At 38.2% G+C, this 144,179-nt stretch overlaps 2 protein-coding genes across 4 annotated transcripts; one reads left to right on the top strand and one right to left on the bottom strand.

Moving 5' to 3' along the window:
- Positions 1 to 22,800: 22,800 nt before the first annotated feature.
- PRMT8 (protein arginine methyltransferase 8) lies at positions 22,801 to 79,777 on the top strand. 2 transcript variants are annotated; one of them, XM_064644745.1, is made up of 11 exons: positions 22,801 to 23,008; positions 23,677 to 24,092; positions 52,689 to 52,874; positions 56,127 to 56,282; positions 61,992 to 62,055; positions 65,718 to 65,860; positions 66,249 to 66,336; positions 68,844 to 68,959; positions 74,136 to 74,286; positions 76,561 to 76,682; positions 78,332 to 79,777. In XM_064644745.1, exons 2-11 carry the CDS (start codon positions 24,018 to 24,020, stop codon positions 78,413 to 78,415), a joined length of 1,185 nt encoding a protein of 394 aa, XP_064500815.1. In that variant the 5' UTR covers positions 22,801 to 23,008; positions 23,677 to 24,017; the 3' UTR covers positions 78,416 to 79,777. The 2 variants fall into 2 exon arrangements, with proteins under 2 accessions (XP_064500815.1, XP_064500816.1); XM_064644746.1 differs by having other exon boundaries at positions 23,949 to 24,092.
- A 12,921-nt stretch (positions 79,778 to 92,698) lies between these two features.
- Positions 92,699 to 138,448, bottom strand: CRACR2A (calcium release activated channel regulator 2A). Of its 2 annotated transcripts, XM_064644744.1 has the most exons (17): positions 136,737 to 138,445; positions 132,359 to 132,470; positions 130,043 to 130,208; positions 128,366 to 128,512; positions 122,863 to 122,953; positions 119,996 to 120,091; positions 115,296 to 115,483; positions 113,324 to 113,395; positions 111,648 to 111,693; positions 110,742 to 110,833; positions 109,127 to 109,451; positions 104,208 to 104,340; positions 102,297 to 102,378; positions 101,078 to 101,192; positions 99,319 to 99,420; positions 94,725 to 94,801; positions 92,699 to 93,823 (listed from the first exon to the last, which is right to left on the bottom strand). In XM_064644744.1, exons 1-17 carry the CDS (start codon positions 136,902 to 136,904, stop codon positions 93,733 to 93,735), a joined length of 2,103 nt encoding a protein of 700 aa, XP_064500814.1. In that variant the 5' UTR covers positions 136,905 to 138,445; the 3' UTR covers positions 92,699 to 93,732. The 2 variants fall into 2 exon arrangements, 1 of the variants encoding a protein (XP_064500814.1); XR_010428145.1 differs by lacking the exon at positions 101,078 to 101,192 and having other exon boundaries at positions 136,737 to 138,448.
- Between the last annotated feature and the right edge of the window lie 5,731 nt (positions 138,449 to 144,179).

Raw genomic sequence — 144,179 nt, forward strand, 5'->3', positions numbered from 1 at the left:
CTTGTGTCGTACCACGCAAATTCCTTGGACCCAGGATAAGCTCAGACTGCTCATTGTAACAGAGGAACTTCTGTGAAGCTTCCACTTGGTACTGGCTACCTGTATGGCTTTTCTTTTATCTACCTGTATGCCAACAACTTTTTTGCAAACATCCTGAAAGGACAGGGACCCACACTTATTTTAGGCTAGGATGTTTCAGATATTTTTATGGCTCAACAAAAATCTGAGGTATACAGGTTGACTGGAAGGACCCTCAGACCATTACACCCTGTGAGAGGAGTGAGGATTTGCAGAAATATCCTGTGGAATTATGCTTTTAGAATTTTGGGGATCCTCTAAACATTCATTAGCTTTGTCTTTGTGGTATTCCTTTCTTACTGTAGTGTAGACACTCCCAGGATGGTACAGGTCAAATAACATCAGTCGTCCAATTTTAGTTGTTTCTTAAAAACCTGGAGGAGCAAATCATAAAGGTTTAAACATAAGAAATATAATTGCTGGTCATACACTGTAGAAATATTTCATAGATCTTTCGTGTTCCATTTATTTGAAATGTTACCACATGTTCTGTCTCTCAAGAGATAAAGTTCTGCCTCTCATGTCTCTCATATTATCAGTCCAAAGAGATAAGCACAAAAAGTTCTTTCCTTTTGTATTTCATTGCACTGCTCTCTTTTGTAAAACCTGACTTTGGTCTAAATCAATCCAATCTAAATTCTGCCAATAACAAGAGATTTTTGCCTCCAGACTTCTAGTAAAAATATTCTTTGAAATCGATTACTGTCAATCCTGCGATTTTGCTTTAGGAAAAGCAGAGTACACATCAGTTCCCATGGGCCAGATCCCAAACTATTTATTCTGCTCAAGGTACTCTGAAAAGGCAGGTTCCGGTATTACAAAAATTTTGAACATTACTTCCTTTAATTATTCTTGCTTTTGTACTCCAATAAAAAAATCATAGTTCCTATTAAAAAAACAACAGTAAGAAATATTTTTAATAAACAGAAAATATTCTCATTTGACATTATTTTTCTCTTATGAACCATGATTTATGGCAAGTCAAATAGGAATAATCATCTTAACATTTGAGTAAAACTCTGAAATAAATTAAAAAAAGGGAGAAGGTATTCAAGAAAAAAAATGTTTGGAGAAAGTTCTTTTAGAAACATACCAACTTTGGGTTTTGATGCACTGGCTTTAGCAAAGACTGCATAAGCTCAGATGCCTTCCAGAACTTTCAAGGCAGTCCACAAAGCCTCATTCAAATGCACTGAGACCCAAATGACCAGTGGGATTCTGCCTATCCCTTTATATAAGCATGAAAAATCTGGTATATTACAAAAGGCACGTTAAATATGCCATTCTTTAACTTACAAAGATCATCAGTTATGCATGATTGCATAAGTTTTTTGTTAATTAATCAGTGTATAAGACCAAATGCCTTAGAATTTCCAAATCGAAGTGCTCAATGAAAGACTCTAGATTTTGATATTTTCTAACTGGGATTATTGGCACAGCACTTTGATTAGATGGTTTTGCTTCTGGATATCAATATATTAACACTTTTCTACCACTTCTTGTTCCTAGAGGGTCCTTAAAGCAGAAGATTCTTGACTCTTAGTTCAAAAGTGGGAGAGAGAAATTGGGAGAAATTGTCTCTCTTGGGAGAGACAATTTCTCTCTTGGGAGAGAAATTTTGGTGCATCTCATAAAGAACTTTTAAGAGTGAATGGCTCCAGGATTCCTAAATACATCAAAATTGAATATGGAAAAAGAAATACTAAAAAAAAACCCAAAAATGCAACAAACAAACAAACAAAAAAACCAAAACCAAATATGTGGAAGATACTCCACTAATGAAGATAACATTAGAGGCTTCTCACAGTACAGAACATTCTTCAATTAAATAGTTGCTCACTTTTTGATGATGCTTTCACTTTCCTAGATAAACTGGAGGAACTGTCAAAAGAAACAAATGGGGTCCTTAGCCTCATTTTCTTTCCTGTCCTAATGCTTATGTCAAACATGCATGTGACAATAACCCTGGCACTTGATGCATGACAAAAACAAAGAACTGACGAACTAAGTAGGAATTCTGAGTGCTGAGTTAAAACCTATAGCTAATATTAGCTAACAGTAGATGATTATCCCAACACATTTACTTTAAGTGCAGAGAATGGAGAGGAGTTGAAGATAATACGTCTTCTAAAAAATTGTATTTTAGGGTAATGCAAGACAGTACTGATAAACAAATTGGATTTTCCCTAGTGAGAGACACTTTATGAAGCAGGTGTCAAAAAAGCATAGGAGGCTTTGTATATCAAAAGAACTGTGTCTCTTAATTATGAGACTCCCTCAGAATTCTAATCAAGCCAAGGAAACATACTTATATAAAAATCAACCACTGTTGTCAATGGATTTTAGGAATTGTGTCATGTACTGGCCTGACAACTCTGGAGGCTGAAATCATTCAATAATAAAAAAGGAAGCAGCTGTGCAGACTTTCCTGCCTCCCTCCTGCAAAAGTGTCTTGTTTCTATTGTATCAGAGCTCTCACAAGATTCTTCCATTTTTTCCTCTGTTTCATCCAAGGCCTTTCTGATGGCAACTGAAGGTTTAGTCCTGCCACCACAAGGATTCATTAAGTGAGACTTAAGCAGGGAGGAGGGAGCACTACGTTTTCACAGTGATAATCGTGTTCTTGTAAACAAAGGAATATGCAATTTCTGAGAATGCTCAAATGGATTTTTTTCTGTCTTTACCCTGTGAGTGATTTCTGTTTGAAACTTAAATAAGAATCACATCTTAAATTTAAATGTAGTCTGTGCTCCTGTGCAAACCCTGAGTTCCACTGTGTCCGTTCCACAGATTTATCAGGAGTTTGCACATGGAAATTTATTGGCCTTTTTCCAGCTTCTCAAAAAAAAACTTAAACCAATTCTTAAACAGGTTCAACCAATTGTAACATGATTTTTCTATCTAACATTGTTGCTGATCCACAGCTACAAATGGTCGAATCTACTTAATGTAAAAAATGCAACATCAGCATTAACAGGCTCACAAAAATAAACTTGGAAATACTCACTGAGATCTGCAAAGAAGAGTGTGTCATCTCGTTTTGGAGAGTAGAACAAATTAAATCCAGATAAATCAAACAAATAATTTTAAGTGTGTCTGAAATATCTGGAAAAAAGAAAGCCTGATTCCAGTGATCTTATTGTTCATTTTGTACTGTTTAGCTACTTTCTTCTATAAGGATAATTTCTTCCTGGGCTTGTATAATATGGTCCTTTCACTAGCCAAGAAGACACATTGTCTTTGTAAATTTGCTAAATCAATCATGCAGTAAAACATGACTGCTAAAACACTCAGATCAGACTCTTACTTTTGTCATTTTCGCTGTCTTTAGAAATGGTGAATTTCCTATTTGGTAGATGAAAATCTTATTCATCGTGTACATTAAGCAGCATTTTGTAAAGAAGTGGAATTCAACTCAAAAGGATTTTCATTTATTTTATCCTTAAGTGAAGCTGCTGTAAAGATTTTGGCTATATAAAAATAAAGTAGTTTATCAAATTACTTTCAATGAAAAAGAATCCTTCTAGTAAGAAAGATAACTATTACCTGTAGTTATACTGTTTTGGATCACCATGCCTGAACTAACAGAAAAGAAAAACTGAATGTACTTGGAGATTTTTTGTTGTTGTTGTTTTGGAACATCAGTCAGTTTTTGCCTTTTGGATAAATCAAACATTAAGCAGCCCCAGATGAACGATTCAAATGAAATGACTGTTCTTTTTTAATCTGGAAGATACAAAACTAGTTGCCAAAGGCAACTGGTGGATTGATGGGAAAAGGAATTTAAGTATTGTCATTTAAGTATTCTACACAGAATCTGATCATCACTGACTTTGATGGATTTTTATGAGGTTACGAGAAACTTGATCTCATTTTTAAATGCTCATAAGCAGAACATAACACTCGTGAAAAATGATTTAATTTCAGATTTTATTTTTGGGGATGTATTCAGAGAGTAAATCTGGAAAAATTATCACAGAGTCATAGAATCATAGAATAGTTTAGTTGGAAGGGATCTTAAAGATCGTCTAGTTCCAACACCATGAGGGGATTTTTATGATCAAAGCTTAATTTTTCTAGTTGCATCTGAAAAGAAAACGCATTTTCTAATGTCATTGAATTATTTGGATTATATAATCTCTTTCTTTTTTCCTGACAGAATCTTAATATTTATGGCTTTCACAATTTTTATTTAACTCTTAAAAGAGTTAATAGTCAGGGATGCGTACATAGTCAATAGCAAAATATCCCAACGTATTTTCCCAAGAAAAGTGATTTTCAATAGATGATTTTTTTCCCAAAGAAAAAAGGTTTCTTAAATTCACATTAGTTAATACTTCCACATTTTGAGTCACAAACAGTTACTAACAACAGTAATTCTCTAGGTAAAAATGTGCCCAGATTTATGACTGAGAGTATATCCCGGGATCAGATTTTTTAAAACAAAAGAGTACATGCATATGAAAAGGCTACAGTTTTTGAAGATGCACTGAACTTGGCATTATGTGAGATGAAAACCTCTGTAAACTAGTTTTTGTGGAGTCTAAGGCCTATGAAAGAAGAATCTGCTGACTGTTCCTTTGCAGTTCAAGAGATTCCTGCCTGTAACTCTCCCCCTTGGACACTATGCTGCTTACAACTATCCTGGGAGTAAGGGTGATGACAGGGAACATGAGCCTTCATATTAATCACTTCAGTGGAAAATCTTGTATCTTAGTGTATTCTGCCAAGTGTTTTGGCCTAAAATATCATGCCATGAACTGAAGAGTTTGAGAAACAGACATGTTGTTTTCTTTTTATTCTGTGGCTGAATGGAAAGTTTCCAGCAGCAGGGACAAAAGGCACATGGGTAATGCCATATACTCCCTCAGAAAGGAAACACTGGAACTTGCTTAGGAAGACCCAGGTTCTTAACTAAATTGTAGCTGGATGTCACTTTATTGTGCAGTTCTGCAGTAACTTGAAAAAGTAAAGTATTCTGTTATGGTTCTCCAACTTCTTCTTTACCTTAGCTGATGATTTTTATGGCACATAGGTTAATTTTATTATTTATTTATTTGAGGAGTATTTAATACTGTAGATTGCATGTCTGTTCTTTAAGCAGAACTCACAGTGGCTTTGAAAAGCAAAGATATATATAGATGGAGTAGGAACAAGCGTAGTGTTTTGAAAATTTTCTGAGATTCACTTATGTATTGCAATGTGGGTGTGTGTCTAATTTGATTAGCTAATTTGCTATGTTAATAAATGGATGTTCCTTTGGGGTCATGTGCTTTCTCTTATGGAATGATCTGATGAAAACTTGTACTTTCAAAAAGACCATAATAAGTTGCACCTGCAAAAGCAAGTCTGTGTTCAATCATCACCTGTAGAAGTCATCCCATTGACAGTGATGCACAAACCATGTTTGTATTCACAGTCTTCACACAACTCTCTCAAGAAAAACAAATGCTTTGTCTCAAATATTCTTTAGCATATTTGCTTAGATTAAGGACTAAGTTAGCTTTGGTGGGTTGACCTGCTTTTTCTTTCAGAACCAAGAATTTAAATTTCCCCTTGTAATCAAAGATGCAATTTTACAACAATATTGAAGTTATATTGGGGGTTATTTGGGTTTAAAATAGCCCAAGGCATTAATGATTCTGACACAGGGACTTGAAGAGTCTCAGGAATTGAGAATCTGATAATCTTCCATGTGCTTTATATTTTGCATCTATGCCTTTTATGTGTCACAGTCCCATTCTTTCCTGCAACATCCTCAGGAAGAATATGCTATGAAAAAGCAACTTTCCGATAGCCATTTCTAGAGCAGAACTGCATATTAATTCCTTTAAAATTCATGTTTGCTCACTCACCTGCAGTAAGGTATGAATTCTGACATGAAAAAAAGGGAGGAGATTGGGTTTTGTCCCAGCCTAGAGTATTCAATGAATACTTAAAGCGAGACAGCAGTGAGACCCTTTTTAGTGCACTGTAATGCAGGTTCAAACTGGGGGAAGAAAAAGCTCTCCTTAGCACTTAGCACACAGTGGAAGTATTGCTAAGCTCCCCCTGTTGAAATCATAAACTCAAATCTACAAGTTACAAATTTTGAAGACCTGGGAAGGGCAATCACCAATATGTCATCTCGCTCCCATGAAAGTATTGAGAGAAATTTCATTTATAGCTTCCCAGCTCACTGGACTAGCACTGGTTGGCAAAGCTTTATCACTAGAAGTAGAGTGTAGAACCCTTAGGATTCTAGAATTTTTCTCTGTATTTTCTTTCTGAGGTAGATTTTTCTGCACCATTCTTATTTAAGAAGCAAATTTCCATTCAAATGGAGATTAAAATATAGAAAGGAAGCACTGTAATAGTGTGGGAAGGAAACATAAGAGGCTCTAAAATGAAATGTGACAAAGTTAAGGATCACTAAAGGAGTCTCTGAGTTACTTTATTTTCATTACTGTGTTTATATTCTTCATTATCCTTGATTATGTTTGTATGAAAAGGGTTAATAGATTTGGTCAAATTCCAAAGTAAGTCTATTTTATAAGGTGTTGCAAAATATTGATAAAACCAGAAGACATTAAAGGGAATTAAAGTTTTTAGAAGTATGTTAAGGAAAAGATTTCAGAGAGGCAGATATGTGATTGGAAATATTCAGAAAAAAATGTTTAACAGTATTAAATTCAGGAATACTAAAATGAAGAATTAGAGATCAGACAAATTTTTAAAGGAATATGCCAGCACAAAAGGCCCATGGAACTGAACTTTGTTAACACATGGCAGTAGTCTCTCTCTCCCTGAAGCGAACAGAATTGTCCTACGGGCACTACCAGACGAGTCCTTAAAGACAGATAATCCCATAAAGGATGAGTTTGAAGGGAGAAAAAGAAAAAAAATCTGATGAGTCCGTTTGGAGGGATTAATTTATGGGAAAAGAATATGTGAAGGAGGATATAAATATGCCTTGCTTGACTAAGGAACAATTAAAAGAGAGAAGGGACAGAAGTATCTACATTTTTTCAAAGGGTAAACAAGTCTTAAATTTATTTTTAGGCCTTTTTTTTTATTTATTCAAACACATATTCCCATTGAGATTTCTTAGGAAAAAAAACCTTCCCAGAACTAAGCCCTTTCATATCAGCAAAACAGAGATCTACCATGCCTAATGGCAACATCAATCAGTCTGCATTCTCTAGGACAGATTTTAATATGACACAATAAATAGATAAAACAGATTTCTTGGAATTTAAAGCTGTCTAGGTAAAAAAGTGAAATAATCAAAATAAGAAAGAAATATGAATTTGTCATTTTTAAGATCGTTAGAGATTCATTCATCTCCCCTATGAAGCAAGAGTCCTTATGTAACCAGTATTCACTGTTTAAAATACTGTGTTAAAATGTGTAATCCTGAAACAGAGTAAGTATTCCCACCATTCTCTCATGGAAGGCTCTTGTAGCCCTCCCCTTATTAGCTTAAATGGTAGTGATTCCTTGGGAGTGCTGTCTTTGAAATACTCTGGTGCTGCCTGGCTTATGCTATGGATCTTTATTTCAAGGGATCTGAGAATCAGGCCCTTCATGTTTAATTAGGATTGTTGCATTTGTTTCCTTTTTATTTACAATTGACTGTAAATCAACATCTATTTTTGATTGAAGTAGTTCATCTTTAATTTCTGTTCAAGATCAGCCTGCCCACACTCATTTACCTTTGGACCAGAAATTGTAGCAGGTGAAAGAGGTTTTGTGTGGAACAAGGGTAACTTGGGGAAAGGAAGGAAGCAGGTGCCAACACCAAGCAAAAAATATCTAGTAGGTCTTAAAGAGGAGGGGCAGGGCTGAAGGGAGTGAAAATTGAGCTGCATCAACATTTAGCAATAAAACCATATCCTCTTGGCTTAGATTTAATCAAGAAAAATATCATAGTGATACAATTTATACAAATAATACAATTTGGAATGACACAGCTCTACTTCACAGTGCATGTGGCACTCTGAGGAGAGTTAATTTTTCATTGCTTTTGAGACTGTGATGTTCTCTTGTTAAGGTGCAAACTGACTTGTCATCACTTCTGTGAATTGAGTTTTAGTGGTCTGGTATAATTTCTTGGGGTAAATATACACTGCCATTACTTAACATACATTAGCAACAGAGGGGTTTTTTGTCTGGTTATGAAAATGCAAATACTAAGTTTTAAGACATCAATATGGAATATAAACTGCAACCTGGCAAAGAAAACTCCTAAATCTAAATTAGTGAGATTGGCAGATTTTTTGTTCTGTTGTAGGAACTGATTACTCTTTTCACATAGAAACCTTTAAAACTGAAATGTTCTGCAACCAAAATCCAAATTTTAAAATATTTTGTGTCAAGAAACCAGAGTGAAAAGTCATACTGGAGTGTCTCCCTTTATTAGCCCTATTTTAAGAGATACTCCCTGTGGTATTCTAGAACAGTTTCTTAAATGACTAGAACAGTTCGAAATATATGTTTCATTACACTATCCATACTTTTAACATACATTCTGCAGGCAATTTATTTAGTTGGTCTTGTGTTCAATGGATTTGATGCCCACTAGTGTCTCACTAAAAAACCTGCTAAATCATTCTTACTTCATGATAGATTAGGAGAAAATAAAGCCCCTAATCCTTAACAATTTTTTTTAAGCCTCAGTTCAGAAGAATAGGACCAGGAAGAATGCTTAGGCACATAAATTAAATGGCACCAAACCCTGATGTTAAAGTGTGCAATTACTGTTTTTTTGGAGCCCAGATCTTCCTAATACTCAAAGGATTCACTCAAATATACACTTAAAAATTAAGTATTTCCACTTGTTTTTCTGGTTATTTCTGTTTATTTCATAAACAAAATTTGTTTATACCTCTGTCTACTAAATATGATTTTTCATGGCATACTAAGCTCAGTGGACTAGTGTTCTGTTAAGAATTTGTGATGCAAGTAAGAAGATGTTAAGCTCAAAGCCACTAATAATAAATGTTATATAACAAGAAGAATCAGTGAACTAAAGAAGCACTTAGACAGCAACTAATGATGCAAGAATTATAGAACCAGAGATGCAGTGAATGGAATGAACCTCAGAGGTCTCCACCCCAATTTCATTATTGCAGTGGGACTGTTGCCAACACTGTATGAGGTGACTGGCTTTGCATACCCGAATCTTGAAAGTTATCAGACAAGGGAGATTACCCAGGCTCTCTGAGTGACATCTTCTAGTGCTGTACTCAATGAAAGTTTTCATTTCCTCTAAGGTAAAACCAGCTTTTCCCAAGTCTGGGGAAATTCCCGAGCAATTCATAGCCCCTTGGTCCATCTACTCTAACTGAGAAGGGTTTTGCTCTATCATCCTTCTAAACTCCCCTTCATGTAATTAAGAACAAACTCAACTCCGACTATAAGATTGGCTCCCCACTTGTAGGACCAGGAAGACCAGTGTGATACCCTGCTCCCCACAAGGTCAGAGTGTCTTGTGTCCATGGAAGCTCAGCAAGGTACTGTGTTGCCCTGCAGACCACTTTGCCTCTGAGAGCCAGTGGCCTGTTGTGGTGCCCCTCTCCCCTCAAGACTGAGCATTTTGGGCCAACATAGTGCTCTACTCCCATTAAGCTCATCATGTCTGCGGGGTCTGGAAGGGGATGGTTTTACCCTGTTCTCCTCAAGGCTGCTGTGCCTCTGTGACCAAGCAGATCAGCACATTGCCCCTCTCTCACTGAGGTCACTGTAACTCCTGGGCATAGTGAGGCAGCATGGTGCCCTGCTCCCCTTGAGGCCACCCCGCTTCCTGATCCTCTCAGGCTATCCCACCTCCAGGGCTCAGCATTGTGCCCTGCTTCTCTCTGGGCTACCCAGCCTGGCAGGGGTTCCGTTCCCTCTTAGCTGCCCTGCTTTGGGGTCTGTTAGGCTGAAGTGGTGTCCTGCTCCCACTCAGGATGCCCAGCATTGAGTTCCACCACTCCAGGCTGCCCCACCTCCAGAGTCTAGCAAGGAGGTCTGATTCCCTCCAGGTTGCTCTGCTTCTGGAGCCCCACATGGAGGCCTATTCCTCTCAAGGCTGCCAGATGAATTTGGCTCTGGACAAGCTGCCCTGTCTCCTTGGCCTGGCAGGTGGGCTAGTTCCCTTTGAGACTGCCTTGTTTTCAGGGCATGGTGTGGTGCCCCATTTCCCTTGAGGTCACCCCTCCTCTGGAGCCGAGCATGCTGGTGTGGTTTGCCAGTCCCCCACAGCTCCTATGCCTGGTAGGCCAGCATCGTGCTCCATTCCCCTTGAGGCTGTGCTGCCTCCATGCCCAGCCTGGAAGCTCAATGCCCTTTGAGCTGGGATCACTACGTTCCAGCCCTTGATCCCCTCAAGATATTGTAAGTTGCAGATTCAGTAAGTGATTACTACAATTAATAATACAAGATTAGTGGTAAATAAAACAAGTGCTGATTGTGAGAATGTGTAGATTTATTCTAGCATGGAAGTCTTAGTCAAGTATAGTGGGTGCTCACCACAGCCTCTGGCCTCTCTGGAAGGGAGAGCCAGCAATCCAATAAAGGCCTTCTCTACAAGTGACTCTTGTGATAGGGACACCCTATCTTGTAGCTGCCCCAAGGGACTCATTAGCCCCACTGTTCTGGCATGAAATCCTGAGGGTAGCAACTGGAATCAGATCACAGGTTGGAGGGGCCTATTTGTCTGTGGTATGAGCAGCTGAAGAGACTTTACCAAAATTGCTGGTACAGGCATTAATGAGCCACTACCTCCACTATAAACAGAGGATTGAAGCTGTCACGTTTCTCTCAGCACTAAAGGCAAAATTTCTATACCTTGCCTTTTGGATCTATCCTGCAACAGCCCCAAAACTGTGCTAGTTCAGCTCTTTCTTCAATTATGCAGTAAATTAGTTTAGTAAATGAAATGCAATAAAAATAAACCCTTCAAGAGAACAATGTCACACCCCCAAGAAAAGGAAAAAGATTGGTTTTGTAATTCTAGTCATTGCCCGGGTCTGAATCAACCTGCATCCACACAGACAAGTGGTCTAACAAACAAAAAAAATGCAACAATGAGCAACCAGCATTGCTGTTGAGAAAAATGCCATGTTGAGCTGCAGTTTGAGCTCACCAAATCTTTTCAGACACTGGTTCACGTAAATCCTCATTAGAAGAGAATTATTTCTATAACTACCAGCTTCAGCAAATTTCTGGCTCTGTGATCTAGGGATTAAAACTCCTGTTCCTCTGATAATCTCTTGTGCCACTGTTCCACTCTGACATGCACTCTCAAATTGATCTTTGTGATGTTGAAGTAGGATTCCCAATGGAAGTAATTGCTGGTCTTTCTGGAAAATAGACCTTCTTTAAAAAGATCACTATGGAGCTACACCAAAAAGTTTGCACATTTTGCAAAAACAAAACAAAACAATCCCAACTTGTCGCTTCCCCAGAACGCAGAGCATGGAAATTTGTTGCACTTTAAATGAGGACAGACTAAAGCATTCTGCAATTATTATGCAATAATTGGATCCATATGAAGGAGTTTGGTATTTATTGCCTTTGTGAAAGAGTGGTTACTAATGCATAAAACACTGCAATGTTACAGAGCAGTGCTTGTTTCTACTTCTCCTTTCCTTGATTACAAGAACAGCAGCTGACTGTCAGTGTTCTGGAGGAGTAGGCTGTTAAGAGTATCTGTTCCGGCCATGTGAGCTTGTTCCCAGGTGTCCCTGGAGGTGGCTCCCGAGTTAGGTATTCAAGAAGGTAGAATTCTCCCCTTCAGGATGAGGTGCATGAGCAAATTCTGGATTTTTAACCTTATTATTGATGGACTGCTCTGAGGTGCTCTACATTGATCAGTGCAGTGGGTTGCCAGACAAATATCATTGAATAGTTAAGTTCTGATAGTTCTTCCAGTTACATGTGTTTCATAATACCTGTCTAATTGCACTTTAACTAATAAAAGTTACATCCCTAGCAACCTCATAGCAGTATATCAAATGTCAAACTCTGGGCCTTCAACCCCTGTCTAATTATTCTAGTCACGTTAGCTCAGCAGGGATTTACCTCCCTGTAAGAAAGTTTGCTTCTGAGCCAAGTCCCCATTTCTCCTGAGGTTTCGACCCCGCATATTCCCCCTCTGTCAGTTTCCCATTTTGAACCTTCCATTGGAGGTGATGTACACTAGAATGGGTGCACAGACACTCATAATACATATTGTTTGTTAAAAAATACATATATTTATTTGGATTTTTCACATAAGATAATACGTAGGAAATCAATCTCTCAAACAGGTTGGTCAGCTGTATTTGGATAGTGACACTGTCAGTCTCTGTTGCAACCGTTTTTGCAAAAGCATCTTCAGCTGAATCAAATGAGACTCACTGAACTGCTGGTCTGCTGGATTCTTATAACAGAGCTGGCACACAGTATTATGTGTGTAAATGTGGTCCAGATGTCTTGTTTTGAAGTGTTTTGTTTGACCATTTCTGTAACTGCAAGAACAGTTCTAAAAAGTAGTTACAAGTATTTATGTACAGTTTGGTCAATTCTGCAGCACCAGCTATGGGGAAGCACCTCTGACACAACAGTGCCTGTCAATTAGCTTATGCACAGCAAGAACTGCCTGGGGAAACCTCCAGGACTGTCTGAAATTCCCACTTGGAGAGCTTCTGCAATGGTTTGTCAAATTTTTTGTTGTGAAGGCAAGTAGGAACCTGGTCAACCACCTCATATTGTGTCAATCCATTGTCTCAAACGAGTTGCCTCAGTTAGCAGAATCTATCTGTAGAGTTCCTCAGTCACCCAGAGAATTAGTGATTGTGCTGAGTATGCACATTGACAAAGCCAAGATAGACAGCTACACTGTGGCTGTAACTTGTCACAAATCAGTGTATCCAGATATTATATATCACTTAGGGAATTAGAGATTGCTGGAATGGCAATGCTTAGAAAACTGAGAAAACAAGGCCAGTTTTAAACTGGAAAACCAATTTTTTTCTAACTTCATCCACCAGCAACACACTTCTAGGTAAGAGTCAGTACTTACACTATGCTAATCATCATCACTACATGTACAGACCTGTCAGTCTTTAACAACCTTATTTTAAATTAGCTCTGAGTACACATGGAACTGATGGCTCACAGGTTAGGATGATCAGGCTTGAGAGCACAGCAACAAGCCATGTTGTAATATTCTTATTAGTACATTTATAGTTTTCAAAGGCTTCTACAGTGGTCACAAACTATACATCAAATGCAAAGCTCAATCTCATATCACAATTAAAACTTAAAATCCATAATTTTTGCCACAAGAGGCATTCAGGACTGGTTTTCTTTTGGGGTGTTTTCAGATGTTTGAATTTTTGTGTCTTTCACTACTATATTTGTACTGAAGATACAACAGCTATTAGATATGCCAGAGAGGAAAAATAATCACTCAGAGAGACAAAATCATTTAAAAATAATCTAATCTAAAAATATATGAAATACATTCAGCTCTAGGGAGTAACCATGACTAGGTTACTGTACCTGACAATGCTCTCTACTTGACAATGCCCTCAATTTCTTTAGCTCTTTTCCTTTTGCAAATCACAAAGTTTGAGGACTTCTTCCTCTTTGTTACTGCAAATTTTAAGGTTGTACTGGATAATGAAATGTTTGGTTTGCAGTGCATGGGATTATTAGTATAATATAAATTTGCAGTTTATAGGTGTTTGCATGATAATACCACTAATATGATGCAATGATACTACAAATATCACTGTAATACCTGATATGATGTCCCAATACACTGCCTGAAATGATAATCCAGGTGGTCTCTGCCATTCTTGTGTCACATATAAGAAGTGCTTTAAATAATACTTTGCACTTAGGGAGACTTTTATATTATCTCTAAACATGTACAACACAAGGCCTGTACAAGATAAGGCATGTATAAGATAAGGCATGTACCACCATCAGCTAGCTGCTTATCCACACCTCAAAATGCACCATGTATGTATTTCTAACATAGGATTTAAAAACTTCAATATGTTTTCCCATTAAAAATATTCTTCAAGGTTTATACTCTTGTTTGACTATAATTTGTAGGGATCATTATAGGATTCATTATGCTTAAGGTTATTGAAGTTTGTTTTTTTATTTATCCTGACAGCAAAAGACAGAACAGCTCAAATTCCTCCTGAGCTCATACTCTTACAAAATGAGCATGACCTTTCAGATGCCATTTTAAAAACATGCCTTAAATTTGCTTATAATGTAAATCTGTGGTTTAGATTGCTGTAGTTTCCTTTTCTCTCCTCACTGAGCTGGTAATTCTTTGAAAGCTGTACACACATGGATATACTACACATACATCATAATTTTTATTTATTTGCAGAACATACTAAGTGCAAGGGAGAGAATGTGCCACTTTATTTTTTTCTGTCATTAAGAAATGACATATTTTGTCAAACCTCTTGCACTAAAGATTAGAATATTTTAATTTGAGTTGCAGTGGTTTACCCTTCTTGTTAAATTCATCCATTCTATTATTGTTGTTTCCACGCTGAAGTAGGTAGCATTCCTAATGAAAAGGAATGGAACACACCAATTAGCTTAGTCACAAGAAAGGTTCTAATTCTGCATTATTTTTTTTCTAAATCCTCCATTTTAATTATGTACTGTTTTGATCGAGCAGCTTGAATTTCATTTCAAGTTTTTTCCAGCATGCCAATTCTTAGATTTACGGACAGAAAGATCCTGTCAGCTACTGAAATAGACCTGAAAACTGGCTCTGGCCCAGCCATCCTGGAATTTATTTTATGTTTCATGTAATTCACTCGAGCTCCATGGCACAAGTGTAAAGCAAGAATTGGGGAAATAATGCTTTGCTTTCATCAACTTAGTGGCAAAATACCAAAGCAGGAAGTGAAAGGCAATACCTAGAAAAATGGGGTTTCAAGCTTGATGGGCTCCTCTAGGCCACTTCTGTAACAAAAACCACTAGTGTCAGAAAGTCTTTCCTTAAGGAAGTTTTACCTCACCTTTAGTAGTATTAGCTAAGTTCTAGCTCCGCTTTCCTGCTCAGAACAAGCTTTCACTGCCACTGAAACTGTGAACAACTCTGCTACACTGATTTCTCTAACTTAAAAAATTATGCTCAATACATCTGTATTTCCAGAGGGTTTTTATTATATCAAGCAGATTTCTGAACTCTACAAGCAAAGCCGTTACATACTGCTCACAAAATGTTTTTTACCCTGAAAGAATATACAAGTACACCACATATAAAGTTCATGTAATTCCCAATACTGGCTCTTTTGTTTATACCCCTTCTATTTTATCTAGTGTGAAGAAAGAGAGAAGATGGGCACCATTAACACCTAGGTCACACGATTATACCTGTTATGGAGAGTTTAGTGTAAGTAAGTTGATCTCTCTGGCAAGACCACAGGTGAACTAGCAGAATCTCTAGATTGTGCCAAAGTCCAGAACCACAGCAGTTGCCAAAGTCCACTACCAGATCAATAACCCAGGAGGCTGAGCTCTACTTGCAGCCAGAAAAATCATCATCTTAGGCACCTCAGAGTGCTGACTCCATACTATAACCTGGCCAAAGCCTGAATGTATTTAATTTATTGGGGACCATCATCAAGAGATGTTCTAAAGAGGTATGACCTCACTTTTACTAAGTTCTAGACACTTCTGGAAAATGGGCTACATTGTTCTCAGCTCCTGAAATACACACAATACTGACCAGACTTTCTTATTTTTTATGTTTTAGAGGGAGTCAGCAGCATTTTGGCAATTTTCCTTAATGGAAGAGGAAGGAAAATACCAAACTGGGAAGAAAAAAATGCCAACCCACTATCATAGTTGCAGTTGGTTGCTTGTCGACAGTGACGGCTGAACACATGTGCATGTGTTTGAAGAAAATTGCTCACTACAGGAAAATGTGAGACATGTAGCAGAATTACTTACTCCCTAAGACAGTTATGGGAGAGAAAGCAAGAAGACAGACAGCTATTTGCCAGACCTGACAGAGACATCTAAGTGATTTTCATAGCTCTTTCAGTTAAAATGCTTTATGGGAGTGCTCCCAAAGTGTTACGTGTATTACTGAAGAAGGCAAATAAATGCCTCTACCATTTTCTGAAAAACAGAAAGTGACAGAAACCACGATGACGGAATGCCTGCTATTGAGCAAAGAAACAAAAAAGGGGTGTAATTTGGATTGTTGCAACTTTATCTGTACTCAAGATAAATTCCTCTAACCCCATGTAACATAGCAATTCAAAAGTTTAAGCACAGACAGTATCCTGAGAAGCAAAGAAACAACTAAGATTTGATAGTTTCAAAGCAAGAAAACCTCTTGTTTGAATGAATAGTGACATTTTTACATATCTGGTCTTCACCTCAGACTTGCTAAGCATACTATAATCCAGTAGAGAAAAGCAGAGCAGATGAAAAAGGAGAGGATCTCTAAGGGTAGAAATTTCACCTCAGATTCCAGAAAACAATATAAGGCAGAAGGTAGTTTTTCTCAGATAGGAAAGTTTCTTAAAGCTATCACACAAGAACAGAAAGTGAAAAGAGAAGCTAGTGATTTGCATTTCTTTTCAGTAAACATGGGTTCATGATTCTGAGAGTATTACTTCCCTTTCTTTCTGATAAACTGTGTGCCAAGAACCAATGTTCTCTACCCATTGATAGCTTATGGGTAATGGCATTATAAAGAGATTTAGCTCTTCAAACAACATTACACACCTTCTGTCTCCTGTGAGCACTTAAGAATAGAATGCAAACAACAGTCTGTCACTTCTCTCAGCATATTTTTTCTGTGAAATTATTGGTTGCACTTATCAAATCACCTTGATGTAAGACTATACATGTATAATCTTTTCAAGGCTTCATAAGTAATATGGAAGAGAAAGCAAGAAGACAGATGCCTATTGGCCAGATTTGCCAGAATAGTCTATGTGATTTTCATAGATCTTCTAGAATAACATAGAATCACAGAATTGTTGAAGTTAGAAAAGACATCAGGAAATCATGTAGTCCAACCCCCACTCAAGATTGTCAACTGCAGCAAGCTGCTTGGGGCCATTTATAGCCAGGTTTTTAATACATCTAAGGAAGAAGACTCCAAGATGTCTTTGGACACCTTCTCAGTAAAAAAAGGATTTTTTTAATTTTTTTTTTTTATGTCCTTTTATACTTCAGTTTGTGCCCATTTCCTCTTGTCCTTCTGCTGGGTACCATTGAGAAGTCTGGCTTCATCTTCTTTACACCCTCTCTCTTCAAGCACTCTCAACCTCTCTTCATATGAGAGAGCTCCCTGGTTACTTAATAATTGTTGTGGCCCTTTCAGTGAACTCACTCCAGTATACCCCTGTTTTTCTTACAAGTTTTGCATAATATTTCTTAGGCACCTCTTAAATTTAGGATAACTCTGACATCAAACTTCAGAAGTATTTTGTCGTCTGTTCTGAGTGCATGATTTGTAATTCTTCAAAAGGTTGAGTAGGAACTGAATGAGGTCAGCATATAACATTTCATGACATTTATGTCCATTTATCTCCATCGTTGTAGTAATCACAATTCTCAATGGCCTGCTTAGCTCCTTTAATCCACAGAGGACTGGAGACCCACTTTGGTGGCCTTTATAGAAGTTGTCAGAATAGGACTTCGACTGACCCAGTTTCAAATTTTTTAGAGTTTAGCACTCACAGCGAAAAAAAAAAAATTGAAGGAGCATTTGGGTTAAACTTAGATAAAGTTTTCAGTTTGCAAAATAGATCTTCTGTTGTTAAATAAAATGAAGTCTACAATCTTAGAGAAAAAAATTAAAATTCTGGTGATGAATCCTTGCAGAGATAGTTTCTGGTGTTTCATTATTTGTAAGCATGGCTAAGGGCTCATTCATGACAACGTGTCTGTAATTTAACCCTGAATTATCTGAGCCCTGGACATATATTCTTGGCTTGTGGAAGTGGGTATCTCAGGCCAGTTTAGCTTCTGATAGACTCTTCTTCACTCAAACCTAGGACCAGTGTTTTAAAACTGCAATGACTCCCAGGAAAAGGCTGGAATATGGAGTGTTCATGAAGAAGGATAAGAAGATAATATACAGGGGAAAAAAGTTACTGAGGAAAGCTAAATGATCATGAAGGAACAGCATAAATTAAATAAGATCTTTAAAACCATGGTGTCAATTAAAATTCAGTTTCAAAATCTTCAGAATGAACATGGGCAAATTGCAGGAATAAGAGAAATATTTGAACTGCTGACAACTTTGAGAGACATAGTAGGAATAGAAGACACATTAAGAGATTGGAAAGATTGCCAAACATATGGTTTGAGGCAAAGGAAATCATTGGGACTTCCTGAGCAATAAGGAACAATGCAAAGTGACAAAAGGATCCTTCGAAATGTTTTCCTTTGATCAGAAAGCAAACAAAATTTGGTGAGGATATTGGAGTAAGAATAGATTTTTGCTGCAATGTTTTCTAATTAAACTAGGAAGTGGATCTATAGCTCAAGAGTTGTTCCCAGTCTCTGTCTAAAGCCATTCCCCACTTTTCTAAACAAACAAATAACAAAGGCACGTGACACTCAGTCTTTTCTGCTGAAGTCTGAGGTCAAACAGAAGGGAAGAAGCCTTTTCCAGGCTGATTATGGCCTGTCTTCTTCCTTTCATCAAGATGCAAAATATTAACACAGATGAAATTTCCTGGCCTAATCTCCCCTATGACCTGTAAATTGGGGAAGAGATGCCCAATACTATAGAAATGAGGATGACAGGAGGGCTTGGAATACCCAGTGAAAGGACTCTGTTTTATACGACAGAACATTGCAGTGTAATAAATGCAACAGTTTAACATTGATCCAGGCTATATGACCTGTGACACAAAGTGATATTTTATTTAAATTTCTCCTGTCTTCAGCATTTCATGTCTGCTTTTCTTTGCCTTCCATGGCTACCCTACGCTTCCCTATGCAGAACCTTGCTACACAGTTTTTCATGTTTTCTGCCAGTCTTCTTTTGCTAGTCTTCCACCTGACTTCCTTCCTTATTGATATTTCTTTTGCTCTCCTTATTCGTCCTTTTATTTCCTGTCCATTGTTCAACTGGAGCACTGTGTTTGCCTCCTTCTTGAAATTATGCCAGATTATCAGTGTTTGGAATAACTCTTACCTACTTCAATTGGAATCATCACAACAGAAATTGCCTTCCATCTTCTTCTCAAAAAAAATATTTTGAGGAGAAAATTTTTATCAAAGGAAAAAATGTTCTGTTCGTGCATGTCCTTAGCTATATCTTTAGCAGATCACCTATTTTGCTGCTGTTATACTCAGGGTCATATGTTCAATTGCAAAAACCCCCAAACAAACAAACAAACCAAAAACCTCAAAACAAACAAAAAACCAAAACAACAAAAAAAAACCAAACCCAAAATAACAAAAAAACCCCAAACTAACCAACCAAACAAGCAAAACAAAACAATAAAAAACTTTTCTTCATAAAGCATGAAGAAAAGTTAGGTATTTTTATGTGGATGAACACTCTTTGGCTAATAATGAATCTGAACTTCTAAAGCAACAACTTGCAGCTGCTGCCCTTTTTCAAATGATCTGACTGTACCAAGGGAGTATGGATCGTCTTAGTTCCAATACTTAAAGCCAGTCATAAGCCACTACTGGGTGTCTCTTGATCTATTCTTCTCCAAACCTGACATACCCAACTCTCCTCAGAGGTTGGTGTCCTAAGAGACCATTGTAGTAGTCTTTCACTGAACAATCTCCAATGTATAAGCCTCCCTCTTGAATCAGGGGACCCAGCTCAGGACGCAGAATCGAAGATGCAGTCTCACCAGTGCCAAGCAGAGAGAGAACCATACTTCCCTCATTCTAATGGCCACTTTCCATTTAATGTAGATAATTATACAGTTTGCCTCTCATGCAGTGAGAAAGCACGATGAGTCATATTCAGCCTAGATACACCTCCACCCCATAACCCCCGGATGCTTTCCATCAGGACTGCTATGCAATTTCTCAGTCTGTACTCATGCACAGGATTACCCCACCTCAAATGCAGACATTTGGATTTCATCCAAAGCTAATGACAAAGCTGGCAATAAGTCTGAATTTTCTGAGGGCCGGCACAGTATTATTGCCACACTCAGCGAGTAGCACAGCAGTCTCAACCACAGCTGCTATTATTGGAGGTCTGAAGTAATAAATACTTCCCTTTCCACTTTCTCTTTAGCACCACTCCACTCAATTTCTAATACTTTGTGACCTTCACGTGTACTTATACATGATATATTTAAACTCAGAAGATGCTTTTGCCATCTGACTCTGTTACAAACGCGTTCACATTTGCATTCACATGGTGAGAGTGGAATTTGTCCGCTAAACAGTATGTAAGCTCACCAGTTCAGTGTTGCTGTGAATTTCAGTATCAACAAGAGCTTGCACTGAGACTCATATTCAAACTGAAGGACTGAGTATCTTTGTGCACAGAGACATCTGTATGTGTGAACAAACTGGTTTGAGTATGTTAAAAGATGCTACAAGGAATACTTCTAACTATAGCTGATTAAAAAAAAAAAAAAAGTCCTGTATGACAAACCATTTTCCCTTTGGAATAAAGCAGATTAGAGCAAATGGTGTGTGTGTTTTCAAAGTAGTTTCCTCAATCACATATAGAACATAAAAGGAGTGAAGACACCAACCATCTGGCAGGTTCCCAAAGGAGTTCAGGACCAAAACATTCAACCTCATGCTGGAAACTATAAGACCGGAAGGTTTTCCTAGTATCTGTAAAACATCAGCACCACGTTCAAGGATGAGCAGTCAGGTATCATCTGTGTTGACAAAGAGATGGGGGAGGACAAGAATAGGTGCCAGAGTAAGTCATGCAGTATCTGAAGCAGAAGAGGGAAGGATATATTAAATCTATGCCTGCCAGTTTTGCTGGTTGCCGAGTGCTTCTGAAAATCTGATGCCTCATTTAGCTGACTAAAGAGTGATTGAGCTGTACCAGAAATACAAACCCAGCTGTCAGAGAAAACTGGAAAATATGTTCTGGAGTAGTTTTGCAAAATCTAATTCTTTTTCTCTATATAGAACACTAGTTTATTTTAAAATATTAAATTAGACTAAGTTTAGTTGTGTATATCACCTGAAAATAGAAAAGACACACTAAAACTATGCAGGTTAGTCCAAATGCATGCTGACTAAAAATTCATGCACCCACTAACCACCAGATACTCACACCATAGCAGAGAAAAACATTGTGACAAAGATTGCAGAGACATTAAGTTTTTATCTCAGATTATTTTTCACTTATTCCTCCACCTAGAAATTGAAGTACTTGATGAGAAAGGTGTCCATAGCCCAAGACTTAGAGGGTAGCTTTGAAATATTCAGCAATAACTGTACAGGTTTTCATGTTTGAAGGGTTTTAAGACCCTTGAGAGCTCTGTGAATGTCCCAAAGAAAAGTGGAGATAGCCTGCTTCCATTTCTGTCATTATTTGAGCCTCGAGCCTCACGCCTAGAAGGTGTGAAACTAAATTCTACTATTTAAACAAAGGAGATATGGATGATTATTGAAAAAATTAGCAGTGGTGTGGAGCTAATGAAAGAACTTGAAATGCTAAAATATATGTGAGATGAAAGGAATAGGGGGAAATCAGAAGCTTGTGAAAAACTGAATGATTGAATGGCTCTGCAAAGTATCGCGCAGAGATCCAGTCTCAAACTGTATGGCATGTATGTCTATAACATACTCTCATATTCTGAAACCATTTCATATGGTACCCTTGTACCCTACATGGCATACTGTCATTGTCACTTGACATTTCAGCACACCACACACCTTCTGCTTCCCCAGGTTTCTTACTTTCATGTGATTTAATACAAATTCCTGAATCTATTGCATACCTACTGATCTGTGTCTGAGCAAGAATTTGTGAGGGTCATTCAAGTAAAAGGGAGAAATTTGCTAATTTAATTTGTTGGCCCCACCTCCTCATCCTCATGCGGCAGGAGAATAATTTTGCTCTCTACTCTAATTGACGTACTCTATTTTCATTCCCCCACCCCCAGGAATATTTCTACCTCCTCTGTGCCCAGGGACCTCCTGTTTTTTGGCAGTACTTCATGGTATGTCAGTATTCCAGAGGTCAGCTGAGGATAAACTCTAATTGAAAGATATTAAAATAGGCTGCAAGGGACAAAAATTCAAAACCCCAGATCTATCATAATCTGTTACTGATGAAGCATCTGAGCTGGCTATGTCCTTAAAATATGCATCAGAAGTAATTTTTCAAACCTCTTCTTCAGGTCTCCATTGGCACCCCCAGAGGAAATAATTTCAAACTGTTCAGAGAGCAGCAATCCTGTTCTGGTCCTCGAAATCCTTCGAGCAACACACACCCACACACCAGCATTATTTTGTCACCTCCTCCATATAAAAACAAAACAGAAACGTGAGAACAGTGGGCTGGAGATAGAGCTGTGGAAAGTGAAGTTGGAAGGATTAATTATGTAATACGCCCCCTCTCCCGCCCTTACCCACAGCAACACGAGTGAGGTAAACCCAATCCTCCCAGCTGACAACTCAGAACTAAAAAATGCCCGGAGGAGTGAGAGCAAAATAAACGTGTGGGGAAGGTGGCGATGCACTCCTACAGAGGAAAATGTCATTAGGAAAAGGCTAAAAACAAGTTCAAATCACCTTTAGCCTCTTCCCTTCCCGCCTCACAAGACCTCTCCCTCCGCCTCTTCCCCCCTCCTCCCCCTGCTCCTCCTCCCCCCTTTTCAGCAGGAGCTGCAGCGGGATCGGGACTATATTTCTACAGTCCACGGCTATCTGACGGAGTGTGGATCCTCCTGAAAAACTTCAAGTAAAACAGGAGCTGGGAGCACACACACGAGGAGATATATTAAGAAAGCAGGTTTGCTACTTAACTCAGAGGAAAGAAGCTGGAGTAGACTTCTTCGGTTGCTCTCTAAGAGCCTTGCCGAGAGTCCTTGCAAAGAAAAGTGTTGCTGATTCAAAAGAAGAGGAGGGATGGGGAAGAAAAAAAAAATCGTGCATGTCTGTGTGAGAGGGAGACAACGTGTGTGTGTGTGTACGTGTGAATGCGTGCTTGTGTGTGAGAGGGTGTAGGCGACGGATGGGGGGAGCTTGAAATAATATTTTTTTTTCTACCAAAGACACGTGAGTGCAATTCCCAGCGAAGGGCATCAAGCTCTGCCCAACAGCAGAAGGGGTAGGGAGAGGGAAGGGGAGAAGAGAGGGAAGGGAAGAGGAGAGAGAAAGGGAGAGGGAACGGGAGAGGGGGGCAGGAGGGAGGGAGAAGGAGGAGGAGAAGGGATTTCTATTTCAGAAGACATTCATAGAAAGAGGGTGGCAAATTCTGTGACCATCTTTAAAGGAAGTGTCTTGGGACATAGAAAGAAAGAAGCCCAAAGAAGGAAAATAAAGGGCTATGATTTCCTTGTCCTGTTGCTTTGTCTCTGGCTCCCTCTGCCTCTGGAAGAGTAGCCACAGGACACAAAGATGCCCAGCTGGTCACTGCACGCCCAAGTTCAGTTTAGCTGGTGCTTCTCTCCTGTTTAGCCTGACTGCTTTCACTGAAGGGGAGGACTCATAGCCCGACAGCCTTATAGTGTAACCTGAAGAGTGTGTGCCGCCTCTCTCTGCCCACCCCAAGAACTCGCTGGAGGTGGAGGAGAGGGGAGAAAGAGGAGGACTTGAAAGTGCCCGAGGAGCTCCCGATGCTAAGAGGAGACAAATATTCCTGTGGACGACGCAGAAGGGACAAAGCTGACTGATTTATTGCTGTTTTCCATATTTTTTTTTTTTTCTCCCTGTCCTTTGGCGCACACCAGTGTTTGGAGATCTTTGAAAACACAAACCTAAACACCAGCCCCGAAGCCCCAACCCCTTGGCTAGCTCTTATGGGAATGAAACACTCCTCCCGCTGCCTGCTCCTAAGGAGGAAAATGGCGGAGAACGCTGCCGACAGCACCGAGGTAAGGATGCGAGCCGGAGCCCGGCGCCCGCGCTCCCCCAGACCCGAGCACTGATCCCTAAGCAGAAGCAGCAGTAAGTGCAGAAGAACTTTCCCAGCCCCTCCGTCCAGCTCCTGCCTGCCTTGCTGCTATAGTTTCCTGCATTTGCCCCCCCCTCTCCCCCCACATACTTCCCCCCGTTCCCCTCGTTCCCTGTAGACAGAGAAGTTTGCACCCCGCCGAGCGCTCCCGGCGCTCGGGCTGCTCGGGGCCGTCGCTCCACGGCTGGACCCCCGGGAAGTTGGGTGGCCGGGCGGAGGGGAGGCTCTGCGGGGTTGAGGGGTCTGGGGGAGGCAGCGGGGGGTGTGAGCGGCGGTCATTCGGGTGTCTGAGGAGGCCGAAAGGGACAGACTGTCTCTTGCGGCAGCACCTTGGCCAGCTCCCGGTGCTTTCTGTCGGCAGCCTTGTCTAGGATTGTCTAGGGGGTCTTTAGCAGGATTCGTCTCTGCAGCATCCTAGATACTACCAAGCGGAGCTGCCCGGGGCGGGGGGTGTCCGGCTGGCCTGGGCATTGACGAAAATAGCTTTGCATTGCCTTCAGGCCGGGAGGGTGCCCTGCGAGGTCTCAGGTTTTTCTGCAAGAAATCTACTCCCCCCCCACCCCCCCGCCCGTTACCTTCTGTTTCCTCAACATTGGGGTTGAGCAGCCCTTGTTTACTTGTCTGGGGCTATCTTGACCTCACTGAGACTTCTCAAGGGATACAGCAGTGTGTGAAGCCTCAGGTCTGGAAAAGCAGAAGGATGCAGGATGCAGTCCCAGCATCTCTGGGAGCATGTGAGAAGGAGACAGGCGAAAGTGTGAGCGTGTGCCAAACTCCCTGTTTCTATTAATAAACTGTGCCTAGCACTCTGACTGAACACTTAACACATGGTTAAGCGAGATGCAGCACAGCCATGCACAGACACAAAGGACATTGCACCCCAGCCAACTTTACAACGTTGCCCTTACACACACGGGTGGCATTGAACCTTCTCCCAAGTTGCCCTGCAGGGGTAATAAAGAGCAAAAGCATCACTTCAGTGTGAGTGAACACATAACTATTCCATCCTTTATTATTTCAACATCTCTGCCAAATGTCTTTTCCTTTCAGTTAGTCCTCCCAGTAGGTGTCTTGCTCACTCATGAATTCCACATTTCTCTTTGCAATAGTGTTCTCTCTGCTTGACCTTCATAAATATGCCTCCTTTGCCATGCCAGGTGAAGAGCCAAATTTTCTTAAAAGAATATGATGTGAGCACTTAGTCAACGAACATGCCTGTTACTGTGCTACAACCCCATGGAGTACTGTTTGCAGAAGAGGCATCTATAAATAGCAAGAAGTCTGGCTGCACATCTGTAAACTGTCATAGTCCTGACAGCACATATTGCGTTATGGGTCCCAGGATCCCTGGACAGGATTGCAATGAGAAACGTACAAGCATAGACAGTTCCTTTCAAAGCCATTTTTTTCAATGGAAATCGGTTTTAGACAGGGAAGATAGGTGAGAAGAGCTCTTTAAACATTCCTCTTCTATGTCAGTTCACTCTTAGCACATTTTTGTTGTTTAATCATGTTTGTCTTTCTGTTTGTGCAATGCTGCACACACTGCAATGTTATTTTATGGAGAAGGATTTTTTAAACGATGACAGATTCATTTCAATGATGCATACAAGTTAAAAGAATATTAAAATGCTGTGCTTCGTCTCCTTGGAGTACCCATCAGTGACAGATTTGTGAAGTGAGAGTGAAAATATTGCAGATTAGGCATATCCTGCTGCCCTTCTACCTTAAGAAAACCAAAAGGGATACATTTGTAACACGTGCCTAGATATTTTCTATTCTAATAATTTTCATATTTCTGATATATACTGAGAGAAGCAGTTTGCATATGTGCAGATGTAGAAGTGCACCAACCAAAATATGCCAAGACCTTTGAAGCTCTTTCATTTGTCAAGCATCTATATTTAGCAAAGTCATATGATACGAGTTTGACCTTCAAACCTGTATTTCTCTAACTTTCTCTTGAAGTTAGCAAATATTCTGTGACAGAAGGAATGCAGCACAAAATATATCACATTTGGAGTTACCGCAGTGTGAGAGAAAATTCAGAATTGGTATAAATTTGTTTCATTTGAAACCAATGGGGTACCAGTAATACTCATTATTTGATACTAAATTTCTGAAGAACTTTGACGTCATGGTGATAGGCATGATGTAAAAGATATCGTCCATAATGAGAGATGAAGAATTAAAACATTTAAGAAATGATCAAAATGCCCCACTTCCAAATCATTCCGAAGACCTTCCAGTTCTTACTCAGATTGATTTGACCTAATTACTTTTGTTACAGCTTCATAGTACATTTTTTATATTTGCGGTTTGGTGCTTTTTTCTTTTAAATCTAACACAACTAAGAGCATGAATCTAAGCTTTGGTCAAATATGGCAAGTATTCTCTTTCAGTAGCAGGGCAATTTAAAAAAATATATTAAGTCAAAGAACATGGACATTACGTGAGAAACTTTTTATTCCCTTAACTACACTTTGATGACCACAGTGCTAGGTCTTTAGCTTAAAGAGCTTAAAGAAATGATGACAACAAATACAAACAAGGGAAAACCAAAGCTACAGTAAGACAGTACTCACTGTTTCCTCAAGCAAGAAGACAAGAGAGTAGCATTACCACTCACCAGCATTACTTCCCAGTCAAGGAAGACACATCATATTATCAGAAAACTTAGAGAAAGGTGCTCCCATGGTACAGATAGTTACATTACCAGTATTCGTGTAGCCTTACATCTTGGTCAAGTGAGTGGAAGGTCTTGGATCAGGCCCTGAATAGTTTTGTAATTTTATTGTACAGATAACAGCCTGATATCAGTCCATCTGTCAGGGTTTAAGTGTAACTAGTGGGTTTTTTGTATGTGTTTATAGTAGCCCGAGTGGTTTGTATAAAAATAAAAGTCAAGGGGAATAAACCCTTGACTCACTGAAGAGGTTACGGGGTCCCATTAATAGGAAACTTGCTAAAATAGTTTCAGATCCTTGTTTGAAGTGTGCAAGAAATGCCCTAGTCCATCCCATGAATTTTAAGAGAAATTCCATTGGAGCAAAAATTGTAGAATCTCTCCTCAAGATATAATAGTGAACCTCTGTATCTTTCATCATGAAAGGACACCTTGTTTAAATAAAACAGGACTGTTTGCATAAATAACAGATGCAAAATTGAGTTCTCTGCAAATAATTAAAGACACTGACAGAAAACAAAGTAAAAGAGAAACAGTACTTTGTAGAACATATGCATGAAAATTCTGCAAAATTCATGACCTGCTGTAGATTTTGTTTTCTGGGTGTTTTTATTTTAAATGTATTAAATGAAAGCCTCATTAATAGTAGGCCTGATATCAATGATGGGAAAAAAATTGAAAGAAGTGTGTTTTCGCAAATGTGCCTGAATGCAACTTGTGAACCTGTGCCATGTGAAAGGAATTGAATCATAGAATCATGGGCAGAGGCATCTTCAACTAGATTAAGTTGCTCAGAGCCCTGTCCAACCTGATCTTGAATGTTTGCAGGGATGAGACATCAACCACCTCTCTGGGCAACCTGTGCCAGTGTTTCACCATTCACGTTGTAAATAATTTCTTAGTTATGCCTTGTTTAGATATAAATGTAGTCTAAATCTATCTTCTTTTAATTTAAAACCATTATGCTTTGTTCTATAGTAATAGGCCCTGCTAAAAAGTTTGTTCCCATCTTTCTTACAGGCCTCCTTTAAGTACTGAAAGGGTGCAGTGAGCACAAAATGCTCAATAGCACAAAGTGCCAGGGTTTATGTGCACATCCAGAAGACATAAACGTGTAAGAGGCTAGTTGCTGACTGAAACAATCCTAGAACTTGAAACTGGTCTGGATTTGTATGACATACTTGCACAGTAACTTCATAAAAAGCAATATCTGTGCCGAAGACTTTGCAGTGTCTGTAGAGAGAAATGATTCTTGTATCATTGCTAAGAATGGAGAGATTAGTTAATTTATTTGTGGTAACGAAATAGAGTCCTCACTGAATGTCCTATTATAGAAACGTTGGGCTTTGGTTAGACTTGGGGTAACATGCTTAACAGATGTGCTTCCTCCTCTAGATGAACTGGTTTGGTATCATGCAGTCCAGGTCAGTGAAAGTAACTGCTCAGTTATCAGAGGAGGGGGGTTCACAGTGTCCTATCTACATGAAATCCCACCATACCACTACTGGAGTGGGGAGGGGGGGAGAAAGAGGTTGTAAAGTCTGTTGAAATCATGAGCTTCTATTTGTGATTCATGAGTGGGAAGAGGGGGTTCTCCTTAACAAGTTACAGATGGACAAATTAACAGAAGTAGAGCAGGCATGTGCCTAACAGAGAACAGTGGACTGAATTTATTCAGTAAACCTAAGCTTTGCTCCTGGCTATTACACTGTATGGTTTTGGAGATATAATTTAATCCCTCTGATCTTTCCCATTCATACTGCTGAATTCTGTGATTTATTAGTGAAAGGTGTTGTAGAAAATTCTTATTTTGTGTTATTAAATTGCCATATTTGAATGAACATTAATGAGTGGGTGATGTTTATCCAAAAGAGAAATAGCACTGCTATGTGGTGTACTTCTTAGACTAACAGAAGTCATGAAAGATCTGGCATGGTGTCAGATAGCCAGCTGAAGAAGCAGCTTTTGACATAAATTTCAATCTTACTGAGTGGTGTGCCACAAGCCTGTGTCACATAACTTTGAACAGGAAAACTTGTGGTAGCTGGTGTGTGCAAGTAATATAGGTGAGCTACAGAGATCAGACCACTGGGTCATGATCCAGATGTTTTGCAATGCTGACAAGGCAGTCAGAAAGCTGACCCATGATGTTAGAGAGAAATCTTTCACTGTGGGTGTAGCCAGATTCCCAAGGGCTATAGAGGCAGCTCTGAGTTAAAGCAGGGAATATTCCACTTCAACACATTTTGATCCTTTACAATGCTCCTACTAGAACTATATAAACCATGCTTTTAGGCTAGTAACAAGGCAGTTCTAACATAGTCATAGGGGTTTTTTTGGGTTTCTAGACAATTTAGGAGTGGAGGAGTAGAAATATGTCTCTGAGCTATCTTCTACAACTTCAGCTGTGTAGAACATTAATTTAGCTCAGCTGAACACATAGCTGAATGCATGCCATTCCTTTCTCAAAGTTAATACTAAAAGCTCAAGACATTGACCATAATGTTTTGGCCCCATTGAAAAAATAAATTTTGGTTGGCATTAATAATATAGATAGGATGAAGAAACATTTATGCTTAAGTAATGAACAACAGCAACCATTCAAAGCAGAGTTTCAGGATAAAAATATCTTAGCATGGATCATCCTGTGCCAGCATAGGTTTGTTTTAGAGAACAGCATTTTAGTGTCAAGAAGAGTGGTATTTTTTAGAAAGGGTATGGTTCATCTTCGTGACATCATAGGCCAGATCATATTGCATCATTGTGCCAATACTAAAAGAGAGATTCCATGCTAGTGAGTGGGCTTATAATGGCTCTTTTTTTCCTAGCCTCAGTCTGTGAAAAGCACCAAACACTTCAAAGAAGAGAGCAAGAAATTCTGTAGGTTTGTCACCTTTGTCATTGTTCTACATCCATGCCAGAAATGAGCTTAGCAATAGTTCACATGCCTTCCAGCTCTTCACCCTCAGCTTGATAGTGAAAGAGGAAGGCTTGTACAAGCCTACTGGTACAGGCAGAGCAGAGAAATACATGGAGGTAAAAAAGCATTGAGCTTATTCTTTTCATAAGGTTTTGCTTTGGCCTTTCTGAGTTTGCAATGAAGTTCAGTCCATTGACAGATGAGGTGATGAACAGCTGAACGGGGTAAGTGATGAAACTCGTTGCTCCTACCTCTGATTCCAAAGAGAATCCTGCTACCTTCTGTCCTGTTCACTAGCTTTAATGCAATCTTTATTTTGATCTAGAGTTTTGGATAAAATGGGATTGTCTTTTCCATAATTTTCTTTCTTCGGGAATAACCTCTAAATAACAGAAACAAGAAGCACTAATCTGAAGGAAGCAAAAAGGAGATTACCCACTAACCACTCCAGAATGGAGCAATTGCCTACCTGGCTCTTTCCCATGTTCTTGAACAGGTACTAGTTTGCTTCGTGGAGTCTCTTGGCATGCTATTGCTTTCAGACTCTGGAATGGGAGCTTAGTCACTTTGCAGTGACTATGAGAGGATGGGCATCATTTCACCCTTAGTATTTCAGTTTTAAACTGCAGTTAAACTTGTGGAGGGGCAGGGGCCGATCTCTTTACACTTGTGACCTCGTAACGGCATGAAGCTGACTCAGGAGAGGTTTAGGTTGGACACCAGGAAAAGGTTTTTTACCCAGAGGGTGGTTGAGCACTGGATGAGGCTCCCCAGGGAGGTGGTCACAGCACCAACCCTGTCTGAGTTCAAGAAGCATTTGGACAACACTCTCAGGCACGTGGTGTGATTCTTGGGGTGTCCTGCACAGAATCAGGAGTTGATGACCCCTTTCTAACTCAGTATATGCTATGATTCTATGATTTAAGAGGTATAGACTTATTTCTTAGGAGCTAGGTTTGTCAGGTCTCAGTTTTAAAAATCAAAAAATCAAAAATTTTAAAAGATATGTTTTTTCCATGATCTAAATAACTATAAAAATAGTTTGACATTATTGAAATAGTCAATTGAAATTGAATAGTTTAAAAACTCAATTTGAAAATCTGGATTAGAAAATCTGTTTATCTTCATTTTATTGCATCAACAATTTGGAGACTTATAGACCAGAATTGGAAATAAGGCAGACTCACTTTAAGTTTGCTTTTCTGAAAACTCTGTTAAGTGCAGAAATTAGAGATAGTTTTGCTTTGTATTTTGAGCTTGAAATGCTAGGTGATCATAAATAAAATCTCAATGTGTTTGCTTTCCAAAATGAAGAGAATATTTCAGTAACAAAACCTTTGCAAGAGTATTATGTTGGGAACAAAATGTTTAGTTAAAATTTTTGACAGAGACACAATAAAGAAGGTGAAGAAAATAATATTCTCCCTCACTTAAAATATCCTGCCCTGCAGTTAAGACATGCGCTTGGAAGTTTGTGTGTATTGAGGACTGCATTGTACCTGGGACTTTTTAAAAGAAAAGGTAGCACTTCCCTCTCTTGTAACAGTATGATGAAAGTAAACATATACTGATTGGGAAACAGTAATATGTAGTGGTCTCCAAGGACTAGTATTGAAGCATTCTCTCAGTGGCCACAATGCACACTTGGGTTCACGTGTGGCTTTGCAGTTCTCCTGTCCTTCTTGTCCTTTTTTGGCCATACAGCTTATGTTTCCAATAGGAGAGCTCAAACCCAGACTGAGAGCCCAGAATAACATGTGACCAAGCCAGGGCCTTCCAGCAACAATCCACCAATCCAAATTTATTTCTGTCGTAGAACTTCTCATTTAGAAAGGAAGAAAGGTGATGTTAGCATCTATTTCAGTTTCTAGTTACATCCTTGTACTATTCATCAATCCATTGTGAAACTTGACCCCAGCTTGGGATAAAGACTAGCTGCCGATTTTCTTCTCCTCAGTCACAAACAGGGAAGTAATTACCCTTCCTGTAACACATTCTGAACTATTTCTGTTTGAGAACCACATACGTCATGATGTGCCCTATCTTAGACATGAGCCTGTCTGAAGCACAGGATACGTACTTCTTTTTTTTTTTTTACTCTGAGTTACATTAGGATATATCAGGAATAACACCACTGAGTCCTATATAAACAGGAATCACAATGGTATGCAGAAACACAGACGTGTTGATTAGAAAGAACTGCTATAGAACATCTCATGCAACCTCATACGCAGTGTAGAATAGTCACCAGCATGTTAGCCATTGCTGTTTCTAGCCAAGTCTTGAAAATAACAAGCACAAAGATTCCACTGCCTCTCTAGGCAACCTATTCCAGTGCTGCATAGACCTCTCAGTGAAAAAGTTTTTCTTGTTGTCCTATCTGAACCTCCAAAACAGCAGGTTGAGACCTTTGCACCTTGTTACATCGTCTGCCATTATTGAGAAGAGTTTGCTCCCCTTGTCTTTGTAACTACCTTTCAAGTAGTTGCAGGCTACTATTAGTTTGTCCCTTAGTCTACTCTTTCACAAATCAAACAAGTTCAGCACACAGTAATTTCTTCTTACAGGTCGTATTCTCAGGCCTATGACCATTGCATGATATAATTAATCAATTATTAATCTCACAAATAACAGATTTACAATACTGTGAGAGAGGCTGACAACAAAAGCTTTTCCCCCACTATTACACCTTTGCACACACATCTGAAACCCACCTCAATCACCATTCAAATAAGTAGAGCCTGAAAAACATGCAACACTCCTCACTAATCTCCGTGTCAGGATTTTGAGCAGCACCTCAGCTCCACCTCACCACAGCTCCACGTCAGGCACGCACTCTGGCTCTCACCTCACCTCACCTCACAGTCACATTGTCATTGCTGAACCTGAAATATTACTGAGAAGATCATTTTCCTAGCTTGCTCTTTCAACTACATTACCTTTCTATTTATATCTGAATTGCTGAATCTTTATATTCTATTAAATCAAAAAGCTGATTGTAATTTTCAAGGCGGTTTGAAGCATATGTCCTGCTACCTATCTGAATCTCTTATTCAGTACCAAGAGATTAATTCAAGCCTCCAGTGCCAAACTCCATCTCACGTTTCTTAGATTTTTTTAATAATACTAATATCATGGACAGCGTGTATGCTGTTTTAATGGAGGTTAGCCTAAAAATTGTGAAATTAGGCTAATGGGTTTATATTTCTGTTTTCTCCATATATGACAATGAATCTCTGTCCTGCTTTTCTAAGAGATTTTTTTTAAGTAGATAAACTTGATGGAAGACAAAGATAGATAAGGATCTAAGTAAAGAAAGTGCTTTCACCTATTGTGAGATTTTCATGAAAATGTGAAACTATTCTTGTAGCCTTAGTACCATTATTTTATTGAAGAAAAAATCTCTGTGCCATCCTTCTATCTTTTAGATCTGTTCCTTTCTCAACAAAAAAAGATATTGCTCCTTAGTGCTCATAAAATATGTCTTTGTTGCCTTGTAAAAGGGAAGACAAAAGTATTTATGTTTGCAAGACCTACTTCCACCAGGTAAAACTGAGAATTCAAGCCATGCCTACTGGAAACAAAGGCATTCTAAGCTCAAGACAGGTTTACCCTCATGTAAATGCAACAGTTTCAGCAGAATTATTTGCGATTTATATAGATTCAAAACCAGCTCACATCTATATATAAAATTGTATATAGAACAATGAATCACCAGTGGTTTTGCTCAAGAATAGAGTTTTCATCATACTGTTTTGTGACTGTATAAAAATGTTAGGAGCGTACTTTCATGTATCCCTTTCTTAACTGTATTTAAAAGATGGGTCTAAAATAGCAAAAGCTTATTCAATTATTAACACAAAGCTAAAAAGGTATGATTTATATCAACATGACTATCAGCAACTGCTTTTGAAATACACTATGTATTTAACAGGTGTGTTATAGAACCCATTGTAGTTAACATAGCTCACTGAAGATTTTTGAACACTTCAGTAAATGTTTGATTAATAATGCAAGAAATGCTGAACACACTGGTTTGCTCATGTGTGTCAGTAGCACTCAGCATGGTTATTTATTGTAGAATCAAGTTCCATGCCAGCAGGGTATTTAAAAACCTTCCTCATCTACCTTATATAATATGGAGCAGGTGTAATTCCACTGAACTAGTGGTACCACCTCTGTTCTGAATGATAGGTACATATCCATTTTCTTAAATAACTGTTGCAAACACATTTAAGTCAAGTGAGGCATTTGCAGCCCTCTTCAGAACAAATATTCCAAGCCTGGAATTGACAGGTTATTAATCTCAGTCTTTTCCAATGACATTTCTCACACTAGGTGAAACAAAACCAAATAATATTTAATGGCCAAGTATGAGCAAGTATACTTCATTCCCTCAGTTCAGGAAGGATATTGAGGTCCTGGAGCAGGTCCAGAGAAGAACAACAAGGCTGATGAAGGGACTCGAGCACAAGTCCTATGAGGAGAGGCTGAGGGAGCTGGGGCTGTTCAGCCTGGAGAAGAGGAGGCTCAGGGGAGACCTCATCACTCTCTACAACTCCCTGAAAGGAGGTTGTAGCCAGGTGGGGGTTGGTCTCTTTTCCCAGACAACTATCAGCAAGACAAGAGGGTATGGTCTCAAGTTGTGCCAGGGAAGGTTTAGGTTAAATATTAGAAAGAATTTCTTTACAGAGAGGGTGATCAGACATTGGAATGGGCTGCCCAGGGAAGCAGTGGATTCTCTGTCCCTGGAGGTTTTTAAGATGAGACTGGATGTGTCACTTAGTGCCATGGTCTAGTAACAACAGTGGTGTTGGATCAAGGGTTGGACTTGATGATCTCGGAGGTCCCTTCCAACCCAGCTGATTCTATGATTCTATGATTAGGCTAAATTTACAGAGCGGTTAAGAACATATGTGTTGGCCTTGCTATAAATGAAGAGTAGTCTCAAAGTATACATGATTACCTTTACAATCTGAAGAAAGATTAATATTTCTTTCTCCATTACTAAGCAAACTGTCGTGGTTTAACACCAGTTGGCAAACAAGTACCACACAGCTGCTCCTTCACTGCTCTCACTCACTGGGGGAATAGGGAGGAGAATCAGGAGGAAAAAAAAAATAAAACATAGGCTGAAATAAGAAGAGTTTAATAATAGAAAGTATAATATAATAATAACAACTACTGATACTACTAATAATAATACATATTTTAATGAAATGGAGAGAGAGTGAGAAAAAGAAGTGATGCACAATATAGTTTCTTGTCACCCACTGACTGATGCCCAGCCCATCCCTGAGCAGCGATCAGCAGCTCCCATTCATCTCACTCCGGTTTATATATTGAGCATGATGTTCAATGGAATATCCCCTTGGCCAGTTTGGGTCAGCTATCCTTTGGGTTATGCTCCCTCCCAGCTTCTTGTGCACCTCCTCTCTGGCAGAGCATGAGGCACTGAAAAGTCCTCACCTTAGAGTAAGCACTGCTCAGCAACAACCAAAACATCACTGTGTTTTTAACAGTATTCTCATACGGAATCCAAAACACAGCACTGTACAAGCTACTAGGAGGATAATGAGCTCTGTCCCAGCTGAAACTAGGAGGCAGACTTATGAGAAGCTTTCTTTTACTGGAATTTTTAAACTTGATATTTAAGTTTAATTAACTGCTTCAATGCAGTTACAAAATACCATCACCATCATTTGGACAACACTTTCAGGCACATGGTGTGACTCTTGGGGATGGTCCTGTGCAGGGTCAGCAGTAGGACTAGATGATCCTTGTGGGTCCCTTCCAACTTAGCATATTCTATGATTCTGGAAATTACCTACCAGGTGTATGTGTGTGCATACATATACCTATACACACAATGTTTTATATTTACACAAAATTTGAATTGCATATTATGCTGTAACATTCATTTCTTTGTGCACACATGTGCACCCATGTTGTCAGTGTTAATAAAACTGTGTCAGAGAAGACACTATTTTGCGTATGTGGGCTCATACATGGTAGAATGATAAAATCCTGGTTAAAGTCTTATACCACATCAGATTTATATATATATATATATATATATGTTGACAGAGAAACTCTGTATTTAAAAAGGCAGTTTCATGGAAAAGTCCTAGCTTTAAATTCCTTTACCTCCTTTATATTCACTGTGTTCCTCGGTATGGGTGTTCTGACAAAACTCAGTTTAGTTGTGGAGAATCACAGGAGGATAAACCCTTCCATTTCAAGTTGAAATAACAAACTCATATTTTAGATACACCACTAACAGAGCTCTAAAATATGTTTAAATTCAACTAACTTGGTGAGCTGTTAGGAATAGAGACTCCCAATTCAGAAAGGGAGCATTTAAAAATATTTGTCTGTTTCAGTTTAGATCACTTCCAAGCATTCATACCTTTGATTCAGCAATTAAATACAATCGGTTTTGTTTTCTTAAATTCTCTAACACCTACACGTCTCAGAGGCCAGAAAGTTCCCCACAGGATCCTCCACTTGCCAGCTTGGTGTTTGTTGCAAATATGCAGCACTCCCACACTTGTCCCTTATGTGTTTCACATTCACAAGTCTCCCCGGGTGTAGCGGCACAGACCCCTTGCCCAGGGAACCCTGGCCTGGACCCCAAGCCTCCCAAGTCATTGGCTATTCCAGCTTAAAATTTGATGATAATTATGCACGTGCATGGATGGAACTTTGAGGTAACTGGTCCAGTAGAAGATGTCCCTGCCCATGGCAGAGAGGGTGAAACAATGATCTTTAAGGTCCTTCTAGACCATACCATTCTGTGATTGTATGATGGATCCAGGCTCAGTTCAGTGGTGCCCAATGACAGGATCAGAGGCAACAGGTACAAACTGAAACACAGGAGATTCCTTCTGAATACCAGGAAATGCTGTCTTACTGAAGGATGACAGTACTGGCACAGATTGTCCTGGGAGATTGTGGAGATCCTGGGAGATAATCAAAAGCCATCTGGGCAAAGACGTAGGCAACTTGCCTGAGGTAGTCCTGCTTGAACAGGGAGGTTGGACCAGATGACCTCCAGAGGTCCCTTCCAGCCTCAACGGGTATGTAATTCTGTGAAATCAAACACAAGATATAAATAAAATTGAAGAGCTTAGAGTTTTATGTATCTATTTAATATATTACATTCATCTTCTTTCCTTGGTTGATATTTTAAAAATCTGGTAAATCTGTAACAAAGGAACGCAGTCCCTGGTTTTCCTCAAACATTTAAACCTGTGAAATGCTAAGTATGTTCACATCTCTATCGACTCTGGGGTTTTTTACACCTGATGAACTGAGCCCTAAATAAAATAAAAAGGACCAATGATTTATTACAGTGGCTGGATTGTACAGTCAGTACAATCCAGAACAAAGGAAGTTATGTCAGTTGATTACTTAAGGTACTAGTCAACAATTCTATATTTAGCTTTTATTACTTTGCATTATTTTAAATTTTTTAACTTCTGGATATGACTTCACTGACAAAAATTTAAAAACCAAAATCCTGCTTTATCATTTGTTTTTAGTGAGAAATCCTAGGTTACATAAAGATAGTATTATTTATTTGGACCTTTTTAAGGAGATAGGGGAGATGCTGTTGTCAGTTTCTGTTTTTCTTCCTTCAATTTTTAATCATTTAGATCTTTCTCCATGGTATGGTCTCCAAAGCAAACCCTATTGTTTGCAATACACAATTTGTGTTCTGCTGGTGGCAGAACATTGCATTCCTCTGACTTGCATCATGCTTCAGAGTTCTGCTGAAAATTATTATATTGTCACTAAAAGGAGAAAAATAAGCCCTTTTTTATGTATTGCTGAAAGGTTTTACCTCCAGTGATTCTGTGGCTATAAAAGAACCATTTTTACAAGCCTTTTGCAATGCTTAAGTTCCTGAAAAGGTTCAAGAGTTGAAATTCAAATCACTCTTTTGGAATCTTCTTGATTACAGTAATTTGATTTCCATGCTGTTTTAACAAGCATGAACAATTCATTGGCTAGGGTCCCAATGTTCTCTATCATTGGATCAACAAATCTTATGAAAATAAGATATTAATTATTCTTTGAATGGGTTAACTAGGATCTGGAATCTGCTCATAAATTCAAATGCTTTAACAAGGTGTCTGAGTTGATGGTCTGCTTGTCCTGTCTAATCAGCAGAGACAAACACGTCTGAATGGCAACTCTGCCCACCTCAAACCTGAATCATACTTTAAAGAAACCTTTTTCTTTCTATTGATCCTAAACAGAGCCTAAGGTGGCTTGGCGGCCAACCTTCAGTAATATTAACAGACCAAGCACAGTGTTTTTTCATTTGTATAACAGTCCTGAAAACATACTCCTATGAAAAATCCTACTTTTTTTCTGTTTTTTCGCATTTTCAGAATCTTCTCTTCATTAGAAGGCTCTCCCTACCCGTTAATTCTGAATGTGCAGCCAGTTCAGAAGTGAGAACGGATGCTTCTTCTCCTCTATCCCATTCAGTTGCCAATCATTCCATGAACAGGAGAAATATTTAAAGAAACAGGATCTCATGAAGCTTGATATGTTCCAAAAATGAAAAAAAAATAAAAAATTCCATGTCAATAAAACCTTGAATCACCTTGAAATGAAACACTATTTTTACTTCTGTTATTTCTCTGTTCTTTTTTTCCCCGTTTTTTCAGATCATGTCAATGTTCAGAAAACCAGCAAGTGAAACTTTCAGTCTTATCCTTTAACTCCCTGTTTTTGTCATTGTTTTTTAATTTTATTTACTTTAGCGTTTTTTTGGCCAACTGCACATCAAAAGGCAAGAAAAACTGAAGGTTTGTTCCATCATCAGAACACAGATGGGGTTGGTGCAACAAAGAATTTTGCATTGCAATACATCATGCTGTGCCCATACTGTGGCTAAAGAACAATAATGGCAACCTTATATGTGGAAAGGTGATAAGACTAGCTATAAAAAGACACTGAATTTGCGTCAATGTGTTCCTTTTATAGGCCTTTCAGTACACAGAAACTTTTACTAAGTTTTTTCAAGGTTTCTTCACAACTGTGAATAGTAAAAACCTTTCTAAAGCTGAGACACTCTCTTAAGCTTTTCAGGTTCAGAAAAGTCACATGAATCATTGAAATTCACAGGTCAGAAGCACTTCAATCAGAGAACATCAGTCGTCATGCTAATCAACCTATTTACACAGCATCAATGCAAGGCTAATTTGAACAGAAGCCCAGTTATACAGATCTTTCTACTGTCAGTTACATTTTCTGCTCATATTGTCACTAGTAATTTCCTTTTTGATCTACAGCTCTTCTAAGTTGAAATACTTCAGTCTGTACTGATTCTGCAGCAATCATTTGTTTTGCTTGTCTGTATTTATTCCACCCCAATCATTTGTGTTGCTTCTCCATTACTGCATAAGTAAAGGGAAAGATGAACCACTCATGCATGTACACGGAGGTCTCGCTACCCAGCTGCTCCTGTGAATGCATTTGGCAGAGCCAAATCTTCTCACAGAAGAAGGAAGAATCAGAACCCAGAAGGGATGTCAACAGAAAAGCACAAAGGGGCATGTGTACAGAAATTGGGTAGCAGAATGAAGATTGTCCTTGCATGCCTGAGACCTGCAGGAAGGATTCAGCTTCAGCTGACACTGTGTGGTGCAAGTAGCAGTTGCTTGTTGCAGAAGAGGCATTGACAACTCTCAGGACAGTTACAGGTTGTATTTTGTGGACAAAGCGTTCTATGTTGTGTTCATAAATCAGTCAAGAGTTTCCATTCTGTCTTAGCTAAGCATGCACTCAGCGCACAGTAACATATGCTGCCTTGTGAATCAGCATCAATGGAAGTGCTGAGACACAAAGTGCTGACAATCCCTTATGAAAATGGCAGCAAGCAAGGAAGGGAAGGCACATTGTAACAGCAAAATCCAGGATGGAGACAGCCCATTAATCTATAGCAATGAGGTGGCTCAAGGTGAGCTGTTTGTGATACTTTAACTAACCTGAAAACATTCTATAAAATTCATATATTCTGACTCCCAGAGAAGCCTGGAGAGGGAAGAGAAGATGAACTCTTCATTATAAGTCTTGAGGGAAAGTGTCTTCCTGAACTTAAGGTGCCCAGGAGAGAACAGAGTCAGAATTTTTCTCCTACCATACACTTTACCATGTTTGAAAGGCAGAAAAGCCACTGATTTCCTTTTAGAAGTTGTGGCTCCTGAGCACAAGTTTAAGACTTTCTGCCAGTTTTCTCCCCAGGGGTTTAATTACAGTTGGACCCCTTACATCTGGTAAAAAAATAAGCTTTGAATGTCCTCACAAGAGTTTTATTCCAATGATTACGAATGAAAATAAAAATTGAGGATAGGCATTAGAGTTTAATATGCTCTTGGTCAGTTTCTTTTCAATGCTCCATGCATGGAGGCTGTAACATTAAACCTCAAATGACTTATTAATATCTTATTTGAAGGCAGTTGACTTTACATGGGATTTCTGATTTAATACAGAAATACAAAATACACCAAAAACGCGATATAAATGTATGTTACACTTAGCTAAAGACAAGATTGCAGTTCAATCACAATATGAGTGTGCTTTTGTAATATGCTCACTGACCCTGTTACTAGGAAGGAAATCATGAGTAGAAGTAAGCTGAAGCCCAATGCTCTCATTGAAATTATTAGTTGTTCAACTCTTGGTCTGAGCTATGTAATCACTTCACCCCATGCAAATCTGGCTAACCCAGGGAGATATTTGTGCTCATTTAAACCACGAGTTGATCCACTCAAAGTCAGTTTCTTTGCCACAGATGTGGTCAGTCACACCCTGCATTATTCCCTGAATTTCATGGGCACTTCATCCTTACCCGTCTCCAGCGAGCCTTCTTCATTTGTAGGGGTTGATTCAGAGAGTTACATTCCATCTCTAGGGGTTTTGTCCATTGCAAGAGGAAGCAATACTCTGATAACCCACATTAAGAGACGACTGACTCCTTCGAAGTCACACAATGAGATGGACTTAAAATCAACACAGAAGAAAAAAAGACTGCCAGGTGATCAAGAGAAAATCTGTGCTATAACATATTAAGATCCAATGAAGTACAGTTTCAAAGGAGGTGGCAGGGTGTCATTGCTCTGTGCAGGGAAATGGGCTATTTTTTGCCAGTTGACAAATTGAAGTGCCAAATTGACTTCCATTCAATGTTGGTGCCTGTTTGCTGGTAGTTCTGAAGCAGTGCTGGACTGTAAGTCATTGTGTTGATTTTCTCTGGCACTTCAGCTCAGGAATTGCCATTTCTCAGTCTTCTCCTTTCTGTCCTCATCTATTCTGCAGAGGGTAAGAAGTAGTAAACTTGGATACCGTGAAAACAGGGACGCCTTCTAGAGCTGAAGTGCATCTGAAACTACACTGAAGTGTAGATCAAAAGCTTGGCTAGGATATGGAGTAGGGGGTCGCTTGAATGTTTTTCCCTTCCTCCATACTAAAGCTCAGCAAAGGCTACAGAATATAATGTCTTCCTAGAACTGTTGTGAAACAGCTGAAACTCAGTGAGAGGGGAAGAGAAGACTGGGATATCAGCAGCAAAGTGACTTTCAGAGATCAGCGCATCAGAAATTTGCTAAGCAGAGGAGGCCTTCCATTAAATTTTCCGCTAATTTAAGAAAATAATTTGTACAGAAAGAATACTCTGGTTATTTTTGCTAATAATTAGCCTCTAAAAATAGTGGAGCTCTACTTTTTCTTGTGAATTTCAGCTTACTGCCTAATACTGAAAAAGGACCTAAAAATAACTGGGTTTATAGTTGATTAGCACTTTCTGGTTTTTGTTCTTTGTCACTAGAGTCAGTCAAGATGTTGCTGGGGAGGAGAAGAGGCCATCCATTGGCACAGCTGCTTTCCCTACAAGACATATATTATGAGCACTGATAATGGAGACTGTAGCTCCCCCCAACTTTTCCTCAACAGATTTTCATGCACTTGCCAGGGTGATGTGAAGTAGCTTGAAAGTACCAAGTCCCTTTTTTTTCCTTTCCATTTTGTGTCCATCTTGAGGAGTTTCTCATAAGGGGGTGTATCACTTGTTATTTAGTTGTGCATCACTGGAACCCTGATCTGTTCATCAAGGCAGACGCTTATGCAGCAGCAATGATAGTAAAAACCAGTAAAAAATCACAATGGGAAGTTCACGCTTCTCTGGCTTTGTATCTTCATATCTCTTTATGCAGTGATCTGCAACAAACCCTTTTCACTGCATTCAACTTTGGTATTTTCAGTGCAGGCTTCTATAACTTCTGTTGCTATTTCTACAACAAGCTGTGCCTTGTGATGCGAGGCATTTTAAAGTAATCTGGCACATGAATATCTATCTCTCCTCACTTGAAAATCAATAAAAACTTTCAGTCACATTTACATTCTGTGTACTGCTTCCAGACAACAGTAACATGTCTTCCGTGGCCTGTAGTTGATCACAAAGTGAAAACAACCGCAAAGGGTTTCATGCCTCAGAAAATGACCTTGTCCTTAATATTTTTTTTCTTTTCACAAAAAGAGCTGACTTGCCTAGCCATCCTTAAAATAGAACTAATTACCATCTGTTAACAGACCCCTAATGTTCTGACTATAGATCCCTATGCACCATTCGTGATTTCATAGCCATGATGATAAATTGTCTGTAATTCAGAATTTATGTGGAATTACATTCGTTTACCTGGGTGCCCCACCACACATTATGGAGGCTTCTTTTGTAGAGGCTTTCACACTGAATGTTGAATTCTCAGAAATGCAAGGGCAGTCTTTTAGTCTACCTACTCTGTGAGCTATACTGTAGAAAAGGAGCATTAAGGTAACACTGATGAGTCGTCTCTGATGCACACAGAAGGGAAGGAGCCAACAAGGGCAGAGAGTAGTGAGAAACCTAGATCCTCCTTCCAGCTAGTCCAAGTTCGTGCAAAGGCAGTCTTAGAAAACTGGCTCATTTCGTACTGAGCCCCACATTACAGGAGGAAAAGGAGCTGAATCGTGACTTGTTAAATAACGATACAGGTTTTGAGCTACTTCTGGGGAAACATAGCATGGAATGATCTCTTCATTCTGTGTGATTGCATAGTGCCAAATCTACCCAAGCAGCAGAGAACATGACTCACCAGGAACCCTGAACTTCGTTCATATGCACAGAGGAAGAACCATTTACCCCTGTTCCAGCTACTGCTTCACAGTACCCAGGTGTCCTAGAACTAGTGCTGGATTGACAGGTCTTGAAGACTCCACTCAGCCACACATCAAACTAGGGGTTTCCTTCCTGTCTCAAAAAAAGAGACAGGACTAGTGCTATTTGACCAATTGTATTGCAGAATACAAGGGGAAGGGGCAGACATTACACCTGTAGTTATAAACCAGTGCTGGTCTAGCAATATGACACCTTTGCAACCTTCTCACTCTGCCACACCAAACCTGAATGGGAGTTGGAAGTGGTAGGGAGAGTTCAGCCCCTGAACAGCAACCCATAGCTGTGTGTTATTTGTTGATGGTATAGAAGTGCTTGCCCAGTCAGGTCAGATGGGACATTACATATTGTTATCAGTGCAAGTATTTAATGTTGACAATTATCACTGCCAAATATAGAGGTGACTCTGCAACGAATGCCTAGGAATTAAATTGATACTTTTTTATTTTTTTTATATTTTTTGAGTTTGTGACCAATATGTTAAAATCATCTGGAAGACCTGATGCATTTTATTAATTCAGAGATATTTCTTCCCTCATGCAACTCCCTGAAAGGCAAATCAGAAATAAAATGACACTAAAATTGGAAAGGATCTTTATTTCCCAGAGGCTGTAGCCTAATTCAAATGGAAAATTCTGCTATCAGCTTTTCCTCTTTTCACTTTCAACAATGGACAGGCAGTAGTCATACCTCAAACCTGCCCTCTGAACAACCACAAAAGCTACAGCTCTAACAGCTCTGTCAGAACAACAGGCATTTCCATTTCTTATATCTGTGTGTCTGGATTGCTTTTGTTCTAGGGAGTTTTGGATGTAGCACTTTAGAGGCAAGAGATCTGTCAAAACTCCCCAAAATCAGAAATCTCAGAAGGAAAATCTGATGCAGGAAAACATACAACATAGTTTATACCTACTGCTTGTTCTTTTCTGGTTAATCAGATGGAAGAAGGAAAGTATTCCATGGGGATCAGTCAACTTAAGTGCTCCCTGGCATTTATCGGCTATTTTAGGTATTAGGGACACTTCAAATTTTTATACAAGTAATACCAATCATGGTTGGCAATAACAATCTTAACTCTCACAGTTGACCTCGGTTTTAAATTTTAAATTCTCATGATGATATCAGAATTTCACTTAGTCAACATTGATAGGCTGAGGACCATGCATTAAGGCACCTTCCTGTTTTTCACTACTGACTCATCTTCTACCTAATGAATAAAGAATGAAATTAAATTAAATTATCACCTTCTTTAGTCAGAAAAGGAGAGGCTTAAAATGATAGGGAGGTAGGAAGGATTTTTTTTTTCTTCGTAATTTGGTTTTATTTGCCATTCATGAGTCCTTTAAAAGGGTAGGGATGCTCCAGTGGAAAGCAGGAACTTGCAGCGTTATTGTGTCAGACATAGCTGTAAATCTGTGAGTCCAGAAGCTTCCACCTGTAAGGGACACTGGCTTTGGGAAGCTGCTGGTTGCAGTTTGTGCTGCTTTGTGATCCACACGCACTAGAGTCAGCTGTTCAGACTGGATTCTGGAACAGGAAAAAGGCTGCTGTAATATACAACAATCAGAAAGCCCATTCTTCTTAACAAGGCACCAAATTCAGAAGAGCTCTATCAGAAAGGATGCTCTTCCTAGTTGTCCAGATATATGGTACTGAGTCAGAAAAAGGCTGAGAATTCAAGAATGTCTCTCAGAAACACCATAGACCTGATGGTCTAGCCTTTGTTTCTTAGCCTGCCAGATTTACTTATAGGTGTCAATCTTTTGACAAAATAACCAGTATGCTTGAGTATATCCACCTGTTCCATTCCTCATTACAGTGAAGAATGGAAACAAAACCACAGGACATCTAGCCACAGATCTTCACAGATTGATTGATTGATTGATTGATTGATTTTAAATTCTCCTCTATTTAATTCTCCACCTTTCAGACTCTTTCCTCATGCAACAGAGACCATTATGCTACAACAAATCCATATGTTGTATATATGGAGGGAGCAGCATGGTTATACATGAAGATCCATTTCCAGATTATTAATTGCGGTTAACCCCATGAAATGGAGAATGAATTTAGCCATTTGCCAGCTGTGGTTCACTTTTAATATTATCCACCAGAGGGCAATGGTTCTAAAACACAATCCCCCATTGAGCTGAAGCTGTGAAACTGTTTTCAATAGAAATGTGTTTGAGACTTTAGCCAGCACTTGAGAACCCCCTCACTGCGCAACTTAGCTCACTCCTCAGGAGGCTTAAGGGGTTTCAAACAAACAGATGGGCAACAGAATCTAATGACAGACCATCTGCTCAACACCACAGAGTACAGGTGAGAAAGCGCAAGACATTTCTCCAGCTGTTCCTTTTCACAGGGAACTTGTAAACCATAAGGTGTTGCAGTTAAGTATCTAAAACAATAATAGACATTAGATCTATCACAGTCCAAAGATAATGAAAATGAAACCTTCTCCTAAAGAAAGATACCTCTCAGCACTTTTAAAATAATGCTTTGCTATCCTTTCCTAAGTGCTTTGCAAAGAGTAAATTTCAGTTAATTGTAATACATTTCTCTCATATTTCCTACTGGTCTGTGCTGAACTAGGACTGTTTGTGCCCTGCACAGGCCCTTCTACTCTACATGCATGGCAAAATCTCCATCTTTATGAAAAGGAACACAACTTCAATTCAACGTCAACATCTGTAACTACAATTTGTCACTTTTTTTTTTCCCAGCTGCACTACGCACTAAGCAGTCATGAGAGCAGGTTGGATGAAGAGGATTTTAATTCTGTGCACTGGCACACAGAATGGTCTAGAACTGCTCAGACTTTTATAAATGCTACAGATACTTAATATCACTCCCATCCTTGCACTTTGTCAACTCACATCCTATCATCTCAGTCCAGTTCTGTGTAGCTTCAAAAGCTTTTCATTCCTGGGTGCCATGTCCTCCTGTTCTTCTTACAGTGTGCATTCTTTAATCTCATGAAAACAGGTTCTGTTTGCATTGTGTGTACAAATCTATTAATCCAAGTTTATAACTCACCTTATAATCTACACTAGGCTCAGGTTTATAAACCTTGCCACCTGTATCTCCCACATAATTCAAACATAACTCTCTATGTCTCAATGTCATAGAATAATATGGGTGGAAAGAACCTCTGGACATCACCTAGTCCAGCATTCTGCTCAGATAAAAGTTAACTTTAAAGCAGATCAGGCTGGTAAGGGATATTCTCAGATGAGTTTTGCAATCTACAAGGTTGGAGACCCCACAGATCTGTAAGCATTTATTGCAGTGCTTAACCTCTGTTAGGGAGAAGAATTATTCCTGTGCACCCAACTGGAAATTTGCTTGCTTAATTTGTGACTTGTCACTAAGAAGATTCTGGCTTTTCTGAAATAGACAGTCCCCATTACCTTGGGTCAAATCCACAAAGGTATCACAGCTCTTATCTTGAAATTACACATCTAATTTCCTTTTTAACTTTTAAACAATAAGTAACAACTTTGCAAACCTTTGTGGTCTTTACATTCCTTCTTGCTACTTGGTGCTATTTCTGCTGAAGCCTAAATATCTCAATCACACCTTTATCAAACTGAAGACCTGTTTGCATCTTCTGTTTTGACTTTTTGAGGATTTGTACATTTAAGGCAGTGTTTTCACAATATTTTTCTATCACCATTACCTTAGGGATATGATGTAGCAGTTGTAATGTACTCTAAGCTATGCTTGTCTGTAAAAAGGACAGTGAATTTCCTGCTGATAACAAATGGACAGGTTTGTCTATGACAAGTTGATCTGGCATTTCAGATACTTCATGTAGAAAATTCAGAGCAGTGCTTGACTTTGAAGTGGCTAAAAAGGGGTAGCTACAAACCAAGCAGTTTTAAGAATCAATTCTCTCTCTCTTACAGAGTTTGTCTGACTAGATTCACAGTTTTAGAGATATTTGCAGTTGCATTGAACTGATGGTTATCTGCAATTTAAAACAGTCTGAACCTAATTTTCATCAAGCAGAAAGTGGATTTATAGCTGCTGAAGAACTGGCTATTTTATCCTGTTTTTGAGACATATCACAGCATAAAGCTTCCACTAAGCATTCTTTACCAGTCTTTGAAGGCCCTATTTCCTGAAAACATGTACCTAATACAGGCATATATAACATTCTTGTTTCCAAGCAGTTACATCTGTCTGCAGCTGAATGCTTGTCTCATCTGGTCTGTGTTGGAACCCTTTGATTTCTGGCCATTTTTCACTCCTTGTGAACTTCACATCTTCAGCATAAAAAGGTTTTTCCAAGAGTAGAGGAGCTAATCATAGAATCATAGAATCAGCTGGGTTGGACAGGACCTCCAAAATCATCAAGTCCAACCCTTGATCAACTACAGCTGTGATTACTAGACCACAGCACTGTCACATCCAGTCTCATCTTAAAAACCTCCAGAGATGGAGAATCCATCACCTCCCTGGAACCTTGTTTCCTGCAAGTATGTGCTTTTTATGCCCTCATCTCCCACCTTAGTTCAGAGCAATGCTTATTCTTCTTCCAACTCCTTCATCACCAATCAGACAGTATGATTAGTCTGCAGGCTGCACATTACACTTGTCACACAAGCCAGTGGGCCTAATAAACCTAGAGCAAGTAGAAAGCGTGACAACTGAAGTCTAGCTGTTTAAATTTTAGTGGATTGTCAAATCACTTATCCTTCTACCTTATTTCTGATTTTCAAAAAATGTATAGGAATATGAATGTGTTTGACATTCCATTCTTCTTTCCAATTAGACTGGGTTGGACAAACTCAGAAGTTATCAATGGGGGACACAGACAAGATACTGTAGGAGCTTCACTTCCTCAGAAAAACAGGTTAAAATCTCTTTGATAATGGACTAAATTCTTTGCTCAATCCAGAGATCACTTAAGATAAGCCTAGGACAAATATTTACTTTAAAAGAATACAAGATAAAGGAGTCAAGGGAGGTTTTCACCTGTACCATTGTGTAATGACTTTCAAGGAGTGGTTGTAGAAGCCTAAATTTTGGCAGAAGGATATCAAGTTCCTCTTATATTTGGCTATGCCTTTATATCTACAACAGGAAGAAGCTGTATTGCTACAATTTTTGTGGTGATTGCATATCAGTTGATAATCTCTTCCACACTAAAGGTTTAGATTATTAAATTCAGAATAATGAAAATGATGCTAGGCATATTCTATTCTAGTAGTTCTGACAGAGAAAGCTGTCTGGCCCAGAAAATAAGTATAACCAACATTTAGATATGATAAAACCATTTTTTTAAAAAGAAGACAATGATGAAATTCAATCATATTAAACTATAATTCCATTCTTAATTAGTTTCTTAAAGAAAAGGTAAGCATTTCCAGGCAGAAGGTGCTGTTAACATCTTAAATTACATAAAAATGTCATAAATAACTAAGAATTTGTCAGGAATAAAACACTGGAGCTTGAACAATCGTTTTACAAGGACTGGAATTTTAACCTCCAGTCTGGTGTCTCCATAGTAATAACAAGAAAGGAGAATTGAAATTCAGGTTTATTTTTACTCTACACATCACAGTTTTTGTCACAAACCTTCTAAAAAATGTGTTGTGCATATTTCAAAATCTTGCCTCTCTGTAGACAGATGGATATATTTAAAAGGCTCAAATTTTCAAAAATAGACCATTATTTTTGAATACCCAGTTATCTTTTGTATTTTGGGAATTTTAAACCCAGACAACCTTGTAAGTCCATGTTGAATTGATCGAGTTTTCAAGGAAGAATTTCAGCACTGAATATCCACTGATGCACATGGGCGACTCTATCTGAAGGTCACATCTGTCACTGAGATGCCTATGTGTGTTTTAGAAGCCTATGTCAAGATGTTTAGATGTGAGATTTTGAGAAATGAATGAGGGTTATGAATTTTGCCTTTTGTAAGAATTCAAAGCTTTTTTTAAAAAAGCAGTCCTGTGCTAGTGCATTTGATGTATCTGCAATGTACCAACTTTGTCCACAAAAGAAGAAGAAAGAAACTTTGTTTAATTTTTAAAAGTAGGTAAATATCTCCCTAATTTCCTTTTTTTTTAAATGTTGAAGTAGTACAGAGCAGTGGGACTTAAGTCCCATAATAATGATAGAAAACAATTGCTTCTCAGATCCTTCAGACCCTCCAACTCTACCTTCAGTAGCAAATGGGAGATGGATAAATAGAGAACTGCATGTTTAGCACAGGGATTAATGAATTCTGAGGCAGCTGCTTGCATTCTTTCAAACTTCATCCGCATTAGCAGTGGCCAGTGTTCTGGAACCGTGCGTAGCTGACCAGGATCTATACATGAGTTCGTTAGGTTCTTTACACTGATGTGAGGTTTGCCCTCTGCCCATAGGCTTTGCCTTTTCAAGAGTTACTCAAAAGATGAGTTGATACTCGGGTAGGGTATACACAAGCAAAGCTTGTAAATCATATCAGGGATTCTGTTCAGTTCCAGAAAGAATATAGAAAATTGTCTTTACTTGATAGCTTTTCTCTTGGAGGCATGTTTTCTGCTAAAGCAGTTGTATCATATCCCTAAAAGCTTAGCTGTTTGTAGTTTACAGTCACAGAGCTGTACATCTGAAGACTTAATTTTTTCTGATGCAATAGTAGCTTTCATTACATTTCTTTATTCTGTAATTGTCCACTGTGTTTATATGTCTTCCCCAGATATTTGTTGTCATAGGACATGAGTTACTCCTAACTGAAGTTGTTCACAGAGTCTACAGCAAATTTATGACAGAGGCATTTCCTGAGCCCCACTCACAAAATTATTAATGTAATTGTGACCTTGTCCTGGTATTCCAGAATTACAGTGCTACACACAGAAATTTTAGCAGTAGGTATTACAGATGCTGCAAAAAAATTACATCATTTTAATTCGAAAGGTCTGTGTTGTGTTAATATGCCTAAAATAGAAGTGAAGCAGCTGATTTAAGGTCCCTGTGACAGTGCTGCCAGCTGAGAAGATCACCACCTCCGTGCAGTTTTCTTTGACCCCTTCTGCATGAGGCTGTGGTACCCATAGCACAGGATGGACAGCGCATGACCTAATGGTATTTACAGCATAATATTGTCACACAACCACCATCAACACGTTGTAGCATGGGCTCCTTGGCTGCAAACTAAGGCAGCTGAGGAGCCAACCTAATAGGCTTCTACTTCTGCTACAAGGGATATGTTCTTTCTGGCAGAGATGTAGATGGACAGTTGAGAACAGAAGTCTTCAGGTACTATAGATACGCCTGAGAAGGACTGTGAGTCAAAGGGGCAATACTGTCTCAGTAGTTTAATAAAAGTCATCTTGCCACCCCTTGGCTGTAGCAAAATTCAGCTGTCTTGCAGATTATGAAATAATTATGTTAATTCTTTTACAGGAAACAAAATCGTTCAGACAACTTTCCTAGCTTAAGTTGCTGGATTTATTTTCATTTGTGTCTTTAGTCACAATAAGCCTTGTTCTCCCAACCCTGTCTAGATCCTTCCATGCAGCCAGGAGCAGAACAAATACTTCCTGAGACCCATATAGAAGATTTGCCTTCAAGACTAGTCTCTTTTTCTGTAGAAAATGCCTTCTGTTGTACAGCAAACCACATTTGAATTTGTAGTTTGACAGCACCAGAAATGCTAGAACCCCCTTGTTTTCATTTACAAAAACTGACATAGCTTCTCTCTAGTACGTAGCTTTAGAGTGATTGCCTTTGATGTACTATCTTGTGTTGGGAGACCTTCTTACCTAAAACAGGAACAGAATTAAACATTCAATGACTGTTCTACAGGGTTTTATTTTGTAATTTATATGAATATATGTATTTTGGTTTTAAAATGATGCAAAGGACAAGATTTTAGGAGAAAAGTATAAGACATTAGAGAGTTTGTATTATATTAAAACAGAATTCCAAATATCTACAGTTTAAGTCTTTGTAATCCAGCAGACAAATACACAAAGTACTACTGAGCAAGGTAACTGCAAAAATTACATGGTGTATACAGCAATGGAGAAAAAGGTTAGGATATAACCTCAAGTATGTAATGAAAAGTAGCAGGATCATATTTTAAAGGGTTGAATATTACAAGCAACACTGACAGAAAAAGTTACCAAGGTGTTACTGGTGGCAGTGAACAGGCAATGAAGAAGTCTCTCAAGAGAAATGACTGCAGATGGACACTTTTGAAACTAGATCAGGCAGAAATACAAACACCAATTGGGAGCAATTGTATTCTGCTTGGGAGGTGAACTGGGTGAGGTGAACTGGGTAAGGTGATGAAGTAAAAAATATCAGAAATAGAAAAGACTTATAAATAAAGCACTTCTGTATCTTTGGGGATGAAAGGTGTTACAGGAACATAAACCACTAGTATTCATTTTTCACAGATGGACCAAAAAACCCATGAAAAGGTGACACACTTAAATCTTCAAATGAACAGGGGGAAAATGTGGGGGGTTTTTTGTTGTTTTTTACATTGAAGCAAACTGAACTAGGCTAATTGATGCTATTCAAAGAGAGTACAACGCATTGATATCTCACAGTACCAAGCTATAGAAGATAGAGTGAACTTTATGAAAGGAGCTAGAAGAGGCTCAGGCAACTCTGGTCCCCACTGGGAAACTACTGAGTTTTAACAAAAAAAAAAAAAAAAAAAAAAAAACAACCAAGAGGACGTGGCACATTTTAAGTGAGATTGACCTTAATATATGAAGTTGTTGACCCATAATTTACAGTGATTTAGTACATATGTGAAGTTGTATCATGTTGCTCAATCATTCCTTGTTTTCAGCATTTCGCTTTAAGCTAGGGATGAAAGATGTAGATATACACATGGGCCAGAGCATGGGCTGTTTTATCTCATGTTTGCAAAACACTCTGTTTTCTGTCTTATATGCTACAGGCATCAAATTTGAGTCTAAGGGGTGAGAGCATTCTATGTCTATTGAAATGTTGATATTGGAGATATAATACACACCAAAAACTTAAGTGCAGTGGGCCACAGTGTGTTGGTAACACACGACTCCTGCATCTCTCAACAACAGGAAACTACATTAAGAGATCACATATGCCACGCAGCCCCCTATGGTGCTTTCTGGACATGCTGAGAGACTTTCAGATAGCATCAGAGACTTTCAGATACTGTGAGCATTCTCAGCCCTACCTCATCAATACAGACAGGTATATTACCTGACAATTAAAAATCGATTTGGAATCCTGTTCTCCTTGTTGGCAACACTGTTCAAGATGCTTTGACTATGAGCTCTTCTTTTCAGGGGAATTATTTATTTATTACAACTTGCCTCACACAAAGCTGTGGCAGTTTGATAGAATATGACACTAAAGAAGAAAACCTAGCTCTTCACTGCCTTGTGTCAACATTTGCAGTAACCCACTCTAGCTAACACCAATAATTTGCCATTACTCTGCACTAATTTAGGTATCTGCAGAGAAATATCAAGGAAAAATCCATTAAGGCAATTTTCCAAGGCAGAACAAATAAGTCAAAGATCCAGGAATAGAAGGTAGCCTCAATTTCACTTATGATGCCCCAGGTGTCTTTGAACTTGCTGTCTCCTAGATAGTTAAAATAATATCACTATGCTAGATACAGAGAGAAATGTTTTCTTTTAATGATGCCTTTTTACAATATTCCATGTCCTCCTAGGTTTGCCCCATTCCATCCCAGCCTCCACAGCCTACTGTTGTTCCAAAGCCAGTTCAATCTGTCATACATGTTCCATTGCAACCAAGCTGCCCAGGACGAGGCAAGATGGCAAAACTCATCAATCCAGAAGAGATGACATCCAGGGATTATTACTTTGATTCCTATGCTCACTTTGGAATTCATGAGGTAATGCTTATTTTATTTCAGCAATTATTAAATAACAATGTAGTAATAATGATAACAATAATAATTATGTTTTCTTTGATTTATTACTTATTTATCCCCATCCCACTTGCTTATGATTATATTCCTCTGCCTTTTCTCAGATGAATGTATAATCTGGTTAAAGTGCCAAAGATCTCTAGAGACCTGTACCCCAAACCTTTGTGTCCCACTTAGATACTTACATATGAGTTCTCCCCAGAGCTTATAGTAGCTATCTGTACAGTGGTGAGCTTTACAAGTTCCTCAATTTAGTGCATTTATGAGGGCTGCAAACTAACTTGATTACACATGGAAACTACATTATTGCTGAGTTAGGTCTTCTGTTCTCTTGCGTATTTGATCACAGTCAGCAGCACAGCTACTCCACGGACAAGAGAAGCGGAGTAGTTTCTTGACTCCTGGCATGTCACTTGAATTTCTGAATGCATAAATTGCATTGATGGGAGCATTAAGCTCAGTTGTCTCCAGTAAATACACTCCTGGAAATAATTCAAAATACACAGTGGACCATATTTATCTTCAAAAAGTTTACTGTAAACCAGTTCTAAAAAAAACACTGATATCTTGCCCCACCGATATTTACATGTCCCGGGAGGACAGGATCTTTAAGACTAGGATGCAGAAAAGCAACAACGTGAAATGAATCAGTGGCACTTTTCACAAACTGCGTAGCAAACAATTTCTATTTCCATTACTCTAGTAATTGTTTGTGAGGTGTATACGTAAAAGTAAGATTTCTATCTGCCAATAACATCTTACCAGTGTAGCATTCAGAAATTCAGTCCAAGAAGGGAAGAAGAGAGAGGAACAATTGAGTGGGAAGAAGACCTAAGAGAAATTCTGAAGACACATCAGAGACCTCAAATCAGATTGATCTCCTGATGAAAAGATACAGTCATGTAGGTCTTGGGGAATTCAGGGAGTATGTTAAGCCTCTTGCTGAGGCTGGAAAGTGGGAGGTTTCCTCCTTGCCTGCAGGAGGTGTGCTCTGGTAGAGGATGTGTCAACAAGTAAAGGAGCTGCTAAAGGAGGTTGGCAGACTTTGGAGCATCAGGAACATGAGGAAGAGACCACCTGGATCTTCTCTGGGAGCCTGAAGATACAAGAGCCTAAATCCCCAGCTGTGCTGGAAGGAGGGGCAGTCAGAGTCTATACTTACCAGGTTTGGAAGTGTAGACTCCTCTGATGGTGAAGGCTGGAAACTTGTGGCTTCTGGTAACAGGAGGAAGGCTCTTGATCCACCTGCAGGTCTCTACCTACAGAACAGAGTCAGTGACTTCATTGTAGATGAGGGGCAGGAATTTTTGTCCAAAAGACTGTTAGAATCAGTTGACCCTGAACCATGGAGAAGCACTGGGAGCAAGTGCCAAGCGATAGCAGCAGAAGACTCTCCCTCAGGGGACAGAGGCCCCCATCTGCTGAGAAGACCTTCTGTCAAAGCATTTGGATCTGAGACATGGTGTAGAGGCTGCTGACATTTGTCCAGCCCTTAGACCAGCCTCAGACTACTGCTGCTGCTCTTCTACTTGAGCAGCAACGAGACCTGGAGCATATCAAGTGTGACTAGGCAGCTCCTAGGATGATGATCAACAGCAAGGTGTGCTGTGCCAGGTGTTTTTTTGCCTCAATCCTAACAGTTCAAATGGCTTGAGAAGAAGTGCTCCCACAGGTCCACAGCTGGTTGTGCAGCTGGTGTCAATGATAAGTTTTCAGTTTTTATGTCTATTGCACACTCTTTAAGGATTGAGGTCTGCTAGGAAGAGATGCAATCCACCTGAAAAAAAACAGGCCAAAAGGCATCAGTATTGACTCTTGGGGAGACACCACTAATGACCAGCCTCCAGACTGCCTTTGTGTTGATGATCACAACATCTTGAGAGCAGCAGTTCAGTCAGTTTTCAGTCCACTGTCCATTTTTCATCCATTTTTAAATGAGGATGTTATGGGCAACAGGGTTGAAAGTCTTGCTAAAATCAAGATAAAAAGCATCGCCTCTCTTCCCTCATCCACAGAGCCCATTATTTCACCATAGAATGATACCAAGTGGTCAATCATCTCCAAATCCATGCTAAATATTCCCAGTCACCTTCTTGCCCTTAATATGTTTGGAAACTGTTTCCATGAGGGTGTTCTCTATCACCTTTCCAGTGCTGATAGACTGATTTTTGCCTGATGCCAAACCATGCTTTATGATGATTAAAAAACCCCTTTTATTCATCTGCAGTTATTGCGTACAGATAGTCTCCTGCCAAGAAAAGTAAGTGAGCAACTGATACATGTAACAATCCAGTTCACTAGTGCCTCAGACTGCATGACAGTGAACAGATTCTTTTTACACCAAAATTAAAAAAACCATTTGCCTACTTGCTTCAACTATGAAATTACAGCAGTAGTATAAGCAAAAGTTCAACCTTCTAGACCAAAAAAAAAAACAATTTTCAGAAAATAAAAGTGTGTGCTGAGTGGCCTACACTTCTCCTGAAAATGGCACTTGGGTCTTGACCTGAGTCCTCTTTATTGATATAGTTTGACTGACATATGCACACCTGAAAGCAAGGGATCAATGGAATTAAATGCATGTACTGCTGCTATCAATGAATCAAAAATCAGCACCTAACAATGACAACTTAAAACAGTGAGATAGAGGTCGGGGTTATACATTAATATCTTCTGGAAATTTGTCAGATAAATGAGTGAACAGAAGAGTGGTAAGGGAAGACCATACAGCACAGGATTTCTAAGCTCTGCTATGGGCTTCCTGCCTCACTTTGGGCAAAGCTATCAAAACTGCTGTCTTACAATGGTTTATGAAACAATTTCTTTTGTGTTCAAAGAGGAACCTCAGAAGGTCCCTTCATTGAGGCTCTGGGTTGTGCATGCTTTAGGAGGAGAGGAACATTTGGATTTCTGTATGGCCTCTGTCTATTCCCAAAGCAGTGCTGTGGTTAGATTATGTTCTGGTTGTCAATTGTAAAAGTGAAGTAATAGCAAAATAAAACTGTACAAGGGGCATCATGCTGCTTCTTAATAATTCAATTCTAAGTAGCTATCATTTTACAGTTGTTTTGATGTGTGCATCCCAAAATATTTGAAAAACCCTTCATGTTGTGTATTAATAATGCTTAAATGGTAACAAAGGAATGCTTTCAGCGGCAGTGTTGAATGCATCTAAGCACTTCAAATAGTAACACAATGCTTTTATTTCCATCACAGGAAATGTTAAAAGATGAAGTGCGCACATTAACCTATAGAAACTCAATGTATCACAATAAACATGTTTTTAAAGATAAGATTGTCCTTGATGTTGGAAGTGGCACAGGAATCCTCTCCATGTTTGCTGCAAAGGCAGGAGCCAAGAAGGTATATGGGGTAAGAAGACTTTCTCTCATATTTTGAATTTGTTTGTGGATTTTGTCTGAGAATTTGGCTTGGTGATTTACCTTTTCTTACTTGCCTTGGTTTGAAATTCTTCTCTCCAAGTTCTTCTATGGCTTGATTTACAGTGACTTCAGTAGAGCTCTGTTGCACTAGTGTGCCTTTTCCAAATTGAGATGTAATGTCTTTTCATCTGTGGAACCTTTGGTGACCTGGTACATAACCACATATCTTCTTGGCTGAAAACTAATGTTAAAGAGACTCACTCCTACTCAGAGAGGTTAAAGGAACTATCTTGCTTTTTTAAATTTTCAAGGTCTGCAACTTTGTAGTCTTGGAAACAAATTTCTTTAATACACTTTTCCCTGCATATTACAACTCAGCAAATCATGAAAGAAAGCCTGTGCATGTTTTCTGTGCCAACAATAACGCTTTTCAGAGGCAGAAGGAAATTATTACCTTAAATACATTGAACTTTAGGAGCAGGAATGTGCAATTTTCTGCAGAGAAGTCATTAGAGAGAGCACAGATTTGCTTCCTAAGTATTCTGTTATTTGTACTGACTCTAAAATGACAAAAATGATCTCTTTCTGCTTTGGACTTCTGTTTGCCCTGAAGACACAATGCAACATAGAAAAGGGGAACTAGATCCTATCTCTCTATGTAGTTCTCTTAAAAAAAATTGTTTATTAAAACTTAATTGGCTACATCTGTGCATTTGAAGACTGATGTCACTAAGTACCTAAACTGTGTGTCTTTATTACTGGTAACGATACATGAAATGCCAGGGCTCCTGTTCAATTCTCAGGCTTATGTTTTCAAAATCCAATGTTATTTCTGAGTGTCTCATCTGAGTGTTGGACTAGAGCATGGAAGTATAGATAGATGAAAACAAAAGGTGCTGGCAAAAGTTTTGGAGCTTAAGCATGAGATTTTGTGCACAGAACTGGCAGCTAGAATGTATTTTCTTGTAAATCAAATATAGAATTTATTGTCTCAAAGCCTCAAGAAGGAAAAACCCATAGCTTTCTCTGATGCAGAAATGCATGTCTCATGCAAATATATTGCAGTGCTCCAAAAGTATAAGCATATACAGAATGATGATGCTGTGCTCCCACCTTCTATCTCTCAGATCCCTGGCCATATGGTCTTCCTCCCTCCCTTGTGCTGGCACTGATGCTTATCTGATTCTACAGTGAGCCAGCTCACTGACAGAAAATTCACCAAGTAAAATAAAAGTAAATACTTTTCCACATGTTTGGTGGTGACGGTGGTTTTTTGTAGTGGTTTGTTTTTTAATTTGGACTTCTTTACAGTTCAGACTGTACCTCAGGCCTTCAGAAAGCTCAGTGGCTCACCAGTGCCAGCTCACCTATGGACTGTTCAGTACTGAAGCTGGGGGGTGTTCTATCCAGGGAACTCTCTTAGGTGTGAAATCCTCTGCTACAGCCTGCAAATTTAAACCTTCCTGTCACATGAGCTACCTCACCATGAACCCTGTAACAGAGCAAGCAGAGTGGTATTTGTGTTGAACGAGCAGATATTTCAGAGATCTAACAGTGGAAATCTTACAGTCAAATTCAGGCTTTATGGTCATATTGGCAAAGAGTGCTGATGGAAACTATGAGTGTTCCATTTAAAAAGCAAACATTTGCCATGAGTTATTACATAGAGCTGAGATGTTCCAGCTTCTTTTCTAGAGTTAGATGTGATTTTTCAAATAGCACAATGTGGGAACTGTTGACAAATGCAGAGTGTTGGTTTTCTGATTACAGCACCACTAAAATCCATCTCCTCCTTCTCACTCTTTCCTTTCTTCGAGTTCAAATTCATTCACTACCCTGCCTGGTTCTTCTTATTCCCTCTTATTCACTGTTGGAACTTATTCCTTGCCACTACCTAAGCCAACTCCTAGAATCATCTCTGGGTCTTCAAGAGACATAAATCATAGAATCACTGACTTAAAGCTATATCAAGTTGCCCAAGGATGTCCAGTCCAATTCGGAAGATGTCCAAGGATGGAGATTCTAAATCCTCTCTCAGCACCTATTCCAGGTCTACAATCAGCCCAAATCTCCCTTGCCACAGTTCATGATTACTGACTTTTGTCCTGTCACTGTGCACTTCAGAGAAGAGTTTGACTTTGCCTTCTCTGCAGGCCCTTTTGAGATAGTTGAAGATAGCTGTTGAATTGGGGTGAACATAACCAGCCCCCTCATTTTCTCTTCTTTGTTCATGTGCTCTGAGCCCTAACCATAGTGGAAGGGTAACAATCCGTCGCACAATGATGTTCTTCTAACTGGGGAACTGTTGTAAGACATGTAGAAGAGAGGATTGGCATGTAGATGTTGGTGTCTGGGAGGAGTGAGTGGGGGACAGAGAAATACATTCAAATATCCCTTGAAATCTTGGTTCATCTGCTGCATTTAGTCATACAAAACTCAGGACAATCACTGCAGTAAACTATCTGAATTCTACAGCATTTTCAAACAAACAAGACAGTGCAGGTTAAGAAGGAGTTAAGCAGACACAGGAAGTGAAGGCACATGTTAGATGTTAGCTGATTTGCATAAAAAAGTGCTGATGAGGACACAGCTCAGGGGAAATCTGGGAATGTGGTGACTGTTTGAGAAAGAGACCACAGTAAAAGAGGAGACATTTGCAGAATTAGAGCGAAGACTGAGTAGTAAAATGGAAGTAGAAATGAATATACACACACAGAACCAGATACAGCTGAAGAAACTCAAGGGTCCATACTGGGACCACTACTATTTAATATCTTCATTAATGACATAGATAGTGGGAATGAGTTCACCCTCAGCAAGTTTGCAGCTGACACAAAAATGCATAGTGCGGTTGATATACTTGAGGGAAAATATGCCACACAGAGGAATCTTGTCAGCCTTGTGGAGTGGGCCCATGTGAACTTCATGAATTTCAACAAGGCCAAGTGCAAGGTCCTTCACTTGAATCAGAGTAATCCCCAATGTCAGTACAGGCTGGGTGATGAACTGATTGAGAGCAGCCCTGCAGAAAAGGACTTGAGGATACTGGTGGATGACAATTGGATGAGAGCTGGCCATGTGTGCTTGCAACCCAAAAAGCTAACGGTGTCCTGGGCTGCATCGAAAGGTGTGTGCCCAGCAGGCTAAGGGAGGTGATTCCACTCCACTCTGGTGAGACCCCACCTGAAGTGCTGCATCCAGCTCTGAGGCCCCCAGCACAAGAAAGATGTGGACCTATTGGACTGGGTCCAGAGGAGGCCACAAAGATGATAAGAGGGGTGGAGCACCTCTCCAGTGAAGTCAGCCTGAGACAGCTGGGGTTGTTCAGCCTGGAGAAGGTTCCTTGTAGTGGTCTTTCAATATATAAAATGAGCTTATAAGAAAGGTGGAGAAAGGCTATTTACCAGAGCCTATAGTGATAGGACAAGGGGCAATGGTTTTAATCTGAAAAAGGGTAGATTTGGATTGGATATAAGGAAGATATTTTTAACATGAGGGTGGTAAGGCACTGGCACAGGTTGCCCAGAGACGTTGTGGATGCCCCATTCCTGGAAGTCTTTAAGGCCAGAATAGATGAGGCTTTGAGCAACCTGATCTAGTGGAAGGTGTCCCTACCTGTAGAATGGAAGTTGGAACTAGCTGATCTTTGAAGTCTCTTCCAGCCCAAACCGTTCTGTAATTCTGTGACTGTAAACTCAGGTACAAACTTATTTTATTGGAACACACAGTTTTCATAAAATCCAAATGCTTTGTTAAATAGGACAGATTTGAGCAGATCACTGACTTGAAAGAGAACCTGGAAAAAACCTGAAAACACTGATTTTTTTTCTCTTTTTCTTCACCTACAGAATTCAGTGCTTTCTTTTTTTTCTGAAATGAGTTACTTTTTAAAATAAAATTCAACCACAGTATAGAATCCAAGTCAAAATGCCAGTGAACAGCTTTAGTTACCCTAAAGGAAGTTTATTTTCTGAAGTATCTATACCTTCATGAAACATTTAATTGTTAAGTTTTTTTATTATTTTGCTTCTTTGCAAATGAAGCAGATTTTTGGAAACTTGTAGTCATTCATGAAAGAGAACTTTTTATTTCTCTGCATTTTTTTCTTTAGAAAGGTTGGAAAGCCACCTCCAAACACCTACATGCTCATGCTTTATTTAAAAATCATCCAAAATGTGCAGTGGAATTGAAAATGCCAGACAGGTGTGAATACAGGCAGGGAAAATCACAGAATCACAGAATATGCTGGAAGAGACCCACAAGGATCATCAAGCCCAACTCCTGGCCCGGCACAGGACCATCCCCAAAAGTCACACCATGTGTCTGAGGGAAAATGAGTATGTTATAATGGCTGTAACTATAGATGGGGCATAGAGTCTATACACTTTACAGTAAGGGAAGAAGTTGGATGGAGAAAAAAGATGGTGCTCTCCTCCAGGGATTTCTTCCTTGAACTCTCTGGACTGACATTCAAGTGTCCTTTCTTCAACACAGTTTTGGTTTATATTCAGGCCATTGAGCCAGACATTTTAAGGAGTGGTTTATATCCACAGGCAAGCTAAGTAGAATTAATAGTCAGGTTCCCATGGGGACTGGGATTGATATTGTGACTGCTATTATGTCTGTGTCGTATACAATATAAAAATAATAAGGGATTTGTTTGTCCTTCCATCCATTGTCCTGCCATCTGTGAGTACTATCAGAGAGGTCAGGCACAATTTAGCTTTTAGAGATTAAATGGGATTCACTGGATATATAAAACACTTCATTAGAGATAATACAGTTCTATTTGACATTCCCCTAGGGGATTTAGAGAGACAAGGATTACGCAAAGTAGTATTGGCAGTTTAATGTCAAATTTGGAAAAGGTAAATTAGGAACTGATTCAGTGACTACAAGCAACTTTGGCCTTCATGATTTTCAAAGGGCAGAAAAAACAGATTAATGGAATGTAGTATTTCTCTAAAAGATAGTAAAGGTCATTGCAAACATGGGCTTTTATGCTAGTGCGCAGATTGTACCAAATTTAAGAGCAAATCTAAAACTAGAAGGTACTTTGTAATTATTTTCCCAGTAAAAGCACAGAACTCATCAGAGGAAAAGACATGCAGTTCTGGATGTTTTTGTAAATAGAAAATTTCAGTCATTTCTTATGGGTAAAATGTCCACATTCATTTGGGATAGCATGCATTGCTAAAGATTATAGAATTTTCATGTAGACAAATAATTGCTTCTTGGCACAGACCAGTATTGGCATAGTTTGAATTTTAACATTATTCAAAAAAATTGGATGTATTTTGTTTTAAAATATGTGTGGAAATGTAGCACCATGCTAATTCATTCCCTTCAGCTGAATTTTTGGGGAGAGGAGGCAATATTCTAAAGTAGCAGGAATAAATTAAATAATGCAATTAATAAATCATATAAATTTTGTAGTTAGGACCTCTTCTTTTCCCCACATTTCAACAGTTTTAAATCTTTTCTGTAGGAGCCAGTTCAACTCAAACACAGACTTCAATTTAAATATTAGGATATTATTGGTTATGATTCTCCAGACACAGGTTTGATTTACTTTTTATCAATGGTTACATGTTCTGTAGAGTCTTTGCTGCCTTCAGTAGAAATATTTTATTCACATAGCTGAGATCTTTAACATATTACTCTTCCTCTCACTTTTCTTTTTTTCTTTTTTTCCCAGATTGAATGCTCAAGTATATCTGACTACTCAGAAAAAATTATCAAGGCCAACCACTTGGACAACAGTAAGGCATATATAAATACATATAAATCCTTTTCTTTCAGGAAAAAGAGAAGATAACTGATTTGCTTTCTCTGATTAATTTAGGTTGTGTGGTTTATATATAAATGGTAGTTTTGCAGAATTGACTTACATAAATACAAAACTAAGCACCTCATTCTAGGCACTACAACAATTCTTCACAGGAATTACTGTTACTTCCACATTTACTTCTAGACTCACAGACAATAGAAACAAATAGGACTTATCAACAGGCAGTTTGATTTAGGAAAGCAGACAGAAGATCCCATATTAGAGTTGAACTTTTCAAATTAATTCTGCCATTTGAATTCCACCTTATCTCTTAAATAGAATTCACACACACACATACGCTGACATTCAAATTGAAATAAGGTTCAAAGCAAAAAAGTATTCTGCAGCAATATAGATTTTTCACTAAGATTTCTGACTTTCAACTTTTAAAAAATACTTTTTTTTTCCAAAACATCAAAACACACAAACAAAAATGTCCTGTTCTCAAAATAAAACTATCATAGAAAACTTCTTTTTTTCTTGGAAAAAAAAAAAACCGATGAAATTTCCAGGAATGTGGAAACTCTAAATTAAAAAAAAAAACAAACCACACTAAAAACACCCCCAACCTACTGAAAATTCTTAGCACAAAATAATCTCTAAGCAGCTCTATTTCATGCCTTCAGTCCTCCTCCAAATCACAGTACACAAGATATCTTTGTAACAGCCTAAAAAATCCGTCTTTTTTTAACTGAGGCTGTGAGACAGCTCCTGTTAAGAAGTGCTCTTTGTGAAGAGCTTGCCTTTGCTGCAGAGCAGGTCAGGTCTGAGCTGGCTGGGTTGTTCCATGTGCCCCCACTTTTAGCTGTGTCTGCACTGATGCTCTTCTCGCAAAGGCACAGGAATAGATTTCTGTTCTGGTTTAGATCTGTTCTAATTTTTATTGCTGTCACTGGCACTTTCTGACTAACACGGAGCTCTTTGGGAGGAGAATTTTTTGTACAGTATGGATATTCAAGGGGTGTGGTGTGAAACAGCAGTGACACGGGATATAAGAGGACAGCCAGCATGTGCAACTTTTGGTTCAGGAAAAGAATGAAGTATAGTAAAGGACCACAAAATACTCTTCTTCACAGTAGGGATAAGGCACTAAAGCTGTGAGGTGTGAGCTCAGCTTGATTGTCCTGCACCTTTGGTGCACAGCTCGTATATTCCTGGAGTGACCTATCAGATAGCAACAAAATTAGCATACCACAAATCAATTTGCATTTGGATTTCCAGCAACAGGAATTGTGTGTGAAGGGACCATTGTCAGAATAAATTAGAAGGTTCCAATGTGCTCCAGAGGTTGCAGAAGGTATTTATCTCCACTTCTTTCTCCTGTTTCTACAAGGAGCAAGTCATTAAGAAACTGTGGAGGAAGAAGTAGAAACCCCTCCCCTTTGTCAGGAGACTTGTCTGGACAGGTTCAGCAGTCTGCATGACTGCAGTTTGGTCACCAGTATAAACAATTTACACACCTGAACTAACATTTACACTCTCGCACTTTACACTGACCAGCATTCACTTTCATTTTAATGCAGCCAGGTACCAACCCAAAGGACCTTGTTGCTCACGGAAATTTTTCTTTTTTTCCCCCTAAATGTTTAGAGGAATGCAGACTCAGCAAAAGGGGCTGAACCAAGAGAAAACCCACTGTTTCCAGAACAGATACAATACAGCTGGGGACAGCACAATCTATTCCCACATGATGCCTTACGAAGATGTTTCATCAAAGTGAAGGGAGGTGGAAGGAACTTGTGCTGCTGCTGCTTTTACTGTGGCTGTTCTAGGTGTAAACAGAGGGCTTCAAAGTCTGCAGGTGTGTCAGTCTGGCAGCTGTCAACAATGCTAAAATTCACTCCAAAAGAACTGTGACAGTGAAAGTTCCTAGGAGAAATGAGAACTCAAGAGAACTCATAGCTGGAGCTTATAGGCAGGCATAGTCTTCAGTATAACAACAGATGAACTGTTGAGTACTGCGAAAGAAAGGAGTTTAAAGAATGGGAAAGAGAAGAGAACTCTTCTCTTTTCCAATCAGGTTGCTCTTACCAGCTGATACTTTGTGTTACCAGTCTGAATCAGAGTGTTCCAAGCCTCTTAAGGGGCCACTGGGTTATAAATTTGCTATGCAAATAAGGTGGTCACATCCGGTTAGAGTCATACTAGTACTGCACGTATTTGGGAAAGACAAACCTCATTTTTCCTGGGCTGAGTTCTAAAATTCACTCAATCCACACTTCCACTCTTAACCAGCTAATCTAGTTATAGCTAAATTAAATTACCTTCATCTTTCCCAAACTGAATGTTGACCATTTCATCAATAAAAATTGCCATTAATTAAGAGTAATACAATAATGTTATCATTTAGTAATGGAAAGTAAAATAGTCCCTGTTCACCTTATTCCTAAATTTCAAGTGCATTTGTTACCTTGTCAAGGAAGAATCCAGAACCACGAGACTTTATGCACTGCAGCAAGCAATATAAATAGCAGAGAAACACACTTTGTAAGGTATTTGTCACAAGCTGAAAATACATTTGTAAATAGGAAATGTATTTTTTAAAAAAGCAGGAATGATTCGTGACTTGTGTCACTTGTCCTAAAACAAAACTATTTGTTACAACTGAACTGAATATGGACCACCATTTAATTTTTCCTTAAGCACTGTATCTGTTCTGGCGTCAAAGAATTCTATCATTAGTCATTGATTTACTTTTGCAGGGCATAACCAGCGTCCTGTAAAGTAGTATACAATATTGCCAGTAATTTTTAATGTGCTGTGTGTGTAATAGTGTCTCTGAAGATCTGGTATTCTACTATATCAAACTCTAACAGCCTTTTTAATTTCCTTGAAACTAATTAGGTGTGAAGTACCTGACAACGTTTCCCAGCAGTCACTTTGAGTAACTCTGGAAAACTGTGCACATCTAAAACAGATAGAAGATTTAGATGTGAATGAGTCAATCATGAAGCAGAAAGGAATGAAAAATTATTTTTCATGAGAGAACTGTTTGTACAAACTTTCTTGTTTGTGTACTGTCAGGCTAGATATGACTTTCTCAGCTGAGTCAGCTCCCCCTAATTGATGGAAAGAATAAGTCCTAGTTTTCCTCACTGGGAATCCATCATCATATGTTTGAAAAGCAGATGAGAATTAGATCCTAGTTCAATAATCTGTAATATCTCAGTGGTAATATCATGAATGTGCAAACTTGCAGGCATGTTTAAAGGATTCTAGGTGGATTCTTTGCATTACTTGGTCAATAATCTAGAAACCTTCCAAATTTCAAAGGTCATGTAAAATGAGATCATGCAGGTGAGCAGGTAAGGCTGGTTTTTCTGTTTTTTAAATATGGGGGGTTTTTGTTTGGCCTTTGTTGTTTTGTTTTGTTTTGTTTTTCCTTTTATACTGATTCTAAAACTTCTGTTTATTATACTTACTGGAAGTAGTTTTTAAATAGTTTAAAATCCATTGAGTCACGTGGAGTCACTCCTTATCTACAGGCGTTCAAGAAGAGAATCATATTGAAAAGGTCAGCCTGACATTCACCAGTAAGGAACTTATTCAGGTGTTTTATTATGTGAAACGTATTTCTTTGGATTCTCTTTTCAGTAATCACAATATTTAAAGGTAAAGTGGAAGAAGTTGAATTACCTGTGGATAAAGTAGACATCATCATCAGCGAGTGGATGGGTTACTGTCTGTTCTATGAGTCAATGTTAAACACAGTCATCTTCGCACGAGACAAGTGGCTGGTAGGTGCTCTGCATGTCATACTCCTTGCTGGAGCAATCATCATTTATTTTCTGACTACAAGCCTTCCCTTTGCTACTGGCACCAGAATAAAATTCAGTTACATCTCCAAGTGCCATTTCTTGGGCTTTAAGATAAAAAACGGGAATCTCAGTGAAAGAGCTTTGCTTTTGATTAGCTGCTGGCTGGTGAAATTTGTATAGACACTACCTAATGACATTGCTACAGGCTGCAAGAATTGCTGTGATTAAAGCTGGTGTGACAGTCTGAAGGAAAACAATAAAGGCATGCAAGGGGTGCTTGTCTGGTTTTTGTATGTGCAGTTCAAAATGTGATGTCTTTGTCAGGTGAATAGATTACGAGATCCATTTCCCCAAAATTCATCAACAGAAACCTGGAGGGCTAATGTTTCCAGACCGAGCTGCTTTGTACGTGGTAGCAATTGAAGACAGACAGTACAAGGACTTCAAAATTCACTGTGAGTAACACTTTTCTGTGGTTATTTCCCTAAAATATTTGATTTATAAAGGCTTGCTGTAATCTCGTTATTGGCAAAGGATTGCAAAAGCCAAGAAATCACACTGACCAGGCCAGAATTCCAGTATAAATGTGAACATTAAGGGTACGTTAGTCTGCTGATAAATTCAGGAAACTTGCAGTAATTTAAAGTGCACAAAAGAAAGATGCATTAGTAAATTGATGTAGACTTTGCTTAGAGTTATATTAATACCCCTACCTGTATTTAAAATGTGGATTATAGGAGATTTAGTATTTTGGTTCTTTTAATAAATATATAATCTACCATAACAACCAGGAAAATTGGTAATATTCTTTTGCCATGCAGGTCCTTGTTTTTGTTTTTTAACATAACAAGAACAGAAAAATAATAAAATGCAAATTAATTATAAATGTTACAAAATAACCCTAGAAAAAATTATATCTCCATAATAAGCTCGTCAAGGAAAAAAAAACCACAAAATGTAATGCTTTTTTTAACTTTTAAAAGCATTTTCTGTGAGAATTTTTAAATTAAAAATAAAGATTAGTAATTTCAATTTTACTTTTATGTTAAAAAGGGTTCTAAATTTTTATATATAGATATATATATACTTCATAGATGCATAAAATTGACTATTCTCTTGCTTTTAAAATTTTGGGAGGATTTCCTTGAAGTAGTGACCTCTACAGGTGACCTAGTCCAGGCTCCTGCTCCAAGCAGGCCAGATTTCACAATTAAAGTAAGTCACTCATAGGGCCCTGCACTGCTGTCAGGAGATGGGGATTCCGTAGCTTCTCTGAGTGAAGCACCCTTAGGAGTAAACATGTTTCTAAATATCCAGACTGACTTTTCCTTCCTGAGATTTGCCTTCATTCCCTCATCACCAGAAATGAATCTGACTTTTTCTTTGTTTATGTGGCAGCAGATAGCAAGTAGATACCACCATTAGTTTTTGCTGTCCCAGGCTAAGCAAACCCCATTTTGTTAGACACTCCTCATGTCTTAGCATGTGGTTCATTTTCATCACTAAAAGATCATACTCCTGGTTCATGTTCAGCTTGTTGTCCCCAGGTCACACAAGTTTGGATTTATTTGATCATAAGATCATAATAGTTGTGATGAAATGAGTAAGTTTTACATTATTTCAGTTTTCTTTTCCTTTTAAATTTTTTTGCTTTTATTTATTTTTCAGAGCTGGACAATTTCACTTAAAGGCATTTTCCATTAGGGGACAAAAAACCCCACAAAATTCCTAAGCAGTTATATTAATCAAAGATACATAAAAAAGTTTGCGTTAATTTAGTGGGTTCAGTCAATCTTTAATAAAAAAGCCTAACTCCTTGCCTCTCACCTCCTCTCAGAAGAAAGTTTGGTGTTTCTGTAATCAAATTCAGTACTAATACACAGAACTGTCAGTTGGTCACATTTGCTGTTTTAGGTCAAAAGTGAGCCCAGTGCAGCATGGCAGTGACAAGAAGTCTCTGAAGGTGCTAGGGTGAATTATATCTCCTCCTCAAGCACAGCCTAGATTTTTCTCCTTGGTTACATGATGACCTTGACAGCTAAATTCCTTACAAAATGTACAGATTCAAATGGATGTATGAAGCATTCATTCTGTAAAGCAATCAAAGCCATTTTGGCCTAAAATCCTTTATGTGCTTTTTTCACCTCGCGTTTGAACCCTTTCCTTTCTAGACCTTGAGCCTTTTTCTTTTCTGTTCTTAACTCGGGGAGAGAAGGGGTTCATAATTTAAAAAAATGTTTCAGGTTCTCTTTTTCTCTTCTAAAATGTTGTTTTCCTTTAAGACACTTTCTTTTCTAATTTCACCTCTAATTTCTCTTTCCCCCTCGCTTTACATACCCTGTATTTTCAGTTATTTCCATCTCACTATCTGTCTGCACCACAATCTTGTCTCTCCTCCATTTTGCTTTTCTGTCATGATGTACATGTACATTAAAAGTTGGATGCCCCAAATATTGAAACACAGCTGTAATTCTACTCCTGTCAGTAATTCACTTGCTGAAACTAAGACTACTTAAATAATCAAAAGAGCATGCAAAGTACTGATTGAATAGCAATCTATGAAAAAAAAAAAGTATTAACCAGAATGGATAGGAAAGGATAGAATAACCCTAACAGCTATTCCAAAGACTCAGCCTGACATATTATATTATTTTGGGCAACACTCTCAAATGTCTAAAGCCACAATAATCATCAACAAATCTCATATAACATGGCTTTGGAGACACCAAAGAACAAAGACCACTTCTTCAAAGATGTACATTGAGGGGTTATTTTGCCACAACTGCATTATCTGTAAAATAACAGTGATGACATAGACAACTGGGGCAGAGAGCAAAGAGCTAAAGAGGAAATCTGAAAATTAGGGGATGGTAGAAATTCTTTCAAATGAAAGATGCTTTGAGAAACAAAATATACTTTCTATTATTACTGCTAATCTTGACGTACCTCTTTGCATTGACAGGGTGGGAGAATGTGTACGGCTTTGACATGACCTGTATTAGGGATGTTGCCATGAAGGAGCCGTTGGTGGACATAGTAGATCCAAAGCAAGTGGTGACCAATGCCTGTCTAATAAAGGTTTGGTAATTCCAAATATACTCAATTCTGAATGTTTACAACTAACTGTAGGATTCTTTGGAGACCTGCTGCTTGTGTTTTACTGCTACCTTTATATGCTTTTATCTAGCTGCAGAAGCCATCATCATAGAATGCTATCATGCTGAGAAGGAAAGACATGCAGTTTTAAATTAGTCAGTACTGGTATGCTGCACATGCTTAATACTGTCACATGAGCTAAGCATGAGCATTGATACCTTGATTTCTTATGGAATACCCAAAAGCAAGATGTTCCTTGTGACTCTATTCATCTGGCTACTGCAAGGTATAACTCAAGACTCTTACAAATTTTACGTATGCAAATACTGGATAAATAAAGAGAGACATGGTGTATTTAGATATGAATTTTAATTGCCCTACCTTCTTGTAAATAGAGGTTGGAAATTACTGATGGAATGCTGCTGAGGAGAAGGGGTAAATGAATTTTGTTTGCAGTAAAAAAGATGGAAGCATCAGTTTCTTGTATGTCTGATGATACAACTAACTTACTTACTCCAGAATGTGATCAGAATTGAAACCTAATTTATTTGTCTAACTTCCTAGTTCTTAGCCTTATCCAGAATGCTACTGTGCTCTTCCAGCCCCAACATCTCCATTCAGAGGTTAGCTTGTACCCTGCCCTACATATAAGACAGAATGGTCACTAATCTGTTTTCACAAGATCACGTTAAGAATGGAGGAACTGCCTGCAGGAATATTTTAAAGCTCTAAAATTCCTTCCACGTGAAGTAATCCTCCTCATGTGGGACTACTCTCATAAATAAGGCTGTCTGCGTCAACAGCAGTGGAAGGATCAGGTCCATGAATCCAAGAGTATGCTCATTCATCCCAAAGAGTCAGTTTTAATTTTTCACTTTCACTTTTTGCCAGTAACAAACACAGCATTAAGCATTCCCACATGTAATAAGGAAATACATACCTCTAGTCTGCAGAACCTTTACTGAAAGCAGCAGAAAGGAACAGAAGTAGAAACTCTGTGTGACAACGTATGCATGCACAGTCCATCTGCACTGAGGGGAACACAGGATGGTTGTGCCTGAAAACAGCCTGAGCCAGAGCAATTTCAAATTGCAATACACACAAAAGAAACAGCTATTTAGAGTGCGTAGAATATGTCCAGAGAGTGAGAGACAAAGGGGTAAAAAGGGGTTGGCTTCTCTGGAATAAAAAGCTGCACACCCTTAAATGGAGTACACATCCAGCGCTTTATTTAGAAGGTCTTTGAGAGTAATTGGTTTTACGAAGACAGACAAAAATTTTCAAAGTGTTCCTATTCAGGTTTTATATTTCGTTTTGACATCTTTTGTCCATATAGTGAATGGTGCTATACCATGTAGTGGCACTGCGAGAGCAAAGCAGGTAATAACTACGCAGTCAGAAAACACTTTCCATTCCAGAACCTGTCACTCTCACAAACTGATCACTAAAAAAACAGAAAACTGTTAATGAAAGGCATGATGGAGGGAGGCCTATGTTCAAGCTAGCAATATGGAAGCCAGAAAAACAGAGTCTGCATTGTTGGGTGTTTTTTAAATTTCATTTACTTTTGCACATGGTGTAAAGATAAAGTATATTTCTTTAATCCTGAAAATATTTGTGAATTCAGAAAATTATATTAGCCTAAGAAAACATTTGAGAATAAACAAAGCCATAATGTTTAATTATTCAAATGTTTTATTAAAGCACTTCAAGATGGCACAGCTTGTTCATATTAGATTCACAGAGGGATTTTTAGGGTGTATTCAACCCAAAGCCAGCTAACTTAGGATGCCTACAAGATGAGTCTGGGTTCTCTCTACATTAGTCAGTGGATGGACTAGTCACTAGATGCATTCCTCAGAGACCAGTCAGAGCCCTGTGCTTCTGCAGTTATTTTGATTCCCAATTTAGATGCTCTGAATTGTTCTACAAAATCAGCAAAATAAGACAGCCCCTGCATGCTGTGTAACCATGACACTTAGCTAAAATGCTGAAGTAAAAGTTCCTGTTTTGTACTCCTCAGAAATTGGATGTAACACAAGTCTTGAATCCTTTAAGGAACTCTAGCCACTAGGCCACAGGTGTACTGGGGGTGGTATGCAGAGAATACAGCATGTTCTGTGTCGTGGAAGCCATTTCCTTTTGAATGATCTCTTAAATATATCTCAGGGGCACAGGAATGGGAGTCCTCTGTTTAATTTCCAAGCCAGGGAGAGTAGTGGGATCAAAGCATCTTGAATCAATCAGTCAATAACTGAACTCAGGATAAGCGTACAGGTGTCCTACTGAGGGACTACTGCTTTCAGTAATATTGCCAAAAAAAGGAAAAGTTTGTTTCAAACTCAGTAAAACAGTTGTGTTTCCTTCTCTGAACCCTTTGTACTTTGGAAAAATACAAATGTGTTTGGGTTGACTGAAAACTTTTTCTGCCTGTTAATTCTGATTTGGTGTCAGCACCAGAGACTAAAATAACAATAAATCCATTGTTCACACATCTGTAGAAAAACTTGCAATGAAAGAGTGGCAAAAACTGACAAAACCAAACAAGAACAAAGGATATGCCATATCCAGTTTGTAATAAAAAATACTGTTACGCTTTCCTGAATATCCTTCCCTATCTAGACACAGAACTAAATAAAAAAAAAAAAAATCTGTTTCCGTGTTCTTTCCAAGTACAGATTACAGCTCCTGCAGACACCACTTTAAGATTACACAGTTTAATGCTACTTAAATCACAAACTGCCTTCCTAGCACAAAAAAAAAATTATGCAACATTCTTGTTTATGAGAGCCTGTCTGGGAAGGGGATCAGAAAAGAGGTGCTGTGGCACTCTAGAAACAACCTTAATTCTGATTCACATGAAGAAATGGGACAGGCAGCAAGTCAGCATTTTTTCCAGGAGCAAACCTGATTGAAAGCTGTTTCTCCCATTAGAAGAGAGCTGCCTTCATCCAGGGTGATACCATTCAAACAAGAAATAGTAGCTGGCAACACAGCATCTCAACCTCACTGTTGATTCTAAATGATACATCGTTTGCTCAGTCCTAAAGTGATTTGTGCCACAGGACAGTCTAAGAACCATTCTTTATGAAATGAATGTGAAAACTAGACCTCTCTCTGTCTCTGTGCAACAGGGACATGTACCATGGGATGTCTCATGGTCTTTCATACAGTGTCAACCATGGTCTGAACCCCCTTACTCAGCTGATAATTCTGACACTTTTACTGCTGCTTAGCTTAAAACATTTTATTTTCGTACTGTGATAATAAAGAGCTGTATTTTGATCACATTCCTGCGTAACTATGCCCATTTTGTTGTTGTTGTTGAAATCTGAATGAAATCTGGTAAATCATGAATTTTCCATTTATTTTATGCAACGATAGTATTTGTCCCCTGTGCAGTTAGCTGCAATAAGCAGTGCCATTGAATATAAGAATATATAGGTAGCCAGACTACAATTCAAAGAGATCACCAAAACTGGACTCATCTGTTCTCAAAATTATATTAACTAATAAAAAACCCCACATATTTGTCTCATACCTTGCATAGTAAAAAAGGCATGTTTCTGTCCTTAAAAAAAAAGACTGTGAAAGTGACCAACATTTTAGGCAGCCCATCTGTTCAATATTTTTGATAAATTTCTACTAACTTCTCTAATAAAATTATTTCCTCGTTCTTTTGATTCCACTTTACCCTGCAGAGCCAACACAGCTCAGAGAGAGGGAGCTAGTTCCCTTTTATGTGCCTCACCATTAGACTTAAGTCACAATTTCCCCACAGTGATACCACTAAAAAGACACCAAAAATTACAGAAATCTGCAGCTATCACCCACCAGTCCAGTCTAGCTTGTCAAAGCTTGCAGTCTGCTGTGGAACTCTGCCAGGAGACCTCAGAAGTTCTTATTCCCACTATGCTTTTTTCTTACCTTCTTTTAAGGGCAAAAACCCAAAAACATTTTAAGGCTATCACAGTATTAAATGATCAATTATATGCATGGGTCACTTGTAGACACTAGTGCCTCAGGGTGTCATCGTAATGTAGTACAATAATGTTCATTATGTTTAAGTTGTTCTTGAGCAATGCTAACCAGACAGGACTAAAAAAACCCCTCCAATGGGCAGTCTAGACTCTGTCCTCCATTTTTGCAGGGTGGATCTGAAGAAATGCTGGTGAGATCAGAGATAGGATTCCTGGCATAGGCTGGTAGAGAAAATTTGGATTTCTGCCTACAAAACTTCTCTTTCTCTGTATGCATGAGCAATGAGGGTATCAGAATGAGCAATGAGGATATCAGAAAGTGCACTGATTTCCCACAGTATTAGACCACAATTAGTAGTATTGCAGACTTATTATCCTCCTTATCATGACTACAAGTTCTGGAAACAACCCAGATAAAAGCAATACCAAAAGCTGGGAAAATCAGGTCCATCTGGCAAACACAGTTTAAGCCTTGAACAGGGAGATTTAAATATTGATGGAAATAAGCAATCTTAAAGACTACATCATTGCTTCCAACTACTGCAATCAAGCTATAGCACAAGTTACATAATTTGCTTCTGTCTTGTTCAAGAGTAAGGTCCCTGTGGACTGTCCATTTGGAATCAGTTATCTGACAAAGGACTAGAAAGCATTACCATTAGAAAGCAGGACCCTCTCACACCTCAAATGTTTCAACTGCTTGACATGGTCAAATCATTTTCCCTTTCAGAGATGCACAAACAAACAAAAAGTTTATTTTTATTAAAAACCCAACTCTGCCAACATCTTTCCTCAATGCTGACAGTCTTCGATAACAAAAGGTCTTTGAACTGGGACCTATATCTTCATTTCAACATCCATCATGCCTGCATTTGTCAAAGCAGGTTTTTACTTTGATTTCCTCCATCTCCTACAGCCCCTCCCTGCCATTCCCAAGAACACACAGTCTTCCGTGAGTGCCCTCTCTTGCCACACTCTGTCAGCTTAGTCACATAACTGGATCATTTGCTATTTTTTTGATATATTCAAGTGTACCACTGATTTCTTACAGTATTAAAGGGCTGTGAGTTGTCTTTGTGGCTGATAATTAAATAAAATGCTAAAGTAGATAACTCAACACTTACCTGAGAGTCACAGACTTCTGCATGTAAATGTCTTTTTCTTTCTCCTCGAAACAGGAAGTAGATATTTATACAGTGAAGACTGAAGAATTGGCATTTACTTCTGCATTCTGCCTCCAAATTCAACGTAATGATTACATTCATGCCTTGGTCACCTATTTTAATATTGAATTTACGAAGTGCCACAAGAAGATGGGATTTTCTACAGGTAATCTGTATTTCTTTTAATTTCATTTCTGTTGCTATCAGTCTATCAGTTCTGCTGTCCAGATGGTACAGAAAGGTTTGATTTACCACCAGGTTTGAATTTCAGTGATAAAAATTACTGTCATTCTGGGGAAGGTGAGCAGGATGGGGAAAGGGTAATTGCTTACAAGAATTCTATGGAAACAGAGGCTGGATTTCACAATGGCTACCAAGCTTAGGGTTCAGTAGGAATTATGACCTAGGAGTTTATGCCCCTCACCAGTTGTATCTAAATCCCATGTCAAGTTTTCAGATCAGATAGGGAATTATTGGCTCAGTGAGAGATAGCAGCTCTGCATGCTAGTTTCCCCTAAATCCAAAACTCAACAAAGCTCTTGCTTGTCTCAGAGTCTAGAACAAAATCATCATTTTTTCCAAGAACACATTGCTTATGTAAATCACCTCTAACAATGTGAAACTCTAACTTACCTTGGTGAGCAGATATTTAAAGGAATAACCCCATTCCTTTAAGGCATCATTTAACTGACTGAACAAACCACAGTGTTGCAAGAAATGCAAAAACCTCGTTCTGTATTAGCCTGACTGCATACAGGAGGTTGAAGGAAGTGTTTCTCTGCCTCTATTTAGTACGTCATGATAAGGTAGGTGCAGAAGCAGTTACTCCATAAAAAAGTTATTTGGCCATCTGTTGCTGAAGGTCACCACTGTCTGGCAGACTGATTTAGATTCTCAGCTGGTGTCTGTTGGCAAAGCTCTACTGAATTCAGTAAAATATACCAGTTTGTAGGACATGATGAAGTTCCACTTGATTGATATGTAGTTTTTTTAATTATGAAGAAAATAAGTACGTGATTTGGAGTGGACTTGAAGACCTGTGCCTATATTACACACACACACACACACACACACTCTTCATGGGGCACAAGTTTCCAGTTATGTCAGGCTTTTCTAAGGAACACACCTCTGCATAAGGGTATATGTGCGTGTACAAGGTAGCAGTTACAATTTAAAATATAAATTCAATTTAGTTTTGGTCTAACACATTTTCACTTAAAAGTTTTACAGAGGCATGTCCAAATAGTAACAGAGCCTGGATCTGAACTCCTACAAGAAGATGTCTCCATTTAAATACTGCAATTAGTAGTCATTAAAACTGTCCGGACACATATAGAAAAATTATCTAGTAAAATACTTTTCCTTTGGAAGATACCAGTTTGCCAGCACAGTTTCTGAGGAAAAGTTTGTTTATGTCAGTCTTCTCATACTAGAATTTTGGGGGAAAAAAACCAGTTAAAAATTCCTGTCCTGACAGTTTTTTGAAAATGCAACAGTATTTCCCCAGTCACAAAAAATTTCAAACTCCAAATATTTTTTTAAATATTGATGTTGAAATGAAATAAGATCATTATTTTATTTCACCGTGTTAATATATTATTAGTATGATACAATACAATGGCCTCATGTGACTGGGGATACAAATAGAAGAAAAATAAATTTATCAGAGGATTTTTTTGCCAGATCGGGAAGCCTCTGAACTTGTTTAGCTATTCTTAGCTTCCTAGATGCTCCTGACTGCAAGAATGCTAGAAGTACTAAGTAGCCAATATAAGTTCATTAGGCACTGCTCAAAGATTTGAATTTAAATCAAGGGGGAAAAAAGTAAATTAACAGCCTGAAATAGCAGAGGAGTGTCAAAGGGATTCTGCTAAGCAAGACTAGAAATTAATTCCATCTCTGGCAGATTGCCCACAGTGTATGCCTTTTAAAAATCCAAAGCCAGGTCAAGGTGCAAGTACCCTTTCACCAGCTCTATCCTCCTGGAAACTATAAAATCTGCTGTTCTGGGATCATGAGTGAAAAGTTTCATCTGTGGCATTGTAAATAATAGTTTTTGATAATTTTGTGTAATTATTTTTTGAACTAATTTAGACTTCTGACATTCAAAGCACTTAGTTGTAAAGATTTCCCCAATTTGAATATGTGGGGGTTAAAAGGAAAGCATCAAAAAGTGCCTGTCTTGCTCTGTAACCCCCTTTGTGGAATCCTTCTTGCTGGGTGTGATTCACATCTGACATATTCCACTAAAAATTAGAAGACAACCCACTGACAGCCATAGAATTAATTGTGTTGTTGTAAAGTATATTTACTAGTATAGTACATAAGTTAAAGCATTCTATGAGAAGAAAGGTTTTTTCCAACCAAGTTCCCAATCTTAATTGGATTTGCAAGACATGCAAGAAATTTTGATAAGTAATACCCATATATATATTTTTAGCACCTGATGCTCCTTATACTCACTGGAAGCAAACTGTCTTCTACTTAGAGGACTATTTAACTGTGAGACGAGGAGAAGAAATCTATGGGACTATATCCATGAAACCAAATGCAAAAAATGTGGTAAGTCAGCATCCCTGATTCTAATTCCAGCTCTATAATCTCACAAACTATAATCAACAGTAAAGAAAATGCATATGAGTAATACAATGAGAATGCTAAAGGCATTCATGTTTATTAGTAAAAGCTCTAGTCACAGCTTCACTAAAGCTGCCAACCACAATGATAAAGCAGTGCTAATATTACAGAAGTCAGCCTGCAAACAATCTAGCATGGGGAGAAAGGATTCAAATACATCACCAAATCAGGTGTCCTCTGTCATCTGCTTTATTCATATTTTGTGATGCAAGTAGGCAAAGGTCTCTTCATAGTGTCACTTAAATCAATGGTAAGATCCCTTCTGCCAACATAGGATGATCAAGAGCAAGCACTTCAGTTCCACATCTATGGCCATTAAGTGATCTCCCACTCAGTGCCCACAAACTCTCCAGTACAAAATCAAGTGACACATTTCATTTGGATGTCTGTGTGAACTCACTGATCAAATCTACTTAACTCATTAATCTAGTGATAGGGTTGTTTAAAAATTGTGGCTTTCCATAGACAATGCAGTGTTTTATTCAAGACTAAAACTAAAGCGTGATGGATTTCACACTACAATGACTGGTGAAAACTTCCTCAGTTTCTCTACTATGGGCTGAATCCCTCTATGTCAGTTATTCAGTACTTCTTTTAACTTGTGAGGAGACTATGAGACACACAGCTGCAGCAGTTGTAATTATTGAACTATTGCATTTGCTGACTGCAGCAAATCTTAGCATTTAATTGTCTTCCTTTTTTGTGTTACCTTTCCATTTTTGTACCAAACACAGCTTGGATATGGTTTTCATAGTAGTGAAATATTATACAGGAGAAGAAATAAACACAAAATAAATTTGGCATTAAAACAAACACATTCACCCCTGAAGCTACTGCTTGCTGTGAAAGAGAGGAAAATAGTCTGTTTCCTGCCTTTATATTGTCCTTGGGGGACTGGTAAATTTTCTTTTGCATTGAGCATATCAATTTTCTTTGAGAGAAATGAATAAAATATCTCAAATTTGTTTGCACAGTAGTAGGCACCTGAATGCAGATTTACATGCTGAAATTAATGTGTTCTTGATAGTTGTCATAAAACAGAGAGACCACCTTGGTTCAAAAGGAAAGATGAAGGCTTTCAAAAGCTTGTAGAGTCAGAGCTTCCTTTTGTAGGGCTATGTAGTGCCTCTTTCCTAAAACCATGTTATTATAAGATAAAGAATGAATAAGGGCTTCTATACAATGGGAAGTTTACTAGATCTATTCTGGAATAACCCCTAATGTGAAAGCTCTTTAGCCTAGATAAGGAGCATCTCAATGGGGAATACCCTTCAGAAATTTTTATATGATACATATCATAATAGCACTTCAAAAACTTCCTAGTAGTAACCGGGACATTAAATCAGCCTCAAGAAGAATACAGAAATATGACCTAAGCATAGATTGTATGGTGAATGCTATTACACATCCTACACCCTGCTTTTTCAGTGTTAGCACCATTTAAAACGAAAAGAAGTTAGAAATCACTGTAGGTATCTTGAACCTGCAGGTCTTTTCAACTCAAACAGTGATAACTGAATTGATACACTAAACTTATGGTGTTACTTACATGTTACATTTAAATCTTTTTACAGCGTGACCTGGATTTCACAGTAGACTTGGATTTTAAAGGACAGCTATGTGAAATGTCAGTATCTAATGACTACAAAATGCGTTAGCAGGAAACCTTGCAGAAAGATGAAAAGGAGAATTTTATCAAGTCTTGAACTGCTGAGCTTCAAGCTAAGAACAACTGTTCACAAGATTATTTTATTACCTACTAGAATGTTTACTCTGATGGAGAGTGGTAACCTGATCTTTCTTGCAGATAGTACAGGGGGGCTGGGATCCCACTGTGAATGTACAGTATACAGAACTGTAGCTTTTGTCAAACATAGGAAAAATTAAGCAACAGTCTTGAGTGTTCTGGTTAACTTCAGGATGGTAGAAGATGCATATACAAATTGTATTACTTACTGTGAATTTCTGGTTCTTCCAAGCTTTGCATGTTAAGATGATTAGGGCAGTTTTCTCACTATGAAAGACTACTACAGCACATTACTGTGACAGTATTACTGGACTTATATTCAATATAAATGAATATATATATATTGTACATGAGAAAAAATAATTTCATAATAGGAATTTGTTTTGTGAATATTTAATTCTCATTATGCAGTTATGGAAAGATAATGATGTTACCTCTGGCACTACTCTAAGCAGTGATATATTCCATTAACTGTCCATCCAATGTTATAGCTTTGGTAAATACTTCATGCAAAGTGTACATAAGAGCTGGGCATTTACAGGAAGTTCAACAACTATATTTTTGAATGTCCTCTGGAAAATGTGGACCATTAGTTTTGAAATTCACTTTCACAACTGGATGTCTGTCAGAGCTTTAAAAAACATTTGCTTTTTATCCTTGAAAATATTCTGTGGTGAGTTTTTATAGCTGGATTTTGCATGAGACCTGAAATCAGACACCTAGTATTTAAATGTGATGAATGCAAAGTCTCTGAAATGGTGGATAATTCATGTTTTTTAGCCATGCCATATTTCAGTTCTTTGCAAGATTCTTAATACAAAATAATTTAAAAAAATAGGAATTAGTGTTTCCTTTTGGTGATGTTTTAGATAAGTTTTAAATTGCAAATACTATTCTCAAGAGTGCAGTGATTTGCAGGAACAGATTAATGTCTTTAAAAATTGTCAATGGCTTCTGATAATACTAAGATGTCTGTAGCTTCCCCATCCCCTTAAGCCCCCTGTTTTTCTTACAAAATTTCCCGCTTTATTGTTAAACCATTAAGTGCTTACAATTCCGTATATGTATGTATCAGATCTTTTTACTATATGAATGTAGACCATTTAATCACATGTGATTCATCAACAACTGCGTCATCAGTCCTATCTACCCATCTTCCAGTCTGTCTGGCATTAGGCACTAAACCGCTCTATCATGTATTGGATAAGATTGACTAGTTTTTTGCCTAAAAATCTTTTTAATCACCTGCAAATAAAGCATACTTGAAGATGTATTTTGCCAGTATTTGTCAACTTCTCATGCTTTCGAAAACTATATCTATTGATTTTCCCTTCACAGAAACTGTACAGTGCCTCCATTTTCTTATGGTCTAAAGATTATGGTCTAGGGATTGTATCACATGGTATCTATGTAGAATGAAATTAAACTGTATTTCAGCAGTAAAAGATGCTTTTTGCAATGTAGTTCATCACTGTTGTTTTAAAGCACTTTTCGTTCATTTTTTTAAATGAGGGTGAACAACTTTCCTCACAAAATCACTAGGATTTTATCTGTCGAATAATGCTGTCATTTTCAAGGAATCAGTTCAGCTACTCTTTCAGTAATGGACTGGGAAAAAACCCTCTACAAGTCCCTTTCTAGTCACACTTCTGTAATTCTAAGACTTTAAGGTAAAGAATTCTACCAGATTTTTTTCTCAGGCCCCTCCATTTATATAAAGATACTCAAATGTTTCCATCTTCTCTTCTGCCATTAATCACTGAGTTGACTATTACTGAAAGAAGAAAGACTCTTGCTTCATTCCCTGAATTATACTTTGACAGCACTCCAAATCATCTACTTCTATTGCCCACTGCACGAATCTTTAATAAATTTAATATTAAAAGAATAACAAAGAAGAAAAAAATCCACACCTTGTTTAAAACAAAAATAAGAACATTAAAAAAAAATTCCCTAGGGTCTTTACAGAGAATGTGCCATTTTTGCCTGACAAAATGCCATTTTTGCCTGACAGACAGCACTGGTCAAGAAGCAGAAAAAAAAAACTTGATCAGGACAGCTCATTAACCAATTTGAGAGGCATTCAAGCAGTGTTGAATATTGACTGCCCTTTCTGCCTCATCTTTCAACTACTGACAGTGTGGTGAAGACTTCTCTTCAACAGTGGCCAGTGGCCACCTTGCCTTAGTACTTAAAGTGCCCATTCACTTCAGCATTGCAAGATTAAGTCCTGGCTCATACTGTTAATGGCACAGTTCTGGGATGGTAATCAGACCTCAGGCACACTCAGTCCTGGAAAATTGGCTTGTGCTTTTCTTCATTTCAAAAACATATCACATATTTCTCCATCACAAAAAGAACTGAGAGTACCTACTGCAGTGTGGCTGAGTGTTTTTAAAATCAAAGTGATCAAAAAGCAAATTCAGGCTTCCAAGGCCATTATAGGTGTTACCTACCACAAAGGTTTTGAAAGCACCAATAAGTTCATTATCAACATCAGTGAAATAGGTATGCAAAAACTTACAGACTGTTAGGTTTTGCTCAGCAATCCAGCAAGTACCTGCCACTGAGTCTGAGCCTAATTTTCTCAAGGCTTGAACAAGATGGTCTCCTGTGGACTCCAGGGTTGAACCAAAGCCACTGGTTTTCAAAGCTTTACATTAAAATACTAATGACAAAATGACTGCTGACAACTGAACCAGACACATGTTGAAAGCATTTAGTTTCCTTCCCACTGACAGGAAAAGAAGAGCATGAGCTGAGGACAGAGCATGAGAAAGAAACTGATATACAGTATTTACACAAAAGACTGTCCCTGATGAGTAGTACAGCACTGGAGAAAAGAGAAAGCAGGTCACCTCTGCCTTGACTCTGATCCAAGGCAAAAGTATTAAATCCCTCTCAGGGATTTTCCTGTCACTTGAAACACAAAGAAACATTAAAAAAAATTAAATACTGAGCATGGCTCTAAAAGGCATAGTGGGCAATTCACACTTGCAGTGCTTGTAAGGATTAAGGAAGCAGTCTGTAATGTTAGGAAGGCCACTCTATTCCCAAGGTTCTCTACAGAACAGTATAGTACGACTCCATTCTCACATGCATTTCTTATTCCCGGCACAAACTAGCCCTTTACAGATGTTATTAAAGTTTCAGGCTTGGCTTGGGTTTTGCAGGGGTCATTCTGGGGACTTTCCTGTGTGCAAAATTAGGAAGTTTAGAGCCTTTTTACACCATCTTAGACTTTTAATAGGGGTTGAAACAGTCCAGAATATAAACAATAGTATTACCCAAGGTGGCATGTTTTTACTACAGAGCTAATTTGAAGAACCTTCTCAGAGATAATTTCTTACAGGATTTGTTTTAAATTTAATATTAACTCATAATTTAACAAATACAGATTTGATTGTACATAACCGAGAGAAACCTCATTCACTTAAAAGGTAATTTATAAAGGATACATTGTGTTCCATGTATATAAGGAAGAAAAAATCCCTGTTTTAAGAAGATAAGGAAGTACAGGCTGGGAGCTGACCTGCTGGAAAGCAGCTCTGCAGAGAAGGACCTGAGGGTTCTGGTGGACAAGTTGTCCATGAGCCAGCAGTGCCCTTGTGGCCAAGAGGGTCAATGGTATCTTAGAGTGCATTAGGAAGAGCTTTGCCATCATGTCAACAGAGATGATCCTGTGCCTCTACTCAGCCCTGGTGAGGCCACAGCTGGAGTGCTGTGTCCAGTCCTGGGTTGCTCAGTTAGAGAGATATGGAGCTCCTGGAGCAGGTCCAGTGAAGGGCAATGAAGATGATTAAGGACCTGGAGCATCTCTCTTACGAGGAAAGGCTGAGGGAGTTGGGCCTGTTCAGCCTCAAGAAGAGGAGACCTCATCAAGGTATTTAAGTATCTGAAGGGAGCGTGTCAACAGGACCAGGCTCTTCTCAGTGGTGTTGAGCAATAGGACAAGAGGCAACAGGCAGAAACTGATGCACAGGAGGTCCCCCTTTACTGTGCAGGTGACCAAGCACTGGGACAGATTGCCCAGAGAGGTTCTGGAATCTCCTTCCTGGAGATACTCAAAAGCCACCTGGAAACAGTCCTGAGTAATGTGCTCTAAGGGATCCTGATTGAGCAGGGGTTTAGACTACATGACCTTCAATAGTCCTTTCCAAATGTAACCATTCTGGGATTATGTGCTTTCCATGAACAGAGACTCCCCAACCCCTCTTGGCAGCTGTTCCAGTGGTGGGCTAATCTCACATAAGCATTTTATGTTCAACTGCAATTTCTCATGTTTTAACTTGGGACTGTTGGCTCTTATTATTTTACTATTTGCCCCCGAGAAGAGTCTGGCTCTGTTTTCACTGTACTCTCCATTAGATGCTGGAAGATACAATTAATTCCCACCTTAGTTCCCTCATGGTACCTCCTCTCTTCCCTGTACAACCCATGATTGCACCCTGGCCTTTTATATGAATTACACCTCATATCCACCTGTAATACCTCCTCCCCTTTTTTATCTTCTAACAGAGTCTAAGTATATATTGCTTCTGTTACACAAGTTTTAACAAACGTACCTAAGGGTTTTGCAAAGAATATAACCCCAAGGATTCACTATTCAAAGAGAACTTCAGGTTCTGCATTGTGTTGGTGGCATTGAGGACACATTTTATGAGTAATTTTCAGGTTGGCATACAAGGTCTAAGTTTATGCCAGTGTGTGCACTTGCCTAGTTTGAATATACAACAAAGCCACGTGATTTCTTTTTCAATAGGCATTCAGCATTCACAGACTAGTTCCAACTGGAAAAGTGGGAGGTTTTTAGTCTTTTTTGAAACATTTATTTTCAACATTTCTCAGAGATCATCTCAGATGTTAATCCCCAAAGCACACAGGCACGTGGGAGGAAGACAAATCCTTTAGATCACATCTAAACTTCCTAAAAATTAAATGTGAATTTACAGCACCTACAAATCTTCTTAAAGAGCAACTAAAGAAATAAACCTGGTGTTTCTTATCTGATAGAACAATATATTTAAAGAGCATGTGAATCATGAGCTAGAGATTTCCCAGAAAAATTATATTTCTGCACAGTATGTTGACTGAGGTGAGCCAGGGCAGTAGTATGCCTACAGGGAACAAGAATGTCCCCTGAAAATAGCTGCTGCTTCTGGGGATAGACACAAAAAGGTAAAAGACGTGTTCTACACAGCTGAGATGGAGAAAGAAGTAGACCACTGCTCACAGATGGCTGCTAAAGCAGAGCACCCATCCTTTAGACAAAAAATTATTCCAGGGCACAAATATGGCTGAAGGGAAAGAAAAATGTTTTTATGACCTCAAAATTTTTGAAATCTCCACTGTTCTCTTTGCCTATATTTCCCGTCTCTGCAGGCACCAATACAATTTCCCTGAATTTTCCCTTTTCTTAGCATGTTTGATATTTTTCTCATTTTTCAATGGAAACAAACATTGGAGATAAGTGATGGTGCAAACAACATAAAGATAGCATCTTTTGAGAAAGCTTGGAGAGAACTATAGCGTGATCGTGAAACAGAAAGAAACCATGTTAGCTTTGAGGTGACAACTACAACACAAAATCAGTCTTCTCACAGAGCACACAGGGCTACAATCCAGGTCATTCCTCTGAATCATCAAATGTGGTCTTTTAGAAGCACACCAGCAAAATCAAGCCTAAGCTGACCTATAAATCTTCATGTGGAAATTGGAACATCCTCTTTTGCAGATTGACTCTGTGTTTTTGTGCCTAGCCATTTTCCATTTGCTCACATAAACCATCAGTATTTCCAGTACAACACAGCCCTAGAACCAGAAATGGACTCCTCTGTTAAGGTCATGACAGTATTTAATCACAAACCATACCAGCCCTGCCATTTTGAAGCAGGTTATGAGATGGCAGCCCCGAAAGGCATGTGTAACTCATTAACAGTAACTTGCAATGCTGATCAGTTAGCAGAAGTACTTTATCATCATAGTGGCATATTTTCACATTTATTGGCATGACAAATCAGTGTCATTAGCTAATGAGATCTGATTGAAGCAAAAATAATTGCTATTATCCCCACTAACAGAGTATCTCAGAGAAAAAAAGCTCATTATTTTCCTTGCTTTCTATGGGATGAGTGTAGGTAGGCAAGCAACAAAAGTGCTGTGTCAGGCTGAAGCATGAGGATGTGATGGATAGAATTTGTATGTCAAGTAGACAAAACACATCATGACAATAAATTCTGAGCTACGAATTGAGGGTATGGAAGCAGCAGAATTCAAAAGGTCAAGGTATCCTTTACCAGTAAAGATGTGGAGATAATTAGGAAAATAATCAGCAAATACTCAGAAGACCAGGTAAATTGGTCTGACTCCTCCCACTAACAAAGGTAGCAGAGACATTAAAATATTTTCTGATGAGAAATTTCCATTTGAATTCTCTTGCCAAGTGATACTGTTAAGTAGGAATTCTGTTAAACAGCAGGATGTCCGATCTCAATCTGAGCAAATGCCTAGAGCATTCCAACCTAATGTTCATGGGTCCAAATGCAAAATTCACTTCTGCTTGCCAGAACATTTGACACTGTGTTATGTTCTTCCCATTCTTGTTCTTTCAACAGTAGTGGCACAATATGCTATTTCTTTTCCTTCATCTTGAGATGTTTCTAACTTTTACTTTAGTGATATACAGGATTCCTCTTCTGGAACCTGCTTATAAATCAAAACCAGACCTAAATCAAACTTTTCAACTAAGCTGTCCTCATCTCTTATTTGCCTGTGTGTCATGTGTTCTTTTTATTATGGTCCACTCATGTAACTGCCTGTGGTAGTGAGGATAAATCTAGTCAGCCTGGAGATCCTGCCAGTCCCAAGGAACTCAGGACAATTATAAGGAGTCAGAATTTCAGAAGTCAGAAAGGTCCGGTGATTTATCAATCTCTTGAAAACATCCATCCCCACTGCTGAAGCAGGACAAGCTGGAACAGGTTGTTCAGGACCTCTTATAGTAGGGTTTTGAATATCTCCAAGGATGGACACTCCACAACCTCTCTGAGAAAACTATTTCAGTGTTTGACCACCTACACATTAAAAAAAAAATAATTTTTTTGTTCAAATGGAATTTCTTGTGTTTCAATTTGTGCCTGTAGCCTCTTCTCCTGTCACTGGGCACTCTTGAGAAGAGTCTGTCTGCCTCCTCTTCATTCCCCACATCCATGAAGTATTTACACACTCTGATAAGATCCCTCTCTCTTCTTTAGACTCTCTTGGCCCAATCATGTAACATGCCTGTAGCAACTAAAAATGTGGGTTAAAACTCTAGCTTGGAGGACTGTATTCCGTAAAGTACTGACTTCTGAAAGTATCTAGAGGCTAGTTACAGTAGTCTGTCCAATCTTAATTGCTAGGAGACTACAGCAAAAAATGGTTAGACAATCTCATGATAGATGAGTGCAACAACATTACTTAAGAACAAGTTACTGATGGTATTTCTGTGTACCAGAGCAGCAAAATGGGCACAGTAATTGCATGGAATTTTGGCGTCCTGATTTTTGATTTGGGCTAGCAGAGCTTGTTATTCGAAATAAACACAGGTGGTTCTCTATGAAGAATAAAATTAAGCTGTGGAACTCCTTGCAAAGGATACTGTACAGCTGATAGATTTATATGAGTTCAAAATAAGACTCAACATGTTCCAGTCTTAGAAGAGAAGCCAATGGAGGGTATTTTAATACATAAAACCCATTTCATCCTCAAGAAGACCCTGCAAAGTAGGGGGTGCAAATCAGAAGAATATCAAAGAAAATATCATAAATTGTAGCCCTATTGATGTTTCTTTTAGGCATCTGGTTTTGGCCACTGCTAGAGATAGGATACTGTATCAAATCAACCTGCTGTTTGATCCAGTATGGAAACTGGAGAAAGAGCAGAAGATGACTTACAGTCTCTAGGTATTGGCATTACGTATTAAAGGCTCTTTAGTCTTCTGTAAGAGAATATCAGCCAGAAGCTGAGGCCAGTCATTTCAAAGAGAAAATAACAGCATTTTTAACAGTGAAGAAGACTACCAACTTTCTGAGCAGTCTGTTCCAATAGTTAAGGTTGTCAGTTCTTAATGCCTTCAAATCGAGATACAAACAGAATGTTTTAGATTTAATTCAGAGTAACGGGGTGCAATGGAATAGTAGGTGATACAAAATCAAATTGACTTAATGGGCCTTTTTCCTTTCAAAATCCTACAATTCCATAAATCATATCTTAGCAAAAAAGTTCATTGCACATTTATGCAGGGAAGAAGTGCAAAACTACCAAATGTAATTCACTGCCGAGGACTTCTTGCCTTCTGAACCATAATGGACAGCAAAAGCAAATGGAAAAAATACTTTTAAATTAAGCTAACATTTTAACCTGAAATACTTTTCTTTAACTGCATAATTGTGGGATAAACTTTTATAAGAAAACTGAGCAGACAAGTGTTTTTCCATGGCAGAAGATAAACTTGTCCTTTGATTTCTTGTTGAAGAAGGCAGTAGTTTTCTCTGTAGAAAGTAGAAACTACACATCTTATCTGAGTTTAGTAATTCCTTGCACAGTCTCCCCTGGGGCTTCTAATGACTCCAATGATTTCAGTGTAGAAGGTGACTTTACAGTGTGGTTACAAATAAAAAATGCCTATAGCATACCTGTAGAAAGTTTTACTTCTATCATTCATCTTTCTCTGCTGACAGACATGTCATTTAATGCAAATCAGTTTCTCTGTTAGAATAATACCTAAAGAAGCTCTGTCGCTGAGAAGCTGCATTAATGATTTATGCCTCATTTCAAAGGGATGAGCAACGGCCTTATTACAGCTTCATAATATAAATCCATACAATACAGGGTTGCTATGACAACTGATGAGCCCTAATAGCTAGATTCAAAGGACCTTGTTCAAAACTGTCACTTAGTGCAGTTCAATGTAGCTCAGTCATTTGCACCTGTAAGAACCGGGAGAAGGCCATGCAGGAACAGAACAGAGCAGAACAGTTCACTTACAGTCACAGCTTTACAGCTGAGTGCCTTACCTCTGAGCTATGCAGTGGTAGCCTGGAGGCTTTTCAGCCCCTAACAGAAGTATCCAAACTGGTGTTTGGCTGCAGCAATACTGGGCTCACCACCGGCCCCCGAAGCCACCTGAGAAGTATGGTGAATAAGTTCACATCCAGTTCCATTTATCCATATTCAAAAGATGAAATTACAAAGAGACAAGACAATTAAACACCTTGCTGATACTGAAAATGGGCTGCCCACTCCTCTAGACTTCTTTTCTCAAAACTGTGATCTTAGCTGTGTTTTCCGCCCAAATCCTCCCACTAACTCTGATATTTGTCAGATTTTGCTGGGCTAGTTCAGCTCACTAGTCCAGTAGATTAGTGAACTCTGCCTTCTCCCCCCCACCCCCCTCCTTTTCCCTTGAGATTCTGACAAGGGAGTAACTTAAAGTGGTTTATTGCAGAGTTCTAATGCCTTGGAAAAGATAAAATGGAGGAGTAATGAGTAGCAGGGATGGTTGCAAACCTATCCTGTACTCTACCCCTGAAAAAGATGGCACCTGAGCATTTCTAACAGCTATACAGACACAGTAATATACACATGCATGATTCATATGCTTGATTTGCTCTGCAAAGGCTAAAGATGGCACAAGATAAAACACCAGGCACAACACCATATATTATAGAGGGATGATAGTTGTGGCTGCTGCTGTTCCTTTTTGCAAGTCCAGACAAAATCTGAGCTGAGTACATATTGCAAAGGTGCAGATACACACACAACACAATACTGTCATCAGCCACACAGAGAACACAGCAGGGTCTTCACTGTTCATTACTCACATACACATAAACAGAACTCAAGTAATATGAGCACTTGAGTAAGACTTGGAGTCACATAATGTTCTACTTGAATGTCTCCATTCCACAGGCTTCCCTACTCACTTCCTGTTTTCAGTGAAAACCAGTAATTCCTACTGAGAAAGCTCCTCTGAATCTGAGTTCTTCTAGGAATGGGAAGACTTGCAATGATTATTGTGCCCAGAAGAAGCACGTTCTAGAAAAGGCACTGGAAGGACACATGGCTGCAGAAGCTAAATATCGTTTTCCAGTATAGCTGGATTTGTTTGAAACACTTTCCTCTTCAGTTTGAAAGGAAAGCAGCAATGCTTATCTGACTAATCAGATGTCCTTTAACTTCCAGTACATTTAGAAGGAATCAGTGTCACTACATACAGTATTTCGGATTAGTAATAGGAAGGAACTTTTATATCTGCCTGTAAATTTAACCTACAGATTTTTTTCCCTTGAGAAGTCTATTTTCATCATGCAATAATCAGTTGCCTTTTACTAGTTTCATATTAAAAGAACTTTAGTTGTTTGAGGTGTAAACAGGTCAAAGTGTCCATCTTTCTTTTTTTCAAGAGTGTATGTGAGGGCTATTGCAATTCCTGTAATTTCAGTAATCAAAAAGACCCATTATTTCAACAGCTGTGGATGAATTCAGGAAATTGCTACTGATTAGCTTTATGAGCATCTCTCTGCTTTCTAAAACAAGCTTCCACTTGTGCAGATGATGAAGTGGATTTATTCCAAAACGATCTCACATGGTAGAAAATTCTGCCAATATACGGATGTTGCAAACAAAAACGGTCTCAAGTTAGGAAATTTTGCTTGAGTTAATTTACTACGAAGCAACACAAATATTTTATCGATGATTCAGGTTCTGGGGAAAGAAAAAGAATGCAAACCACTAGACAAAAATATTCATGTACATTTTTTTCTCTCCTCTGCTCCCAAATTTCAGTTTCTTTTATCTTCATGTGAGGTACACTCTGTTAGAATTTACCCAGTGAGCCAACAGGCAGCAGAGAAGTTGAGGCAATGTGCATAACACTTGGACCAAACTAAGTAATATGATCTCTACCATTCACTGCCCAGTGCTTCCAGTTGTCCTGGACACAGGGATTCCAGTTGTCCTGTTCTTCATTTTTCCCTGCTCAAGCATGAGAAGTGACCACTGATTGCAGTTCTTTCAGAGGCAAACTTTCTTCAATTCCTTGTGTGTGGAGTGTTCCCACCTTAATGGCTCCAGATTGCTCCTAAAATATGTAATGGGAGGAGGTGCTGTGCACTTCTCTCAGTAAGGCTATAGTGTGCAATGATTTTTTTCCACTGTTGCTCGGTTCACATCTGGGCAGGCTGGATTCATTTCTGGCTGGCACGCAGTACGTCATGATCTCCCCGTTCAAAAGGGCTAGAAGCACTGTGTTATATCCATGCAAATATGCTTTGTAGTGTGCATGATACCCAAAGATCTGTTAGTATTGGGTACTTGACCAGGCTGAGATAAATTCCTCCCACTTTCTCCTACCAACTCATCATCCTCTCTAAGAGTTTACGTACATGCACACTGCCTGTGAGCTGATTCACTGTACAGAAGAAGAAACATGTCTGTGTCAAGGAGTTACATCAGTGAACTTGAGAGGATGAAGCCTGCTGAGTGCAAGGAGCTATTTTTTCAGCAGAATTTCTCATTCTCTATTGTTGGCACTTTTCATTCTAGTAACAGAAATTTTCAAGACTTTATACATCACTAAAAGAATACACTACTGTCATCAATCTTACACCACCTATGAATTTTTTTCATGGAAGACTCCATGACCCAGAGGACATGATGCACAGTTGCATCATGATCTCGGCTTATCTTCAGCCAAAAAGCTTTTGTGAAAAGGTGGACGGGGAGACTGTGAGCAAACTAAAGCTAATGCAAAAAGGGAGAGGGAGAGGGAGGGAAAGGGAAAAGGAAGAAAGTTTAACTGCTATCAAGCCAGAATTAGATTTCTGAAGATCTGAGAAAAATAATGATGAGAGGTATGAAACCCTGGTGGAGAGTCAGAAGACAGCAATCCAGCAACAGAGAGATAAGATGGCATCAAGGAAAATGGAAAGCTGACAATTCCCACACCAGTTTGATGACCACCTGCACAGTAGAACCTGTCCCAAACCAGTCTTTTCACGTTATTCATACCTGTGTTCTGTAAGCACTATTCAATCCATAAGTTCTGTTTATTCAGGTGTGCCAACAGGTGACTAGGCCCTGGCCTGAGGTTTAGCTAATCAAACAGACCATGAAAAACTCCGGGCATGACACAAGCAACTCTGAACATTACAAATAACAGAGTGAGATGCTGGTAACAGTTACGGACAGCACTGTGAGCAATAGCTGGACTTCACAAGTGGAGAAGGGGGAGTTACACAGTAACTTCACAGGTAATTAGAACGGAACAGTAGGGACTCTTTTGGGAGTGGAAACCTGCAAGGCCAGCAGCACCTAAGTAATTATACCAATAATAGCATGTAAAGCTGAGGTAACTTAGGAAATGGTAGAAGAAATATGTATGTGGGTACAGATGTAGAAAATCTGGGACCAACAGGGAAAACGCATCTAGGGACAAGTTGTTTCTTTCAGATATGAAGGGCAAAGAAAGGGAGAGGTAAGGGTGGATGGTGGAAGCATGGGAAAAAAATCAAGAAAAGGTAGAGTAAAAGGGACTAGTTGCATACAAGCAAGCTGCTTATCTGACGAAGTCTTGTATCCCATAGCTGCAGGCTACTCAATCTTTTTATTAAACCTTATTTCTACCAAATTTCTGCATGATTCTGGGGAGAGGATGAGGGCAGAGTGAGAGGGGGAGAGCACTGCAAGTCACAGGATTTGTATACATGGATGTTTTCATTAGCAAACTTCAATCTTGATTTGTTGGAAAGGAAGAGAAGGATTGGGCTATCTGTGTTCCTATTTATGGGAATGATGTTTGTGTAATGTGGGTGACAAGCAGTGAAGACATCAATCTCTGTGTTGTCTGTGTGGCTGATGATGTTAAGTGTTGTGTGTGTATCTGCACCTTTGCAATAGTATTCTGCTTGGGTTTTGGCTGGACTTACAAAAAGGAACAGCATCAGCCACAGCTATCAGTTCGAGACGATACTTCCTGGGTCTTAGATTGCACCAGATTTGTCTCTAGTAGAAGAAATCCCTGTCATCACAGGATTCAGCTGCTCCTTAGCATTGTTTGCCCTCAAGTTGTGTATATTCTGCTAGCAGGGTCTCAGCGCACACTAAAAGACGTCCAAATAAAAATGATCCTGTGGAAGTCACATAAAGAAAATTCACCTCGCATGTCACTGTCCTTCAAAATTGAGATGAACTTCAAGGGAATAAGAAATTAAGGATCTGAATTTGGGAGCTTGTGAGGCTACAGTCATGGGCAGTAAAACTGAAATTAAGCCTTCAAACTGTCTTCCTGAGGCTTACAGAGGCTAGAAGAAATATTGCCAGTTCTGATGTTGACGGGGTAGAAAACACTCTACTGCAGGGGAAGAGACCATTCAAAGCCAATTAGCACAGCCAATACTTAAACTGATGACACTTCTTCCCTAATTGAAATTAGGACAAAGAGTTGTTTTTGTTGATGTTTAAATTAGGGGCTGCACTTGTTCAGCTTCAGCCAGGACTGAACACAGATGGTTCAGTTCTGAGATTTCCATGATGGACAATATGCAACAGTCGATAACATGACTCATCTTTCCACAAGCAATTATGGTTTTCAAGAAGCAATCCTGGGAAGTGAACAGAAAGCCTATTGATTTTCAGTAATGGATGCTTATTGTGCTCCTTTTGTGTTTTACAGCTTCTTAGGCACCTCACTGAAACCAAGGGGGTTTTTTTATTTGGATGAGTAGATTCTCGGGAATCAACAAGGGGAAAACTCCTAAGCATCAGCTTATCCTGGGCTACTTAGTTCATCTATCATTACTGATAGAAGTAAAATTAAAACCCTGGTTATGCTACCTGATAGGGAAGGGTTCATGTTTGGATCCCAACTCATAGGAAAGGGTATTTGAGTGCTGGTATGGATATAGAAATTGCTGTAGGGGAAAGTCTGCAAACCTCTATTGTATAGTTCTTGGAACTCAATACATACCTTTGATCAGACTGAAATCCCAAGGGCACAATTAATTACCGACAAAGTTTTTATCCAAAAATAAGTTATTGAGTTAGTGCTTAACATTCATCCGTAGTTTCAAATTGATTCATTATTCAAACGAAAAATAACTTTTTAAAAACATTTAGAAGAGGAATTAAAAACAATGTCTGTAACAGTCTCATATAATGAAATCTACAGTTTTGCTTGATATTTTAATGCATAATAAATTATGTCATGCGTTCTAGTTTCCAAACAACCTCACCATCATGGATAATTGTTCTTGAATGCTTACCACAGTAGCTTGATGCAGTGAAGACATATACCAACAGGAATAATTGTTGACCATGTGCTGGAAGGGTGACCCATTCTTAAGTTTCTTTTTTTTGTATATATTCGACAAAGGTTTTCAAAATTAATTATGACATTTGCGTTTCTTATGATCTGATTTTCTAAAACATATCCCTGTGGGTTTGATTTTTCAAACACTGTATCTCAGTGCACTCAGGCCCTGGGGGAACGTTGTGCGGCAGATGCTTTTGAAAAATCAGTCACATGTTTAAGTACATGAGGAATTTTTTCTTAACATTGCTAAAGAGAGCAATATCTCACTGGATTTTGGTAAGATTTTTCACTCCTTAAATGCTGGTAAGTTTCTCAAAATCTTCCTCAAAGTAAGATCTGCCGTTTCTGAAAATTCTACCTCCAACATCTGGCACGAAATTTTCTATGACAGACTTTTGGAGATAAGGACCTGTTCAGTCAGCCTAACATACTTAGTACTACCAACAACTATACCTATATCAATTTTTAAAAAACTGTAACAAAGGTTAGCACGAAATCAGGATCTAAAGAGCTCTGAAATAAGCAGTATTCAGAAGACAGGTCATTAACATCAGTAAGAATTTACTTCACATTCCGAGTAGTTTTCTTCCTATAAAGTTATTTCTTATTATTAATAAAGTGGTATCTTCTACAAGCCTGATAATAAAGCAGGATTCAGTGGTGTTAGGCATCAAACAGAATTAAAAGACTGTTACTGCCCCAAATACATTGTCAATTAACTGAAGGTAATATTTATAAAAGCGGAGATCAGAGCACACAAAGATTTTAAGTTTCACTTACACCTACACTCAGAACACAGCAGAATATTTGGAAGATAAAAGCAAATCTGACAGTGCTATGTAGTGTCGTATAAACGTATGACACGCCCCAGCATTTTATTGCCTGATACAGCAAGACTTTTTATTCATATCAGATTGAAGTTCAATGGTTTTCTCTTTCACTTTATCTTCATGTTCTTTTAAAAACCTGGGGGAAAGAAACAATGCTTTAGAGAAAAAAGTCAATAATACCCATAAGAGATCAAACAAAAAACATTTTCCCAAGCCTATAGAATTGTCCAGAGAATAACAGAAAATGATAGAATGTTGCAAACTAACAAACAAACAGAAAAGTACAATTATGGTGGCTCCATCACAAAACTGCCTTTGTTCATTTAGTTAGAAAAATTTAGTTAGTGCTGATTGTTAGCATTATGCTAGTATGTTATGGAGACTCAAAACAGTGACTTCTATTTTTGAGGCTGGAACAAAACAAAACCGTATCTAGCTACCTACACATTTATCAATTACCTGACACTTTCACAAAATTTCACTGATTTCAGCAACAATATGAAAGATCTGCTAACTCATTATCAGTGTCTTTATTTCTGTAAGTAGTTCAGAGGGCACATATTTTCCTGTATTTTTACCTCTAGCCTTTATATAACTTCAAAAATCCATTTCTCCCTGTCTCCCAGTCCCCAGGCAGACAGCAGAATTCGAGCTGTAATGAGCAGAGGGAAGAAAGAAGCATATCCAATGTCCTGCTGCAAGGAGTCAGCAGCATCCATTTTCAAGTATATTTCTCCAAACCTTCAAGACATTCTTGCAAGACCTATCACAACATCCATTGCTAGCTTTCCTAGCAACAATTCATGTGTTTCTGGACCTATACAGAGCTTTGCTAGCCTAACATAGGACTCTTTATGCACCTGAGCAACTACTCAGTCAGAGCAACGGGGTCAGGCTACAGATCAGTTTAAAAGGAACAAATATTTCATCACTCTAAGTTCCTATAAAACTAATTTAACCAAGAGAATTCACTCTTGTCATCAATGATGGGGAAGTCAGGCATGTAAAGAACTCATAGACTGTGTGTTTCTTCTTACCTAGCTAAGTGAAGCACAGACTTTTCCACGTTGTACCCAGAACATGCACTGCATTCATAGAAAATTAAATTGTAATCCTACAATCAAACAGAAAGACCATTTCAATTACTTTTGCACAATATCTCACTCCAGTTTTAAAAAAAAGCAATGCAGATAAACTGAAATATGCAAATAAAGAAACAGAAATAGATCATCAGAAAAGTTATGATTTAACTCTAGAGCTAACAGTAAAGAGTAACAAAAGAAGTCCAACCATTGGTCACAAACAACTATATGATTCTCTTAGCAGATATTTCTTCTATACAGTAGCTTTAGCTATAAGAGCTGAAACACAAACATGCCTTGTAAGGTACTGAAATCTCGAGAGCTTTTCTTGTGACAATCAAGCAACTAGTACATCACCGAGTGCTGGACAAAGCAGGAGAAAAGAATTCCAATAACTTTTGTTTCATCTTTTTGTATATGTGAATTTTTTCTGCACCTACTTTTGCAGTCAGCCTGCACCTTTGGTTTTGCAACCCCTGGGAGCTTTGCAATTAAGAACAGAAGATAAATGATCAAGTCTTGGAGAGATTCTCTGCACTTCAGCTGAAGTCTTATCACCATAAATGCAAATGCAAGAGATTATATGCACAAAAGCCTGACCTGGCAGTTGTGACTGCAAAGAAGTTTGAAAGGGAATGACAGATAATCCTCCAAAATAGCCATCTGTCTACCTCCACAACATACTACATTACAGCTCACCTACACTGCCTCTATGGATTTAGAACACGTCCTTTTACCCATTCAGATTTCAAGGTTCTAGTCACTTTCCACTTTTCTATGTGTCTTATTGCTATTTATGGCAGTAGCTTAAAATTCAAATAAATAAGTCAGTACCATAGGAAATTACAATCACATCTGCAAATTTTCATTTGTTTGTTATAAACTTTAGCTACTGCATTAGTATTTATTTAACCACTCTTCATACACTTACAATTCAGTTTTCAAAGGTTCCCATTAAAATGACCAGGTATTCAGTTGTGGTTTGGGCTTTTTTACATGTATACACCATGCTTCAAAATTCATACAACTTCTGTAAATTTTTGTTGTCTTCACAAAATTTCAGAGACAAAAAGTGGGGAAAAGAAACGTCATAAATATGGTAGTTTATTTTAGCATCACTAAAAAAGGGCTTCAGTGTTAACAAATGTTAGTTTTGTATACGTTGTCAATGGTTATATTGTTTGTTCTAGTGAAAAACAGGATCGAACCACTCACAGTAATTTCTGGATGGCCACATAAGCACAGAAGAGCAGAGAAGGAAGAAATCAGGCAATGTTAGTGTTGGATAGCTTTTTTTTTTTTAACCAGTGTTCTGTATAACATTTACAATTATGTAACCCTATGATTCTCTTGCTTTTCTTAGAAAAGGTTTAAGATAAAATTTGACTGGGTCAAATTTCTTGCTAGCTATGCAAACAGAAGTTTGAAATAAAATTTACACTCTCCTCTTTCTGCTCAGCTGATCAGAACTCTAATAGAAAACCCACAGCTACTTTATGTCAGTCAAGCAGAGAGTGATACTACTCTGACATCTTCCCCACATACAACAGAATGTCACTAGAGGACAACTCCCAGTGATGACATCGTTTATGCTGGTATGAATCTAAACGGAAAGATAGCAACCTAAACTCAATTGATAATAATGGCTTAATTCTGTCTGTCTGGCAAAAGGTTTTCTCTGAAAGGGGAGAGAGCCTGGAAATGCAAAGTGTCATTCCTTTGATTCAAAGAGGAAACTTTAATTGATAGCATACCCAAGGAGCACAAGTAGCCAAGAAATGCCATCCATCTCCATCCAAGAATTAGCTATTGAACCTTGGAGACCAGTGCCAATACTTCATTTTAAAAACTTACCTACAAATCAGCAGACATCTAAAGAACAGGTAGGAAAATTAATTATTACTAAAGGGAGCTGGGTGATTTCTGTCCTGTAAAGTAATATCACTCTGAGAATAGCTCCCTCATTAGCAGTATTTATATAACAATGCCACTGACAGGTTGACAAAGGAGACACTGTAGGAACACACAGAAAGAATGCTCATCCCATGAAGCATATATAGTCTGCAGTCAAGGCAGACAAAGGCATTACTATCTTATTTTATAGTTAAGGAAGAGTGACAGAGAAGGATTTATTGACCTGCTTAAGATCTCTCAGGAAACGTGCAGTGCCAAAATAAAATCATTCTGAGTATGAGCATGCCTGAGCAGCACCTTTATCATAAAGCATTTTATTTTAATAATTGTCAGTGGCTACACTAATCCATTGAAATAGAACATCAGCTGTTCCTGGATGCTCACAATATGTCTGAATACTCTATGTATTGTGCTTATATGATCTCTTGATCAGTAGATCAAGCTAAGCTAAACAGAAATTTGTTAAATGGAGTTTTCTTTCTGGATTCTCTGCTGAAAAAGTCAAATGGACTTTCATGATCCCTATGGTCATTCTATTCCCTTTTCTCAAGGTGTAACACACACTGCAACTACCAGTCTTCTCAAATGACGAGGACTCTCTTCAGGCTCCCATTCTTCCTTTTAATAACAAACCATGCTGCCTGCCTTGCAAAGGAGTTATGTGAATTTGTAGTACACTGACGCACAAGGTGTTGGACAGAAGCAAAACAAGGGTTAACACAGCTGGGCTGGAATGGCCTCTGAAAGTACACATTCCTTTCCGACTACAGGAAAAGCTAGGTAAAACCAAACCCATCCTGTGAGACATTGAAACAGTTCTTAAAACTGCTGGACTTCAGGGTCAACAGGCTAATCTGTTTCTTTGTCTGCACAAGAACAGGTTGTTTTCACCAAATATGGCTGTATTTGTATCATCTCAGCATCTAGTCCAGTGTATTTTGGATCATGTGGGAGTAATCACTGTAGGTGATTATTCACAAAGTAAGTAACTCAGTTGCATTCACGAATAGAGACAGTGGTATGTGGTTTCATAGGAATTACATGGTCATTTAGCAAGAATTAATATTTCATTAAAATTCATGGTTATTATTAGCTCAGTAGGCAAATTATTATAATTTAATTATATCTATGCTGCTTTTCAACTAATCCATTGTCATTAATCATTCCTTAAATACCTCAGGCAGCACATTCACACATTCAAATGAGTCATTCAGATCCATTCATTTGATTATAACCATCTTATTTGACAACTTTCTTTGTTTTACTTATGCAAAACATTTTATTTTTTTGCATGACATGTTAGAATTAATAACCTGGTGGGCTGTGAATTCTATATACTAGAATGATTCATCTCTGTTTTAACTAGTACAGTTTTTTTAGAGAGTGAGATGACATGTAAGACACCTACTCTCTGTCCATTTAGCATTTATGTGTCACTTGTTTTTTCACAGAAGGATTCAATGTTACACCCTGGAGTCCCTTCCTGCCTCCAGGGTCTCAAAGCTATTGGCATATCCATGCATAAAAGAAAATAAAGCTGATTTCCTACAGGGAGAATCTTTGAGGGATAAAGTTCAAGACTGATATTGCTCTCCTATTAAAACAAAATAATAGATACAAACCTGAATATGGAGGTATGATTTCAAAAGGCTGTATGAATAACCAGATTAAGATAAAAAGAGATCTGGCCTTAATTCTTTCAGTTACAGAGAGGTGCCTAGCAGCAATCTTTCCTGGAAGAAAAATTCAGCTGCATTTCAAATTTTGAAAATACCCTTTTTGATTTCTAGCAAGCAGAGCTGTAAATCTATTTTCAAAGGAGAAACAAGTAAATATGTGAAATCCAGCACATTGTTTAATGTAGGTATATTCCTATCAATTCAGTTAATTTTTCAGGAATATTGTAATGATTTATTATTAAATAAATGAATATTCTGCAGGCATTGATGTTCAAACTATATGCACTGCATAGAAAGAGTCAAAAGAAAATTTGATAGGCATGGCACACAGGAATATAAACAAGTATCTGGTATTTGCAGTCTCTTTAATGCTTAAATTATGCCCATGGATAACCAGTGCTGTGGTAGATGCAGACTGCTAACTCATTTTATCTCCTTGACGGAAAGTTACTAAAAGTAAACATGTTTTCTACTCCTACCACAGGAGTAACAGATGGTCTTCTGTGGTTTTACAGGAGGTAGGAGGGAGAAAAGGTCCCCAAATTATCTCTCTGTTAAGAATCCATCCACAGAAAAAAGGAAGAAAAAAAGAGAGAGAAAAAAAGAAGGGAAGAAACAAAAGAGAGAGAAAAAGAGAAGAGACACAGGAGAGAGACAATGAGAGTGAATTCTTAGATTTCTTTTTTCTCCACTCTTTTTTTTTTTTTTTGGTTGGTTGGTTGATTTGGTTTTGGGGTGTTTTCTTTTAATCTACACAGTGTTATAACTACTATAATTATCAACAATTACATCACTGAGAGCTGAATTGAAGAGGGTGATGAGGTTCCTAATCCTTAAAAATACTTGTCTGATCAAAATTAATCTGTGTTTCTATGAATTTAGATACATTGAGACTCCATTTTAAAACCTTCACCTTTAAGCTTTGTAAGGGGTTCCCTAAGTACAGGGAACCTTACCTTAGCAAGATGCTCTCCCATTCCCATAGGGACCTCACGTTCCTTTTCATTATCAGTTTTATTACCCAACAAAAGGACAGGCACATCCTCCCCAGTTGCCTCCTGCAGAACAAAGAACAAGTATCAACTGAATGAGGCACTGTATTTAAAAAAAATCACAGATCAAGAGGATAAAAACTAACAAATGTCACGCTATGACAAGACATTTAAGACTTAACACATGAGCCAGGTAAGTGGCACTTTACTTACAAACACATCAGGAGTTAAAGTTGGATAAAAGACATGAAAAAGACAGAATGCTTAGATTACACTAACTTGGCATTTTTTTAATAACAGAACAGAAGCTCATTAGACTCTATATTAAAATGGGAGACAGAAAACCACCATGCTACACAGGCTCAGACATTGTGTGTTTATTGCCATTGCTTTTCTAATTACATGGCCAAGAAAAATAATGACAACACCTGGGTACAATTACGCCAAATGAATTACATGAAATAGTGGAGAAATACACAGAATAGGCCCCCAAAAATACATAGAATAGACAGAAATCAAAATTCATTCTGAAAAGGGTTATAATTATCACAGTGAGTGCCTTCATAAAGTGGGCTGAATGCTACAGCAGTAAATGGACTTGGTCGTATGTCCAACTTAGCAACAGTTTGCAGCAAACAAAATTAGTCAGTAAAGAAGAGTGAACTATTACAGCTTGGAAAAAGGTTTTAACCACAATATTCAATCTTTCTGAATCAAAATCTAAAAAGCTCTTCTAGCTTTTACCATTCTGAATTAAAAGTCACTGATTTATTAAGATCATATATTTAATAAGGGCCTGCTCTTATCAAATGCATGCTAACATTACTTAAGTAAGACTACTCATGTGGAATAACTATGCCTGTTTGGAAACATTTGAATGACTGAGTCCTAATTTGAACTCACAAAGCCAACTCTTGGTCTTTATGGAAAACAGAATATTATATTAGAGCACACGCCCAATAAAATCGGGATAAATGATCTTTACATATCAATTTGTCCCTTACTTTTTCAGTGAGCAAACAGGAAGTCACACTTTGTTCTCACTATGACTCAGCCCTTTATAGCAGCAGCCTGAGTTTTATTTTTTGTTCTGGCCACAAGCAAATTCAGCTGCTTACACTCTTAGTATGTTTTAATTTTTAGTTTCCTCAAGTCACTCAGTGGCATGGCCTAGGATTTTATTTTCATGTGGCTGAAAGAATGATTCCCAGGAAACTGAACCGTCTATCATGTGACAGTTTCACAGCACTAATGTAGTACTTTGTAGCACTTCAAACCGTATTTTTAAGTTTATGGCTTATGTTCACAATACAGTCGATTTCCCATGAGCTACATGCTTTGACTTGGCTGTCAGACTGCTAGTGATGATCAATGATCATCAGATCACCATCACTGATCCAAAGCACCTCTCAACACTAGCAGTGATCCAATGGGAGTCATGAGCTAAATTACCTTTATGAGAAATCAGAGGATTCCATGCTGGGATTTCCCCACACCCATATGTGAAGTCCTTAAAAGCCTGTAACTATGATTCTTTTTCACAGATAGAGATTAAAAACACCTTTAGTGGTAACTGTGCAGACCAAACTCACTAGCAAAAACATACTTGTGACAACACATGAAACATGTTGCTCTGTGTGTTTTGCCCTGCTAAGAGCCCTTGTTCAGAAGAAGGTAGAGAATAATGACACTCGAGTTTAGATTTAACGTTATGTCATGTTACCTCAATGCTTATCAGCCACTGCCTGACAGCTGTGAATGTGTCTTTTGCTGTTATATCATACATCACAATGACACCATCAGCTTTTCTGAAAAACTGCTTGGTAATACTTCGGTACCTACAAATAAAAACGTGTTTATAGCTCTCTTCAACAAAAGCAGCAATCTGACACAGAAAAATTTATAGTAATTCCCCCCTCTCCCCTCCATCTCCCAAAGGAATATGTTGCCATACAGTTTCTTCTAATCATCACCTTAGTAAAGGTTAAAGCCCTCTTAACATGGTTCACCTATGCATTCAAAAATTCCATAAACTAGACAAGAGAGAAGCTGTAATATTGATCTTCACTGCAGATCCTGTTTGAAAGGTGAAGCTTATTATAAATCATAGTAAGCAATCCCATTCTTCTTGAAGCACCAGACCCCACAAATTACTACAAAGACAAATAATTTGCTTAAAAAGAAAAGGCTTTTTAAAAAAAAAAAAAACTGTTTGAAAAAGTTCCCCCTGCTTTCTTTAATTGATTCTGGGTTAAGCTGGAAAACCAGTTGCATATCTCACCTTCTCCCACCTTCTTTCGTTTTAAGATTGGAGGAGAAATTTCCCATTCATTAAATGCTCTTTAGTAACAGAAAATTACACAACAGGTGAGGAGATGGGGAAAGAAATTGCCACTGAAAACTTCAAGAAATTTGGAGTTCTTTGACTACAATGGGATTGTTTTGGTAAAAAAAAAAACCTCCTTGTTATCCATTAAGGCATTTTCTGTCATATAAATAATTCTAGGTGTATTTTAAAATCAGTCTTCCTCCTAAAGAAATTGTGCAGTGTTAAACTTTTAAGAGTTCAAACAAGAATCTCTTTTACAGATTGGCAGTTTTTCAATGGACTTAGCAGCAAATCAGCACACTATTGATGCAAGGGAAGGATTTAAACTGAATCCACTGGCTCTATTAGGAATTTGTTCCTCTCCTGAGAAGCAGGATTAGGTCCATGCTTACTAATCTTCAAATAGACGATTCAAGGAGGCAAAACCTTGATATGTATACTGGTTTTGACTGGGATAGAGTTAATTTCATCACACAGTCTTCATTTCAAACAATGAGTTTTGTCACTTTCACCCCTCCAATTTTCTCCTCCATCCCATTGGATGGGGGAGTGAAGGAACAGCTACACAGCTTAGCTGATTACTAGGGTTAAACCACAACAGAATGTTTCTCACCGTTCCTGGCCAGCAGTGTCCCAGAGCTGCAGCGCTACTTGGGTATTATCTACTGTGACAGTTTTCACGTTGTAATCCACACCTACAACAGAAGTGTAAAGTAAGTTGTCTCCTTATATGCCGTTTGGTCTCTGAAAAATGGATCCAGCAAATAGTAAATATTCCAGAAAGGTTACAAGATAGATATTACATTAAGAATTATGTCTATAGCCTCCAACTATCAGAGGACAACAAGAGCTTTTATTTGTCTGAAGTTCTTCAGTAATAAAATAATGAATGTTAATAGCATAGTTCAGTTTTGTAAGAGCTGTAAGGTAAATCAATTTCCAAATTAGAGAACATGAGCCAAGGGTCCATTTGACAGTCCACACCAGCTCAAGCCATTTGGCCTGGAATTCATGCTGTATAACTTCAGTTGTATGAAATTTGTTAGTTTAGTCAGAGGTAGCCACATAAGCACCTTCTGCAATTAGTGGAAAAACACAACGCACAGCACAGGGGACAATGGAACCTAAGAGAAATGCTGAAGATAAATGGACAGAACACGTGGAGAACCTCCTACCTACCCTGTTGAGAACATAGAAGATGAGCTCACTACAGTTACATGAGTCCCCTAATTAAGGGGCTAAATGGAAGTGAGATAAAAATTAATTTATCTAAACTTTTACATGAATCCTCTCCCAGTTTCCCTAACCTGTGAAGATATAAGTGTCTTCTGGATATTTATAACAATAATTAGAGTCTTAAATGTCAATCAGTCACTACCTCCTCCTAATGACAATCTGCATTTTCTTGTATCACAATGTATGTATCACAAAATCACAGAATCATTGAATAATTCAAGTTGGAAGGGATCAACCTAGGGCATCAACCATTTCTTTGGGGCCATTTTCCACATCAATGGGATTTTTGCCACTGGCAGTAATGAAAAAGCATCTACGTCAGCATTCCTTCAACAGACAATTACAAAATCTGGATGGAGGACATATCCATTGCTTATATCTCAAGGGAAGAAATTTGAACTGTTCTGTAGAAATTCAATGAGAACACTCTTCTCCAGGTTGTTCACTTGACTTTTCAACTGCCTGTATCTTGCCAGCCATAGTCCACACCTATGAAACTCACTGATGTGAACATTAAAAATCAAAGCTACGACAAATACTTTCTTGCCATTTTCTTTGCAAGAACCCTGGATGACCAGCCAAAATATGACAAAGGTCAGACTCCTTTTCTTCTGGAAAATTTGCACATATTGTGTAAGACCTCAGAGTCTAGAGAAGTGTATTAGCCACTTACAAAACAACATGGATAGGACATAGCATATAGGTCTATAGGATATATGAATAGACAATTGCATATAGGTGTCTAAGCTCCCATTCCACTTAATAAAGATGTAGTCAATGAAAACCTAGAAGTCTAGGAAATTACTAAGCTCACCTTGAAGTAGGCATCAAGGGTCAGGTTAATTGGTGCCTAGGCTCTTCTTTCTGACTGGATTAATTTGGAGAGGATGGCAGGGTAGAATTCAATTGTTGGCTCACAGGCACCTAGTGCTATCTGAGATGTTCTTTGGTAATCAACATATCTGTTTCAATATGGCAGAACACCCAGGAGACCTGCTCTCTTCCAAAGCAGTACGAGGACAGGATATCCATTTCAGAATAGTGAGATCTATAAGGAAATTCCAGCTTCACTGAAATCAGTAGGATTTTTGCGATTTATTTCAGTGCTGCCAGGATTTCACATCTCCATCAATTATCTGCTTCACAGCTTAGGAGAACTCATTTTGCATGTCCTACTTATACAATATCTGTATGCTTCTGTTTTATAACACAGGGCCTAATCTCGGTAGAAGCCGCTAAGTACTGTTGGAACAAAAATAATAATAGGAATAATGTTTCTTAAACTTACCTACAGTAGCAGCTGTGCCTGGGAAAAAACGATCTTCACAAAATCTTCTTAAGAATGAAGTCTTTCCCACACTCGAATTGCCCACAAAAATAATCTTGAATAAGTGCTCTGGGACAGAGTTTATTCTCTCCTCCTTCAAGTAAGAGCAAAAATTAGTCCCAAACTGTTCTATAAATTTTGTTGCCTCTCCAATTTAAGGCTGAGATGAGAAAAAGAATAGTTTAAATCCTATCATGTTCTCCATTACTCATGAAGCAATATTCTGTTCCTTAAAATAACTCAGCATTTCAGATGTTTGCTATGCATCATTCCAGATCATTTGAAGTGCAGTGATTTGCACTGAGCTCTGGAAGTATACTGAATATGAACCTTTGCATGACACTGCATTGAAAAATGAATGAAACTGCCAAAATAAAACAGTTTATGTTCATGGTCACAAATCAAAATTTATAAAGCTTCACACAGCTCTGCTCAGTAGCTTCGCCCTATATCAATGACACAGAGGAAGCAGCACATCTTCATCTACATAACAGAAGCAAAGTCATAATTTTTTGGCTTATGCCACCAGATTCTTCTCTCTGCTACTACCATAGAGCCAAGAGCTTCCATCCAATTACTGCATTTCTGCATCTGTTGAACATTACAGGCAGAAGCAGGGGGGAAAGAGAGAGACAGAGAGAGAATTAGACCAGTTAATCTGGCTGTAAACATTCAGCTATGCTTCTGTCATTTAATTGTTTAAGTAGAAGGAACAACGATTTGTTCTGCTTATCCAGGTCCTGTTTACTGCAGGCTAAGCTAAGTGAATGCTGGAGAGAATATTTATATCCTCTGTCAAGTAGGTCATTATTGCTTTGTATGTAGATCAGGAGTTGCTTAGGGAAGAACACTGTAGCACCAGCTGGTTTGCAGGGGGTGCCCTAGCAGGTCTCTTCTACTTTATGTAAAGGTGAAGGAAAAGGGAGTTTGAAAGTTTGTTTGCAATGCTGCAGAAGGGGAGCAAGATCATGATGGTATTGGCATTAATATGTTGAGTTGGGGGCTGTGAGGAGGGAAAGGAGGGAGGGAAAGGCCCTCTGCCAGTCACTTGAGGTGCAGAACTCTCAAGACTGCTGCCTTCATGAAGACATAAGAACTGAATTCACTGCCCAGCAGTCCTTTGAATGAGACACTGAAGTCTGGACTTGGAAGCGTATTCTACAAATATACTAAGTCTTACAGAAAGAAGAAACAGAGAGCTGTGCTTATTGGGGAAAAAACCCAAACAACAAAACCTCAAGCTGCTGTCTTCCTTAGTATGAAAAAAATAAAATCATTCACTGCTGGAAATTTCGGGGACAAAAGTACATGCCTCTTTCATGAGCTGGGCTAATAGCCCATTACAACTATACAGAGGTTTCTTATTCTCCTTTTCTATTAAAATCCCAAACCCCACTGCAACTATATGCTACTAGTAGTACACATACATTTATATAAAGCACATTTTCAGTTCCGCTGAAAAACATTCCCAGCTTATTAGACTGTGTGCTCTGGGAAATTAAAAAAAGTTAACATACAATCATCAGCTTGGCAGCATTTTCACAGTGCTTCTGAGAACAATAACTAAATATATGGACTACATGACCTGTAATACCTTGTCCCTAGTGGTCATACACACCTCAGTAGCACTAAGACTCAAAGACACCAAAGGCCTTCAGCTCAACTCCCAGCATAAGTCATTTTTCACTGAGATGTATCAGCTCTACTGATGAAAATAACTTTAATAATCAAACTTGATTATAAACATGCATCTGAACACTATACTAAGGGATAAGCTACCTCACAGTCTGTTTTAACGAAGTGCTGATGGCAAAATGGAACAGCAGTAGATGCAAATTTAGTTTAGTTTGCAATGCAGTCTGAAAAAGTCTTCCCTAGATGGGTCTTTCGAGCAGTCCTTATCTAAACAGTAGTCAGGTCAAGTAACACACCTAGCTTTTGTGCAATTTAACACAAATGTGGAAGACGACAGGTATAAACAGTAGTTCATATTCCATATTGAAATAACAGAGGGGAGAGGAATTACATCTCAGGCAGAGGTTTTGGACAGAACATTTTGCTTTAATTTCCATTATGGTTCCTTCAGGTGTTTTCCCAATCACATTTTTGCTAATGCTAACTGCCACTTCATCTGTATAGCCACTCAGAAAAATGTTCTACCTGATTGTCAGCTCCCAGATTAAATGGCAGTTGTTGGACAGTACATGGCTTGTGCGGACATTGGTTCACCTGTAAGATACAGTGGGTCATAAAGGATTAGGAGTTAAATTACTGTGAATATATGGTGAATAGGAAGGCTTAATGCCAGCAGCTAGGAGCCTGAGTTCTGTATAGTAAGCAATGAGATCATGGAATGAAGTAGTACAAAGCCATTACACACAAGTGTTGCCCCCTTTGCACAAGTATTTCTAGATCCTACACTCCTTTGTACTGCACAGCTTTTGGGCAGCAAAATGTAAGCGAAGAGAAAGACTGGCTGCAGAAGACAGCCTAGTTGACATGTGGCCCTGAGACTCATACCTCATAACTCATGATGCACCAAGCAGTGAGTTACCTTTTTCTGAAGCTTTCTTCAGCTCCAGTTAAGCATTACATGCAGAGCTGACCTGAAAACACTTACTAATTGAATATCACTTCTTCTAGCTCAGGCATGCTGTCGGGAGAGGGAATAGGTGTGCAAGGACTGTATGGAACAAGATTGCTTTTGATGTCTAAATCTCATATTCAGAAAGTGGTGAACCCAGGAGCCATCATTTAGGAAACACAAAGTTGTATGAGAAATTCATCTGACTGAAACTGCAGCACGTATGGAAGGAGACAATGCACTACTCACATCAAACAGCAGCAGTCAGACACACAGCACAGAGACTGCCCTAAGCAATGAAATGCCATCAACTGAATAGTCCTTGGCAGGCCAAGAGAACCATGCACATGGTTCATGTCCATGCCACATGGACAGAGCTTACCAGAAAGGAGTATGTTGCTGTATTGTTGGGGATTTTTTTTAAACTAAATTTAAAAAACAAACAAACAAACAAAACAAGCAAAAAAGCAATCCAAACTAAAGGCTGGGCTAAATCTCTGGCACTTCATAGAGAGAAAACAAACAAGGAAGTCCCAGTTCTAAGTAACCTTTGGAAATTAACTTCATGTTTACCCTCACCACATTTCTTTAGAAACTGAAATAAAATGTTTTCAACAACCAGGTGTGAGAAATTTTATGGTTTCTTCTCTCCACTCCCTGCTTGCTGTCAACTGTTTATGGGAAAAAACGTATAATAAGAAACAAGATCTAGTTCCTACCCAGCTGAGAGGATGTGCTTTCAAAGGGCATGACTGCTGAAACAGAGGAGGCAGGACAGGTTTGTCCTAGCTGCACAGGTAGGTACCTGACATTTGCTGTCCTGAAGTCCAATGATGCCATCCTTTGAAAATCTGATATGAAATAAGTCATACAGCAAGCAAAAAGCATTCATCAAATTAAATAATTTCAAAAGATGAAGCTCTCTTCTGAACCATAGACTTTTTATTAAAAGGTACCACTTAGAAGTTATTATGTAACCATGGCATAATTCTACCATAATTTTTAAGATATGCTTGCTTCTTCTAAAAGAACTATATAATTATGACCAAGCAAACCTCTTTTTCCTATACTTTAATCTTTTTAATACGTGCTTCAAGAATCTAAAAATGAGTAATACCTAACAATGATACTAAAATTAGAAAACAAGCACAGCTAGCTCTGAAGCAATAGCAGTGCAAGCAGAACTTTAAACTCCTAAGAAATGTTCCTTCCAGCATATTGTTGTAAGGATTATTACAGCATTGTGAATTCATTGCTAACATGCATATACAAGCTAGAGCTGAAAAAAATATTGGATTTCTACTCCCTAATTAAGTCTTTTCAAAAAATAATTAAAAAGTAATGATATTTCTCTCATTATTTCTCAGATAATGTAACAGCTACCAAAACTGACTCAAAAGTATCAGAATTTGAGAAATACTACTTTGTAGCAAAAAAACCCAAAAAAAACCCCAAACGATTTTTCAGAAAGTCTTACTTCTTTTTTAAGACCATTGCTACCTTTCAGCAGATATTCTTGTATCATCTATTACAAGGCTTAACTTCGCTTTTCCTAAACAGGCCTTCAGACATAAGTCTATGCACACACTGTCTGCAGTTACCGCCTTCAACATTTATCTGCAGTATATTTCCATCTCCCACTGGCTTATTTTGTCATGCTTCAACTTAAAAACAGAAGACTAAATAATTTCAGATTCTAAGAATAACACATTACCCTTCAACACCATTTCATGCTTTCCAAGGTTCTTTAGAATAGAAAAGAACAGGACAGTTCCAGTCAGATGGGACCTACAGCAATCATCTAGTCCGGTTGCTTGACCACTTCAGGGTTGACCAAAAGTTAAAGCCTGTTATTAAGGGCATTATCCAAATGCTTCTTATCCACTGACAGGCTTGCAGCATGGACCACTTCCCTAGGAAGCCTGTTCCAGTGTCTGATCACACTCTTATTAAAGAAACGTTTCCTAACATGAAGTCTGAGCCTCCCCTGAGGCAGCTTTGAACCATTCCCATACATCCTATCACTGGATCCCAGGGAGAAGGCATCAGCACCTCCCTCTCCACTTCCCCTTCTCAGGGAGCTGCAGAGAGCAAAGGGGTTGCCCCTCAGCTTCCATTTCTCCAAACTAGACAAGCCCAGAGTCCTCAGTTTCTCCTCACAGCACATGCCTTCTAGCCCTGTCACCAGCTTTGTCATCCTCCTCTAGATGCATTCAAGGACCTTCACATCCTCCTTAAATCATAGGGCCTAGAAATTCACACTATACTCAAGGTGAGGTTCCCTTTGTCCTCTTACATTTGACAGCATTTCCTTCCCTACAGGCTGCTCTCTAGAAGATGAAGGCGAGTGTTCCATTGACTGTTCTGTGTTTTTCTTATGCATTTCCATCTCAGAAGTACTGTCATCTTCCCCAGTCCATCTGTTCAGCTGCTTATCAACCAGCCTGTCAAGAAGCTGGGGTAGGTGATCTTCTTCAATTGATATTATTCTTTGGAGACGTGATGTTTTAGACATTCCTCCAGTGATTCCAGCATCAGGCTCTTCAGAGAGAACTCCATTCAGTCCAGCAGAATCCCTTCTCTTTGAGTTACTGAAAATATCATCTTCTTCAAATAAATGGCTAGACAGAGAAAAAAAGAAAGTACACCACAAAAACATATTGGAGCTGGCTCCTACTGGCTCCTACTCCTAGTGTAACTGAATTTAATCTCCCATGTTTTTTACTACTCACAGCAAGCATAGTAGATTCAGTCCAATCTCCACTGAAGCAGAATTAGACATGAGATTAACCTCAGTTCTAATCTCATGGAATAGCTGAAGTTTCTCTACTGTGGTTTTCTCATCTGCCACTCCCCACCTCCATTCCTGAGGAATAATACAGCCTCCCAACCCAGATCCTTTCTGTGTGTAACCTAATTCTGTCTTTAACAGGTAGGAGGGACATGGGTTTGTTTAACATGGATTAAAAAAAAAAGCTAAGTGGGGATTCAACAGAGGGAAGAGTGTAGATAAAATATATCCAGTCTTCTCAGGTGTGTGCAATGATCCCAGATGCAAGCTGCAATGAAAGAAATGCCAACCTGATACAGGGAACAAAATTTCTTCAACAGACTGCTGCAGCAAAGGAACAGGTGCTCAAAGTGGCTGTGGGACTTCCACCCAGGTGTTCAAAAACTCAAATGAACAATGTCCTGAACAACCTTAACTAGCTAAGGAGTTAGACCTGCTTGAGGAGATTGTACTAGAGACATCAGAGGTCCTTCCTACCTAAATTTTAGCATGATTTTTTATGCCAAAACTGCTTCTGCCAATGATGCTCCACTTCTCAGTACTGAACATACTAAACTGTACCTCTGAAAGCTTTCCCTCCTTACAGTTCATGACCCAGTGCCTTCAGGGTCACTGTCTTAGCTACTATTTCAAAGTGAAATACTAAGACTTTCCAGCTCCTCTCATCTCAAAGGAAGTGCTAATGTTTCACTGAGATTACCATCTTGTTCCTGTTGATTTCAAGTTTACAACCACACAGTCGAGAATCAAATTCTCTGTGTTTTACTAGTTGCACATCTCATACTTTACAACAGGACTGACATTCCCTGCAGTGACAGGAGATGGACTCTTTCAGGAAGTTACCAAGGAAACCATACTCATCATACATGGGGTAATGGGACAGCTTTTGTGCCTCCCAGCATATAGTCATCCACAATGGAGAAATCCCTTGCCTTTGCAGTTTTATGTGAAAACCTGTCACTTTATTTTCAAATTTCTTAATGAGCACAGCAATCTTATAGACACTTTAGAAATGCATGCTTTGAGAAGTCCGAAGGTATCAGAAAGAAAACATTCCTCATCTTCTTTCTATAAGCCTCGTCATACTCAAATAGGGAACACATGAAAAAAAAGTTTTTACCTGTTAGGCAGCATCTTCCCCTCTATGTATTTCCCAATGACAGACCCTGATCTTTGCTTCCAGCTGGCTTTTGGAACACTTGCTTTGCGTTTCTGCAGAAATACAGAATACTTCTTACTAATTTACTCTTGTTCATTGTAGTTAACTGCCCTCATTCCTAATGCTTAAATAGTGCAATACATATGAAAGAAAAAAATGTAAAAAAAAATCCTATGGCTATAAATGCTTCAGAATCCTGACTGATAAAAAATCACAACAGGGAAACTCCAGATCCTGCAAGAATTCATCTGCTTTGTAAACTGAGTGGATGAAAATAAAACAGCATAATGTCATGAAAAAAAGTCATTAGATATATTTTTTTACACCAGCAGCTCTTGTAGGACTAAGAACACAAACAACTGTAAACTAAATGACCTTAGTCTCCTTACACCAGGATTCTTCTGGAAATTCTTAGAGGCCCATTCTCTGCTGCTGTTTAAAAAGTTAATATGATCTGCTCTTACTCAGTACCAATAGGTATTCACATACTGATTCAGGTACTCAGTTATTGTACTGTTGTATAAACGTTTCAGAATATTAGCTACCCTTGACTAAACAGATTAACACAATTTAGTAGTTGAATTTTTAGATTATTTCATCCTCTCATGATTGCATTCTTAGTTTCTTCTAAAGCACATTCATCTCTCTCCAGATAGCTCCAACTTTATAATTTTGAACATGTAGCTCTTAAAATTGTTCAGCAAATTTAAAAATCTTTTTTCAAGTGAGAATAAAAGATAATACAAATTGAAAATGGAGCAAGATTTAAGTAGCACAAAAGTCTATCTCTGGCACAGCCTTCTGATCCCCTTTTGAGGCTGTTCTGATATGTGTTTGCTCAACACTGGGTTTGAAAATAATGGTTACCTGTAAAAATATGTCACGTTCATCTCTGAGATGTTTGTTCATCTCTCTGTAAAGAAAACAAAAGAAACACTGAGGCCAAGTTTTAGAACTGCTGACCCTAATGAGCAGCCACTACAGCCTGAGTGAGCAGAAACAACCTCTGTTGTCAGATGTTTCTACCTATGTCCCCATTACTTGCAGTGGGCAAGATCATACCACATAGAGTGGCCTATGGAAAACACACTGCAAAATAAGAGCCTTCTCTCAAGCATGTGAAATTTTTAGGTAACTTTAAAATGGGGCCTCCCAAAGGAAATGCAGTCAATGAAGGCAGGTGCAACGTATAGCCCATGCAAACTGACTACTGAGCAAACAAAACCTAACATTGCTGCACGTTAATGAGAGGGCTACGGTTGTCTGAACACAGCTCCAAACTTTGAAGCCTATCAATAAAGAGAAAAAATGTTGGCTAACTTTATTTTGATAGCATTTTTCAAACAAGCATTTTGGGGAAAGAACATTTACTCTGGCTCAACTCCTACTGCTTCAGAAACAACAGAGCCTTTTAGCATGTTTTGTGTCCTGCAGCCAGGCTTCTACCACAGAACCAGCTTAGAACAGTTCACTGTTGTTCCATTTCACATTTGACTTTTGGAAAGGAGATTGTCCTGCAATACTGAATTGCCAAAACAAAGCATATCTTTCAGGTGTACAGCCTTCTACTATATGCCAGAAAAGAGCATAAAAAAGTATTTTGTAACCATTTTTGCTATCTTTTGTGTCACTATCCTATGGCAAGTTGACCTTGACTGGCTGCCAGATATGCAGTCAGCCACTGTCTCACTCCCTTTCCTCAATATGACAAGGGAAGAAAATAAGATGGAAAAGCTGGTGGGTCAAGGTAAGGACAAGAAGACTACTTAGCAACTACCCTTACAGACAAAACAGACTCAACTATAGGATGATGAGAAACAAAGCCAAAACTAAAATCACCTTCTCCCCAACCCCCTTTCTTCTCAGGTTCAACTTCACTCCTACACTCTCAGGTCTTCTACCTCCTTACCAATCCTGACTGGCACAGGGGCATGAGGAACAGTGGGGTTTGTGGTCAGTCCATAGCAGCTTCTCTCTGTGGCTCCTTCCTCCTCACACTGTTCTCTTGCTCCAGTGTGGGTTCCCTCACATGGGTTACAGTCCTTCACAAACTGCTCCATGGGGTGCAGTCCTTTACAAATGGACAGCTTCAGTGTGGATCACCTATGGCCCACAGTTCCTGGCAGAAAATCTGTTCCTTCATGGGCTTCTCTACATGGGCCAAACTCCTGCCAGGAGCCTGCTCTTGTATGGGCTCTGTCAGGCTAGCAGGGACTCTCTGCTCCAGTGCCTGGAGCACCTTCTACCACACTTTCTTCATTGACTTTGGTGTCTGAAGGGCTTTCTCACACATTTTTTTCTCACTCCCCTCTCAAAAGTGCTTTGCTTCTCATTCCTATAGAGGCTTTCCCAGAAGCAACACCATGTTTCTGCTGTGCCCTGTGTTGTGTGTCAGCATGGGGCAGCCTCAGGCTCTTCTCTCTGGCATAGAGACTGTCAGCACCCAGATACCTACACTCAGTACATATTCCAACATAATGTCATCCTTTAATGTACCTCTTTAGAATGATGTAAGAAATTTTGGAATGTAAGGTCTGTGTTACCTTAAAAGATCCAGCTGCTTCAGAAGCCCTGACTTCTCTCTCTGTAAGGTTTCTGTCACTCGGTACACCTCCCTGTAACAAAAAGAAAAAAGTTGTTCTAACCATGGTAAGAACACTGCTAAAATGCTTCCCCCTAGGAGTATCTACATTTGAGATTTCAGCTTTTCCAAACCTGTAGGTTATATTCTGCATGAATGGTTATTCACTTTAAAACAATTTATTCAATACAAGGCCTAAAGTACCACAGCAGTTTGAGTTAGCAGAGGAAGGAGTAGAGGTTCTTTTTTAAAAAGATATGTATTTTTTTTACTTCTTCATCCAGAGAGCTTAATAAATGTTGATACTGGCATTTGGAGCATTCAGAGAAGATACACTGCTGAAATACTTCTCACTCATGGCCACTAAAAAGCAGGTAATATTTTATGCAAAATTAGAGCTTATCTTGCTGCTGGAACCATATGTCAGGCTCACACACATCTACAATCCCTACAATTTCTTTCCAACTCCTGACAGTTATGCAGCCTTTTTAACATTATTCACTTTGACATAATGCAGTTTGGTATCTGGCCTTATATGGTTTTTTGCCTTTCAGTGAAGCCTCAAGTTCTTCCTGTGCACTGTCTGAACATTACACCTGCTTCAACAGCTCAGGTCTTACCAGACTGATAGGGATGTTTAAAGCAACACTGCAGGTGCAGTTGAGCAGGGCTGAACTCTAATTCCATAAACCACTATTGAATCCAAAGTGCTTTGTAAATGCAGTAGTGTTATTCATCAGTCTGACCACTGGGCAGATTTCCTTTGTAGCTTTAAAATCAGATCATTCCATAGTCTTTGCTCTGGATCTGAAAAGAGAAGCCTCAAAGAGGAAACAAACCACCTTGAGGAGGAATATTTCTACTGTCTACTTCCAAAACACACATCAAACATGCAAACCTAAAAACAGTGTGTTCTAAAAACGGTGGCCATTCCTTAACAACAATTAATCAAAGTAGTTCATTATTTAAACCCTCAAGAAAAAAATAAATATGTAATAACTAAGTAGAATTTGGCATAGAGCTTAAGAGAAAAAGAATATGACATTTGAACATGTTCTGCTCTACCCTGAAATATGGTGAACAGCAAAAGCTCTGAGTTATACAGTTCATTGCTGAAATGCATAGAGTCTGGCTAGATATGTCTGGCATTCATGTGCTCTCCATTGGTAGTGAGAGGGTTTTACAGATCCCTGAACATTTATTTAAAATGGACTTCAGTGAACATTTCTGCCAATTACAGCTTCAGGGTAATATAACTTCTGCTTTGTGCAGAAGGCTGGAGGCAAGATAGGTAGGTTGATATGTCACTTAAAGGTCATTTCTATCCCTCAAAATACAAATTGTAAATATTTCTTTTTGTTTTTTGTGTTTTTTTAAATTCAGAGTCAGAATCTGAAATCCATAAATTTGAACCGGAACCTCCAAAATTATTAGGCTTTGTGTGAATTGTGATAAGCTACGTTTTACCTTGCTGGCCAGGCTCCCTGATTAGAAATTATGTACTAGTCATACTTTTGATGAAGAAAAAAGTAGATCCTAGGTGACTCATAGACAGAGTGCATTCTGAGAACCAAGTTTCACATAGACTTAGCTTTGAGTAGGATGGAGCATCATGTGCCACAGCTGTAATATCTGTAAGGAATCCCACTGGTATTTCAAAGCTAAGACACTAAACTGATTTTTAATTTGAAATAACTTCAACAAATGGCAGGGGGAAGAACACTGACATTTTGAACACATAGAAAAAGATTCTGCAGAAAGCAGATATGCTGCAGAAAGCATGCTGAATTACTTGGGGGAAAATGGCTAGAACTGCACGGGGTGGTGGTTTCTGCTTATGACACAAGCTTAAATCACTGCATTGAATACCCTGAGAAAGAGGCTCACTGGCACACTAAGCAAATGCACTAGAACTAATGCAGCTGGAGACTTACATTTCCTTCTCCTCATGTAGTCTTGATGCCTCCTTCTGAAGCACCTCCAACTGTTGTTGAGCCAGGCTTAGTTCATGAGATGTTCTCTCCAGATCTTTCAACAGCTCCTGGTTAGTGAGCTTCAGCTTGGTGTTCTCTACTTTGGTTTCCTCTTTACCGCTGAGGAGTTCTGTACATTGATGTTCTAGCTGGGGTGGAAGAAAAGAGTGCAGAAAGTATTATAACTAACCAAGGCATCTTGGTTTTGAGGTTTTCAATTCAAATCTCAGAGGTTAGTTGAATAGGGAAGCTATTTCTATCAAAGCCAAAATATGAATAAAGCGCATACAGTGCTCTTCCATTGCTTTTTGTACGGACACAATTATGTTACACAAAAACAAAGCCATTCCACTCTATGACTGAATTTCATCCAGTTCAAAAATGCACCAGGACAAACCATAAGAAAAGGTGCTACAGATCAGCAGCACTTAGTTGATATTCACAAGTGCTGTTTTACACCACTTCCCACAAAGGCAAGGCCTACACAGAGTCATTCAGAGGTCTGTCTAAAAACTGAATTAGAGCTTTTTTATTCACTTTTATATTCACTCTCCAAAGTACATCAAAGGAAAGATACACTTTCCCTCTGAAACAGATAACAGCAGATGACAGTGGTCTCTGGTACATAAAGAAGTTCTACCTGCTTCTCCCTTGCTAACCAAGCAAATTTAGATGGCAGAGCAAAAGTTCGTATTAGAGAAGACATTGCTGACCTAAAAACATAAAAGATTTATTTTATTTTATTTTATGTATGCTCTTTAAGGGATGTAAAATGTACTAGGAGCATTACAATGATACCACCTCAATCTTCCAGACCGGTCCAAACTTACTTCCATCCCCTCATACAAGATTCTGTGCCCTAGATGTTAGGCTGGACATCCCCTGTCCCCAGTGCCTCCTTCTGAGACATTCCGTCACACATCCCTTGAGGAACAAGAGATGAGAATACCTTGTGTATTATCTAAGCCATATAGTGCAAGCTGACAATTCAAGATCATGGCAGTCAGCAAAAAGGCCTGGACAAAGAATCTTGGCCAGTCAACATGGAATCAGACCCATATTCCAGTCATGCCAGGCAGGAGACCCTCATAAGGGAGAATCTCCCTGACTATGTCAGCAGAAACAACACTGAAGTCATCTGGTTTGGAAGTTCCCTTTCACATTTTTAATAATAATGTCCAACACAGGAATAATTACATTGCATTAAAAAAAAAAAAAAAAAAAGACTTATGAATGAAGTTTGGAAAAAAGCATTTGTATTACTCCCAAGAGGTTCTCTCATACAATCAAGCATGGAAGTTATAATGCAATCAAGCTACCATTACTGTCTGCAAGAACAGATTTAATTATCAAAGTATATTTTCATGCTGGAGGAAGAGGCAAAAGTGACAGCGATCTCTCAAGAAGGCAAACCTTAGACAGCACACATGGATATCCAGGTGAATGAAAAGTAATACCAGAAAATGAGTAGGGACAAGGTACTGTAAAACCAGATCTGAATAAAGATGAATGTCACTTTAGAGAAGTTCATTAGAAATTAGAAAAACACATGTAGAAAACACTGCCAATGACTACACTGAGTAGCGCATTCAAATAAACAGGTTAGGTTGATAAATCAGAGGCAAAAAACCCCCAAACAATCAAATACTGCATATTAGATTAACAATGGGCCAATCAACTGCTTGAATGACAAAAGTTTCAATTGTTATCAACATCTGAATAAAATTATCCTGCTTGTCACATCATCAGAAACAGTGAATTCCAATAGTCTAACACAGCTTCTGTTCCATAAAAATAAAACAGTATAGTTTAATTTTTATGGTAGTATGAAGATCCTGTCCTTCAAAAGCACCCTTGTTGTGATTCATGCAAATTCATAAGGGAGAGGGGAAATAATAAATAGTAGAAATTACAAATAAAATAAAAATCACAGTAATATTATCAATAATAAGCAATGCAGTGAATAGAAAAGCAAAATATAAAATCAGATTAAAAATAATACTAATAAAAATAGCACAGACATTGTTTTATGTCCTCTGAGATAGGCAATAGTAGACAATGGCAATGTAGACAATACTCATAAGACTTCCTGATACTGTTGCCTGTATTGCTTGATTATACCAGGCTTAAAATTGAGTGCAAGCCTTTGAATAGCTTCTGTGAGTTTTTGCCAAATTTAGAAAAAACATACTTGAAAAAAACACACAAAAAGGTTTTTACAGAATTACTGGTTGATAACTAAGTTTTAAACATAGCTTTAAAGCAAAAACAAAGGAAAATATTATATAATAATTACAGAAGTATAATAAGTAATTTTTTGTATTTTTTTGCAGTTAGCTTCAGACTAAAAATCCCCAATCTGTGTGCCCCCACAGATATCTTCCAAATATAGATTATTTCACTATAGTGCTGCAATGTGGTAAACAGTCTGCATAAAACCACATTTATTCTGATCCATGATTGTACCAAACAAGGGTAATTAACATCAGGCAGCTGATTTCAATTATGGAACGGCCTTTTAGTTCGCTCCTATATCCTCATTAGCTAAACTTCATAGAATCACAGAATGGCCCAACACCCTGTCCAGCTGAATTTAAGAGCGTCAAATGTTGGGAAATCCACCACTTCCCCGGGGAGTTTATTCCGAAGGCTGATGGTTCTCATTGTGAAAAATTTTTATCATGTGTCCAATCAAAGTCTCCCATCACCCATCTTTTCCATGTGATTCTTTGTAAAAAGGGAATGTCCACCTTTTTTGTAGCCCCCCTTTAAATATTGGAGCACGGCCTTCTCCAAGTCTTCTTTTCTCAAGACTGAACAAACCCAGTTCTCTCAGCTCTTCCCTACATGCCAGGCTTCACAGTCCTTTAATCAACTTTGTGACCCTTCCCTGGAACCTCTCCAGCCTGTCCACATCTATTTTGTATAGCTGGGACCAAAACTGAACATGGTATTACAGGTGTGATCTGACAAGCACTGAGTGGAGTGGAATAATTCCTGTTGGTTGATACAACCCAGCGTCTTGGTAGCCTTTCTCTGCTGCAGCAGCACACTGTTCACTCATATTGAGCTTGTTGTCCACCAGGAGCCCTAGGTCCCTTTCCACGGCTCCCCAGCCAGGTAGATACCAGCCTGTTCTGCACTCCTGGATTAAGTTTTCCCAGGTATTACACTTGTGTTTGTTGAACTTAAGATTCCTGCAGCCCATGCAGGTCTTCCTGAAGGTTGGCTCTCTCTTCCAAAGTGTCCGCTTCCCCATTCAGTTTGGTATCATTGGCAAAATTTGTCAGGGTACACTTTATGCCATAATCCAGATCACTTCAGAAAATATTAAGCAGCCTTGGGCCCAGTATCAATCCCTGCTGGACCCCCCTTGTACCAGGTTGCCAGTGTGAAAAAGAGCTATTCACCATCACCCCTCAATACCTCCTGTCAGCCAGTTCCCCATCCACCGCATGGAACACTTGTGGTGTTCCACTGGAACACTTGTCCAGACCATAACACATCAGTTTCTCCAGGAGAATGCTGTGGGAAACCTTATCAAAAGCCTTGGAGAAATCCAGGTAGTGTCCACGGATTGCCCCACATCAACTAAGCAGGTTACTTTTTTGTAGAAGGCAAACAGGTTTTTCAAGTGTGACTTCCCCTTGGTAAATCCACACCGGCTTTTACCAATCACGTGCTTCATTTGACTTGTGACAGCCCCCCAGGATAGCCCTAACTTGCATAGTTATAGTAAGCTAGAGGTTTGTCTCTCCTCTGATTCAAGTGCAGTTCTACATTTCCCATCAGCTTCAGCAGTACCTGGATTCATTCCTCAGCAGAGGATCTAAATACTACATACAACTAGGAAACTGCCCTCAAACTTCTTTTTCCTCTTCCTTCCCTTTCCCTCTTCTGCTTCTCAGGATTGGCACTCCCAAGCACTGCTGCTAGGAAAAAATTTTATATGTATTTTATAATCATATTCTACAGAGGGAATTGGGTTTACAGCATTCCATTTCAGCCCTTTAAATCCCTTTCCCTATTGCTAGTTTTTCCTGCACTGACCTTTCAGATACTTTAAAGGAAGTTCACACATTCCGAAATACTCTGCTTCCCCAAGCAGGCCATGCATTTTAAGAAGTAAATGCATCGGGTTTTAATATGGGAATTTGACAAGCTGTCACCATGCAAGAGAACCATGCATTGCTATAAAACTGTTATCACAGAGATATATCAGGAGCAGTTTGTTCAGGAGGGAGCATTTCAAGTTCATAGTTCTGAATTGTCCAAAACAGGTAAATGAGTGGTTGGTACAAGTCTGGAGCAAAGGTATACACTGGAAGAGACAAATCATTGCTCTCTGCTCTTGAGTTGTCTGGGTATTAAGCCAATTCCTAGCACATTGAAGACAGTGAAATTCTGCTACATTTTCATAAAATTAACCTTCTACCTGGAGAGAATATCCAAAACATGTTTTTCATTATATCACATAAAAGGAAAATTACTCTACAAACATTTTTCCTAAGCACATGACACAAAAGCAACAGAGGGTGACAGTTTGGCAGAATTACATCACACCAAGTTGGAGTTTTGGGACCTGAAATAGTACCTAAATAAAATCACATGAACAAATAGGAGTTATCTATTTTTTAACTCTGAAGGATATCAGTTAGTACCCTTTTCTGTTTTTGAACCAATTGTTCCAGTTCTTGTTCCTTTGACAGCAGCTTGCACTCCAGCTCCTTACTGTAGGACTGAAACCTCTCTGTGTCCTGAAAAATTCAAAGAGGAAGTGGATTAACAGAACAGCACAATTGCATCAGCAGAAGGAGAAAAAGAATCAGGCATGAAAAGAATAGGCAAGCTTTCCACAGTGAAAATAACGAGATACGGGTAGAACTCAATTTAGGGATGGTATCACTCATGAATCAAGATTCTGAGCTTCTGTAAACTGGTGTAGCCCAGCAACTCCAGAGAATGCAGCTGCTACGGAATGTGCTGATTGCACATGAGTAGGCATCCAGTCTACAAAAGGAGGCAAAGTCTTCTATCTTAGGCATGAGCCTTAGGAGCTTAGCCAATCTAAATAAATGAAGTCAGAATGTCTCCTCTCATTTCCAGCCACACATACCCTATACATTAGCATTAATGTTCACTGATTGTAGCAGTGAGCTGCTTCTGAGAGCTAAACAAACTGAGAAAAAAAAACAGCAATAGAGTGAATAGATTTCTGTACATTTGTTTTCCTGAACTAGACACTGCTGGCACAGAGAAGTGATGAGAATGCACCAATGGAAACAACCTGGACAAATGTATTATGGAATCTTATGGAGTCATACTGTAACTCAGATACAAGATACCAGTTTGACATGGGAAATACAGAATACAGTACAGCAGCTCAGGTTGAAGGTAAAAAGAAACAATACCTGCCATGTTTAAAATCCATCACTAACAACAACTTGACACAGATGTTCCACTGGTATAAACAAGTGATTGGGGCTTCAAGATCTGCCTTTCACTTTGCAATTACATCAACCTATCCATTATCTAAAAATCCTGCAATCACTAGGAACTCACAGTCATATATGGAATTACTCCTTCAGACACTACCTAGCTGACACAAATTGTCAGACCTCCTCTGAGTAAAATCAGGTTCCAGCAGTACGCATCAGCTGAGAATCTGTGCTATTCCTCCACAATAGGCTTCTACTCCCCAAGGTCCCCAGGAAAATGCTTCTAAACAAAAATAAAAATTCCCTCAGGACAGCAGTGGTTCTTACATGCATTTCCCCTTCAGCAGTACATGTAATGGGGTAATCAAATGCATAATAATTGGCTTCTTCTGTGGAAGAATATATATCCAAGCGAGAAAGACAGAGTAACTGCCCCTTTTGTATAACCTTCAGTCAGCAGGGTACTAAGTATTGTAAATAGCTACAATTTGTACTTATTTGCATCTTACCAATTTCTTTAAATGTATTCTTCAAGAGCTGCTCTTCATTCAAGCTATTATAATTTCCCCTTTATATGGCATCAATGCATCTCTCCAGGCTGTAAAGTCTTTGTAAGACTTTGCATTAGAGAAAGAATTTAACAGCCAGATCCCCCCAGATCCCAAATTAGTCATGCCAAGAAACAATACTTCTTGAGTGTCTGGCAACCCTTAGTGTGAATGTTGACTACACTGTAAATAGCTTGAGTGGGAAGCTTTAATGAAAAAGCCTGAAAGAAATGGCTTTACCTCAAATATACAACTAATTAGGAGATCCAACAATCACTACTTACTGAAAAGACTTTGTTGTTTTACGGGGTTCAATACCACTTCAGTTGTGGGGTATTAAGAGCGTATAAACTATTTTTTCCACAAAATTGCTGTCAGGCAAAGTTGCAAATACATTTTATCCTTCAGCTGATACACAAACTTTATATAAAAAGTTCATCTCACCCACTGCTAAAATCTGCTCTCAGCTAGGAATGCAAAAAACTTGAAAATTTGAGTCAGATTCATTAGTGTGTGAGGCAAGTAAAAAGAATGGCTCCTTAGACAGCTGATAAAAGCTAATAAAATACTTGATATATTTAGGGGGAAAAAGGAAGTTTTAGATATCATATCTGATTGTGAATGGAGAAAATAACCACTATTTTGGCAACATTTTGTGTGTTGCTGAAACCCTATATTGCTTTCATTTATATGGCTGATGCCAGGACAACAAAAAGGCATAAGCCAGTAGCTCATGATGGATTGTCCCAGGCCACCCAGAGCAGCTGTGAAAAATGCAGCTTTTCAGTACTCAATACTTAACTGGACAAGTCTCTGAGCAACCTGATCTAGCTTGAAAGTTAGGAGTTCCACAGGCTCCTTTCCACCCATGATTCTAATTACTCTTTCCTGAAGCATACTGGAAGTTCTTGTTAGTTTCCTTGTTTTACAAGAAAAAGCAGGACAGAAAAATCCAAAGAAAAGACTACAAATGCAGTAGAGGAGATTTAAAGAAGACTTTGCAAGAAAAGGGAATTCATTTTCAGGTGTTCTGGAGGCACCATGGCCATGACAGAAGGATCTGACCTATTTGCTATTTTTCAAATAGCTGTGGTGGTTTTAGAAGTTACTATCACTTGAATCATCTCTTGTTGCTCTTCAGTGAGATCCTATCTCCTCCCAGAAAGCAGAAACTATAGAATTCAACAGGTTTGGTGGTGCTCTGAACAACCTCAAAGAGCATTTTTTGTAATTGTGACCAGAAGTTGAAACTATAGCAACACCAGTGATACAATGTTTGTAAATTAAGTGATTTCCAAAAGAATGCCAGCTGCTACTGTATGCCAACCACTGAGTACAGGACATCAATGTTCCTCTCATCCAACAAGTCACTTAGTTTGAAGCTGCAGAGACTGGATCAGTACAAAAGTAACTGTGAGGGAAAAGATGCTTTTTCTCATTTTGTTGTGAAACGCATTTTGTGGGCTTTGACACCCAGAATGAGTATGAAACCACTGAAAGGGGGAGCAGAATCCATGCCCACAATAACAAAGAGACACTCACTTTCAACAGAAACTGCTCTTTCTCCTTTTTGATTTGCTGTTCCATTTCCTCATAGAGATGTTGAATTTCTTCAGCATAAGCAGCAATTTTCCTAACAAGAGATAAAAGTATAATGACTGGATCTTAGTAGCATTACTTCAAGTCATGGCTCACATTATGAACTGAGCTCCACATTTCTGCCTTAACACAGGACTCCAACAAATGTTCTAGTGTCAAGGAAATAGGAATTTTTGTGCAGCAAAGTTCACAGATTAATTTTTTTTTTCTCTTGTGGAAGGAAAGCTTCAACAGTTCAAAAGCTCATATAAAGCTACATATCTGATGTTTCCACACAAAGCACCTGTTTGTTATGCAGTTATAATGAGTACTAAATCTTACATATAAGGAACAGACAATACTAAGAATATCAGAGCCTAAGTTCACCAATTAAAATTATTTTCACTGTAACTTCCATTTCTTTTTACTCTGGAACTGCATTATTCCCCACTCAAGAGCACTGAATGAGGTACTTCTATCATATCTGTTAGCTAGAACAGAATTCTTGAAAGACCTTCTTGAAAGCTGCCTTACTGCCTCTCTGACAGTTTTGCTGAAACAAATTTGAAAAGCCCAGATGAGGAATAGAAATAAATACACTGTGCACAAGTGTATGTGACTGTAGGAAAAAAGAAGTACCAACAAAGTTCACTTTTTTCCCCAATAGAATTTTGCAATTAATATCACTGCAGTTTTATACATGAAGAATTACATTGAACAGAGGCTTTAGCTTGGGCAGAAAAAATTTAACTGTTGACAGGGAACAAGACATCTGCTTTGCCCTGCTACTGTTCTATTCTACTATATTATATTTTCATTAATCCAGAAACTGAAAAGCAAAAATCACTATGTATCAAACTCAGGGGACATCCTAGAAAGAGATTATTATCCTAGAAAGATTATTAATAGAGATTCATAGGGTCTTTATATGACATTACTGTATATTCCCCCATAATCTTCCTGCCATAGATGTTACCTGAGCAATCTGTACATAATCTCCATGGGTATTCACATCAGTAAGAGCAAGACAAAATATATACAGTAGAAAGAAAAACCCCAACATTAATTTTGTAATCAGGGTATCTTTTTTTCTTTTTCCTCAATGCTCTACATTTTCTGTTTTCACTTATTGAAAGCCTGGTTCTTTTCTCAGTTAGAGCAAAGCAAATTGAAAACACACTTAAAAAAATTTACCTAAGCTAAGAAGAGTGAGCAAAACCAGAAACAAGTCTTTCCTTTCCTCTTTCAAACAACAGAACAGTTGACACTGCCAGCTTGCATTTTCAGTCACAGGAAAAAATTTGAGGGGAGACATTTTTTCAGGATTTGCAGCAGCAATAAACAAATGTCAAGCTATACGAATTTGAGGAAAACGATGGCTGTCACTTAGACTTTTTAAAACTCTGACCAGGTGAGAAAAGCAGCCCAGACAAGGACCTCTTCATCTGACTGCACCACTTCAAATAGAGGGTGCCAGAAAATCCAGAAGCCCTTTTTGCTGCCTGACTCCCCTTATAGTGTAAAGATGGGTTGTGTTCTGATCTTAAATTTTATTTTCTTCAAAATACGAAAATGCTTCATAAGAAATTAGCACTCATCAATGGAATAAAATTAACACAAATTCATAAAGAAATAAAAATTACTTAGAAAGGTATGGCAGAGATGCTAAGATCATATATCCACTGTATTTGTGCAGTATAATGTCACTTTGACCAGGGCTAGATAGACTATGTACTGAAAAATCCTGTAACTTTGCATAGACAGAACACATTGCACAGCAGTCAGTGTTTCCATGGGAATCATAAAGATTTTCTTTGCTTCTGTGTGACAGGGAGAATAACTTTAGTACCGTATTATTAAGCTGCTGATTGAGTGACTTCTTTCCTCTTATGTGTTTGGAAGCAAAGGATATGGCAGCAGCATCCAGACTACATCCAGGAGGCACTGCTGGATGTAGGAATCTTTTTAGTTGGTCTGGCACATAAGCACATGCCATTTCTGCAGGCTGAATACTCCCCAACCATTTTATTCATGACTTACCATTCTGATCAAATTAAACAGAAAGGGATAAAAAATATCCTGTTATAATCAAAAGTGTAACACAATAATAAGTAACATAATTAACTAGCAGCAGAAAAAATAATCCCACACATTAGCTGTTAAATATTCCCCACATATAATCAGGTGAAAAACCCTGGAGCCATAAGGGTATATCATTGTTATGTGAAAAATGCAACAAGTTTTGATTAAAATCTCTATTCCCTGGGATCATCCCATCTAGTTTTACTTAACACATTATTGTGTAGCTTCAGCAATATTTGATAATGTGATCTTTTTCCAGTAATGCTGTGAAACAAACAGATGGAGACAAAAGCAGATGGAATGTAACAAGTTCACTAAGTTCAGATGAGAGTTCAGGATCAACAGACTCACAAGGGTTTAATTTCTGCTCATTCATGTAGCTGAAATGTGAATTGTTCTTTCTCCTTAAAAAACCACAGTGATTTGTGCACACTGTGCACTAATGTTCTGAGATGCTGATTCTCCTCTTCCACAAAGATCGATTCTGACACTGTCCCATGCTAAGACCATGAGAAGACAGTTTTCCTTCCACTTCCCCTTTATACTTTTGTTTATCTTCTCAGCTGAGAACTGGTTTGAAACACAACCCATGTTTTTACTAGGTTTTTCTTTCAAATGCAAAGCACAGCAGCAGACAGAGCTAATGGCAGTTGATTTTATCTGTTATAAGAAAAAGCTCTTTCTCATCTCTTTTAAGCTTACTTCCTATCAGTCTTACTAAATGCCCCTTGGTCCTACTGCCAGGGATTTGAAGAATAACAAGGTCTGTCATATCCCACTCCTGCCTTAGCCTCCTTATTCAAGAGATCCGACCTTCTAAAAATAGCTCTCTCAGAATAGCTGTTCTATTCTTTTAACCACTGAGTTGCCATTCTCTGTACTTTTCTTTATCCCACTATATTCTTCTAGCATTGCACAGAACTTCATACAGTACTAAGATTCCATGTAGTGGCAAAAACTTGCTTTGTCATGTGCTCAGTACCCTCCCTGATAATGCACAACAGTTTACTGGGGTCTTCGGGCTCCCACTGCACCATGAACTGATGATTCCAGGAAGCTTTCTGCAATAATCCCAAGTGTTTTCTCTGGAATTATAACTGCCCATCATGTAAGCATGACTTTTATCTTCCTTACAGTCATCTACTGCTTTTTTGCTCATTTAATACATCACCATATTATTTAAAAATCACTACTGCTAAATTTAAGAAGCCATCTAATTTTAAATTATCATTTCAAAATAAATATGAATACCAGAAAATCAAGCAAAACTAACTTATCCTAGCAAAGAAAAATTGTATCCACAGAATCGCATTCTGTTTAGATTTAAAAATCACAATTTTTTTTCTTTCTAGATTAGCCTGCACATCCTCCCACGTGTGGTGTATTTGCATGTTTGTGTATTGAGAATATATGTACAGCCTCACTACTGCCCAGACCTACAAACAGGACAGCATCAGCGTACTGTATGTATTGAACCAGAACAGGAGGAAATCCCTGAGTCTCTTAGATCATGGGCCCCAGGTTCAGGAATGAAAATACACATGTGGGAAAGCTCCAGAAGAAAAGACAAAAAACAGATAGAGAAGAACATCATGGATTGACAGCATAGATTGTCACAGCACAAAGATCCCAGCATAAGCACATGAAGCTTTTCAGGGCATCCAGGATAGGAAAAAAAGGACCAACTTAAGACAAAAGCACAGCCTACATCCAGGAAAGGAGACAAAAGGCTGAGAGTAGACTGCCTTATTGCCTAATGACTCACAGAGATGAGGCAGAAAGGAAAGATGAAAGATCACATTATTCATATTCACTTTCCAAAGTTAACAATCAAGAACAACCCAGGAGACATTATAAGACCTCGATAACCAGCATCCATTATCTTCTGTGACCCCACAGTAAATGCTTGCCGGTCTATCCAGATACATGCATGTTAGTGCAAGTAAGTATGTGGGTATTAAAAAAATAATTTTCCCCCTTTATGTGGTCTTGTCTTGAGCTTTGCTGTTATTTGTACATGGTTTAAAAGAAAATAAGTTATTCATCCCCATTGTTACTAAAGACAACATTACTACTCCGACTCCTTCCAGCTATTGACTACAAACAAAACAACAATCTATTTGCTGAAATTAGAGGCATTATTGGGATCAACAAAAAGAAGAAATTAGTTAAAACCTGGTTTTACTACAAAAGTATAAAAATCCAATGCATTTTTAAGGTAGAGATTTCACATCAGCCAGAAAAGATAATGCTAATGCATTCTCTGTGCACCTCTGTGCTGAGCACAGCTATTAAACGGAACAAATTTATTCATTCAGTTCCCAAAAAACCACACACAAAAATCCCAAACAAAACCACAAAAACAACCCCCTAACCACACATGGTAGTTAATAATCTCTAGTCTAAAAGAGACAGCAAAAGTCTCTGTATGCTGTTTCCAACTGACTAGCTGTCCGAAGGCTAAAACCACTCTTGTAGACTTAGATGAAAATGCTACTATCAATATAAACCAATTGTCTTTAATGACCATACAGTTTTAGGTCTTTTTCTTCTTCATAAGCCTTGTCACATTCTCAGAATAGCCAGGAGAGTGCTGAACAAATGAAGTAAATGTTAAACAATATATTTACCTTCATTACTCAATCTGTAAGATTCTGCAATTCAGAAGCGACACTTCACAATAAAAATACACTGGAACTTCAACTACAACCATAATTTTGCATTCTGTTTCAATTTCACATAACAACTTTTTTCCCCTGAGTAGCTATATATTAAAGGGAGATCTATTAATTTTTAGTTCTTACATATTTATATATATATGTATTTTATGTATTTGTTTATATACATATAGGTTTACATAGAAAACAAATACATAGTATTTACTACATTTCATAGGCTTGCTTTATAGATATATATTTGTTAACTTACATTTTAACTAATATCAGTACTTTATGCTGGTTTAACATCTTAAACCTCTTACGTCTCTGGCCAGTTAATCCAGATTTATAGCTTTTCTGCACGCAGGGTTTTCAAAGCACACGGACAATTTACCAGATTTACTGGTAAATCTGACTGTCCTCTGGAATCAAACTGATTAACTAGATTGGAATTGCTTAATATTGTCTTAAAACTTCAATGCAATAATAGACATCTGCAAAAGAATTTCAGTCAACAAAGTCTGTTAACTGGAAGAGAAAAGCTAATTTCATCCAGTTCTGCATTACAAATAATTTTACCAGTACTCTTCATGACTAATAAAATATTACATAATGGGAACTCTTGCCCTCCATTCTCCACCGAAATACCTTGTTTATTTCAGAAGTTCAAACAGTAGGTAAGATAGTTGTAAAACTACACAAATGGTCTAACAAAGAGAAGTACTAACTTTTTTAGAGCGCATTCCAATTCATTCTTCTCATTATCTGCTTCTTGGAGCTGGGAGAAAATTCTGACCAAGAGCTCTTCAAAATTGGAAAGTAAATGAGGTTCATCTTTTCTTAGCTGCAACCAAAGTTGCTTCACATCACTCTCACTGAAAGTAGAGATCATAAAGGATTCATTAAGAGAGAACATTTCTCTGGTTGCAATAAATGTTCACAGCATCATAGTAGATGGAGGCTTAAGGGCATCACTGGTCAGAATACACAACTTATTAAAAACAAGGGCTACTTAAACTGTGCCAGATTTGACAAGGATGAAGTTGATGGGAAATGACGGAAACTGTGTTTATTCAAAAAAATGCATCATAATGTGCGGTCATTAATGGCTGTAGATTATCACAGGATCTGCTTGTTTAGTGGGTGCCCTGCCAGACACTTCATCTGAACAGGAATGGATAAGAAAGGAGAGATACAATGAGATTCAGTGTGCCATCCCATCACTTCTATTAGAAGTAAAGAGGTTTTCATGAATCTACGGTGAAGGAAGCAGTGCAAAAGCTAATCAAAACCCCTTCCTCGTAAGTTACTTAGACATGTTAAGAAATTGTGTTTGTACTGACTTCTTCCATTTTCAACATATTTTGATTCTACTGTGAGTCTGCTACAAAAATCAGAATAAAACATCTTGCAATTTCAATTAAAAGACTTACCAAGATAATGTTTTGTTTCCAAATACGTTCAGCAGATACTGGAAAAAAGATGCTCTACCGTGAATGACGATGAGTTTCCTAATACTTTGCCTATATTCTCCTGAACAACTTTTTTGTTTGTTTATTCTTGACTCACTCTCTTTCATGTGCATTGTAAACCTGAACCTAGCCAGCAAAGAGTGCTATATTTAAAGGACAAATTGAGGATAAGGATAGAAAAAGTGGGTGATGAAAATCTCTTCAAAATGAAAGCCTTTCAGGATGACTGACAACCAACTGTTACTCATAACAGGCAATCAGGTGAAGAGAAGGACTGAGGAGCACTTTAATTTAATGGTAAGAATCACTGATGTATTTCTTAAATATTCCTACCATCTGTGCAGATTCTCCCATTTTTGCTCCATGCTTTTTTTTGTTCTAGAACATTCCTTGTGGTTGAACAAAGAATGTCAGGCCTACACACAAAAAGATCCTAGTGCAGGTTTTATGTTCCATGTTTCAGAGTGAGCCATTCTGGCCCTGGAAGAGATAGTGTTATCAGAATAATCACAACATGCAATTATGCATGAAGGGGAGAAAAGGCAGAAAAACAGGAGAAAACTTCCTTTCCTATGGTTAACTGGTGCACTTTAAACACAGGTCTTGCCAAAAAAACCCAGTCATCATGCATTGTTTGATTGAAAATCAGTGGCATCTGTGGATTATATGCTAATTATGTTCAAAACCCACGACATAAAGTAGTTTAGCTTTCATATGGCAGAAAAACAAGTTTCATATGCTTGTAGTACAATAGTTTTGCTCTTGGAAATTTTGGTACTTTATCTGACAACCAAGAAAATTAATATTTTTAAGAATCACTGTGTTACTGAGCAGTCTTGGTTCTTGTTATTTACCTTGGATTCAATTAAACTCAAACCCAGAGATTAATTACAAAAAATCATACAATTGATTACTATTGCTGCAAAGACTCACTCATTCAAAACCTTTTTAGCTCCAAGCCGATCCATCAGATTGGAGAACTGGAATTCTTCATCCTCATCATCACCCATGGTCTCTTCGCATATAACTGGGCAGGCTGTTTCACCTGATTGCTGCATCATGTCATTTTTCAAAGCAATCTGCTCCAAAAGAAACTGGCCTAAGAATTAGAAATTACACATATTAGCATTTTCAGAACTCAACTATAAGAAGCAATGTAATACTAAATATACTAAAGATCAAATTTTACAGTAAGTACAATTTGTGAGGGAAACACCTACACTTGTTTACAGGCAGAGTATAATGAGGATGAGGTATGGCAAGAGGATCTCGAGTTCTGTGGCTGACTTTGTGCCCACTTTAATGTTTAACCTTCAGTAAATAATTCAAAATTCACAAACCTAATGAAAAAATTCTTATCTCCATACAAAAAAAAAAGACATAAATTGTAGTAAAAAGCACTTCATAAATTAGTGGCCACATTTTTTGATATGTTTAAATAGATGTTTGGAATCTAAAATAACCATAGCATTGGTTATAAAATTGATAAAATTGATAAAACGTACATCAAATAAAATATAACATTCTTTTTAATGCATGACCAAAGGCACACTTCAAATTCCTATATAAATTTCATACAGAAAGCTATATTTTATTAACAGTAGTTGTACAGTGAGGATGCAGAAGTGAAATTCCCACATAAATAATCAATACACTTGTGCTCGGCTGAGGCAGACCAGATACATTCCATCAAGTTCTAAATGTCACAGTTATTTTATTTGAATATTTGCAAGTCAAAATTTTTAAGGAATCTAGGCAAAGGGGGTATGCAGAGGATTTTTTGTTATATTCTAAACACCAGTACAGAAGTTACCATAGACACAAGGAAACAGAAATACTGGTGTGGTTTTATGGTCTTATTAACTCCATCTTGCATTTTTTCTCCAGCACCAAGCAGAGAATGTTGACAACAGAATAGAATATGTTGCAAAGAAAGGCTACAGTAAATTTCAGATTTATCACCATTTACAAATATGAACAGGATTCTCCCATAATAATTGGTGCAGTACAAGTTTTATCCAGACACTACTCTGCTTTCTCCATGCTCTAGCTTTCTATAGCAGCCTATATCTAGTACAGCTACTGCTTCTGCTAGGAATACCAACATCATCACCCAGCCAAATGTAGCTAGACTACCTAGCCTGGAAAATACCTGTGAATGTTGTGTAGAAGGTTAAAATGTACCATACTTTACACTGTCTATCTGTCTTTTGTGAATCCTATACATAGGTGCTGTGTCCATGTCCTTTGTGTGCTTGTGTGTGTGCAAGTGTGGGTGCCTCTGGGATACACATTTAACTTCACTGCCAGTTGAATCTGCAAACAGGAGAGCAGTGGCCACATCCTCCTTGTTCTCTGGACTGGGCTCCAGCAGTTGAGCAGAAGCAATCTTCAGGATCTGGAGCTGCTGGAGATGGGAGCCACTTACAACCTCACTAAATAAACAGTTTTGGTTTTGCAGGAAATACTTATGAAAATAATTTTCATTTAACTGAAGAAATACGTAATTTACTTGTGAAAAGTAAAGCAGTAATACATTATTTCATTTTTAAATAATGGCAATTTTCAGATTAAACCATAGTCTATTAAGATACTTGATCTAGCTCTACAATGGAAGAGGTGGGACATGAGAGAATTAAGATGTCAAACCACTGGTGATCTGAAAGCAAAAATTAAGGTATTATATAAATACTATAAATAAATAGTATAAATACATAGTATTTAAATTGAGATTTAATGTTTCGATTCATATATAGAAGACATTCCATTTTCTAGAGAAAATGCTAAAATTTAAACACAAAATTGATTTTGCATAAACAATCGAAAACAGTCTCCCTAACATTGTCATCTTATCTGGAATGTCACAGCTGGGGAGAAAACAAACACAGACAACATGACAGTAAGAGTGCTGTTGCAAAACAGGCAATTACAAAGAACTTATTAGCTCCTATTATGCAGTAATAAGTGCCTCATCCTATTTTGTTTTGAAATAAATTAACATTACTTGAATTAATTTGTTGTAGAAAGCATTTCCATAGCTCTAAGGACAGTGGTATTCACACATTTTTAACATTGTCTTACATTAATCTTAAAGACAATCTTAATTATCTTCCAGGTCTTATGACCTGATTGAAATAAAACACAAGATTTCCCCCCTCCTCCTGTTAAGACAAAATGCTTCTTTACTGATGTGAAGAGTACAGAACACGAATGAAGCTCAATACAGGAGACATGCTTTCCAAAACTCACTGAGTCCTGTGATGAACTCCTTTGGAGTAAGTGAGCCATTGCCATCAGCATCCAATGTAACAAAAACTTTCTCAAGCTCTTCCAGGCTAAGAGGTAACTCAGGATGCAGTCTCTGAAATGATAAAACATACAGCAACTTCATCCATTACTCCAGAATAAGAGGAAGACTAGATTCTACAGAACATCCATAATACAGAAGGATAGGTCCTTTGTTTCCCAGAGTGAAAATCCAAACACATTAAACAAGATCAACTGAGGGACATTTGCTTCAATAACTTCTTTATTTACCTTTATGAGTCCATGATGACAAAGAAGTGAGAACACGCTCCCTGTGACACAAATTCCAATCACACAGGGAAGAGGAAGAACTTAAGGTACAGACTCAGCATCCTGGTGGCTAGTGGACAATCTTGGCAGCAGAAATGTATGCCTAGTTCCTTCCACATCATGAGGTCAAGCAACAGACTCACCAGATGACTACATTATAGAGGATATACTGTCCTAACTAAAGCTGCTTCAAAATATGTAATTTTGAAAATAACTGCATAAACAAACAAATAAATAAAACAAAGCTAAGAAAGCTGCATGGTCCAAAGACCAAGGACCTTCTGATCCTGTAACGAGTTAAATGTAGTTTATGACTCTCTACTTCTGAAATACAGCATGCTGACACAAAAGAAGACATAACTTCATGAAACCATCTCCACAAAACTACATTTTTTTCCCCTGATAATCTTGAGACAGGCATAAAAGAAAAAAGAAAAAATTTGTAAAACTGATCCTAATGGGTTTACTCCAATTCTTCTGACAGTGTAGACAGATTCCCAGAAATAGGAGGAACTGGAATGGCAAACAACTACAACAGCAAGGATTTCCAGTGGGAGACAGCAATAGGAAGATTAAAACACCAGCTTGAAAAGCAGTATAAAGACACACCGGTGAAGTCCTCTACTTTATTAGTTAAGCTTTTAATCCTCCCCCCTCAAACTGCTGTTGTATATAAAACATACTAAAATTGCAAGCTAGTCGGCTGATAAAGTTCATCAGATTAAAACTGTTAAAGCTGTTCCACTGTGGGGAAGGCAGTTAGGGCCAAAGAAAGTTTCTCCTTCAATCCAGGTACAATAGAAATGACTATTCAATATACTAAGCCATATAGGCAAGTAAGAACTGGCTGAGTGCATTAACCAGGATCTCCCTGGCTGCAATGAAGGCTGCAACGGACTGTATGAGCTGAAGGAAGAGCAGTAAAAGGAATTCCAAGACGGTCTTGAGAAATGAAATCAACAGTTTCTAAAGGACAGAACTATCTAGAACAGCCAAAAAGGGATTTCTGAGCAGGATTAATTGTGAATTGCTGCCTGCTTCCGAAAAAACAAAGAAAATTTACTTCATCAGCAATATATCTGGTCACCAGTTTCTTACTTAAACACGGCCGTCTTCCCAAAGCTTTGGATTTTAATCTCTTAGATCTAAAGGGAAACTTTTAAAAATGAGCTTCTGTTGTAAAAGTCTTACAGCCCACACTGCACTGATGAGGGAGGAGGTGCTTCAGACAAATTACTCTTTTTACACTTAAAAAACCAGAAACTGTACCCCTACTGCCAGGTCTTTGGGATCTGCTGAAGAAGCACTTCTTGAAAGCTGGTTGTCCTTGTCTGACCATGCCATCCACACAGACCCACTTGCTATTCCAGTACAATGGCTTGTGGGTCTTGCTGCAAACCTGACTGACAAATACATGCTTCTCCAAATATAGCTGGACTGCCCTAATGCAGTATTCAAATTCTGATGTGAATTACACTAATTTTGCAATAGAAACCACCACAATTACTTCTATTTTCTTGGGAAAGTATATGAAAGTAGGAGATTTTGAGGAATGCTCCATTAAATTTCCTGTGGATAATTTACAGACTTTGATGAATTAGGCCACACATTGTTACTAAGATTAAGTCAATGTTTTCCCAACCTCTTGTTTTTATTCTAAATAAAATAATTAAATTTTTTTGTTGTTGGGAAAAGAAAATGTTATTGGTCTCATAATTGTGGTTTTGTTTATCTGCTCATTTCAGGTTTACTGTAAAATCCTTTGAATATGAGGCTCTCGAATATTTTAAAAGAAAAAGAAATAAAACATTCAGAGATACCATTGGAGCTTCAAAAGAAACTATCTGCATTGCCACCAAATGTGCTCTGTGCTTTCATGACATCTATGCTTAATTCTCTGAAAATACCAAGCTTTTACTCTGCTAAATAAAAAGACAGAGGTCAAATAGCTAAGGGCAAAATCTGAACTCAGTTCTGCTATACACACTCTACAACATTAATTCTCTTTATTCATTACAACCTCAAGACCCAAAGGACGAAGCTGTGGTTTCAAGTCTCAGGTGGAATATGCTTTCTTGCAATTTCAGAAAACCTCTTGTTTGTTTGAAAGTTGAGTACATTTGCTATTTTGAAATGGAATGAAAAAATTTAAAAAAAAATTAGTATTAACATAGTCTCACAATAAACAGCATGATATAATCTGGGAGAAGTAAATCTTTAGTATAATTACCATATTACAGGTACATTAGAAAACTTTGCAAAATTTGTTCCATTGAAATTAACTGGATATCAGATACTCAGCACTCTCTGTTGAAAATCATGCTTGTATCACATGACTGAAGACTGAAACGCCTAATGTTACCATCCTATATTTGAAGCAAAGCTTCATTAATGGTAAGCAGCACAGAACTACCTAACAGCATAATGTAAATATGATCAACAATTAGTACCTTTTAAAGAAAAAATTGATTTACTTTATTGATTTATGTCTTCGCTATAGGGAGAAAACATCATGACAAGTACAGGAAACAAAAGTAAGTATAAAGAAACACCATCTCAAGTGTCCTGAGCACCTTCATTTTTGCATTTAAATGAACTTACATACACTTACATATATACTGAAGTTGTCAGATAAAGTAAACAAGCACTCATGATGAAATAGAAGAAATGTACTTTAGTTGTTCTTCGCAATCCTTTTTCTATTGCATCTTTAGAACCTGAAGTATAAATTTATCAGCACTCTAAGTATAAAATCCAGAATCAAACAGAAATAAACAATTTTACGTTCCTTGAGAAAACAGGCATTAAAACTTTTTATACACATATATGGTCTTCCATTAGGTAAAAATATATGCCATTCAGTTTTTGGAAAGACAACAAAATTATAATCTATTAAATTCTCTGTAGGTCTAGTTTTACCAAAAATTACCACTGGCAATATATTTGTTTGTGTTCAGTTACTTCACTGAGATAATGTAGATTGGTAAAGCCTACAGTACAGCAAGAATTGGCACCCCCCTCTTTTTTTGACTTTGGATAATTAATAAAGGTCATCCGGAAACTCAGCAACACAAAACTGCACAGAAACCACAGAAACCTCTTGAGAGCTAGTAAACTGAGCAGTTTACTTAGATTTTTGGGTTTTTTTGCTTTTGGTTGTCTTTTTTTTTTTTTTACTTAGGTTTTTGCTCTTTCTAGGTAGTTAAAATTGTTTCCTATATACAGACACATCTTTGTTTCTGAGGACATGGAAGGTTTGTAAATTTTACATTTACGTGCTTTGATAGTTGTTTGCAATTAATTCATTTTGCTCTCACTCCCCAATTCTATTTCATCCGTAAGTAGTGAAGTAGAAATGGATTAACACAATTAAATTATGATTTGCATGTCATGCATGAGTTTATACTTGTTTTCTGCCACATACTGGTTCAAATCATCTTATCAGTTCTGCAATATGCATCCAATCACATTTTCAAAAGATTTTGTTATATATAGTTCCTTTTTTTGTCAACATTTTCAGCAAATCTGATTTTGGGCCCTCAAACAAATTAAACACAAATAGGTAAGGTTACTGCAAATACTGAATAATGCTAAAAATACTGTTCCTCTATACTTCCTACATTTATATGTGATCCAGCTGAGAGTTCACCATTGTTGGGCAATGAAACCAAAGTGAAAGACTTTATTTACACAATTTTACTGAAAAAACAGAAGGATAAAATTGATGGACTGAATACATTCATGACATTGTGGCAAATTGCAAAGTAATGAATTTACTGGTGTTTCAGTTTTTTCAATGAGAATGGAATTAAATTCCCGGGGAAATTTTAAACTTCATTTACTTTGATTTTCCACTTTTTTGTTGCTTTAACTGGAAAAAAAATTTAGGCATTATGTAAGACTTCAAATATATTATTTTAAATTCCATGTATCTGTTTAAAGTTATGAGGAGGGTGTTAACACTTTTAACTCTAAATTAATCCCTCTCAACTCGTTAAGGGCATTAAGAGCTTCTCTCATTCTGCATTTCACATAACCAATTTTGTTTTACCTGCATGTCTTGACGAGTGACGAAGCCTTTGCCTTCCAGATCACAAATCTGAAAGAACTCTTGTGCTTTTCCCAACACAGTTAGTTCTGGGTCTTGTTCTCCAGTCCTGCCCCTCTCTGCATCTCCTGGTGGCACAGGACTGGCACAGTCTCGTTGTATTCTGTCCATTGTCACAATCTCAGCTCAGGAATATTTTGGGATGCTGCTATCCCATTTACTCATAAATTCTGATCTGCATGGAAGGTAAGGAAAAAAGCAAATCAGACCCTCTTAATGATGTTTTCCACAATCTCTTAGCAACCACCTATTTAATTAGGCACTAAAGCTTAAAAATAAAAAAAGCTTTTTGAAAATGTCTACCCTTGATGGGCTGCACTAAAGACACTGCAAATGCGATGATGAATGAGGAGGGGGCAGTCTGAGGGAAGACAAAACTAGCTCCGAAATGGAATCTCAAAGCAAAATCAGCCAGTTTGGCAAGAAATATGGACACCAATCAATATGAACAAGAAAACACGAGAAATGTGGGTAAATACAAAAATAATTTAAAGCCACTACAAGTATTAAACTGGTATTCTTTTGACTCTCATCATCTTAACATCATATATCATAATTTGCATCTAGTGTTTTGGAACACAGTCATATGACAGCTATAAAATGGAAGGTAACTGATGTCTGAAGGAAAATGATGGATCATGGTGTTTAAATCAAATAAGTAAAATTAAGGGAAAGATAATGTATTATGGAATTCTGAAATATTTTCTTAGATTCATCCTTATTACTTAGGACCTTGACTTTCAGCTGTGAAGGAGAAATAATTGCTAGTGAACGTGGTGCAAAGATTTCCCTGTATGATTTTAACTTATTATCATGTGGGTAAACCAAGTAGGAGATAGACTGTTTCACTGTAGTACTGTGTATTTGTGACAGGCTGAGAACATGTGTACAGTTAGCAGCTCTCAGATAACATGCAAAAACTTGACTCATTATCTGCCTCTTAAATTTGTGTTTCTGCTTTTCTAAGTAGGTCTACCTAAAGTAGCCACAAATTTGTCTGATAATTTTTAACAGATTTAAGTATTTTGTAAGGCATTTAACTATTATAAAGGAATACAGCCTGATTCTGATCCATGCACAATTTGGAACAGCTCCAACAGAGGCCACTGAGAATTGTTTAAATCTGAAATGTACACTGTCTTCAGAGTACAGGCCTTGGCATTGCACGGATGCGAAGGAAGAATCTGAGGAAACGAGACCTTAGGTTTGTCTATGAAGTTTCTTAAGGAGAAAAGGCTCACATAGACAGAGCAATTCAGCCTGAGCCTGTTTTATTTTATGCTTAAGTTCAAACCTGGTAGTGTTTAAAACACAGCATCTTCCAAGAACTTCATAGATGTCACACTTAGAGCTTGCAGTGGCTTCCCATGACAAAGCAATTTCTCTGATAGCTAAGGGTCAGGCAGTTGGATTTCCCATATTGCATGTAAGTATAAATGCACCGTAAACAGGACATTGACTTCAAATCAAACTAGGACTTTGACAAGCAAATCACTCGCCTCCCCTGAAACCATGTGACAAAAATCTGCAAACATAGGGAATTTTCCTCTCTCTCCCTCCTCTCTTTTACAATCATCATCCCAGGACTGTTCCTCAAATACTCGCTGAAGCTGAAACAATTGTGGCTTAATAGCCAAAGAACTCAGATGTCAAAATCCTTCCTAAAGCAGAGTTACAAGCAAGAGAAGAAAAAACTCTGAAAGAAGCCAAGGAATGGCTACATCCAATGCCATTCTGCCTTAGGAAACTCCTCCTCAGAATGCTTCAATTATAATGTACAGCAGGCAGGGATGTTCTATAAACCCCAAGACCAGCTATTTAAACCAAGCCCCTGCCCCTACCTGCACCCAACACACTGCACAGGGTGACCCCCAAAAGGCACGGGAGCCTATCAGAGCACCCATGCCAGCAACTAAGGAGGCCCTGGATAATGAACAGGGCTAGAAAATGCTGTCACAGGAAATACTGGTCACACATAAGAAAGGGCTTTTGGCTATTACAGCTGCCTGAACAGCTGTATTCTTTCTCTTATGAGAAGAATTTCTAGCTCATAAAGTCTGACGAGCCTTCAGCAGCTGGGAAGATACACAAAGGAAAAGATCACTCCATAACTGCCCAGTTTCTTAATGACTTCATGACATTTCCAATAATAGACAGTCTTAAAAACAGTAGAAGAGCTAGATGAATCTTTGCTCTCACTCTGTATAGCCATCCACAAGTGGATCAGACGGAAACACCACAGAAAACCACATTCAGACTACAGTGGTATAACAGTCTAGATGAGATTCTCTTTTCACACTGCTTTTACACACCTGAACTTCACTTACGCCAATACAGCTCACTCCTGGCTGACACCAGCGTATGAGGTAATCAAAACCAGGCCATTGGTTTCAGCTTTGCAGTGACACTAAAAGACAGGTTTAAATATACAATAAATCAACAGGACAAGTGCAGCCTAATAATGGTCTTGACAAGATCTGGCACAGATTCCAAATGTATTGGAGATTTTCTTTTTCACATCTCAACAATTTCTCAAAAGGCCACAACTGCAGGCCCAGTGAATCATAATAGTAAGTTTGCTAGTGCCTGTGGTCTCTGCACAGTCCATTAGACTTCCATAAGAAAAATAAAAAGGAAAAACTGTGCAAGATAGATAGCCAACTGCATGTGAAAAAACAGAAGTACAAAAGCAGATTAAAAACAGTGGAACAAAAAGGCAGTCTATACAGTTTGATAGAGTTATTTGCATTTAACAAACAGTACAGTTCAGCAAACATCACCATGCTTAATACTTTCATACCACAAAATAAAATTACGTGCATCATGAGAGCCTCGCCTTCTTACAAGTTGCCCCACCTTTTAAACACACCATAAAAACTTGCTACACAGAGAGCGTCTTCAGTACAGCAGAAAATTAAATTAGAGCATATGCAAAAATCCTTATATCCTTATGGCAGCTTCTAAAGCTGGCAGAGTTCATCGTAATTCCTACAGTGTCCTGATACTTTGCAAATGCTGGTAACAACACGAAAGATTAAAACTGCAATTTGTCCCACATGACTGAATCAGCAATGTAATTATTTCAAGGCCAGTTTTAAATAACATAGGTAGTTCCATTCACTCATCCATCTCCTTTAAAAAACAAATGGCTTACAAAATCAATCCTATTAAGACCTTTGATTTCCATTCTTTTAGCTACACACTTCACTATGCAAAATAGGTCATACCACGACCTGATGCAAACAAACATCGCTCCAAATAGTAAACAAGGATGTGGGCTTTATGAGGTTTTTGTAGATTAATCATGAGGTAATTTTGGACAGGTCTGCAAAAGGCAGGTCACTGTTAATATTTTAAATGACATTTTCATCATTTCCAGTCAGGCCTACTGTAAATCACCAAACTCTAGAGGTACAGAACAACGCCAAGCCACAGATTTCCTAAGTCATGACTCATGACAGCCCCAGTCTCCTTAACTGTGACAGTTAAAAACGTAGAGCTGTTTTACCTGCATTCATGTCTCTGAGATTTTAGGCATCAGTAAAATATTTTTTTCAGCAACTGTCTACAGGTAAAAACTTTCTGCAGCACACTTCCAAACATATCATCCACAGAAAAATGTAGTAAGCTTACTTAATACTGAGGTCACCTTGGATTTATACAAAAGAGATAACATTTATGTTTTATGAACACTGGAAAATAAAAATTAGATTGCATACTTTTTCTACAAGAAATATATTTTCCTACAATCAAATTGTCATTGCTAAAATAACCTGTAGCTGCTGTGTAGTACGCTTACACACCAACAGGGACATCTTCAGAACTAACTTAGTGTCAGAGTCAGTTATCTTTCAGCATTATGCTGAAAAGCTCCTAAAGCTAAAATGTATCACCACAAGTATTTTATGTTAGCACAAGCCTGCCGAAAGAAGTCATTCTGTTTTGCCTTGTGTTTAAACAAGTGTTCATCCAGTTAGACAGTAACCCTGTTGAATTCTTTCAATTTAATTAGGAAAATTTTAATTGATTTAGTTCAATTAAGGTCAAGTGGTCCATCAAGGCAATAAAAATTAAAAAAAAAAGTAGGTCCTACAGAGAATGACAGAGGAATGAGACTGCAGAGACCAAGGAGAGCACCATATATAAACACGCTTAAGTACACAGAAATTTGTTAGATACAGGATTGGAGAAAAATGCTCCCTATGCACATAACACAATACACAAGAAGTAAAACTCTTGCTGTAACCTGGCAGACAAGCTAGACATGAAAATTCACCCAAGGATAAAGAAAATAAGGCACTGAATTGCAAAAGGCTACAAAGGCAGTGCAACTGCCATCATGGAAGAACAGAACCAAACACAAATCTGCAAATAATGGCAGAGGTGGGAATTCCTTGAGAAAGATGAAGATAGCACTGGACCTCAATGTTACTTTTAGCCATTTTTAAAGATCTTAAAAGACCATTCAAAGTAAAAATTCAGGCCCCACATTTAAAACAACCAGCAGAGATTCTTAAGTTGTGTGCTTAAGAAAATATCTGTTTTTTCTTAACTTTGACTAAGACAATTACCCTTTAAGTCTCATGGAAGCATTATAAAGCTTGACCTAACCATATGAACACCTAGACAGAACTAGATGAAAAAAAATGGGATGTTCATTCCTCCAATTTTGACTTTTCAAATAAAAACATGCAAGTCAGAAAGGCAGTGAAGCGTATCATCAAAACCTCTTCCACACAGCCTGAATTCACTTCTGTCATGATGTACACCACCTCCCATGGTTCTCCATCTCAGGACATAGTGCACCATGGAGTGGGTATGGGGAGTTTAACTGTGGAGGAAGAGATCTGAGGCTGGCTGCAGTTCCTATGAGGGACCACAAGAAGATAGTCTGAAAGAAATGTGTCATGAAAATAATTTCAGGGGAGTAGCAAAGGCAGACAACAGAGGAATCCTACATTCACTGGCCTACAAAAGGAAAAACTTTTTAGTTATGTCAAAATTCCTTTCCTGTGAGTAAATTTCTGTGGGAGAACCAAATTCTGTTTACAATCAGGCTTAATTGAAACTCTCCAACCAGATCTGAATAGCTTTTAAAGATTAGGGGAACCATTAGTATCACCTACTTTGACATCTGCAAGCTTATACTACAATAATGTTTTAGGTTTCTTTAAGATTACTTCCAATTTATTTCCACTTATTTTTATATTTTCCAATATAATTCAATTTATTTCAAGGTAAGGGAGGTTAGTAGAAATCAAGGAGGGAAGAGACCCGGGAGAAGATATTGTTTGTTATACATACATCACAATCATATAAATGAGATTTCTTCTTTTCAGAAGATTACTCATTTATTAAAAACAAAACAAACTAAAACTAAAGAAGAAGGAAAAAAAATCCAGGTCATATATCTGAAGCAGAGTCTCCACAATATTAACTGTGAAACAGGAGAAAACCAGAAAATATTATTCAAGTGAAAGCATTAATGATTCCAAAACAGGTTATCAAAGGTTGTGAACAGATACCACTTAATGCCCACTTGGCATTTGTCCCTGGATGAATCCACAAATCCAAATGTTGGAAAAAACCCAAATGATGTCACTCCTGTGCACAATGATGCAGAATCCCAACTCTCTGAATGGTGAACATGCGCTCATTAACCTTTTTTTTTCACATCTCCATCCAAGGAACTAGTTTTCACAGAGCTGGCAAGAAAATGTTCTTCTTCCAAAGGCCAGTTTCCCCCACAGATGAAGAAGAAAGTTGCCTGCCTGCCTGCTCGCTGGCCTGTATGGAAGTAGTAAGCAAAACTATTCACATATTAAAATTCAGATGTCCAAAAGTAACAGAGGCAAGAAAAGGAAGCAGGCAGATTCATTTATTCCCCATCCTGCTCTTCAATATGAAAACACTAGTGAAAAATAACTAACAGGATTTTTATTGCCTAAATTTTAGCAGTTCTTAGGTAACCATATTGAAAAGGCAGGGTGAAGCTAAATGGACCTGCTTAGTGCTGCTAGGCTCCTTCAGAAGTAAGGATACTTTAAGTAGTTATGATTTTAGCAGAAATGCATCTTATCCACTTGCTTCACTGCTTAGATACTTCCCTTTTAATGTATTTAAGAAATTAAAAGCTAAGAACTGTCTGGAAATGCAAACTACTTATAAAAGGACACTGAATCTGGGGGCAACAGTCATCATGGAAATCGCTGTTGCAAGAATAGTCACAAAATCATCAGAGCTGTGAGAGCACTCTATGTGCTTCAAGGATCCATGGTCTCCTTCCCTCCCTCCACTGGTTCTTTCTGCCTTATTCAAGGACATTAACTCCAAGAGGAGCTCTTCTCTCTCCCTCTTGTTCCTTGCCTGTCTGCTGGCTGCAAGAACCTCGAGTCTGCAAGAAACTGCTGACCTACCTAATACCTGAGCAGGATGGTGGTGTGTGTATGTTTATCTGAGTGTGTGTTTTCTTCACAAATTCTGTCTCTATCTCTCTAATGTACAAATAAATCGTTACAGCATACAAATACAGTTTGGCCAGTTATGTATTATGGGCTAAAACTCTAGCAAACGTCTGTGACTGCAGCATTAGTTTTGATAAACATTCGCATGTAAACAGGACAGACAGTTACAGAACTTGTATCAGAACTATTATAGAGTTATGTAGAACTATTTTACCATTATTTTGATTTCTTTCTAAAACATAAAATTTTAGTTCGGAGATGTAAAACCTTACAATATATGCAACACATCAACACATTCAAAGTATGGTTAAGTCAAAAGTGAGCTGACTATCTGACTGCAGAGAATCATAGAATCATTTATGTTGGAAAAGACCTAAAGACTCAGAATGATTTATTGTGTTGCATTGTTCCAAGTACTGAAATTAAATGCAATTAACTATATTGATAACAGCATTATACTATTAAATGGTGTAACATGAAGTTCTGGTAAGATATATTCCCAATTCATATGAGCTGTTCCATTTGTTGACAAATTATTTGCATTGGAAACAGACCCCCTCCCTCTGAAGTAAACGCATGGAAAAAGTTTAAGTAAAGCAGTATATATCCCTTTTAATTGTCTTATCTTTCAGGTTTTCCTAATGACTCACTGCTAAATGATACTTTCAGCTGGTGAAATGTGGTTGACAAGAACATCTTTAAAATACACCATTTTCACAAAAAAAAATCTTGAAATATTCTGCCTCCTCCAAAACTCTTTGCTAAAAATGTAACTTCTGAAAAAAAATCAAAACCTTTTATCTGCCTGAAAACCAGCAAAATTTTATCTTGAAGTCTAAAATTCACTCTCTATTTCTAGTTTTCAAGGAATGTTCCACCTTTAACCAAATATAAAGGATTCTGAGATGCAAATTAAATATTC

The sequence above is a fragment of the Pseudopipra pipra genome, chromosome 2 (genome assembly GCF_036250125.1).
Source record: "Pseudopipra pipra isolate bDixPip1 chromosome 2, bDixPip1.hap1, whole genome shotgun sequence".
Classification (NCBI taxonomy): domain Eukaryota; kingdom Metazoa; phylum Chordata; class Aves; order Passeriformes; family Pipridae; genus Pseudopipra; species Pseudopipra pipra.

Coding starts and splice junctions, on each gene's coding strand:
- PRMT8 (XM_064644745.1), top strand. CDS start 24,018: ATGGGAATGAAACACTCCTCCCGCTGCCTGCTCCTAAGGAGGAAAATG. Junction 24,093..52,688: donor ACGCTGCCGACAGCACCGAG/GTAAGGATGCGA, acceptor ATGTCCTCCTAG/GTTTGCCCCATTCCATCCCA. Junction 62,056..65,717: donor GGCCAACCACTTGGACAACA/GTAAGGCATATA, acceptor TTCTCTTTTCAG/TAATCACAATATTTAAAGGT.
- CRACR2A (XM_064644744.1), bottom strand. CDS start 136,904: ATGGACAGAATACAACGAGACTGTGCCAGTCCTGTGCCACCAGGAGAT. Junction 111,694..113,323: donor AAGCAGCTGGATCTTTTAAG/GTAACACAGACC, acceptor TTTTCTTTACAG/AGAGATGAACAAACATCTCA. Junction 93,824..94,724: donor TCTGTGCTTCACTTAGCTAG/GTAAGAAGAAAC, acceptor TCTTTCCCCCAG/GTTTTTAAAAGAACATGAAG.